At 41.0% G+C, this 132,743-nt stretch overlaps 4 protein-coding genes across 4 annotated transcripts; 3 read left to right on the plus strand and 1 right to left on the minus strand.

The window, feature by feature from the left end:
• Positions 1 to 11,096: 11,096 nt before the first annotated feature.
• LMAN1 (lectin, mannose binding 1) lies at positions 11,097 to 35,482 on the plus strand. Its single transcript, XM_070938916.1, has 13 exons — positions 11,097 to 11,338; positions 16,787 to 16,941; positions 17,258 to 17,365; positions 17,495 to 17,556; positions 21,076 to 21,175; positions 22,684 to 22,807; positions 24,005 to 24,063; positions 26,333 to 26,465; positions 27,347 to 27,540; positions 27,647 to 27,717; positions 30,858 to 31,014; positions 31,685 to 31,806; positions 33,756 to 35,482. Exons 1-13 carry the CDS (start codon positions 11,104 to 11,106, stop codon positions 33,790 to 33,792), a joined length of 1,557 nt encoding a protein of 518 aa, XP_070795017.1. The 5' UTR covers positions 11,097 to 11,103; the 3' UTR covers positions 33,793 to 35,482.
• Positions 35,483 to 40,391: 4,909 nt separating this feature from the next.
• On the plus strand, positions 40,392 to 57,779 carry CPLX4 (complexin 4). The gene is made up of 3 exons (XM_070935967.1): positions 40,392 to 40,558; positions 43,665 to 43,752; positions 57,552 to 57,779. The coding sequence occupies exons 1-3, from the start codon at positions 40,392 to 40,394 to the stop codon at positions 57,777 to 57,779; spliced, it is 483 nt and encodes a 160-aa protein (XP_070792068.1).
• A 24,049-nt stretch (positions 57,780 to 81,828) lies between these two features.
• On the plus strand, positions 81,829 to 93,863 carry RAX (retina and anterior neural fold homeobox). The gene is made up of 3 exons (XM_070935968.1): positions 81,829 to 82,156; positions 86,443 to 86,681; positions 93,411 to 93,863. The coding sequence occupies exons 1-3, from the start codon at positions 81,829 to 81,831 to the stop codon at positions 93,861 to 93,863; spliced, it is 1,020 nt and encodes a 339-aa protein (XP_070792069.1).
• Positions 93,864 to 112,030: 18,167 nt separating this feature from the next.
• Positions 112,031 to 119,624, minus strand: GRP (gastrin releasing peptide). Its single transcript, XM_070935969.1, has 3 exons — positions 119,438 to 119,624; positions 116,435 to 116,685; positions 112,031 to 112,084 (listed from the first exon to the last, which is right to left on the minus strand). The coding sequence occupies exons 1-3, from the start codon at positions 119,622 to 119,624 to the stop codon at positions 112,031 to 112,033; spliced, it is 492 nt and encodes a 163-aa protein (XP_070792070.1).
• Between the last annotated feature and the right edge of the window lie 13,119 nt (positions 119,625 to 132,743).

The following is a 132,743-nucleotide window of genomic DNA, read 5'->3' on the forward strand; positions in this document are numbered from 1 at the left end:
TTGAATATATAAAATACTAAAAGATATTTAAAATTTTAAAAATCTTTTGAGGGGGAAAATTAGGCCAGGCCGGCCTGGTGAAATAGTAAGGTCTTTAAGGCGCGGCGGAAAGTGCGCAGATCCGGGATCCTCCGTATCTCTGGGGGGAGCTCGTTCCATGACCACAGAGACGTCTTCGGACAGTGCTGGCTCTTCGACTTTGAAACTGAGATGAGCACCGCCCCCTAGAGTTGGGAACGACTAGCACATATGTGCGAGGGGAACCTTTACCTTTACCTATTTTCCTTTAAGAAACATTGAATTGACATAAGGATAAGTAGAAGGAAAGCCGTTAATCCAGGTCAAAACATTGTCACTGCAGGAGTGTCCACAGCAAGCTAAGTTTTTCTATAAACAATTCAATGCGTGCCATGACCTCACAGCACAAGCTTCACTGCTTACAGACTTGCCTGTGATGTTACAATACAAGTACAAAAGCAGCAGAATTTGCATCACAATGCGTCAAAGTATTTTCGTAGCTGTGATAGACCAGGCTTTCAGGTAGAGCTCTGATTGAGAACTTTATGCAAAAGTGGCAGGAAGAATCATAAAACCAATCCACCAATTTTTAAGAGGAAAAAAAAATCAAAGCTTTTATATTACAAATAAGCAGAACATTCTTGCTTATAAAATAGAATATGTCTCGGTTTTTCATCTTTTCAAAAAATTACATTTCACAACATTGCCAAAATATCAGTCTTATATTTTCAGACACTATTTTTACTTTTTAAAAAAACCTAAAATATTAGTGCAAGTTCTAAATTAATTATGATAAAATATGGTTGTAGAATAAATCAGCTTGCCAAATAAACACTTAAACTGTCTCTTCTGAACATCTGATTTCTTAAAGTTTTTAAAAATAAGAAAAACCTGTTAAACAAAAACATGCCTATACACTATACACAAGCCAGTCAAGTTAGAATATTTTCAGCTAAAAAACTGAAAAATTGTTTGCGTACTGCTAACTAATAAATAAAAACATTAGATCTGAGGGATAGTTTACGCAATCAATAGCAGAGGCAAAAAACTGGGGGAGGGATAAATTTATAACTGAGGGAATATACTACTGCTTTCTGTATGCATGAATATTGCCTTACTATCTCTTTGCTCCTACCATACTAATTTTCTATAGGCAAAATCAGAGATTACTCCTTACTCTCCACAAGGCATCTTTAAAATATTTAATTTGTGGTACTATCTAGAAAGCATTTATATTGATCAAATCAATGAAAACATTCTGATAACTAAAAAAATAACAAGAGTCGGAAGCGACCTTGGAGGTCTTCTAATCCAACCCCTTGCTCAAGCAGGAGACATACCATTCTAGACAAGGGGTTGTCCTGTCTCTTCTTAAAAGCCTCCAGTGATGGAGAACCCACAATCTCTGAAGGCAAACCGTTCCACTGAAAACTAGATAAACTCCTTCTCAGGCCAATGAACCAATCAATGAAAGCAGCATTGTCTTAGCATCTATTAAGTCTACATTTATTTTGATATAAGCTAACATGGATTAGAATCCACTTTGTAAAATATTCCCTAAGGATTATCATAATTGAACTGTTATGATATATAAGCAATGTTGCTTCAATAGACCTAGCATAGCTACTCTCGAAAACCTTGGTCACCCACCTTGCTTAAAATTACCTAAAGTGAACAGCCTGTCTTTAAACAATTATTAGCCAACATTTCTAGACAAAAAATGAGAGGATTTTTATTCAGAGACAATAGCTAACTTAAATCCATTTCCTCCCTCAATCGCCATACATATAGACTTGTGAAATCTGTGTACAAAGAATGAAGAAACTTGATTGCAAAATATTGACTCTTTTTTTTTCTGTCTGTTTTCAGTTTCCCTTGACCTATCTCAGCAGATCTCTCCCCTTGGACTGAAATCTTTTGTGGACAGTGGGTTTTTTTCTTTTTTGTAGCAGCAGTCTTTGTTTTCCATTATCAAATCGTTTAATGGTCACGCAATTATTATTTCCGCCTCTTTCTAACATGTTTTGTAGTACTCACTATTCCCAGTTCATTAATTGACCGACCTCGGCATTAATACCCCCCCCTCCGCTGAGGTTACCTTGGAAACAAAGCTTCCTGTGCATAATCCAAGATTATCCAACTCTTTATCCTACATGTGACCCTTAATTACTTGCTAAATTAGAATGGTTTGCTAAAAATCACAAGAGGAGGTTAATATGTTCTTCCAGAGTTGGTCAACCTAAGATGACACAAAATTTGTAGGGAATTCAAAGTACATGATCCCTGAAGGCGTCTCTTTTAAAGCAAAGACAAACTTTCCAACAAGAAGCTGTACCCTTGAGTTTGTATCTGTCACTCACTTTTCTTAGCTGTTTTTTCCAGCCCTTGAATTCATCTGCCTGAACAAATCAACCAAGTAAACGTTTGTATGGATTGATTACACATAGGATTCATTGACTGTTGGTCTCCAGCAATTAACATCTCACTGAAATCAAGGGAGCTTTTCCTATATGAATAGATTGGAGATACAGGATGGCATTTACACAAAAGTTTGTGCATAAAGTAGTTTAGAGAAAGGGAAGGAGGGATTGAAAGGAACCTGCAAAGCAAAACAGTGCAGTCGAAATACAAGTTGGTGAACAAACCACATTACTCATTGAGAAATCTGGTGAGCATCATGTCTCTCACACGCTGATAAGATATGCTTACATTGGCCTGGAAAATATTCACATATTCTTCTCAGTGACACACAAAAAAAAATCCTTTTGGGAGAGAGGAATTTCTGACACTTCTGTAAATGAAAAAGGCTGTTTATTTTCTAATCATACTTCTAGCATGCCAAAGAAAAATAATTTAGATAGGTGGACCATAGCTAGGTCAAAATACTTATAGAGTAAACTTTTTTAAGCAGTACCTCTTCTACATTTTGAGTAAACAATAACCAATTTTAAAAGGAAATATAAAAAAATGAAATGAATACCAAGCAGTGGGGGGAAGGGGGAATCTGCATTCCTTTTCTTCCATTTGAGGTAATAATTTCCTTTTGGAAGTTTTTTTTTCCCAATAAGACAATTTTGGTAAATTATTTATTTACCTTATTTCTATGCCAAATAACTGAGCAGTGGGCAACAAAAATAAAAAAATAAACAGAACAAAACCAATATGAACAATAATGACACAATGAAACCAGGACAGACCCCAGATTTAACATTTGAAAGTAATGGTGTTTATACAGTATATGAGGGCAAATTATTCCATGATAGTTAAATGTTATGAATGGAATTTGATGCTGTTGCACTTAATTATAAGATACCATGGAATATGTGTGAACACTGTATTTTTACACTTTATAATTCTTTCTCCAGTGATCTTTCTGGGATCAACAATTCAATGAAATTTGGAGTGAGGGGGGGGGGCAAGCATCATGACAGAACCCTTCCAAATAGATTTTTCAGATTTGGAAATATGGACAGCTAAGGGAGGCATCAGAACCGTGGAAAGATACTTAATTAAACAGTTTACTGAACCCTAACATTTTCATCGGCAACAATAAATTAAACTGAAACACATCATGAAGAGAAATGCCAAGGACATTTTTAAACAACATGAGAACCAGGTAGAAAAATGGAAGTGTCTTTCACAGTAAATCACTTTGGAAACGGCAGGTTCAGGTTCTGGAGTTCTGAATCAAGCCTGAAGGTTAAATGTTCCTAACCTTCTTATACTTAGTGAACTAGCAAGTAGCATGCCAAAGATTCTGCCAAATATTATCCTGTCTCCTGTGACTTAAGGATGTTTCACCTCCCTTTGCTTATGTAATGTTTCTTCATTATTTGTGCCAAGGTAGAGTAATCTCCCTTGGCCTCTACAACTGTTTTAGGTGAATTGGAGTTGACATAAAAACAACATTATGAAACTTGGCAAAAAAAAAAGCTGCCAAACTATGTTTAAGCCATGGTTGGGTACAACGAACAAAGGCACCAAGAATAGAAATGGCAATTCTATTTCAAACTTAATGCAAGTTTTTGCCAATTGGTTGTCCTCCAAGGAAGCAATATTGTAAAAGATATATAAAATAAAAAAACGCTAAAAATATTAATGGATTAATGAATTCATGGAAAAAATAAGAAAGAGAGATGGAGGGGAAAAAATTATCTTTTGTCTGGGTTTCGGTCTCTTGATAAATTTATTGGTTTGGGATGCTATTAAACAGAATAACAGAGTTGGAAGGGACCTTGGAGGTCTTCTAGTCCAACCCCCTGCTTAGGCAGGAAACCCTACACCAGAAATTAAAAAAAAAAAATTCTACCAGTAAGAGCATTTCAGTCACAGAATCAACTGCTTAGAGATGTTGGACCGCTCTTTGGTGGGTGTGTTCAAGTAGAGGCTTGACTGCCATCAGCCTGATATGTTTTAATTTGGATTATCATATTGAGCAATGGGATGGGCTTAATGGTCTATTTGGCTTTTTCCAAGTCTGTGATTCTAGCACATCCTAAAGCTTGCATTATATTTTTCTGAGGCGTCGCAGACTTTTTGTTCCAACTTTTTGTCTCTCTGCGTGTACCAAAATTGTTCTTTATTTTTTCAGGCAAAATATGTAGTGTATAAATAAACATTATAATCCACTAGGAAACTGTCTAAGCCACGGGTGTCAAACTTGGCGCATCATGTTGTCGTCACATGATGTATCGTGATATTTTTTCCCTTCACGGAGCTGAGGTGGGCATGGCCTGCGTATGACACATCCAGCCCATGGGCCGCCAGTTTAACACCTCTGATCTAAGCTATCCTATTTATTTATTTATTTATTTATTTTTAAATTTGTATACCGCCCTTCTCCCTGAGGACTCAGGGCGGTGAACAGCCAAGTAAAAACATAAACTACAAACATTAAAATACAATTAAAATATATAAATTTGGCCCCATGATTAAAAACAATAACAAACAATTAAAAACATTTTTAAAAGTGTTAGGCCAGCCCGGCTTGCTGGAAAAAGAAGGTTTTAAGGGCACGGCGGAAGGCACCGAGGTCTTGGATTCTCCTTATCTCTGGGGGCAGCTGATTCCAGAGGGTAGGTGCCCCCAGAGAAGGCCCTCCCCCTGGGGTTCACCACCATTGTTTGGCTGATGGCACCCCGAGAAGGCCCTCTCTGTGGGAGTGCACAGGTCGATGGGAGGCCATCGGTAACAGCAGGTGGTCTCGAAGATAACTAGGTCCTATGCCATGGAGCACTTTAAAGGTGATAACCAACACCTTGAAGCGCACCTGGAAGACCACGGGAGCCAGTGCAGCTCACGCAGGAGAGGTGTTGTATGGGAGCGCCATGCGGCTCCCGTGACATTTCTGCATCTTCCTGTTTCTTGTATGACAGAAGGAAGCCCTTAATTGAAATCTATTTGATAAAAAAAAAAATCTGAAACAAGCTCCAAGATATATTTGCTAGGATTGAAGACTAATCAGAGCTGCCCTTTGGATTCAAGATAAGGTATTTGTATTTCTGCCTATGTTTTATACCGAGTTCATAGCAGAGAGCGCTTTCCACAGAGGGATCCATTTGTTGCAATAAAAGAACTGAAGGTTTTGCAACAAGTTAAAAATGAGAAAAATTCACCCAGGCTTTTGTAGGCTAAAGACATCTCATTACTCAGCCTTTCTCAATTCCCCCCCCCCCCGGAAGAACTCTCTTTCGATTTTCAAGTCTCCTTCCATTTTTTTAAAAAATGTTTAATTTCACAAACTTACACAAGCCATAATTTATACTTTTAAAATAGATTAGATTATTGCAACACGCTCTACATGGGGGTACCCTTGAAGAGTGTTCGGAGACTACTGTTGGTCCAGAATGCAGTTGCACGAACTGTTGTGGGTGCACCTAGATACACCCACATTACACCAATTCTCCATGAGCTGCACTGGCTTCCTATTGGTCTTCGGGCACAATTCAAGGTATTGGTTATTACCTTTAAAGCCCTACATGGCTCAGGGCCAGGCTAGCTTCGAGACCGTCTTCTACCACATAGCTCCCAGCGACCGATAAGATCCCACAGAGTTGGTCTCCTCCGGGTCCCGTCAGCTAAACAATGCCGGCTGGCAGGCCCGTGGGGGAGGGTCTTCTCTGTGGCTGCCCCAGCTCTCTGGAACCAGTTACCTCCTGAGATCCGGACTACCCCCACCCTACTGGCCTTCCGGAAAGCGGTGAAGACCTGGCTTTTCCGGCAGGCCTGGGGCCGTTGATCTCGCCGTTACAATCTTGCGAGATCCGGCCATGAATGGTGTGCATGGACTTTTAATGTTTTTAAAATGTTTTTATAATGTTTTTTTAATAATTTTCCTATGTTCTTTGTTGTATTATTTTTTGCTGTAAGCCGCCCAGAGTCCCTTGGGAGTTGGGGGGCATAGAAATTTGATAAATTAAATTAAATTAAATTTTTACAATTAAATAATAAACCAGCAACTGAATCATGACGGGTAAAAATTCCTGTCAACGTGAATTATATCAATAGTGTCAAGCAGTGCTATTTATTTTTTTCAATCTTAATCTCTTGGGGATCCACTAGTGACCTCTTATGGAACTCTGGGTGTTAGTAGAACCCCAGCTGAGAAAGGCTGCAATGTCCAGGCTCAATGTATCTTATTTCAGACACTTTATGCAAGACCTACTGTAGCTCTGTGGAGAAGCTTTAATGCTGGGAAAGGTGAGCTCTACTTCTGCCTTGGCCACAAGGCCAGCTGGGGGACATCAGGCCAGTTCCTCTTTCTTAATTCTAGGAATGAATCAGAATACAGCTGGAAGCGACCTTGGAGGTCTTCTAGTCCAGGGGTATCCAACCTTGACAACTTTAAGCCTGGCGGACTTCAATTCTGGGAGTTGAAGTCTTCCAGGCTTAAAATTACCAAGGTTGGAGACCCCTGTTCTAGTCCAACTACCTGCTCAAGCAGGAGAGCCTATACAATTTCAGATAAGTGGCTGTCCGGTCTTTTCTTAAAAACCTCCATTGACGAAGCACCTACAACTTCTGAAGGCAAGCTGTTCATGAATGAGTCAACAGCAAACCACTTCTGAAAAAAACTTTGCTAAGAAAACTGCAGTCTTTTTCAGGCAGTCGCCAGGAGTCAAGACTGAATTTGAAAGGGCAAAAAAAATTTAAAAAAATAAAAAAGGAATATAAGCATAAACTTATGCTGAACACAGTACGAGATGAAATAAATGGACCACACATTGATTTCTTAGGCATTACCAAATTGAAATGAATCAAAATTGGGCACTTTCAGTCAGGAAATCTACTATTTCCTAATTGGGACTTGAAAAACAAAGCAGGAAAGATGCAGTCAATGACCAAATAATAACAATTAGATTTCACAGACAATTCTTTAATATGATAGTTATCTCAGTTTCATAGATTGATTGAAGAGTGCAACTTAATAAAAGATTTCGGGGAGCCATTTGAAGAAACTAGAAACAATATTACAATGAATGTCTGTGAAAACAGACACAGAATAACAAGGAAAGTTTTCAGAGACATCTTGAAACTCAGAAGAAGCTTCTAATCTTGAATTGATATGCTACAGGATATCAATGGAAAGATAGTAACTGATTTAAAGAATATCCTACAGAGATACTGAAACTCCGCAGAGTAGAGTTATAAAAATTAAGACACTTTAGAAGATATTCCCTATTTACAAGAACATCTAATACTAGAAGTTGAAATTGAATCAGTATTCTCGATCAAGAAGTTGGAAGGCTACAGGAATTGATGGATTTAGTTAGCAGCCACCAGACCAGACCCTGGGCAGCTTACAATAGAATGGAATGGAATAGAATAGAATTCTTTATTGGCCAAGTATGATTGGACACACAAGGAATTTGTCATGGTGAATATGCTCTTGGTGTACATAAAAGAAAAGATACATTTGTCAAGAATCATAAGGTACAGCACTTAATGATAGTCATAGGGAAACAGTCAATATAAATCTTAAGGATACCAGCAACAAGGTTACAGTCACACAATCATAAGTGGGAGAAGATGGTTGATAGGAACGATGAGAAGATTAATAGTAATGCAGACTTAATAACTAGTTTGACAGTGTTGAGGGAATGATTTGTTTAGCAGAGTGATGGCATTCGGGAAAAACTGTTCTTGTGTCTAGTTGTTCTGGTGTGCAATGCTCTATAGCGTTGTTTTGAGGGTAGGAGTTGAAACAGTTTATGTCCAGGATGTGAGGGGTCTATAAATATTTTCACAGCCCTCTTTTTGACTCGTGCAGTATACAGATCCTCAATGGAAGCCAGGTTGGTAGTAATTGTTTTTTCTGCAATTATCCTCTGAAGTCTGTGTCTGTCTTGTTGGGTTGCAGAACCAAACCAGACAGTTATAGAGGTGCAGATGACTTACAACTCAACCAATGGAATTTGAAGCATATCTACAGATATGTAGCAAGCAACAGAAAAGAATTATTAGTTCTAACCAAGCCATCTCAGCAAATATAAAGAATGTCACAGTGAGCCATAGACTGGAAGAAATGAATGTACGTGCCATTTACCAGAGGAGGACTTAACAGATTGTGCAAGTTGTCATACAATATACTTAATTTCATGTGCTAAGAAAATAATGCTTACAGTGGGATCCTCCAATACAGATTTAGAGACGCCAGATGTTCAAGCCAGTTTTAGAAAAGGCCAAAGACATTATTGCTGATGTATGCTGGATAATTGAGAAAGCCAAAGAATACAGAAAAGAAGTTGATATATACTTCATTCATTATAGAAAAGCCTTTGATTGTGCCAATCATGTCAAGTTTTGGAGTGTCCTTAGGAAAATGGAAATTGCAGAACATCTTATTGTTCTCATGTACACAGAACAGGAAGCCACAATCTAGACTCTAGACAGAACATGGTGAAACAGGCTGATTCCAGGATGGCAAAGGAATGAGACAAGGTTGTATCCTCTCCCCTTATTTATTCAACTTGTACACCGAATATATGTTAAGGAAACCTCAATGGATTGGAAGTAAGTACAGTTTTAAAATCAGAACAAGAAATATCGATTACTTGCACTATGCTGGTGATAATATTCTGATAGCTGAGAATAAAAATGCAAATGATCTGCAGGTTCTAATAATGAAAGCCAAGGAGCATACTTAAAAATGAGACTAAGTTAAAGATTTAACTAACAACAGCAGGCTAGGTAGAATTGACAGTGAAGGTAGTGAATGATGGATAGCTTTTGCCTTTTAGGAGCCAGCAATCATGAAATACGTCACAGATTGGAATATGGTAAAACAGCAATAGCAATAGCACTTAGACTTATATACCGCTTCACAGTGCTCTACAGCCCTCTCTAAGTGGTTTAAAGTCAGCCTATTGCCCCCAACAATCTGGGTCATCATTTTACCTCAGAAGGATGGAAGTCATCCTTGAGCCTGGTGAGATTTGAACTGCCAAATTGCAGGCAGCTGGCAGTCAGCAGAAGTAGCCTGCAGTACTGCACTCTAACCACTGCGCCACCACAGCTCAAAATAGCAAGGAAAACGATGGTAAAAATGCCAGCATGTGTTTATACTTACAAAAATCAGAATCGTGCCAGTCTCTGTGACAATCTATGGAAATGAAAAGCTGGACTTTGAAGAAGAAATCCCAAGATTTAGATAAACTAGAACATTGGAGAAACATCTTTCTAAATAACAAAAACATTTCTGTTTTGGGACAAAAAACCCCAAGTAAATTGGTTAATGAAGTCATTGCCCTGATTTAAGAGACTATTCGTCAGTGAAAAATTCCCAGTGGAAACCCACTCAACTACAAAGCTTTTATAAACATTAACATAATCCTCATTTAATGAAGCAACACAAATCAAGCAAATCTATCACATTAGCTCCAAAACCCCACAGACAACTAAACCTACATGGAAAAAGAACACCGTGTTTTTTCTTCTAAAATGCAAGGAATCTAGGACAGCACCCAAAGTATTTGCTTTATGTTTGGATGTTTTCATTTGCATTTCCAGCAGGTAAGCCATTGCATTACTTTGAATGTTCCTAATGTTACACATATATAGGTAGTCATCAATTTACAACAGTTCATTTAGTGACGTTCAAAGATAACAACAGCACTGAAAAAAGTGATTTACGACCGTTTTTCACACTTATGACCGTTGTGGCATCCTCATAGTCACATGATCAAAATTCAGATGCTTGACAACTGATTCATATTTATTTATTTTATTTTATTTTATTTTAATTTGATTTATATGCCGCCCTTCTCCGAAGACTCAGGGCGGCTTACAATGTGCTCAGCAATAGCCTTCATCCTTTTGTATATTTATAAAGTCAGCTTTGTGATGCCTGCAGTGTCCAGGGATCATGTACCTTTTGCAAGCAAAGTCAATAGGGGAGCCAGATTCATTGAACAACCGTATTATACCAACCTAACAACTGCAGTGATTCACTTAACCACTGTGGCAAGAAAGGTCGTAAAATGGGACAAAATTCACAACAATTGTCTCGCTTAGCCACAGAAAGGTTTGGCTCCATTGTGGACGTAAGTCGAGGACCACCTGTACTCAGGCTACCTTTTCCTTTTTCTCCTGACAGGCCTAGACTTCCCACCTGAACCGGCCACTTTCCAGAGGCTGGGGACTACAAGTGCCATCACTCCCCGCCAAACACGATGCTGCTGGGGGGGGGGGGATGATGGGCCCAAGCCAGTTAAGAGAGAAGCGTGCCGCCCGCCTTGTATTTCTCCTTTGCCGATCGACCGTCCCCACGGCAGCATTGCTTTAAGCCAGGTAATCCTTATAAATTAATGATCATGGAAACGTGGTTCCCTTCCCCCCTCCCCCAATGCGGAAAAAGCACCGAGCGACCGTTAAACAGCCAAGTCCGAAATAACCGCTCTTCCGCCCCCTCCCACTTGCTTCGTTTTTGGGGCGTGGCCTGGAAGGCGTGGCTAACGACGCCACGCCCTCTGAGCAAGCTACCGTATTCCTTGCCCTTTGGCCGCGGGAGGCACCGCCCTTCTGGCAGCTGGACCAATCAGCGAGCGCCCTGTTGGCCAAGCCGGGTTCCATGCAGCAGAGTCCAAGATGGTGGCGCTGAGGGCTCGGAGAAATGGCTCAGTGGCGAGGAGGCTCTTGGTCGCCGCGTGTCTGTGCCTGAGCAGCCGCTTCCTCTCCCCGGCAGACGCCACAGGCCAGGCGGAAAGCGGCGGCGCTCCCGGCGCGGCGGCGCCTCACCGGCGGTTCGAATACAAGTACAGCTTTAAGGGTCCGCACTTGGTGCAGCCGGACGGATCGGTGCCCTTCTGGGCGCATACGGGCAGTAAGTAGCCCTCGTTCCCAAAGAGGGGAAGGCGGGTCTTCCTTTGACCTTGCGATCGGCTCGGGAATCTATTCTGAAGGATCAGCGATTAGCCTCGGAGCGCAGCTCGGGAAGGGAGGAGCGCCTCTGGGCATACGCAGAGTGCCGCTGGTTTGTGTTCGCGGCTCAGCTTGGCTTATACGGGAATCGTGATTGGCTTATAAATCAAGAGATTTCTCTTAATAGGAACATGTCAAAACGATTTAGGGAAGTGTAAAAACAAAATCTCGATTCTTTCTTGCATCATCATTTCATGCATTTAAAATTATGTTTACACTTATAGCTGTCATAAAATAATGCTTGGCGAAATACAAATAAATAAATCATCGTCTTATCTCTAAGGGTAACATCCAGCTTTTGTGGGCTGTTGCCTCATCTTTTTTTAATACAAATGGGGGTAAAGGAATGGACATTTTCCTTTCTCAATCCCAGAGGTGGGTTGGGTTGGGATGAGAGAGAGAGTGACTGGCCCAAAGTTACAATTTTTTTTTTTTTTTTGGTCTGGGTTTAAAGAATTATAAAGTATTCTTTCACAACTTGCCCTTCAGGGATAAGTAGTGCAAAAAATCCTGTTTGTGATCCAGATATGATCCAGCAAGGTGTTTCTTAATGGGAGTGAAACCCATTAATCACTCTTGAACCATTAGCTCAAACATATTGCCTTCTCCTGTGCAGATTTATCTTCTAAATCTCAAATTCCTTGCCTTTGAGGATAGAAATCAGCAACGGAAAAGTGATGACTTGATCCAGAATTTCTCTACCTGGCAAAAGCTGAAGTTCCTCTGCTTGATGTTTCCCAAAAGTGCTTTTTTAAAGAGGCAATTGGATTTTCTTTGGGACAACCTGGATGACTGAGAATCTCCATAGGCATTTAGCTCTGCTTGATGAGGATATCTGGAAAAGAAAACCAGTTTGCTGTAGTAGTTACGGTGTGGCCTAGAACCCAAGAGACTGTTGAGTGCTAGGCATGAAAATCAGCTGGGTGACTTTGACTTTGGACCAGCTGCTCTCTGTCAATCCAACCTAAATCTCGGTTGTTGTTCTGATGAAAATAGGAGTAGGGAGGAGTATTAGGAATGTTTGTCACCCTTAGTTGTTTATAAAGATAATAAAGGCAACATACAAATAATAAATTTGATGCTCTGAGTAGATAAGCATTGGTCCACATTACCAATGTTTCGGAGCAACCTAATACAAACACCAGAGTAAGTAGGACACAAAAAGTTTTTGGGCAGATGTACTCCTATTCAAATAAAACTCAGATTGACCATACTACTATATACCAGTGTTTTTCATACTTGGCTACTTTAAAATGTATGGACGACAACACCCAGAGTTTCCCTGGCTAGGGAAACCTTTTGAAAAACACTGCTCTATAAAAAAAATAATGATTTTTGCAACATATGATATAGTGAGTATATGATTACTGTTCCAAGCGATCATATACTCCCCATATCATATGTAGCAAGAATTGTTGTTTTTTTATAGTCTCTTGCTGCAGATTCCATGAAGTCTCATGTTGGATTATTGGAATGAGAATTCTCAAAAAAATCTTGACTCTTTTATACTAATAGAGATACTCTTTTCATTACTCTCAAATCCTGCAAGTAGCCCCTCCTCCTAGAATTCATATTCCATACTTATTTAATATTGTCATTGAAAAATATAAAAGTTATCTTTCTCCTTCTTGACAAACTAAATTAATTGAAGTCAAGCTTTTAAATCTCTCATATTTGAGAAGTCTCCCAACAATTTTCCATTATAGTGGGAGTTAGCATTCCTGGCACTTTTGCCTTTGTGGCATAATGTATGGGCACAGGTACCATAATGCTTTATTGTTAAAAGATTATGATGTGCTTAAATTATAATTTATAAAAAGATTTAGGTCTTCAGGGCCTGCTGGTAGAGTAACTTTATTTCAGCTATTTACTGTTTCCATTGGAAATTCTGCTGTTTTCTAAGTGTGAATGTGTTTCAATAAGAGGTCTTTGGATCCCTGGTTCCTTCAGGGAATTAAATTCATTTTTTTCCTTGCTCTGTTTTGGAATTACTATATTATATAAGATGGCTTGTTTCAAAGATATTGAAACAATATCTTTCTGCCTTTACTCTTTATAGCTAGAAGTGTCTTTTGTCTGTGTTCGTGTTCACATGTGACTGCAGGATGATAGTTTATATTCTGCCATATGGCTAGGATTCAAATGAACAGATGGCAAATGTGCTCCATTGGATATAGCAACTTTAGCATAATAACATGCTTCAATTTCTTCTTTATCTTATCTAGATTTGAAGTTAAAGATCAGATTTTGCAGAGTGACTTGTTCATATATGTCATATAGGGTGCAAATATCAAAGTGTGACTGAATATCTTACGCTCATACAACAAGTAAAACTAAGCTGATGTCTTTAGTTTTTTGTCTGTCAATCATTTCTTGCCATTCAGTTTCCTATTCTTGAGTAGCTGACACAAATTTTGGAATTGACAGAATAAACTCTGGCTATATGGTGATTCGTCACGATCTATAGCAGGGGTGTCTTGGCAACTTTAAGACTTGTGGACTTCAATTTCCAGAATTCTGAATTGAAATCTACAGTTCCCAAGGCTGGACACCCCTTATCTGTAGAATGAGAGGCTGCCTTGCCCTGCTTTACATATGATCCGAACACCCATTCCTGGTAAAACTTTTGAATTGTTTATCCATCGTGGTTTATAATAAATTCTTTATCTTAAATGGTTGCTACTTTTGAGCTCTGTTTTTGGTGGACAACTGATTCTAGGCTTTGCTTTTTTTAAAAAAGTATCATGTTGACTTTTTGTTACTGATTAAATCAACACTTGAAATACCAAGCAAATTACCTTTGATATTAACTCCAATTATTGGACAAAAGCTAGCATTTAACCTAATAATCTTTTAAATTAGAATTGAAGAACAGTTAAGAAAGTGCTTTGTTAATCTTTAAAACAATGTGGAACAATATTGAGAAAGATTCCTCAGCTACACAAATTGTTGCCCATTATCACGTTTCCTAACATCTCCCGGAATATAGTATTGGAATTGAAGAGCAAGATTTGGTATGTATTTACTGCAACCTGCAAAATGTAATATAAATCCATATTGTGATCTACAGCCAGCCAGCCTGCCTTTCATTTATGAAAATTGATCCTTTGAAATCTGTTTTCTAGACCAGGGATCCCCAATCCCTGATCCGTGGACCAGCACCAGGCCTCAGCATGCCAGAAACCGGGCCACGCAAACAAGCGAAGCCCCATCCATGGGATGCAGGCAGCACATGAAACCACACACCCTGCCGTTCCGGGGAAAATCTTCTCTCCACCAAACCGGTCTCTAGTGCCCCAAAGGTTGGGGGCTGCTGCTCTAGACTGTGTACAGTAGCTTAGCTCGGGAACAGCACAATGTGTATGTTTTTCCCCACTGTGATAAGATTAGGAATTTCTTTGGATTAGGTCCTAAATTCCTTTAATCTGGATGATTCTGAATACATTATCTGCCTCTGCAAGACTAATGCAGAGCTTAACCAATACGAAAGAAACAAGAGTGCCCAAATCTTATTTATTTCATTTTGCTTGTTAATTCGGATGAGTCAGAGAGAAGCAAGCCACCCAGAATCACTCTCTGAGGTCCAGGGCCCAGTGGGGCTGTGAACCTGGATGTTGCCAAGCAAAGTCCTGACTTTCTGATATGCTACATTGACAAGGCTGTTTAATGCTACTTTGTTCTTGCTTGGATGTGCCTGGTTCATGCCAGATTTAACTCTACAGTGTCCACAAACTAATTGTTTGGTTTCCACATCCCAGATGTATAATGTGTCTTAGGAGTAAAGTTGGCTGGAAGCTATAGTCTTAACTTTGCATCTCAAGACTTAAAATGGAGACCTAACATCAAAAACCTCATCAAAAAAGCACAACAAAAGAATGTTCCTTCTGTGCCAATTCAGAAAGCTCAAACTGCCCAAAGAGTTGCTGATTCAGTTCTACAGAGGAATTGTTGAGTCTGTCATCTGCACCTCCATAACTGCCTGGTTTGGCTCTGCAACCCAACAAGACAGACACAGACTTCAGCGGATAATTAGAACTGCAGAAAAAACAATTGCTACCAACCTGCCTTCCATTGAGGACCTGTATACTGCACGAGTCAAAAAGAAGGCTGTGCAAATATCTACAGACCCCTCGCATCCTGGACATAAATTTTTTTAACTTCTACCCTCAAAACGACGCTATAGAGCACTGCACACCAGAACAACTAGACACAAGGACAGTTTTTTCCCGAATGCCATCACTCTGCTAAACAAATAATTCCCTCAACACTGTCAAACTATTTACTAAGTCTGCACTACTATTAATCTTCTCATCGTCCCCACTACCCATCTCCTTCCGCTTTTTTTTTTTTTTAATTTGATTTATATGCCGCCCTTTGGAGACTCAGGGCGGCTTACAATGCGTTAAGCAATGGCCTTCATACTTTTGTATATTTTTACAAAGTCAGCTTATTGCCCCCACAAACTGGGTCCTCAATTTACCTACCTTAGAAAGGATGGAAGGCTGAGTCAACCTTGAGCCTGGCAAGATTCGAACTTACTAATTACAGACAGCTGGAGTTAAATTACAATGCATTAGTCTGCTGAGTTATCCGGGTTCCTATGACTGTTATGACTGTATGACTGTAATTTTGTTACTTGTATCCTTACAATTTATATTGATATTGTTTCCTGATTGTTTATTTGTACCCTATGACTATCATTAAGTGTTGTACCTTATGATTCTTGATGAACGTATCTTCTTTTATGTACAGTGAGAGCATATGCACCAAGGCAAATTCCTTGTGTGTCCAATCACACTTGGCCAATAAAGAATTCTATTCTATTCTATTCTATTCTATTCTATTCTATTCTATTCTATTCTATTCTATTCTATTCTATTCTATTCTATTCTATTCTATTCTATTCTATTCTATTCTATTATCTCGAGTTACAAAAGCACTCCCCAGCTCAGAAATTTCTTTTAAATTTGAAACCTGGGAATTGACTTGGAAAATAGCTATTTCTGAACTTTTAAAGTTCAGATTTTAAAATCTCGAGTGCTTTTGTATTCGTGATGACTAGCCTTGTTCATTGTGGTCAATGGTATACAGGTAGTCTTTGAATTACGACCATAATTGGGATTGAAATGCCATCACTAAGTGATGCAGTTGTTAAGTGAGTCTTTCAGCCCCACAAGGTTGTTGTGGGCAAAATAGGAGAAAGGAATATTAAGTATGTTTGCTAGCTTGAGTTATTTATTAAAAAAAAAAAAGATAAAGGCAGGATAAAAAAAATAATATAATTTTTTGGAATTCTTTTGACAAGTATGGTTTTTAACATATTACTAAAAATGGTGAACTTCCTTTTTAGATGCTATCCCCAGTGCTGATCAGATCAGAATAACTCCTTCATTAAAAAGCCAAAGAGGATCCGTATGGACAAAAAGCAAATCCATATTTGAATACTGGGAAATTGAAGTGACCTTCCGTGTGACTGGAAGAGGGAGAGTAGGAGCTGATGGATTGGTACGTAATACCAGTTGCAATTTGCAAATGCTGGATTAGAGGTTAGCAAGCCCGCGTCCGAGACCCAAGTGCTGCTGCGTGATGGGCTAAACTCTTGTCATTTGCTCCAGCTCCTTGATGGGGGCAGGAAAGGAGCCCCCATGGGTTCCTGGTAATGGGCAATGGTGATGTCACCAACTAATCCTTTCAACCCAGAAGCGCCTTAAATGGCGCCACGGACATGAACGGGACAGGAATGGGACGGGAGTTTGCAAACGTGGTGATTGCATGAATTGGAGTGTCTACAATTTGCTTTGATCTTCATGTATCTGAACAGGCAATCTGGTATACTGAAGGACAAGGATTAGATGGCCCAGTTTATGGTGCGGCAGATAACTGGAATGGTGTTGGCATCTTCTTTGACTCCTTTGACAACGACGCAAAGGTGAGTGAGAAACCATTGAAGGCTATGCTATGGGTTGAATTTTAAATAACTTTTTCGGGACCTACTTGGTTTTTCAGTCTTCGTATCCTGTCCTATCTTCATGCTGGTTTTTATTTCCTTCCATCGCAGAAAAACAACCCTGCAGTGATTATTGTCGGCAATAATGGCAAGCTCCATTATGACCATCAAAAGTAGGTTGCATTTGATCTGATCTATCTTCATTTTCCATAAGAAAAAGAACATCTATTTTTATATTTATTTATTTATTTATTTATTTATTTATTTATTTATTTATTTATTTATTTATTGAATTTCTATACCGCCCTTCTCCCGAAGGACTCAGGGCAGTGAACAGAATAAGATTTCATATACATATAATATATTTTTTTTTAACAGTAAATAAAAAATTGAGTCAACTTGGTGTATCTGCTAAGACCTTGGCATAGAATTTAGATGTTTATGCTAGCCCTGCTTGTTGAAACAGAAAGGTCTTCAGGGCATGTCGGAAAGTGCGAAGTTCTGGGATTATTCGTATTCCAGGGGGTATTTTGTTCCAAAGAGTAGGTGCCCCCATGGAGAAGGCTCTCTCCCTTGGAACTACTAGACGACATTGTTTTAATGATGGTACTATGAGTAGGCCTCCTCTGTGAGAGCGTATTGGTTGGTGGGAGGTTATCGGTTGCAGCAGGTGGTCTCATAAGTACTCAGGTCCTAAGCCATGGAGCACTTTAAAGGTAAGGACCAACACCTTGAAGCGCATTCGGAAGGCCACCGGAAGCCAGTGCAGCTCGTGTAGAAGAGGTGTTACGTGTGAGCGCCATGTTGCTCCCATAATTACTCGTGCGGCCGCATTCTGGACCAGTTGGAGCTCCGGGTGCACTTCAAGGGGAGCCCCATGTATATATGATTTGATGTCTATCTATTAAATTTTTGCTGAGTGGATAGAAGAAATAACCTCGATTCCCAAGGATTGGAAAAATTGGAAAGTTATAAAGTAGAGTCCACAGAAACGTAACTATTAGTACTACTTCATTTATTTATTTTTCTTAAGTTATGAACTTACCTTCATGATAGCTCTCAGTGGGGTACAGTAATAAAGTCATTATTTAAAAAAGTACAAGTAGAAAAGTACAGGTGAGCGGAACAAGGAAAACCATTCTAAAAACAATATATTCTAAAAACAATATAGCACATGGGGACCTCCTGCATTCTAGAAAGAGTGCAGAGAAGAGCAACAAAGATGATTAGGGGACTGGAGGCTAAAACATATATGAAGAACTATTGCAGGGATCGGGTATGTCTAGTCTAGTGAAAAGAAGGACTAGGGGAGACATGATGGCAGTGTTCCGATATCTGAGGGGTTACCACAAAGAAGAGGGGGGTGGGGGGGGTCAAACCTATTTGTCAAAACAGCTGAAAGCAGGAGAAGAAGCAATGGATGGAAACTAATCAAGGAGAGAACCAATCTAGAACCAAGGCAAAATTTCCTGACGGAACAATTAAACAGTGGAAGGACTTGCCTCCAGAAGTTGTGGTTGCTCCAACACTGGAGGTTTTTAAGAAGAGATTGGACAACCATTTATCTGAAATAGTATAGGGTTTCCTACCTAGGCAGGGGGTTGGACTATAAAACCTCCAAGGTCTTTTCCAACTCTGTTATTCTGTTATTTTAAGGGCTCTTTTAAACATGGTCAGCATGGGGGCCAGACAGATCTCAGGGAGAAGGTTGTTCTGGAGGGGAAATGCTACAAAGATAAAATTTACTTCCTAGGTCCCATCACACAACTGATTAACTGATGGAATCTGGTGCATACAGGATGGGCAGGTAGAGAGAAGGTCCCTTAGATTGCCAGTCCCTATACTGGTGATAAGTAGCAGTTTTGGTTAACTGGAAGCCTACTGAGAACCAGCATAGTTTGCAAAGCAAAGATGTTCCACGATGTGGATATCCACGGTTGCCTGTGTCTCTACGTTCTAGATCAGTTACTGTTTCTCAGTGGTTTTCAAGGGCAGCTCCATATAGGGCAGATTACAGTAGTCCACTCATAAGGTGACCAAAACATGAGCAGTTGAATTGGCTTGAAAATGCATTTCTTGGTCCCCAGTCCAAGTGGTAGAACTTCAATTGCTAGAGCAGTTTAGATCGTTTTTGTCACTTGTCTCTAAAGTGAAATTCCATCCCTCTTTCTTATCCTTCCCATCAAACTCTTGGCTCAATTCCTCTTTGCCACACTATTCCTTGCTCTGCCATCTCTTCAGCTCATATTTCACCCCCTTCTCATCATGTATGGTCACAATGCCAGTCTTTTGCTACCCTCACCATGAAATGCCAGTCTAACTAAGGACATACCCAGTGCTTGTAATCTTGCAGCTGCCCAGATTGTTAATTCTGGGAGTAGCGGTCTTTTCAGAAGGTTTATCCATTGTTCCCAAGTTTGTTTATTTGTTTCATGAACCTTCCCCCATCCATTCCAGTTTCAAAACTGACATCTTAATGATGAATGTGTGCTAACGCATGCCACAGTAAACAATAACCAGACTTCCTCTTAATCCAGGTTTAGATCATATTAAGCATTTCAGTTATGGGTTAAGGTGTTGTTTGGTGAAATTGTAGTTTTTATTCATTGAATACAAGTAGTCTTCAATTTACAACCATTCACTAAGTGACCATTCAAAGTTAACAACCAAAAAAAAAAAACCCTGCAAAAACTTACTTATGACAGGTCCTCACATTTATGACCATCGTAGCATCCTTAGAGTCTCATGATCAAAACTCAAGTGCTTGGCAACTGGCATGTTTTTACAATGGTTGCGATGTCCCAGAGTCGTCTGATCACCATTTGTGACCTTACCAGCAGGTTCCCAAAAGTCAATGGAGGAAACCAGATTCACTTAATGACCACGGATTCAGTGAACAACCACAGGGATTCACTTAAAAATCATGGCAAAAAGGAAAAGTGGAAATTCTAGTCCCAATTATGGTCGTAAATCAAGGACTACTTATAGACGGCTTCTATTTTATACTATTCAGATGGACCATACAATAGTGGCCAAAATTGAAGAAACCTTTTGGGAAAAGTGTATATTCTAAAACTAGCTAATAACACCACTTTTTTTTGAGTGGTACCATAAAATTATATATCAATGGAAAGATAATCTAATCAGGAATGTAATGCAATAACCTTTATGAAGGATTTGCTCTTAGAATAGCAGTCGCAGTATAAAGAAGAAAAGTGAAACATATAGAAAAAATGAGATATACAAAAATTATCACCATGTCAGTTAATACTTAGTTGGGTAACCTTTAGCATGAATTACGGCCTTATAATGTCTTCCCATGGAGTGAACCAAGTCCTTTCGTTCTGCAGCTGTTATCATGTGAAATCAAGATGGAATGACTGCTTCTATTAACTGGGTTTTATTGCTGGGTTGCTTCTGACTAACACGTTTCTTTAGTGGGCTCCATAGATTTTCAATGGGGTTAAGGTCTGGGCTATTCCCAGGCCATTCCAGCAGTGGAATAGGATTATCTTGAAATTCAAAAAAAAAAAAAAAGTGTTATTAGCCATCAAACCTCAAAAATACACTTTTCCCAAAAGGTTTCCACAATTTTGGCCACTACTGTATGTCATGTACATGGGTCTTTAATGTTTGTCTGTGGATTATCCTGACTGCTAAATTTGTATTGATAAGATGTTTCTGTTTTGAAGTGATGGGTCCACACAAGCGCTGGCGTCATGTCAAAGAGATTTTCGTAACAAGCCTTATCCCATCCGTGTGAAGGTTGTTTACTATCAGAAGACACTATCTGTAAGTAATTTCAGCTCTCCTCATACTTTCCTGTGTGTATATTTAATGATGTGTTTATGAATAACAGGAACCCGTGAGTTAAAAGTATACTTTGGAAGTTGGGAAGAGAAGTCTGGCGGTCCTAATGTATCACAATTGATTAAGATCTTTCAGAACTTCTGGAATGTTTTTCGCATTGCTTAAAAGTTTGGCAGAGAGATAAATAATTGGGGTTCTGCAGCATAGGAAAATAAGTTATATTAACTGCCTCCAATTTGAAAACCTGTAACAAAATGGTTCCCAGTTGCTTTTTTGAATGAATAAAGTGTAAGTGGTCGACCTCCGCTGGCGTTTATATGCTGAAAAGAAAGAAATATTTCTAATAAATGAAGAGTGAAATTGTATTCTCAGTCCCAAGGCGCAAAGCTTGAGACCCAGAAACGGACTGTTTTATCTTGGAGGACAAAAGAGATTTTTCAATGTACTTTAAAATAACATTTTGGCTGAGGACGATAATTGAAAAAAGTCATTTGTCTGACATAATTTAGTATTGCTACTCAAATGATTTAGGTCATAGGACTGGGTGGAAAAGCCTGAGTTGTCTGATTCAACTTATTTATTTAGCGTATGGTTGACTGATTCAACTGACTGAACTACATACAGATCAACTAGGTGGACCAGTGTCTATAGAGATTCTTAGTCATTCATGTCATGGTCGTCCCAAAAGTGCTTTTCCAAAAGGCAACTGGACTTTCTTGGTTTTTTTCCTTTAAAACCTTCCACTTCTCATCCAAGAAGCTTCTTCCATTCGTAGACCAATCCGGTCCAACCTGCAGTCCATGGGCTGCATGTGGCCCTGGATAGCTAGTAATGCGGCCCTATACGATTGCAAACTTTTTAACATTATTATGTGATTTAGTAATAGCAATAACACTTAAGACTCAATATACACTTCCCAGTGCTTTACAGCCCTCTCTAAGTGGTTTACAGAGTCAGCCCATTGCCCCCAACAATCTGGGTCCTCATTTTATCCACCTCGGAAGGATGGAAGGCTGAGTCATCCTTGAGCCTGGTGAGATTTGAACTGCCAAATTGCAGGCAGCCAGTAGTCAGTAGAAGTAGCCTGCAGTGCTGCATTCTAACCACTGCATCACCACGGCTCTTTATATTTATATACATTAACTATATTATATATTTCATATGCAATCCAAAACAATTCCTCTTCACTCTGTGCTGTTTCATATAGAGTAAGTAACCACACTACAGGCCATCGCTGTGCAGAAACCATTTTACTAGAGAGTGAGTAATACAACAGGAACAGGAAATGCATCACAGGAACAATATGAATCCTAGAGTGGCAATGTGATACAGGAAACAACTACAGTAGAGAGGAATGGTAGAGCTGCATATAAGGTAGACATAATACCTATAACGTGCAGCCCAGGCAAGCCAAACTTGGAAAACCATGAGATAGATAATTGGCCTAATTCTGTATCCAGTGACTTCATCTCTGTCTCTTTTCTTCCAAGGTATTAATAAACAATGGCTTTACTCCAGACAAAGAAGACTATGAGTTTTGTGCCAAAGTTGAAAACATGGTGCTGCCTCTTCAGGGTTACTTTGGCATCTCTGCAGCAACGGGTGGCCTCGCAGGTGATTTTACCATTCAGGTTACCTCCCCATTGATGATTTTGCCCAGGAAATGATTTCTCTCGTTGGGATAGATAGAGTCAAAATGCCTGCAGATTTAATATCTGTTAAAAAAAAACCTGAGACTGGCACAAAGATGGTTGTCTTTCTGGGTGGCAACAGAAAAATTAAGTAGACTAAGTGTATGGGATCGAGCCATTGTCCTCTTGGCACTTGTTTACACCAGGTAGAAGATGACAGACGTGTCCTTTTCAGCCACACCCTAATCTCAATTGAGGGTGTGTTTATTGAGGGACTGGGTATTCTCAGAAAGAATTCACTTTTCTTTTCAATGTCCATTAACATCTCAGACTGCTTTCAAATGTGTCCAAGTCATTGTTCCATGGATCTCGTAGGAGAGGACTGCAGTTTAGAGGAATGTAAACCCAAAGCAGCAGTGATACCTTGGAACCTAGTTATGCACTGGTATAAGGCAATGTCTCTCAACCTTTAGCCAATTTAAGATGTCTGGACTTCAACTCCTAGAATTCCCCAACCAGCAATGCTGGCTGAGGAATTCTGGGAGCTGAAGTCCAAGTTGGCCAAGGTTAAGAAACATTGAACCGAAGTGTTTGACTTAACTTCCTGAATGAAAAGGAAATGCCGTGACTGAAATCCAGACCATAAGATATTTTGGATGACCAATATTTGAAATTCACCTTTAAATCTGCAGAGAACTAGAATCTGCCTTTGTGATTGAGCAATTTTTTAAATCAATGTACAAGGTCTGCCAAATCATTTATTGAACCTAGAATTGTAGGAAACTCCTTTGTCTCCTTACCTTCTGCTTTTTATCCAATGCAACCTTATGATAAATACGCACAACTGGTTTGGACATTTATCTATCTATGTATCTATCTTCAGGCATAAATTTCCTCCTCTATGGTTAGAAAAGCATAGTTGCTAGAATGAGGAGTGAAAGTTAATTCACGTTTACTTGCTGTTGTTTGATGTGGATCCCATTTTAGTCCACGGTTAATGAAGGTGTGTTGCCAATTTTGGCCATAGACAAACATTCACCCAACATTCCTAATGTTGGCCTTTGTGTTCCTGGCCTTATAATGCGTGAAATAAGATGTTTTTTAGATTGCTAAATCATTCTACTGAGTTAGCATAATGTAGACTAATTCTTTTGACACATTTCTGATTTTTTTTATCTAGACGACCATGATGTTTTGTCATTCTTGACATTTCAGTTGACAGAGCCTGGCAAAATGACGGTAGGTATCTTTGGATTATATATTTGTTCTGCATGCTCATTAAGAATATGCAGAGCAAGCATTCGCAATAAAACAGGATAGTAATCTGCAGTTAGGTTGCAAATCAACTATGTTGAATCTTTGAGTAGAGTATCTTTCCTTTTTAGAAAAATAATTTATTTTTTTTTTAAAAAAGGCTAATTCTAGATTTCTGATGGAATTATAGACTTGCAGTATATGTTTTGTGGTCTTTCCATCTTTTTTAATTATGCCAGGAAAACGTGGAAGATTAGAGAGGTCGAAAATGAAAGTCAGTACTATCTGTTCTTTAACCATATTCAGGCAGTGGTCATCACACAATTATGTTTCCAGAAGGAGGAGAATGAAGCTTTATTCACCCAGATCTCTCCTCCTCATTTCATCTTCCTTGTTGGCCCTGTTTTTTCTTAGCACTAAAGCAGCAGATCAGAAGTTAGTTCAGAAGAAGTTACCAGTGCACAGACTGGTAGTCGCCCAGAGTCCCTAAGGAGTTGGACGGCATAGAAATGCGACTAATAAATAAATAAATAATAAATAAATAGTCTTGGACTTACAATCGGTCACATAGCAACCGCTTGAAGTTCCAGCGGACCTACCGGGGTGGGGGCAGAGGAGTTACAACCCAGATCCAAAGTTCTGACAGTCATCATCCCCCCCAAGATGTCTGTGAGGTTCTCAGTTATCCAAGTCGTGTTATCCAGTTACGACTGTGATGGCTAGGCTCCATTATGGTTGTCCCAAAAAGTTGTCCTTTTTTCAAGAGGCAACTGGACTTTCTGTGTGTGTGTGTGTGTGTGTGTGCGTGTGTGTGTGTGTGTGTGTGTGTGTTTCTTTGAAGACGTTTCTCTTCAAACTCTCTAAAAGAATGCAAATGTCCAGCTGTCTGTAAGGAACACAAATCCTTCCATTCCCCACCATCGAGTCAGAGCTGAAGAAGCTTCATGGATGAGAAGCGAAAAGTCTTCAAAAAGCAAAACCAGAAAGTTCAGTTGCCTCCTGAAAAAGCCCCTTTGGGGTCCCCCCATGACCTCATTTCCGGTACTTGATTGCACTTAGAGCAGTAGGCCACTTAAAGCACTAGGGCTGTATTTACAGCATCCTGCAGTCATATGACCACATTTTATGACAGTTTTCCTGAAAAGCAGCATTAAGTTCCAGTTTTTGGCACCCATAGCAAAGCATTGGTTTGCTTAACGACCACAGCATTCACATATCAACCAGGCTGATTTGCTTAATCGTGCGACCAACCCATTTTACGACCATTATGAGTTATGACTGTGATGGCTAGACTCCATTATGGTTGTCCCAAAGGTGCTTTTTCAGGAAGCAACTGGACTTTCTTGTTTTTTCTTTGAAGACGTTTCGCTTCTCATCCAAGAAGCTTCTTCAGCTCTGGCAGGATAGTGGGGAATAAAGGAGTTATATTCCTTGCAGACAGCTGGTCATTTTGCATCCTTTTAGAGAGGTTGAAGCGAAACGTCTTCAAAGAAAAAAACAAAAAACCAGAAAGTCCAGTTAACCTCCTGATAAAGCACCTTTGGGACAACAATGACCTGGATGACTAATAATCTCTACAGGCCTCCATTATTTATTTATTTATTTATTGGTTCAATTTATATGCCGCCCTTCTCCGGAGACTCAGGGCGGCTTACAGTGCGTTAAGCAATAGCCGTCATACTTTTGTATATACCTGCTTAGTAGCTATTGCCCCCCCCCAGCGGTGTTCTTTTTTATACAAAGTCAGCTTATTGCCCCCACAATCCGGGTCCTCATTTTACCTACCTCGGAAGGATGGAAGGTTGAGTCAACCTTGAGCCTGGTGAGATTTGAACTTGCAGTAATTGCAGGCAGCTGGCAGCTAAGTGCTACTTTAACAGCACTTTAGTCCGCTGCACCACCAAGGCTCCTAAGCTGAGTTATGGTTGTAACTCAAGGACTCTGTACACTTCTTATGCATTTAGAGGCTTGGTTCAGCAGAATCTGGAATAGCATGGGTAAAACAAACACCCTGCTTCAGACTTTTCTCATCTCACAAGTGACAGGATAAAGTCTGGCAGGAAATAAGAGGTAACAATCTGGGAATACTGCCTCATAGTTCCCTTTACATAAAGGCAAACAGGTAGCGCGTATGAGCCCGTCCAGCTTCTTCGAACTGTTCCTTGGAAGCCCCACAATGTTAACTCAGAGTGCCTGATGCCAATAGTGCTTGTCAAATTTTAGGATGCCTTTTTACTCAGAATTGATTTCATAGCCTCCACCAGATGCAGACATCGCTGAAAAGGACAAAGAGAAATATCAAGAAGAGTTTCAGCATTTCCAGCAAGAGTTGGACAAAAAGAAAGAGGAATTTAAGAAAGAGCATCCGGACATGCAAGGCCAGCCAAGTAAGTAGTCAAGGGATAAACTCGATGTAGAAAGCCAAGTCTTCATTGAAAGAATTGCTGTTCTAAATGGGCATTCTTTCTGGTCTGTTGGCAAACAAGATTTTTTCCTAGACAGTCCATGTGAGAATGACTAGAGCAGTGTTTCTCAACCTTGGAAGCTTGAAGATGGGTGGACTTCAACTCCCAGAACCCCCCAGCCAGCAGCGCTGGCTGGGGGGTTCTGGGAGTTGAAGTCCACCCATCTTCAAGCTTCCAAGGTTGAGAAACACTGGACTAGAGGATCCTGTAGTTCTATGATTTTCACAAGGGAATACAGAGGGGAAAATGAAGAAATGATCTTTGCTTTGCAATGCATTCAGTCTGCTATACGCACCAGTTCCTTTAGCACAGTGAGGGTTAACTGTTTTGCCGTCATGTGCCAATAGCGGAGGAGTGCAGGGGGTTTGCACACGTGCGTGCCCACATCCATAATTCAATGCACCCTGCACATGTGTGCGTGACCCACCCACCTCCTCTCCCCCCGCTTTTGGCACGTGACAGCCCGGTAGGCCGGTTTTTGACCCACTCTATCTTTCCTTTGAAATTGAAATTCTTCATCCATTCGCTTGGACCCAAGTGCTTTTAACTTCACTGACTCATAAATGGGATTTATTTCAGGCACAGATGTGTATAGGCCTAATGCTATTAATGAAACATCTCAAGTAGACAGATCTTATTTAGAACTGCTTTTGTGCTTCCCTCTGACTTGTGTGTGTTACTGAGAACACCTTAGTTAAACTCACATCAAAATTCAGCAAGTGGTTAAGTATATGTTTATATGCAGTTATGTTGGAATCATTTGACCCACCAGAATGTCCCACTTGTGTGGTTTTGTTTTAAAGTGGAAGATATCTTTGAGACGGTGAGTGATCGTGAGCTGAGACAGATCTTCGAAGGCCAAAATCGAATTCACCTGGAAATAAAACAGCTCAACAGGCAATTAGACATGATTCTGGATGAACAGAGAAGATACGTCGCTGCGGTAACAGAAGAGATTTCCAAAAGAGGGTCAAATGTCCCTAGCCATCAAGGACAGGTATATTGTTGGTACACATGTTACACAGGTCACAATTCTGTATTTTGACAGTTTTGTACTTTTCACTAACAGTTCTGTTCTCTGTTTCTTTTCTATTTTTTTATAGGCTTCCCAGTTAGAACTTGACAATATCGTAAAAACTCAAGAAGAGGTTCTGAGACAAGTTGGGGAAATGAAGTAAGGATTCGTATGTGAAAGACATAATATACCAGCTTATGTCCAACAGAGGTTTCACATTATTATATAAGATTGTTGTTGAGGTGTGAACTACTCAATAGTGAATTACCGTCGCCGTCCATCGCTGCTGCCGCCTATTGCTGCTTCCGCACGCTCCATTTTCAGCCTACGCACGTCCTGTTTTTGGCCCGTTCCATGCGGCGGGGATCATTGCCGACGCCACCTATCCCCGCTACCTGGAACAGGCCAAAAACAGGATGTGTGGAGGCTGAAAATGGGGTGCGTGGAAGCGGTGATAGGCGGCAGCAGTGATGGATGGTGGCAACAGGCTGTGGCGATTCCTGCAGCCTGGAACAGCTGATAGGCAGTATTCTGGGAAGCCGATCCAACCGCCAATCAGCTCCTCGTGCCAAATCAGGCTGTGCTGAAGCTGACCAGGCTGTTTGCTGCCAGGAGGTAAATTGCTGGGAGGCAGAGGCTGAAGGGTGGGAGCTGGCAGGTGGGAAAGGTTTCGGCAACATTCGCTGTATAAGATGCATAGACATTTCCACCCACTTTTTGGGGGGTGGAGGGTGGGAAGTGCTTCTTGTACACCGAACAATACGATAGTTCCCTTTCTTTTTTTGCTCATTGAAATTCCACACTTTCTGTTTATTCTTTGATGGCCTATATACAAGTTTGTTTGTTTGTTTGTTTTTTTAAATGACTCTTACCGGTGTAGCAAATGCATTTGAGGTCCTTGTTGCAGTGCATGGGTAAACAAAGTCATATAGCATATTATGATGGAGTGAAAGGAGGATAGGAGCCTGTGGTATCTACCATCTTTGCAGCAGAACATCTGTGGGCTGAAATTTATTGAAGTTGGAGGAGAGGTTGAGATAACGATTTGCCTAAGTTCTGGTTTCCTTACTGAAGAAAAGATGGCTCCTGAGCTGTTGTATTTTGGAGTGCTTGTCCAGCAAGCATTTCCTCTGGCTATTTTATACCGGTACTAGTTTCAGGGTGTTTTATGGATATAGTTAGAGAGCATGTATTAACTTTTCCTTCCAAGATTGTGAATTTTATGCGGTGAAAATTAAGTGAGGACTTTCTGAGCACTGATTTCACAAAGAGAGAATGAAGGGAGGAGAGAAAGCAGGAAGAGGGGAGGAAAGGAAAGGAAAGGAAAGGAAAGGAAAGGAAAGGAAAGGAAAGGAAAGGAAAGGAAAGGAAAGGAAAGGAAAGGAAAGGAAAGAAGGAAAGGAAAGAAGGAAAATACTCCCTGCCAGCTTCCTGCAGGGAGTCAAAGTCAACCCACAATTTCTCTATTTAGGAACAATCTCTGAAATGTTGACCCAGTGGAGCAAGAGTTGGCTAGTAAATTCTATTATGTGCCCTGCAGTCTTTAATGCTAAAGATGCAAGCTGGGTACCATTCGTTATACAAAAATACTACTGTGTCCTGGAAAGATTTAAAAAACAACAACCCACACTCTCCCCATCAGATTCAGCTGCAGTTTTTCGAGCATTCTGATCAGATTGGGAAGATGAGTTTCCCTCTGAAGTTTTCAACAATTGATCAATTCAACAATAAGATCAATTGGATCTTAAGCAACCTAAGCAACCCATAAAGACAGTTTTAATACTGTGTACAAAAGCACACTGACTGTCATTTTTCCCCTGCATATTTTTATGTTGCAAATTTTAAGAGATGTCCCTGGTTATTTAGCCTGGGAAATCGAACAATAAAACTCTTGCTAAAAATGAAAAAGTCTCTGCTAGGATGTCAAAAGGATTTAAAAAATAATATACTAATTGTGCCCATAGTGATTTTTTTTTAACTTGGTCACTTGCTTTTTGGAGAGAAAGTAAATGACAAGTCCAGGGATGAAGCTGAAAGCCAAGAAAGCAAAATTCCACATAATTGGGTAATAATGATAATTTAGGTAATGAAAAGCTAGGTGTAGCTTAAATTGTTATTAATTCTTCCAGTGTGTATCTTTTCTCACAAACTCACTGGGACCTTTAAACAATGTCTGAGATTTTAAAAAAATATATATTTACATCTACAAATCAATACAATTTTCTTCAAGTCATTTTTCCCCACGTTTTTTAAGAAAAGTAATAATTACCCTGATTATAAATTTCCATAGAAGCATTAAAACCTATAAAAAGTACATGACATTTCCTTAGATAAATAACTTGGTAAATTATAAAATTCTTGTGCAGTATATTTTGTTACAAAAAGTATAATTATGGTTATACAATAACAGCTTTTATTTAACTCCAATTATACTTATGCCTGAAGTATTCTGTTTGGCTGTTATTTTTCAAAACATTGGTCTTTATAAGTTTTTGGATACTGGAGCTCATCAGAAAAAAAACCACCCTATTATTTAAGCTGGTTATTATCTATAAATGCATAGCAATTTTTTAAAGCAAATCTGTACTTTTAGTTGAGATCTTTCTGTCCCAATTAATGTGAAACTTTAGCTCAGATGTTCTTTTTAATTTGTTTCCTTTATATGTACAGTTCTGTGGGTTCAAGAGGCAGTTCAGTTCAGTTTTTTAAGAAACTTTTTTTAGAAAATCTGTATTTTTAGTTGAGATCTTTCTATCTCAACTAATGTGGAACTTTATTTTTAAATAAAGTTGAACTCAAATTTTAAGAATTTGTTTTTAAAAAATCTATATTTTATGTTTGACATATACCATATTTTTCTGAGTATAAAACACACTTTTCCCCCCCTAAAGGAGGTTGAAAATTTGGGTGTGTCTTATACTCCGAATGTAGCCCCACTCACCTGCCGGCCCCCACCCTTCAGCCTCAGCGTGTCTTCTTCCTGGCTGCAGAGATTGGCACAGACAATGGCTTGCATTTTTGGGCTCCGCGCCTTGCGTTTTCAGCCTCCAAACATTCCGTTTGAGAGACGTTTAAGGCTGCGGGGATCGTGCACGCTCACAACCAGTGAACTAATGTGCTGAAGCTGACCAGGCTAAGGACGCTAGCCAGATGAATACCTCATAGCCAGATTTTTTTTTCCTATTTTCCTCCCCAAAAACTAAGGTGTGTCCTACGCTCCAAAAAATAGGTATTTATTTTAAATGTTCAGGTGCATTAAATGGCCTCTCTGACGTGAGCATTCTTGACTCTCTTTCCAGAAATTCCATGGGGGAAACTCTGCGTCTAGTCACTGGCATTCAGCACCATCCCGCTTCCTCTGGTGGGATCTACGAAACCACACAGCATTTCAATGACATTAAGGAACATCTCCATATCGTAAAGAGGGATATTGAGCATTTAGTCCAGAGGAACATGGTATCTATTGTTATTTCTGTCCTAGGTTTTTTGGGGGGCGGGGGGGGAGGAAAGGTGTCCCCAAAAGTCAACAAGATGTCTGAGACTGGAAAACCCTGCCCCCGTTTAATTGCAAAAATGGCAGAGGACTTTAATTACATGATTGCAGTTATTTATTGTAACACAGGAATCTTCTCAGACCGATGGTTTAGACCTGGATAAAGCTAGATAAGGTTCAATGGCATTCAAGGGGAAGGGGTAGACTTTGCTCTCTTGTGCCCACATAGGAATTCCAGACTAATTCCCCATTTGACTCCTCCTCCAGCTTAGCCAATTTCTCCCCAACATCCTTCATTTATGACTGCATTTGGCTATCTGCTTCTACCAAAAAGGTTGGCAGTTCAGCAGTTCGAATCCCTAGTACTGTAATACTGCAATAGTAATTGCAATACTGCAATACTTCCCACATTTGCACCTCACCAAAGGCCTCCTTTCATGAAAGAAGGCCCTGGATGGAAGGGCAGTTCATTTGTACTGGTTTTGTCCCTGCTGGCACATGAGAGAAGTCCCTGGTTGCCCTGGCACAAAAGAAGGCCACATGAAAGAAAATTATTTCAATCAAAATGATTTTGAGTACACTCATAGATTCGGTTTGTTGAAAAATCAATTCATCATCTTGTTTGTTTTTCAGCCATCAAATGACAAACCCAAATGTCCAGAGTTGCCACAATTTCCATCATGTTTATCCACAACACACTTCTTTATATTTGTAGCATTCCAGACGCTACTCTTTATTAGTTACATCATGTACAGGTAAGTGTCGACTTGAACATACCTTTGCAAACAGGGAGGAGCCTTGAGGAATAGAACTGAATGATTGGCTCAGAAATGAATCTGTGTCTGTTCTAAGCAAGCCCTAAAAATGTCTTGGGGCACATAAAATTAAATTGTAAGAAACACAGAGAGAGAGATGCTGCTTATCCCTGATACCAATGTGTTTAAGATGGTGGTGCCTTGGCACAAATGCACTTTTGTTGTTATGTTTGTGGAGTCTTCGCTATGTAAATGTTTAGGAATTTTCAAAAGTGCATTTTTTTTAAAAAAAAAATTATTCACATTCTCACTGTCACATGTAACTATTTAGGATCCTTTTCGGTCTTTTTTGCTATTTAAATTTATTTAAATGTAATTTAAAGATTTAAAGCCCACTCTTGGAATTTTGGGGAACAAGAACCTGTCCTCACCAAAACACTCCCTCATTGAGGAAATACTTGGTTCTCGCACATTTTAGCAATAGTACTTAGACTTATATACTGCTTCACAGTGCTTTTTACAGCCCTCTCTAAGCGGTTTACAGGGTCAGCATATGGCCCCCAACAATCTGGGTCCTCATTTTACCCATCTCGGAAGGATGGAAGGCTGAGTCAACCTTGAGCCTGGTGAGATTCGATCTGCCAAATTGCAGGCAGTCGGCAGAAGTAGCCTGCAGTACTGCATTCTAACCACTGCGCCACCATGGCTCTTTAACAGCCTTTTGAAATCTGCATTCCCAAGGGTGTAGAAAAAGGGACAGGGTGGACAAGATTTTAAGCTCTTTTGATGTCATGGAAATGCATAAGTGTTGTCCGCTAATCATTTCTCCCTCCCCTCCTTTCTTGGGTCTTAAATATGGGGGTCAAAGCTGTGAGGGGCTCCTGGTTGGGGGGGGAGGGGGATTGAACTGAATAAGCTGAAATTGGACCCAGGGGGGTCTGGGTAAAAGTCCCGGGGATGAAGCAAGTCTTTCTTCGCATAGCTGTCAATATAATATTGTTACATGAATAAAACTTGAGAGGACAAAATATTAAATAAGCCACCTAGTGCTCCTTGAAGAAAGATTGACGTAGAAATGTGTCCTTGATGCTCTCTGTGCTTGGCTGTTTACTTACAGAGGACTTATTACCTGAGCAGGTGATTTAGTTGGGTAATAAAACATCTGCAAGAAAACAATCAAGCTCTGAGAGCACCAAGGACCCCCATAGTTCAACCCTCAGCTACAAATACTCTCTTCTACTGGCAACTAAATAACTTTTTGTAAACGCCTGCAAGGAAAAATAAAGCACCATCTTTTCCAATCCCTTCTGTGAGGTATTTTCCTTTTGCAACACAAAATGGATAGAGTACGTTCTTTATATGTCGCATCGCATGTGTATCTTAAGCACCGAAACGCTTACAGGTTGAAAGCATTAGCTGTTCCCTGGGGGGGGAACCCAATTGGGGGCTCCTTTGATGTCCCCGGCAGGAGCTGGAACAAAGGACAGGAGCTCACGCTGTCCCACAGCAGCACTCGGATCTCGAACACAAGTTTGCTAACCTCCAACCCAGCGTCCTACCCATGTGAGCCACTGTGCTCCTGGCCTTCTACGTCAATCTAATTTAATTATTAGTTTCTCACTATGAGGCATTCGGTGGGAAATAATATTGGTCTAAATGGCTCTGCTTCTGTCAGTCACTTCACTGTGATCTGAAGTAATTGTTAATCTTATTTCAGCAGTTAGCCTTAGGTTGGTTTGGAGATCTTGAAGACTAGTGAGCTTAATTATTTCAGATTAAAGTACTAAAAAGGCCACGTTCAGCCCAAGAAGCTTAGGGTGGGGTTGCCCTGTCTCCCCCATCTGAATTCCAGAGCATTTCTGGTTCTGAAAGAGTCACTTATTGAGGCAGACAAAAAGCTTTCTAAAGTCAGTTGAGCTAATGGATTTCTCTTTCTGTTGTGTCTGCAGGAGTCAGCAAGAAGCAGCAGCAAAGAAATTCTTTTGATGGCCTTTCTATTGTGCGTTCCAGAGGTGCATGGAAAGCATTGCACTAGTTGGAGAAGAGGGAAGGAAATCCTTTAGTGTTGAAAATGCTTCAATGTTTTAAATTATTGAGTTCTTTCTTAATCAAGTACACCAAATAATGGATTGCGAATGTTATAAAATGGACAGATTCCAAGGCAGAAAAGAGATAAATTCTGTCTTTGAGCATCCAGGAGAAATGGGTGGATGGAAAATACCTTTACTTCATTGTCAAAATACATCCCAAGTAAGGTCTTGGCACAGGAGTATTTCTCACACTTATTTTTTGCATTCTTATTTGGGGAGATCATGGAAGGCATGATCTGTATAATAATTGTTGTGTGTCTGAGAGGAAGGCAAGCGGGCAAGGCAAGCGGGCATTGGGGTTCTGAAATCTCATTCCACTTTAGAGCTATGAGAGAGTGCAAAAAAATAAAATTAATCATGTACCTTGTGGGTGGCATTAGATGAGCAGAGTTAGAGATTGCCGATTCAACTTAAAAAAAAATAGTTTTGGGGAAACAGCGATAAGCAGGGGTATGAAATGAGGAAGTTGTGAGAACAGCTCAGTCCTTAACGGTGCAATTGTTCTGTGTAGCAAAAGGTAGACGGGAACCAGCTCTTTTTAGCATGTTTTGATACCGTTATTTGTATTCGTTGTATTCACATCGATCGTAACTTTTGTAAAAGTGTTTTTTAATCCCTCTTCAACGAAGAGATCCTAGCTTGCGTGATCTTGAAAGTCATCTGACTTGGGAGAATACGGGACAGCCGTGATCTTCAAAACGTTATCATTGAAATGTTAAAACTCAAACTGAACTTGCATCGAGTTCTTCTTTGGTCCTCTCCAAAGCCAGGGATATTGTTGTATAGACACTGACGGCATCGTTTAAAAACAAAATATTCAGGCTTCTTCTCCTGTTTTTGCTGAACCGGTATTGTTCTTCATCTTCACGTATTCTTAAATCTTGGCCATTTATTATGTAATCCTTCTAAAGGCAGTTCCAGAACAGCAAATGTGATTTTACTCTGCCCTGCATCCTGCCTGTATAATATTGACTTGAAACTTCGTTTTTTTACGTTCGTAGAAATTCTAATGGAATAGCTTTCTCATATTCGTCAAGTGCTCAAATTCCTCTGAACTTAAAATATTAAAAGGCAAGCAATGTTCGCTGTTATCCAGTATTACATATTTTGAAGGCATTGTTTGCAGTTTTGAGAAACAGAACAAATCTATGCAATTCTCCCCCTTTAAAGATATTGGCAGTGTTGTGTTAGGATTGATAAACCGGAAGTTTTCCAAGTTTTGAAAAGCATGCAACTGCAGAACACCTTCCTACAACTCACAAGTGAGGACAAATAAGCAGACTTATTTTTCTCAACCCAAATCACTCAAAAGGACCACGATCCATTCTGTTTCACACCAGCAAATGTTTTTACAGGTGCCTTGGACAAATTAAAACCAAATGTATGTTATACAAATGACCTACTAAATCAACGGTTTGTGCGATTTTGAGTTTTCATTAAAGAAGACACTGCTTTCTTTTGTGCAGAAAAAAAAGTGGATTCTGTTGCATTATTTTTCTTTGGAATATGCTTGGGTCATGATGCAAACCTTGTAGATAAACATCTTTATTTTCTTTTTGACATAATGTGAATCTACCCAGCTGAGAATTAAAATATTGAAGCAATCGGTGGTATTGTATCTTGTGTTCAGAGGGTAAAATACAGTAAAGCTGTACTCGGAAGCATTGTTAAGACTGGGCTTTATATCCCAAGAGTAATTGGATCACAGCAAGTGGACAGATTTCAATATAAGGTCCCTCAAGTCCTAACAAATCCATGAAATGCACATAATTTTGAAAGGCGTTTACTCCATAACTTGCATTTTCACACATCTATCATTCTGTGTGACATACAATGAAACATTTCTAGTCTCGTTTTGAATTTTGGTAGAAATACAATGCATATTTTATGACCTGCCTGTAGTTTTAATGGTGGTGGCAATCAAATTATTTTACAGGCCCATCTTGAATAATGATAGAAGAGAGACAATTTGGGATAGTGGACAAGGCATCAGACTAGAAACCAAGAGGCTGTGAGTTCTAGTCTCTCCTTGGGTACTGAGCCAGTCGGTGTTGTGACCTAGGCCTAAGTAGTTATTACCAGACACAATCAGTCCTAAACAAACATATTTTATTAGAACAGCTGAGAATTACTTCATTCTCAGCTTAATCCAAATTAATTCCAAAACAAGTCCTTCAGAAAAAGTCATTTGGCCTTATCACAAACCTTTGACTTCTTTGGCACCCTGCCGAAGGATTTTCTTGGCAAAGCCCCATGAAGTTCAGAAACAAGAGACCCCGACAAGAAACAAATGTAGCAAAGTTGCTTTTCTACAAAGACCCCAAGAGCCTTTGCTGCTCTTTTAAGCCTTATGGGAGGGGCCAATCATCTCCTTGCCTTACTCCCGAGTCGTCCTTTTTGCTTTAACTGCTCTTCTGCTCAACTCTTCGCATGCGTGCACTATGAACAGGCTCCTCCTGTTCCTCTGCCTCTCTGCTGTCGGTCTCTGGAGGCTCCGGAGTCTGTGCATCGCTTCCAGATGGCCCTGATCCCATCTCTGTCTCTGATGCAGAGCCCTCATCCGGGCCTTCCCCTGACTCTAGAACTGGCCCATTGTCCTCCCCAGCCTCCTCACTGTCCGACTCCGCTGCCAGCTCTGCAGGCTGCTGGTGGACCACAACAGTCAGTTGTTTTTGTGCCAGTCACCCTCAGCACTAGTAAGGAGGAGGCAATGGCAAACCACTTCTGAAGAACCTTGCCAAGAAAACTGCACGGACTTGTCCAGTCCAGGCAGTTGCCAGGAGCCGTTGTGACCCTGACTCCTGAGCCTGTCCTAACAGAGGAAGAGGACTCAGAAGGTGATGAGGAGGAACTGATAAGGCCTCCCTCTCCAGGACCCTCCTCTCTGGCAATGCCTCAGGTTCCATCCAAAGGCCAAGACGAACAGCTTGGGATATGCCAGGAGGAAAGCATATCGGAACAACAACAGATAGGGAGCGAGGATGATGAATCCTGGCTTGATCCCAGGCAGCGTCGGAGGGAGAAGCGTGCGCAGCAATGAAAGAGGCATGGGAGGGCCAGAGATTGAGCTGAGTCACTGAGCCACACCCCACAAGGAATAAAAGTGGGTGTGATTGCTATTCAGGCTTTGTGACGGTCAAAGTTAAAAACCTGAGAGTCATATCACGTTACCTGAAATCTGGCTTGTGCATATTTGGCTAACTCTTGCTTCGTGGATTACTTTTTGCTACTGAACTGGACTGAGGATAAACTCTCTCTTGCTTACTGTGAGTGAAAACTGACTTGGCAGGCATTTCGCAGTTTACTGCCAAAACTCTTATCTGCAAGGGTTTCTAGTCTGATTGCTTAATAAAATCTTGGCAGGTGTGCCTGGTTGTGTGTTTGCCTGTGTGGGGAAGGGGGACAGAACAGGAGCCAGGACAACCCAAAAGTTTCTGTGTGCACACACAAATGCCAATAATTGCAGAATTCTCTTTAACTGGAAGTACAATTCATCTGCTGGTGAAATGCAGTTTTTGATGGAAACTTTGGAAACGTAATTGCCAATTCTTGTTTGTTTTTGAAGAGTCCTGTTCTGTTTGTATGTTGAAAATATGTTCAGACTCTAGAAAGAGTGCAGAAAAGAGCAACAAAATGATTAGGGGAGTAGAAGCTAAAACATGAACAGTTGCAGGAACTGAGTATGTCTGGTTTCATGAAAAGAAGGACTAGGGGTGCCATGATAGCAGAGTTCCAATATTTCAGGGGCTGCCACAAAGAAGAGGGAGTTGAGCCATTCAAAGCACCTGAGGGGCAGGACGAGAAGCAATGAATGGAAACTTATCAAGGAGAAAATTAACGTAGAACTGAGGAGAAATATCCTTAGTTACAATTAATCAGTGCAGCAGATTGCCTCCAGAAGTTATGGGTGCTCCAACACCGGAGTTTTTTAAGAAGAGATTGGACAGTTATTTGTCTGAAATGAATAGGGTCTCCTGCTTCAACAGAAGGTTGGACTATAAGACCTCTGAGGTCCCTTCCAACTCTTATTCTGTTGTTTCCAAATTAAAACATCGAAATAAATCAAAATTTGATTTGATTTGATTGAATTTTATTTGAAGTTATTCTTAGGAAAACTTTTGGTGATTTTCGCAATGTCACGTGCTGATGATGAAAGGAAGACTATTAACTTATTCTTTAGATTATTCTTTGTCTAATTTTTAATCCCCTTCCTACAAATTAGAAGTTGGTAGTTGATCTACCAAGATCCTGAAAATTTTCCAACCAAGACTTGATTTCTTCAGGTTGAGGGTTTCTACATATGAAGTTTCTTTGCTGACATGTGATATATCTAGCTGAGGGGCATTAAAAACAATGGGAAGTTTATATGCTGCAAAAGTGCCAACTTTCATCTTTAATGAAGAGAATGCTTCCGGATTCCAGCATTAGTAGAAAAAATTTATCTATCTATCTATCTATCTATCTATCTATCTATCTATCTATCTATTTATCATCTATCTATCTATCATCTATCTATCTGAATAGCTACATCAAATACTTTGCCTGGAAATATGCCCACTTCTTCTTCCTTACCTCAAAGTATCCCTAAAAGTGAAATTCTCCGGGGTTAGAAAATTGTCAAGGGACAATTTTATCAGTGTGCCATCCAATAAGTGGATATTTTGTAATTGGCTGCCCTCCAGCATTAGGTAGAGGTGCCGGGTGTGCATATGTTACGTTCTCAATTTTTTTGGCCCAGAAAAGTTGGGTACTTTTGCTCTATGTGGGAATACGTACCATGTATTGGTAGAACCTGTGAGGTGATTCCTGTTTTAAGCACATAAACATCCAGTCCACTAAGGCAGACTCAGAGCTGCTCTGAGATTGCTTCAGTCTTGTTTCCAAACGAAAGACCTGCTGATAAGCAAATTGTTATGCTGAGGAGTGGATTTGTTTTAATTCGGTACCGAAGTCCATTAAAAGGATCAGCCAAGAGTGACTTCTTCTGTGTGGCCTGTTGTAATGGTGACCCATAGGAGTTCCTTCTCATCCAACTCAACGTTAAAAATAATTCAGATTGTTAACTTACATTCAATTTAATAGTACATTATTATCTGGGCCATGGTGCTGTTTGAATTAAGAGAAGTGGCCACCATCTTTTCTGACACAGTTCTCTTGATGCTATATTTGTTCTGTACATGACCTGCTTTCAATTAACTTTTGGTTTGATTGAAGTCTCTTTCATTCCTCTATTTCCAATTACAAATTAAAAATCCCTGTGTATGAGAATTGGGTTATACAACAGTCTATCTCACACCTCCTGTGATACCTTACCTTGAACCCATCTGAGTTAGCTCTGTTGCTATGCCATGATTACCAAAGATGAACCGTTGTTTTGATCATCTAATCTTCAAGATTTGCACAAGATCCCAGACTAAATAAACCACACCCACCCATTTAACAGTGTAGGTTAAAGTAGGATTGGCTAGCTTGTGGATCAATAGATCTCAAGACCACAGCCATTTGAGTTTGACAGGATAAAGCAGAGGTCTTCAAACTTGGCAGCTTTAAGAGTTGTGGACTTCAACTCCCAGAATTCTCCAGCCAGCTGTGCTGGAGTTGAAGTCCACAAGTCTTAAAGCTGCCAAGTCTGAAGACCTCTGGGATAAAGGATGTTCTTGATTTGACCTGGAGAATAATAATAACCCGGAAGTGATTGCAGTCAAACCTCCAGAGAGATTCATAGCTGTCATTAACAAATCACTAAAATGTGCTAAATCTTTAGAGATCACAACTGTAGAAAGATATAGAATGTTGTTCTAGCATAAATTTATTAAAATCAATCAAAATATCAAAATATGGGGAAAAATATATATATTGGAGAGACTTAATGCCAGTGGATAAAATATCCATGAATAAAAGGATTGGTTGTCATTTAAAAGAAGGACCTACACAACCATTCAAATCTCTTTGATCTTTCTAACCTGATTTATTGTTGACCTGTTCCACAAAATTCACATAATCAACCTCGTCCAGCTATTAGAATTCAAACAATAGGGCCATTAGTGGCTTATTTTATGCCTGAATGTATGCGAACAAAAGAAAAACAAATTAGATCTCTAAATTTCTCGTCTCTCTTTTTCCCCCATCTCTGGCCCACCCACCCCTCCACATCTCTTGAAAGAATAAAAATTAGCTTAAGGAATTAATACAAAAAGTAAATACAAAATCTAATGATGTTTCTGCCCCCCTCCCTCCTGGTAATCTGAACCATCTGCCTTGGCCTGCTAAGGAGTACACCGCCTTAATCCAGATTAGAGTTGACGAACTGTTTCTGGCATAGAGTTTTCCCTAATACTGTGCCCTAGAAGAGCTGTTCAGGGCTGTTGAAATTTCATTTGTTGATTGGTTCATTCTTTTTTCCCTTTGGGCTGTGGGTTTCCTGGTGGCGTGGCGTGTTTTTTTTTGTTTTGTTTTTTACCCCACTTGGCAAGGTGAAAAGAAAAAGGGGAGAACATGGCTTTCCTAATGAAAAGTATGTTGAGTAATCAGGTGAAAAATCTGGGGCTTTCTGGAGGGGGCGAAGAAAAGTCAGAAGAAGCAGCCCCTGCTGACCCAGCTGCAGCAGCAGGAATGACCCGGGAAGAATATGAGGAATATCAAAAGCAGGTGATAGAGGAGAAGTAAGTACCCCTTCCTATGTTTTCAGTGTGTAAACTGATTTAGATTATTTGAATTCACAAGACCAGAAATCCAGGGAGGTAGATGCTTTAATCCCTGTGGATTAAGGTTGTACCACTACTTATTCTCCAGAAGCATTTCTAATTTTCCATAGTAGTATCTTCACAGAAATAGGACCCTTTCCTTTGAATGTTCCCCTTCTTCCAGATTTCTAGGTTGGGGAAAGAGGAATACATAATGCGCCCACGATATTTCCTAAATGTAAACACAGTTACAAGCTTGTTTAGGAATGGAATTTCATAGGCTTCTTTAGTGCTCATCTGAATCAAATACTTTTCAGAATTTTTCTTTTCCTGTATTGGGTGGAAATTTTAAAATTTGTTTTGTGTAAGATAGTTAAATCCAATAAAGTTAGATTTACTCTATTTTAAAACAAAAGTGCAGAGAAAAGCAACAAGGATGATTAGGGGACTGGAGACTAAAACATATGAAGAACGGTTACAGGAACTGGGCATGGCTAGGCTAGTGGAGAGAAGGACCAGGGAAGATATGATAGTAGTGTTCCAGTATTTGAAGGGCTGCCACAGAGAGGAAGGGCTCAAGCTATTTTCCAAGGCACTTGAAGGTCAGACAAGGAATAATGGATGGAAACTGATCAAGGAGAGATTCAACCTAGAAATAAGGAGAAATTTTCTGTCAGTGAGAACAATCAACCAATGGAACAGCTTGCCTTCGGAAGTTGTGGGAGCTTCATCACTGGAGGCTTCCAAGAAGAGATTGGACTGCCATTTGTCAGAAATGGTGTAGGGTCTCCTGCTTGGGCGGGGGGTTGGATTAGATGACCTACAAGGTCCCTTCCAACTCTGTTAATCTAATCTAATCTAATCTAATCTAATCTAATCTAAATGGCAACTGTGACATGCCTCTTAAAGTCTAAAAGTACTGTGCTCTTCCTTAAAAAATATTTTTACTCTGATGTTTATATAATGACATAGGAAACTGCCTACAAAATCAATATTTTAAATACCAATTAGTGTTTTTTAGGATATGTGCAATATTAGTATTCTACTGTTAGTTGTAATATTAGTATTAGCACTTGACCAGCAAAACAATAGGAAATAAAATGAAAGCATATCGCTACTACTATTCTAGCTACAAAAATAATTGAATTTCAAGCCTCTAGGACATCATTTCACTAATGATCAATTACATAATGCTTAGCTAAAGCTACACTGTAAGATGATTAGAGGTGAGAGGTTAATGTTCTATGGAATTTGACTCTCCATAGTTATATTTAGTAGTAGTCCTCTTCACAAGATGGGCCTTGATCCACAGGAAATTTTAAGGGAATGTTTTTTCTTTCTTGCATGGGAAAATGAAAAATGTGTCCGGGGAGCAAAATAAATCTGTATCTTTCAAGATCTGGATTCATTAAAATACCTTTCATGAAGTTACTTTGTTTCTACTATGGGTATTTGATTTTAATGGTCAGAAGGTGAAGGAGTCAAGTAGCGTCTTTTCAGATTAGCATGTTTTGCTTATGTCTTTTTTAAATAAAATAAAAGTCACCCCAGAGAGCTTAATCGGAGCTATAAAGTCAGCCGTCCCTCCCACTTTTTCTAAAAGATCAATTTTGTCACAAAATTCAACATAGCGAATTATTCAGACATTAAATGACCCATAAAAGGTTGCAAGATGACTCAAGTTCACAGCCTGGAGTAAACCCCCTAGTAGCCCTGTTTCCTGTAACAACTACATTGTCAGTGTTCAACCCATAGCAAGATCATCAAAATATCCCCTTCAAAAACATACAAAGGGTAGATGGTTTAAGGAGCCTTCAAATTATACCTATTGAAATGCTGTAAATTTATATATTGGCAACGTTTTTCCGAAGTGGTTTGCCATTGCTTCCTTCCCAGGGCTGAGAGAAAGTGACTGGCCCAAGGTCACCCAGCTGGCTTTATGTCTAAGGCAAGACTAGAAATCACAGTTGCCCAGTTTCTAGTCTGATGCCTTAACCACTTACCAAACTGGCACCTGCTGTAACTATTACTTAGCCATAAAACTAATGGCTCAGTTAAAATGCAACTAAACCAGAGAACATGAGCCTGATTTTCAGAACCATAGATTTATCATTATATAGTTCATTTCAGTTCATAAACTCATTCAAAGACATGAGAAAGCCATAAATATTGGAGCTAGTTCCATACATCTCCTGCTCAGCATTCTAAACCCAATGTCAAATGGACATTCCAATGGAAAGAAAACTTGCTTTCCATCATATGAGGGAACAACAAGTCTTCTTCTCTATTTTTAATTTCATAACTTTAAATGGACACTAAATGAACTGTTGTAAGTCGAGACTACGTGAACTTTGTGTCAGTTGGTTGGGAGAAGTATTTAGATAAATATAATTTATATTATATTTTAATTGTTAACCACTCAAAATCGCATTGACAAGGCAGGCAGCCATATAAATCAATACAAATAAATAATCCTCCAGATTTTGAGGGTTCTTCTATTGATGAGCCTTCTAATACAAAGGTGTCAAACTCAAGGCCCGGGGGCCAGATTCGGCCTGCAGGATGCTTAGATCTGGCCCACGGTGCCACCCTGGAAATAGGACCGGCCCAAGCTCCATTTTCGCTGGCAGAGGGTTTCAGGAGGCTGTCCCAGCCGAAAACGGAGTTCATGAGGGTTGCGCGTGGTCCCCTCAAGCTCCATTTTTGCTGGCAGAGGGTTGTAGGAGGCCATACCAGCAGAAAATAGAGCTCACAAGGCCCCCGAGCTCTGTTTTCACTGCAGGAGGCCATTACAGCTGAAAACGGAGCTCAGGTTTTTGCTTGCAGAGCTCTTGGGCCACCACAGGCGTCCCCTGACACAAGTGACATCATGCAGGCCATGCCCACCCTGGCCACACCCACCCCAGCGCCCTAAGGTCAAACACAACCCTGATGCAGCCCTCAAATCGAGTTTGACACCTCTGTTCTAATAAGATGAATGAATCCAGTGGTTGCTTCCAGATGCTCCTTAAGAGTGTCCCTCAGCCTGATGTTTAGCTGGACCTGCTCAGTTGATTCTTACAAAACCTCCCATTTGTGCCTTCAGGATGGAAAGAGACGCAGCTTATGCACAAAAGAAGGCTGGACGAGCTGTTTTGCGGGTTCACTTGCGAGAGAAATACAGACTTCCAAAGGCAAGACCTCTGTCAAAAAATACTGTTTATTACAATCTTGAGAACATATAACATTCATATAACTCAGTGCAGCGATGAAATCCAAATTTTTTTATTTCTGGTTCTGTGGGCGTGGCTTGGTGGGCATGGTGTGGCTTGGTGGGTGTGGCAGGAAAAGGATACTGCAAAATCTCCATTCCCACCCCACTCCAGGGAAAGGATACTGCAAAATCTCCATTCCCACCTCACTCTGGGGCCAGCCAGAGGTGGTATTTGCCGGTTCTCCCAACTACTCAAAATTTCCGCTACTGGTTCTCCAGAACCTGTCAGAACCTGCTGGATTTCCCCCCTGACTCAGTGGTTCTCAAATTGGCAACTTTAAGATGTGTGGACTTCAACTCCCAGAATTCCCTAGCCAGCATGGGCAATTCTAGGAGCTGAAGTCCACACAACTTAAAGCCGCCATGTTTGAGAAACAGTGATGTATCTGCTTTGCAATTTATCTTTTCTGTCCTTTCTCAATGACCCCCAAATTTTACATGATATGTAACATGCTGAATGTGCCAGCCAAGACTCGGGTTAGATATCTTTTCAGGAAAGATTTTAAATGGCATTTTATTTGTATTGCAAAAATCCACGGCATAGAGATAGAAATGGAAATAAAGCCACAAGGCCAGTCAGAACGATGTACAGGTAGACCTTGACTTATGACCACAATTTAGGACCAGAATTTCTGTTACTAAACAAGGTGGTTGTTAAACAAGTTGCCCAATTTGACATTCTTACTTGCCAACACTTATTAAATGAATCACTGTCGTTTTTAAGAGAATCACATCTTCCACTTACAACCACAATTCAGATTGGAACTTTTATTGCTATGGGAGGTGGTGGTTAAGTGATTAGCATCTGATTCTGCAACATTTTTTTTGCTGCAGTCATTAAGTGAATCACATGGTCATTAAAGGAATCTGGCTTCCCCCATTGACTTTGATTGTTAGAAGGTGGCTGGGAAGGAGTGGTGCAGTGGCCTAGAGAAGGAGCTCTCGCCTCACAATCAGGAGACTATGAGTTCGATCCTAGGTAATAGCAGATATTTCTCTCTCTGGGAACAATAAATAAATACCGTATGTACTGTGAGCTCTGCATTGGTGACAGGAAAGGCATCCGGCCAGTAAACACTCTGTTCCATTTAGTTGCCCCAACTCCACCCCAATGTAAGGGAATAAGAATGGAAAGGAATGGAATGGAATGGAATGGAATGGAATTCTTTATTGGGCAAGTGTGATTGGACACAGCTGCAACCATTGTCAATACATGCCAATTGTCGAGAGCCCAAATTTTGTGAAGGGAAAAAAAGGGTTATTTCTCTTAATTCTTGTTAGGAAATGGGGTTGAGGGGTACCCCAGACCGTGAACCAGCTCATGAGTAAACACACTGAGACTGAAATAATTCTGACAGAGGAGTCTTGTGTAAAAATATAATTTACTTTAAAACATTTAAAAAGCACTATGTCTTTAAGAAAGCACATTAAAAACAAAGTCTTATCTGGGTATGTGAAGCAAGGCTATCTCCCTAGATTCCTCTCCACAATACCAAAACAGTTCACAAGAGAATAAAGCTAGCATGAAGGTAAGCAGCTTCAGCGTCGATACATCATCAAGGCAATCAAAATGGGAGCAGCACAAACATCACAGCTGAAAGTCACCTGAAGTAAAAACAGTTCAAACAGCAAACATTGCTTGAAGCTTGTGGGAGGAAAAAGGTCCAGCAACAGCAGTCCCGATGATAGCTTGCGTGCTACAAAACAGCAAAAGGCAAGCATCCGTGGGAGTTTCTCTGCAATGGCATCTGGAGTCCTTATCTGCATTCTTCTCCCATCTGCGGCGTTGTACTAAGCTTCTTGCAGGAGCTTGCATTTAGGCCTAAACCAGGAGTCTAGGCCCGAGTAGTAAGCGAAAAGGTCCTTGCTTATATGGGGAGTTAACCTGCAATTAAATAGGGCGGGGAAGGCTTGCAGGTAATTACAAACAGAAGATGGCTTGATTGAAACCATACTGTTTGTGAGTAGGCAAGTAGCCACAGCAATCCTGGAAACACTCGTGACAATTCTCTCCCCAGGGTGTTTTTAACCTCTTTTGGTGCTTCTGTTATTGGGCACCCTTGGATCATCGTCTAGCCTTCCCACAAAATTGCTAGCATCTCATACAAGGCCATCAAAATCCCTTAAGAATCCAGTGAGACTTTAGGAAGTTTCAGCATTCTTGCCTGAAATTTTGCAAGCCTACCTAATTTCTAAAAATTGTTTTATTTTATTGTGCATCCAGGGTTAAGCTTCTTAAGCATGCTTTATGGTCAGAACCTGACTTACACAGGTAGTTCTTAACTTAGGACCAAAATTAAGATCAGAATATTGGTTACTAAGCAAGGCAGTTGTTAAATGAATCGTGCCCAATGTTATGTCTTTTTTTGCCATGGCTGTTAAGGGAATCACTGCAATGAAGTGAATCATGCAGTCATGAAGCAAATATAGCTTCCCCTATTGACTTTGCTCGTCAGAAACTAGTTGGGATCACAGATGGACTATCACATGATCTTGGGATGCTGCAACTGTTTAAAATACATACCATGTTTCCCCGAAAATAAGACCCTGTCTTATATTTTTTTGAACCCTGGGATAAGCGCTTGGCCTTATTGCCATGCTCTCAAAAGCCCAATTGGGCCTGTGGTGGCTTGCTCCTGGTTCGCACTGGTTCGCAAGAACTGGTAGTAAAAATTAGTAGTAGTTCGGAGAACCAGTAATAACATTAGCTGGCCACGCCCCCTAACCGGTCCCCGGCCCGGTTGCCGCTCGCTTACCCTGCCCACCTCATCAGAGGCTTTTTTTTTTCCTTTTAAAAGCATTTTTTCTACAACCTCTTTGGCCAAAAAAATGCTTTTAAAAGTAAAAAAAAAAAAAGCTTCTGATGATTTCGCGGCTCAGCTGGGATCGTCAGAGGCTTCTGAAAGCATTTTTTTCTGCAATCTCTTTGGCCGAAGAGGTTATAGAAAAAAAAAATGCCTTTAAAAGCCTCTGGCGATCCTAGCTGAGTTGCCTGATCATCAGAGGCTTTTAAAAACATTTTTTTCTGCAACCTCTTAAGGTTGTAGAAAAAATGCTTTTAAAAGTTAAAAAAAAAAAAGTTGGCCATGGCCACCCAATCACATTACCCCCCACCAAGCCACGCCCACAAAATAAGCCATGCCCACAGAACCGGTAGTAACAAATTTTAGAACCCACCCCTGAATTGGGTTTATTATCAGGGGATGTCTTATTTTGGGGGAAACAGGGTACTGGTTGCCTCCTCTGTTGACCTTCTTTTATCTGCTTAATCAGTTTGACTTGAACAATAATTGGTTCGGTCTTTTTAAAAGTGTTTCTTGCAATGTTCGCTTTTTACATTGCTTTTCCATTTCGAAGGTAACAGAAATAAAATTTGCAAATGGAGAAATGTTACACTATTATCCGAGAGCAATTGCCACTGAAGTTACTCCTGATTAGACAAACATTGAACTGCATTGTGAGAAAAGACACCAAGAAGATTGTAGACCATGTGTAAAAGGGCAGCTATAAGGAAGCCCATCTACAGTCCGAGAAACAAGGTAGCCTCTTCCCTCCCCATCTCTACTCATCTTACTCCTGTCTAAATACTACTCCCTATTGTAATTTAGGGTTCTTTTTTTTATTGATCTCTTAATGACATTCATGCCATTAATATGTCGGTCCTTGTAGGCCCGCTGTTCAAGTTCTCACAACTTTTTGGTATAGAGACAGATATACCTATGTAGCAGGGGTGAAATCCAGCAGGTCCGGAGAACCGGTAGCGGAAATTTTGAGCAGTTCGGAGAATACCACCTCTGGCTGGCCCCAGAGTGGGGAGAGAATGGGGATTTTGCAGTATCCTTCCCCTGGAGTGAGTTGGGAATGGAAATTTTTCAGTATCCTTCCGCTGCTACGCCCACCAAGCCACACCACTCCAAGTCACGCCCACAGAACCAGTAGTAAAAAAATTTGGATTTCACCACTGATATGTAGATACTTAACGTTAGAGTAGCTATTGATCAATATATCTTTACTTGACTTAGTGTTTCTTAAATTTGGCAACTTTAAGATGTGTGGACTTCCAATTCCCAGAAATCCTCAGCCAGCCAAGCTGGATGAGGATTCTGGGAATTGAAGTCCACACATCTTAAAGTTGCTAAGGTTTGGGGTGGGGGGCGAGAAACTGACCTGGGCCATCTTTTCCTAATCTTCTGCCCTTCAGATACGTTGTTGGTACAACTATTAAGATTCTCCCTCTTTGGGAATTTGGCAGATGATTTTTTCAGAGCTCCAGATATTATTGGAATCATCCACCATGCTAAAACCATTTACTGTGCCTTTGAAAATTAAGGGGTTTTTTTTCCCCAAGAGGAACTAATCTGAAGTGCTTTAATATAAATAGTGCAGGAATCAGGAGAGAATCATTTAAATGGAAGACACAAACAGTCTGGCGTATACAAAGGGGCATAATGAATAAGGATAGTCCTCGACTTATGATCACAATTGAGCCCAAAATTTCTGTTGTTAAGCGGGACATTTGTTAAGTGAGTTTTTCCCCATTTTATGACTTTTCTTGTCACCGTTGTTAAGTGAATCACTGCAGTGGTTAAGTTAGTCATATGGTTGTTAAGTGAATCTGGCTTCCCCATTGACTCTGCTAATCAGAAGGTCACAAAAGAGGATCACGTGACCCTGGGACACCGTAACCATCATAAATGAATGAATTTTGATCCCTTGACCATGGGATTGCTGCAATGTGTGAAAAACGGTTGTAAGTCACTTTTTCAGAGTGATAACTCCAAACGGTCACTAAACAATCTGTTGTAAGTTGAGGACTACCTGTAATGAATAGATCTTGGACTGGGGATACCTGAGGTTAGACTCCTCAGCTTCACCTAGCCTCTCAGAGTTACTCTAGGGAGAAAATGGATTTGTTTCAGTGGTGAAATCCAAATTTTTTTACTACCGGTTCTGTGGGTGTGGCTTGGTGGGCGTGGTGTGGCATGGTGGGCGTGGCTTGGTAGACGTGGCAGGGGAAGGATATTGCAAAATCCCCATTCCCTCCCCATTCCAGGGGAAGGATATTGCAAAATCTCCATTCCCACCCCACTCTGGGGCCAGCCAGAGGCGGTATTTGCTGGTTCTCCGAACTACTCAAATTTTCCACTACCGGTTCTCCAGATCCTGTCAGAACCTGCTGGATTTCACCCCTGATTTGTTTCCATAATTCTATCTTGAATTTCCTGGAAGAATACAATAAGAAGTCTATTTTGCTAACTCATAAAAACGGAGACAGCATGCTGTGGTTACAACAATGCCTGTTAAACATTTTGCACAGATGTTTCAAGAGGTACTTAGGAAGCCATAATATGAAGCCATAGAAAAGTGCAAGATGTAAAGCTTAAGGGTATTAAGGGCAGTCTTACATGACAAAACATGTCCTCAATGAGCCCATTAAATCCTAATAATGGGATTGTCAGGAAAGATTTGTCATTGGAAAGATGTTTTCATCCATGAATCGTGTAGCTTGTTCCTAAGTGAAGCTTACCATGTTGATCAAATTGCTTCCCCACCCCCACCTCCTTGATTGGGAATGGTGGGAAATATCTGCTATCTAACCGAGCTGTGCTTGCTCCAAAAACGATTTTTTAAAAATGCTTTGATGTGCAGGAAGCAGGAATGTAGCAGCTCTTTAAAGCAACTGCATCTTTTTGCAGAGTAGGGCATCTGCCTACTCCATAATGATGCAGCAGCTTTAAAGATGAAGCAGCTTTTGCATCTGGCCAAATATGAGATTATTATGTCCCAAAGTCATGATTGTCCCCAACTAGTCACAGGGCTTTAATTGCTAGAGATTGCATTCCTAAATTGTATACTAAAAGAATTAGTAGTAGAAGGTATAACTGGACCTCTATAAAGTAGATCAGAGAAAGTGAGAATGAGAATGAGGGGGGGGGGGAGGGAGGGAGGCTGGAAGGAAGGAAAGGAGGGAGGGAGGGAAGGAGGGAGAGGCCATGATCACTGTACAATGCCCTTCAAGAGCTGGATAGCTTGGCTAACTCCTTAACTACAGATAGTCCTCAATTTATGAGCACAACTGGGGCCAGAATTTCTCTTGCTAAGAGGTGTGATTGTTAAGCGAGTCACTGCCGTTTTGAATAAATCCAGCTTGCTGGAAGCTGGCTGGGAAGACTGCAAATCATGATCACATGACCACAAGATGCTGCAACCATTGTAAATGCAGTCATTAAGCAAGTCACCACGGTTGTTAAATGAATCCAGTTTCCCCCATTGTTTTTTACTGGCCGGAAGCCACGTGGGAAGGGTGCAAATTGGGATCCTGTGACCACAACAGGGTGGGTTCTAAATTTTTTTACTACCGGTTCTGTGGGCGTGGCTTATTTTGTGGGCGTGGTTTGATGGTCATGTGACAATTCTTTAGGATTTAGCAGAGGTACTTGTCTACCAGGCTTTTAACTGCTTGAAGAGCTGTACCAGTCTACCCATTTGTTTTTGGAGGCATCGGTCTACCCATTTGTTTTTGGAGGCACTGGTCTACTCATTTGTTTTTGGAGGCACCGGTCTACCTATTTGTTTTTCAAGCGCACTGGTCTACCACCACACTGCCTTTTAACAATGATAAGCTGCAGGGCGGCCCTTTGAAGCCCCTCGGCAAGAGTTTAAACAGTTTTTTTCCTTCTAGCCGATCAGCTGGGACTCGGGAGGCAGCGAATAGATTGGGGGTGGGGTCAAAAAAAAAGGTAAGAATAACGCGGGGGCGAGTGGGAGGGCCCAGCTCCCGAACAAACAGAACCGGTTTGGTGACATCATATCGTCACCGCTACCGGCTCAGCCGAACCGGGCCGAACCGGGAGGAACCCACCACTGGACCACAAGATGCTGCAATGGACATAAATCTAAGCTGGTTGCCAAGCACCTGAATTGCATCCACATGACAATGAACGTGGTGCAACAGCCATAACTTTTTCATTGCCAGTGTAACTTTAAACCACCATTCAAACAAATGGTCATAAAATGAGGATTATTTGAAGCTATTTCTTTCTAGCATGTATTTCCAAACCGCAGTTTGAAGACACGAAGGCAGATAGCAGCTACTTTCAGTGGAATCTTACAGCTTCTTTTTTTTCCCCCACTGTAAGCATTTTTTATTGAGTTATAGAGTATTATAAAATACAAAAGTAAATAAAAGAACAGTGAGGGTGGGAAGGGAAAGGGAAGAGAAGGGAGAAAAGATGAAAAGATGGGTGTGGGGGGAAGAAAAAGAAGCATTGACTTCCCACTCTCTCTGTTACAGAGAGAATAAGGCATTAACATCAAATCACAACTTTTTGCATTTCCATAATCTGTATTCCATTTCTGTAAAGATCTATCAGTCTAATCTGCAAAACCCAAAGTCAGAGTTTCATTCTTTTTCACATCGAGCACAAAGTTCAGAAGCGGTCTCCATGTGGAAACAAAAAATACTTATGTGTTGTGGCCCCGCCCTCTGAGCCTATCTCATCGGAGGAAGAAAGCTCCGAACATGAGGAAGAGGAGTCAGCCAGGCCTCCCTCTCCAGGGCCCTCCCCTCTGGCACTGTCTCAGGTGCCGGCCGAGGGAGAGGAGATTAGCCAGGAGCCAGGTGTCTCGGATAAGAGCGAAGGAGAGCCGTCATTCCTGGATGCACGCCAACGAAGGCGTGATAAACGGTTGCAGCAGTTAAGGAGGCGTGCTAGGGATTAGAACTGAGTCACTGGACCACACCCCAGAGACTATATAAGAGAGGGTGGTGGCTGGTAAAACTCCGTGACGAACAAAAATGAACTTTGGCTAGTCACTTGAACAACGTCTGAAGCTGCCGAAAGGGATATTGTTTTGCTGGACTATTTGCAATGCGTATGTAATTTATGTTATCTGTTGCAGTAAAAGCTCTTGGCAGACGGTGATTATATTGCTGCCAAGTTTGAGATAACGACCTGTGTGCGTGCCAAGTACTTTCTTAACCCTCGGCTGGCTGTGTTTGTGTGTGTGTGTGGACGGGGACAGATCATCATGTTCTTTTCTTTAATCAAAGTGGTCGATTTTGCCATTTCAGCCAATTCCATCAACTTTGGCAACCATTCGTCCATAGTAGGAATCGAAGTGTCCTTCCATTTTTATGCATACAATAGTCTTCTGCTGTCAACATATATAGTAACAAAGTTCCAAATATTTTCTCCAGTTCTTTTTCCATTAGGCCCAAAAGGACAAGTTCTGGTTTCATTTTTATTTCCATTGTCAAAATTTTCTGTATTACAATATGAATCATACTCCAAAAATTTTTTGCTTTATAACATGTCCACCATAGATGATAAAAAGCTTTTACACTTCCAACATTCATCTGACATACCTTTATACATCTTGGATAACTTATCTGGTGTTAAATATCAACGATACATCATTCTGTAGAAATTTTCTTTTAGATTATTATTTAATGTAAATTTTAAACCCTTTGTCCACATATTTCCCCATTGTTCAAGCATCACATTATAGCCAAAATTCCTTACAATTTCTTAAAGGATCTCTAAATAATTCTTCCCTCCAACCAGGTAGACTTGGTGGGAAGTATAGTCCAGAGGTCTGTAACCTTAAACACTCAAAGAGGCATTTGGACCCGTTTGCCACAGAAAAGAAAACACCGGGAGCCACAAAACCCTTCCTGTGCCTGACTATTTCTTGAGCGGCCACAAAACTAGCATATGTAGTTGAATTAAACGTTCTCTTTTCTTCTGAAACTTTTATTTTCTTGGATTTATCCATGGTTGGCCTACCGGAGGTTGAATAAATCGCGTGCTGGCGGGTGTCGCACATTGGCGGTTGTGATGCATATTTTGAGTGACAGGGAGCCACAGCAGAGGGGTGAAAGACCCACATGTGGCTCCAGAGCCACAGGTTGCTGACCCTTGGTATAGTCCAACACAACTGTAAGACAACAGGTTAGGGAAGGCAGCTGTAGGTAACCGCAATTTATAACACAGCTTAGCTTGGAACATCTGGTCTTTACATATATTTTAAATAAAAGGGCAGCTATAACTTTTGACATTGCTTTTCCAAATTTGGTGCCCAGCAAATGCTAACAAGGCCCATAAAACCCATTCTAGCCATTAGGGTAGGAACCAGAATAAGAGTTGGAGGGGACCTTGGAGGTTTTGTAGCCCAACCTCCTGCTCAAGCAGGAAACTCTGTATTATTTCAGACAAATGGTTGTCCCATCTCTTCTTAAAAATTTACAACATTCAAAACTTCTGGAGGCAAGTTGTTCCACTGTTCTGTCGGGAAAGTTTTAGGTTAGTTCTTTCCTTGATTAGTTTCCATCCATTGCTGCTTGTTCTGCCTTCAAATGATTTAGAGAATAGGTTGACCCCCTCTTTTCTGTGACAGCTCCTCAAACATTGTCACCCCAGTCCTTCTCTTTGTTCGTCTAGACCAGAGGTCTTCAAACTTGGCAGCTTTAAGACGTGTGGACTTCAACTCCCAGAATTCTCCAGCTATGCTGGCTGGAGAATTCTGGGAGTTGAAGTCCACACGTCTTAAAGCTGCCAAGTTTGAGGGGCCCTGGTCTAGACATACCCAGTTTTATTTTATTTTATTTTATTTTATTTTATTTTATTTTATTTTATTTTATTTTATTTTATTTTATTTTATTTTATTTTATTTTATTTGTCAAGAACATACTAGATAATATATATAAATATAAGCATGAACTGAATACATAAAATAGATACGAATAGAGGAAACATTAGGACAGGGACGATAGGCACGCTGGTGCTCTTATGCACGCCCCTTACTGTTCATCATATGTTTTAGCCTCCGGCCCTTTAAACGTCTTTGTTGCTCTTCTCAGCATTCTTCTAGAGCAGAGGTCTTCAAACTAGGCAGCTTTAAGACTTGTGGACTTCAACTCTCAGAATTAGCTGGCTGGAGTATTCTGGGAGTTGAAGTCCACAAGTCTTAAAGCTGCCAAGTTTGAGGACCCCTGTTCTAGAGTCTCAACATCTTTTTTATATTGTGGTGACCAAAACTGGATGCAGTATTCTAGATGTGATCTCACCAAGACAGTGTATAGCAGTATTAATACTTCACATGATCTTGATACTATTCCTCTGTTGGTGCAGCCTAGGACTGCATTGGCTTTTCTTTCTTCGGACTGTCTCAGTCAGTTGATGAAGTTAATGAGATTGCTTTGGAGTCTTCTCCAAACTTATCCTTCTCTCCAAATAATGACATGCAATCAAAGGTGGGCTTCAAATAATTTAACAACCAGTTCGCCCCAGCACCAAAAATATGAGCGTGTGGCTTAAAAAACGCAGCTAAATAGGACACAACTACTGGTTCACGCTGAACCCATCCTTGCATACAGTCATTATTTCTGTAGATGACTTTTCTCCAAAGATGGATCATCTAAGGAGCTAATGAGAAGATGTAGGTTTTTAAGCTTGGCATCCTCTTGACTGATCCAGTTGGACCAAGCTGGAATCTTGACATTTTCCCCTCCCCATATAGAATAGAATAGAATAGAATTCTTTCTTGGCCAAGTGTGATTGGACACACAAGGGATTTGTCTTGGTCCATACGCTCTCAGTGTACATAAAAGATACATTCGTCAAGAATCATAAGGTACAACACTTAATGATAGTTGTAGGGAACAAATGAGCAATCAAATCATATTAGGAAACAGTCAATCAATAAATCGTAAGGATAGCAACAAGGTTACAGTCATACAATCATAAGTGGGAGGAGATGGGTGATAGGAACGATGAGAAGATTAATAGTAGTGCAGACTTAGTAACTAGCGTTGAGAGAATTATTTGTTTAGCAGAGTGATGGCGTTCGGGAAAAAAATGTCCTTGTGTCTAGTTGTTCTGGTGTGCAATGCTCTATAGCGTTGTTTTGAGGGTAGGAGTTGAAACAATTTATGTCCAGGATGTGAGATGTAAATATTTTCACAGCCCTCTTTTTGACTCGTGCAGTATACAGGTCTTCAATGGAAGGCAGGTTGGTAGCCATTGTTTTTTCTGCAGTTCTAATTATCCTCTGAAGTCTGTGTCTGTCTTGTTGGGTTGCAGAACCAAACCAGACAGTTATAGAGCTGCAGATGACAATCTAATCACATTGGTGACATTACTACAAGTAATCCTCAATTTACAACCACAATGGAGCCCAAACTTTCTGTTGCTAAGTGAGAAATTTGTTAACTGAAGTTTTTTTACGACCTTTCTTGCTACAGTGGCTACAGTGGAATCACTACAGTTGTTAAGTTAGTGACATGGTTGTTAAGTGAATCTGCCTTCCCCATTGACTTTGCTTGTCAGAAGGTCACAAAAGGGGATCATATGACCCTTGAACATTGCAACAGCCATAAATAGGAGTCAGTTGCCAGTTTTGAATACCTGACCATGGGGACGGCACATCAGTTGCACATGTGAAGAATGGTCATAAGTAACTTTTTTCAGCGCTGTTGTAACTTTGAATGGTCACTAAATTAATTGTTGTAAATCGAGGATTACCTGCAATTTCTCCTCTGAAGCAGTAATGAAATCCAAATTTTTTTACTATCGGTTCTGTGGGTGTGGCTTGGTGGGCGTGGCTTGGTGAGCATGGCAGGGAAAGGATACTGCAAAATCCCCATTCCCCCCCCCCACTCCTGTGGGAAGGATATTGCAAAATCTCCATTCCCACCTCACTCTGGGGCCAGCCAGAAGTGATATTTGATGGTTCTCCGAACTACTCAAAATTTCCACTATTGGTTCTCCGAATTGCTCAAAATTTCCACTATCGGTTCTCCAAAACCTGTCAGAACCTGCTGGATTTCACCCCTGCTCTGAAGTAACTGCAAAGGCGCGCAGAGGTTGTGTCAGACCAATTCTCTTTGGCTGCCAGTAAAAATTCATCTAGAAAATCCACCATCTCAGGATGTTGAGATCAACAGAAAGAGAGTTATTATCTTTTTATGAACAAATAATGCCCTTTACATGGTGTAGCAAGTGGATTAAATAAAATGGAACGTTACCTTGGTAAATTTAAGAGAAAACACTTTCACTCCCACATTTTGTATTATTATAGAATCTGATCTGTCCACAGCCAGGAATTGTTTTCTCTGGTGATATGATGTAGTGGAAACAATATTGGACTGTTACAGGAGACTGGATTGGAAGAGAAATGTCAGAAAAAGAGATTCAAAATGAGTCTCATTTAAGGCTGAAATTTGATTGGCTGCCATGTCACACTGGAGTTCTCCTTCTTTGCAAAGACTTTTCATGAGCAATTAAGTTATATTTGTCCCGGTTCTCACCTAGATTTTATGCATGGCTGGGCAGAACTAATCTTTGTTTTAAAATAATCCGTGTTCCTCTAATCATAAGAAGAAACACAACAGGCTTTTCGGCTAGGCAGTTCTGATGTAGTGCATGAAATGAACTATATAATCTGGATTATTCTCCTCGAGAGAAAGAAATTATTCTCCATTGACTTTGCAGTCCTGAAATCTCTCATTTTAAATTTGATCTGGCCCTACTGCTTTTTCCCCCCAAACCTGAAGTTTATTCTATTTTTTATGACATTTTGTTTTGTTTGTTTGTTTGTTTTGTTTTATTTGATTTGTATACCGCCCTACTCCCGAAGGACTCAGGGCGGTGAACAGCCAAGCAATAAGATACATAAATACAAAAATTTAAAAAACCAGTTAAAATCAAATTAAATCATTTTTTGGCCCAGACAAATTAAAACACCCCAATAATTTAATTTAATTTTGCATAGCATTTTATGCACTTTTCTTGTAAAACCCCACCTGGAACAGCATACCCCTTCCAGATCAGATTGGCCCCTATTCTGCTGGACTTTTGCAAAGTGTTGAACAGCCAGATTTTGGGGGCCCAGGAGGTTAGATCGCCCACTGAAAGGTCTCTGTGAATTGTTTTGTTGGGCTTGGTTTCTGATGACCACTGTTGGTTTTTCATTCTTTGCTAATATTATTTTTATTGTTTTAATATGTTGTTTGTTCTACATTCATGACATGTCTAATACATTACACATGTAGTGTGGCTATATTATGTTTATCCTTCTCATCTGTTCCACTACTTTCCCTATTGGTATCATTATTATGATTGTTATCCTTTATTTTTATAATTATTATTGCTTGTTGTTTTGCATGTACACTGAATTTGCACTGACACAAATTCCTTGTGTGTCTAATCACATTTGTTTCCCTTCCCTTCCCTTCCCTTCCCTTCCCTTCCCTTCCCTTCCCCTCCACTCACTCCAATCCAATCCAATCCAATCCAATCCACTCCAATCCACTCCACTCCACTCCACTCCACTCTACTCTACTCTACTCTACTCTACTCTATCTACTCTACTCTACTCTATTTCTAGTCTAGTCTAGTCTAGTCTAGTCTAGTCTAGTTTAGTCTAGTCTAGAGTGCCCATACAAATTCACATTCGGTATTAACTTCTACACATGCTAATTAAGACACAAGAACTATTAAAATATAGTAGAATTCCTAAGTAAGTTTGCAAATAATTGCTCCTTCAAGAACTGTTTCCCCAGTCTCATATATCTTATTTTGGCCTACAGAATTTATTTTTTTCTTCTCTTAGCATTTTAACACCTTTTTTTTAAAAAAAAATGTAGTTAGCAAGGGAGCTAACAAGCTTCCCATCCATATATATGAATTCTTATTTTTCTTTTGCTTCCTTTCTCAGAGTGAATTGGATGAGACTCAGATTCAGTTGGGTGGAGATGACGTGGACTTGCCAGACGACCTCCAGAAGATGGTAGCAGAGGATCAAGAAGAAGAAGAAGACAAAGATACTCTTTTAGGACAGCTTCAGAACATCCAGAATATGGACGTGGATGCTATCAAAGAAAAAGTCCAAGCGACTTTCACTGATATTAAGCAGTCAGCTGAACAAAAATGTTCTGTAATGTAGTGAAGACATTTCACAAGACCTAGGTACAAACGTCCATAGAAGTGGATGGCTAGCGGGACCACAGCAACAATTGGTGCTGCTGCTTACTCATCACACCTTCCCTCTTAATGAAAAATGGTGTTTTGTTTTCTTTTTTTCCAGATAACATTAAAAACGGCCATTGAGGGAAGTCATAATGGTGATAATGTGATTTCCAATTTTGTAGATTATTATTATCCATTTCTGTACCCCTTTGCTCACATACGGTGTGTAGCACCATTTGCAAATACTTTGCACCAGGGGTGGGTTCTAAAATTTTTTACTACCTGTTCTGTGGGCGTGGCTTATTTTGTGGGCATGGCTTGATGGTCATGTGACAATTCTTTAGGATTTAGCAGAGGTACTGGTCTACCAGGCTTTTAACTGCTTGCAGAGCTGTACTGGTCTACCCATTTGTTCTTGGAGGCACTGGTCTACTCATGTATTTTTGCAGGCACTGATCTACTCATGTATTTTTGCAGGTACTGGTCTACTCATTTGTTTTCTTTTAACACTGATCAGCTGTAGGGCGGCCCTTTGAAGCCCCACGGCAAGAGTTTAAACAGTTTTTTTCCCTCTAGCCATCAGCTGGGACTCAGGAGGCAGCAATAGATTGGGGGTGAGGCCAAATAAAAGATAAGAATAATGCAGGGGGCGGGGGGGGCGGGGGAGCAGAACCGGTTCGGTGACATCATATCGTCACTGCTACTGGCTCGGGAGAACCGGGCCAAATCGGGAGGAACCCACCACTGCTTTGCACTAATATGTAGCAGTTCAAGCATCAAATCCAGAAAGTACTTTTGTTACTTTGATGCAAATAAACAAGTATCACAATGAACAAAACATTCTTCTACAAGCACTCAAAGATTGCATTTTACTTATAAGATGCAAGAACCGTTTTTCTGAGGGGTGTGTTGCATCTTTGTGTGTCTGTGCTCACACACATATTTGTACACGTGTGTGTGTGTGTGTGTGTCTGTGTGTGGTTTTGTCTGTATCTATCCATCCATCTGTGACTAGGAACTAAAAGCAGTGAAAGTGAACTTAATTAAAATGAAGAAGGAATAGACGGTGAAAATTACTATATTGACAAGTACTGTAATAAAAACATTTTTTTCTTCTATTAGTGAACTGATTATCTGATTATATACAGTCTTCACACTTTTTAAAATCTTAATGTCTGAATTCTATAGGGTTCATTCCCAGGTAAATTCATATTTGCAGCTGTTGCTACAATTATTTTCCCACTTAAATTAAAAAACATAAACCATAAATAATTATATTTCCAGCATTCTGGTAATGTATTTTTTTAGATCCCTTTATGTAGAATACTCTTTGGGACAGAATTTTGTTACCCATACATTAACATATTAATTGTTGTGTGTACCACTCCTCCCTCAGGATCTCTGTATTATTTTAAATAGATTATACTGTTGTTTTAATCCATGTAAGACCCCCATTTGCAAGTGTGCACTTGAAAAAAATAAATTCATGCATAAATTCTGTTTTATTAAGGGGAGGAAATGTTATAAATGAAACCGATAAAAATATGCAACATATTAGACTTCTTTTTCTGTAACTTCATTGACACAGGCTCTATCTCTCATTTCAAGCAATTTTGAAGATCAAAATGCAACAACTTCCAACAAAACATTGTGCTCCATTTTTTTTCTTAATTAGATAAGTTTATTGTCCTCTATCTCCCTCTAGTGTCAATCGTTCAAAGTTCCATTATCATGTTTCCTCTTTAAAAACAGCCCCAAATTACCACCATTTCCCACGGGAGGAATTCTTCTAGTTAACTCAAAACTATAATTCCAAATCCATCTAAACTTAATCCATAGTTAACTTTCTAAAAATCCATATCCTAAGCACTCTTTTTATTTAATAAAGCACTTTTCTATTTAATAAAAATATTTTTTCAGAACTTTTAAAATTGTATTTAAAACTCTTTCTCCAAGGAGAAAGCAACCTACCCAATGTATGCAGTAAGAAATTGCCAGTCTGAAGGGTCCTAATATTTCCTGTTTAGTAAAAGAAATGCTCAAAAAGTGATTAAGAAATTAGACTTGGCTGAGTTTTATGTCTTTAAAAGACTACATTACAAATGTGACCCTGATGATATTCCTTAGCTCCCAGCCATTCAATTTATAAACCAATCACAAATAGCAATAGCACTTAGACTTATATACTGCTTCATAGTGCTTTACAGCCCTGTCTAAGTGGTTTACAACATCAGCATATTGCCCTCAACAATCTGGATCTTCATTTTACTGACCTCAGATGGATGAAAGGCTGAGTCAACCTTGAGACAGTCAGGATCGAACTGCTAGCAGTCGGCAGAATTAGCTTGCAATACTACATTCTAACCACTGTGTTACCATGGCTCTTATAATCACAAAACAACGATTCCTGTAATCTACTCACAAGGAGCAGCTGCCCGAAGTCATGTGGGTTATCTCAATGATCTCTCCTTCCTCTGAACATTTTTTTCCAGTACAGATCAAGCATCCAGCTGAGGTTTTCATTATAAGCAATGTCCTACTACCTGCAGGACATCAGCTCACCGTAGCTCTTGCCAGAAGTTGAAAAATACGCAACATTTTAGACTGATGGACATCACTAGGCTTTTGAAATACATCTTGGGTGCTTTGACAGAATAGCAGACCTGGTGGATGCAGCCATTCATTTAGTAGAATATAACCTTGCCACCTTCCTAGACTCACTGATCTCTCCTAGGTCAAGCTTACCTTTGTTATGTAATGTTTTCTGGAAAGGTAATGACTCTTCTAAATGAGGCTGAGTTGTAACAATTCACCGTTTTAATCTTTTGAGGATATCTACAGGGGCTTATATGAGTCCATACAAATGATGGTGGTAAAGTCCAGCAGCTTGCCTTTCTTTCTTTCTTTCTTTCTTTCTTTCTATCTTTCTTTCTTTCTTTCTTTCTTTCTTTCTTTCTTTCTTTCTTTCTTTCTTTCCTTCCTTCCTTCTTCCTTCCTTCCTTTCTTCCTTCCTTCCTTCCTTCCTTCTTTCTTTCTTTTGTCTGTCTGTCTTTCTTCTTTCCTTCCTTTCTTTCTTTCTTTCTCTCTCTTTCTTTCTCCTTCCTTTCTCTCTCTCTCTCTTTCTTTCTTCCTCCTTCCTTCCTTTCTTTCTCTCTCTTTCTTTTTTCCTTCCTCCTTCCTTCCTTCCTTCCTTCCTTCCTTCCTTCCTTCCTTCCTTCCTTCCTTCCTTCCTTTCTTCCTTCCTCTCTCTCTTTCTCTCTCTCTCTCTTTCTTTCTTTTTACATGATACTTAAGTGGATGAGATTAGTGGTGGGATTCAAATAATTGAACTGGTTCGCCCAGGGTCAAGTTGGATGTTGTGGGAGGCGTGGCCTATCCCTGTATTCCAGCTCTGCTGCAAATCTGAGACAAGCCTCCCGCGATGGCCAACCTGACCCTGAGTGAACCAGTTGTTAAATTACGCCCACCCCCGCTATCAAAGTGGATCCTGGGTGCTGTGCTGTGCTGCAATGGAGAAACGGCAACAGAGCAGCCGGCACGAGGGAAGAAGGAGTAGGGAGAAGAAAGAGGGTAAGTGGCCTTCTCCTTTCCTCGTACCGGCTGCTCTGTTGCCGATTTCTCCATTGCAGCACAGTGCAGTGCCCAGGATCCACTTTGATAGCCAGGGGGTGGTGTGTAATTTAACAACCGGTTCACCCAAACCAGTGCGAACCGGCTGAATCCCACCACTGGATGAGATGCTCTGGTACAAAAAAAGTAGATGGCTGCCCCTTCTAAAAACAGAGGTTGATCATCCAGAGTCCCTTGGTTGGCCACAATTCAATTGTTGTTACCAGTAGGTTCTCTTCACATTCTTTTAAAGACTACCATTCTCCATAAAATAAATACTTGAATAAATGTTATTACTTACAGAGTAGCTATATTAAAATATCATTAGTTTCATTTCTATTTTCATTATGTGGTTGTATTTTATCTTATTGTTAATTCGACTTAAACACTGGATGGAAGATGGATTCAGCCAGTAGTGGGTTGCTCCCGGTTCAGTCCGGTTCTATAGAACCGGTAATAAAACTGACGGGAGGCTCCGCCCACCCACCACGACATCATCATGGGTGATCTGCGGATGCGCAGAAGTGCACGCGTGCTCCCGTTGCAAACTGGTAGTAAAGGTAAGTAGAACCCACCCCTGGATTCAGCACATTAAGGAAGACAACATAAATACGGGAAGTGGTAGTCCCTTGCAATGCATAGCCATTTTCACTTCATTTAACCAACTTTCATGAATCGAACAGAAATGAACAGAAATGAAAAAGAGCTAAAAAAAGATAAGCTTGTTGGTGACGGTAGCCATGTAGTAGAATCCTTGTCCCTTTGATGTGCGTTGAAGGTACAACTGAAGGAGCTTTCATCATGTGATCATGGTTACATCTCAACTTTTTTGATGAACCTAATCAGCATAATCACTTTCTTTTATCAGTATTTATATATTTTAAAATTGATTCCATTTATTTTCCCATCTTGAATAAACATTCTCTGCAGCCACAGGATTTCATCCGTTTGGTCTCATTTGGGGAGTCTCCACTTCATACCCTTACGCCATATTGGCATATTTATCATCCATATAACTTATCATTCTTTTAATAATATAGCATTCTTATAATTATAATTACATAACAGATAATTATATAATACCGTCTGTGAGTTGGGTCACCATATCAATTTATTTAATAACACATAAGTAATAAACACATAATATCATATGGTTAGAATGCAGTATTGCAGGCTAACTCTGCCCACTGCTAGGAGTTTGATTCTCATTGGATCAAAGTGGACTCAGCTATCTGTCCTTCCGAGGTTGGTAAAATGAGGACCCAGATTGTTGGGGGCAATAGGCTGACTTTGTAAACTGCTTAGAGAGGGCTGTAATTGTGAGCCCCTTAACATCACTTAATGTTGTTAAGTGAGAAATTTGTTAAGTGAGTTTTGCTCCGTTTTACAACTTTTCTTGCCACAGTTGTTAAGTTGAATCACCGCAGCTGTTAAATTAATAACACGGTTGTTAAGTGAATCTGGCTTCCCTATGGACTTTGCTTGTCAGAAGGTTGCAAAAGGGATCACATGACCTTTGGACACTGCAACGGTCATAAGTATGATCCAGTTGCCAAGCATTTGGATTTTGATCACATGATCATGGGGATGCTGCGAAGGTTATAACTGTGAAAAATGGTCATAAGTCACTTTCTTCAGTGCCGTGGTAACTTGGAAGGTCACTTAATGAACTGTTATAAGTCAAGGACTACCTGTACTGTATAGCAATTGCTCTCACTCCTAGATATCTGAAGTTGATCAGTATCTCGATGTTTGGTTAAGTTGTGGTTGGGTGATGGCCATCAAGCTGTCCATCAGAAAGTAGCCTCAGGGTCCCTGACCCAACTCAGCTTTTCTCTCGATAAGCCTCCAAAATACTTTTCACAACTTGCCTCCAGAAGTTGTGAAATGTGAATGCTCCAACACTGGAAATTTTTAAGAAGATGTTGGATAACCATTTGTCTGAAGTGGTGTAGGGTTTCCTGCCTAAGCAGGGGGTTGGACTAAAAGACCTCCAAAGTCCCTTCCAACTCTATTATTCTATTCTATTCTATTCTATTCTATTCTATTCTATTCTATTCTATTCTATTCTATTCTATTCTATTCTATTCTATCCTATCCTATCCTATCCTATCCTATCCTACTCTACTCTACTCTACTCTACTCTACTCTACTCTACTCTTGTTCTGCCCCAGCTCCGGATTTCCTAGGATATTGACACACACCAACGGTGTGTTTATTAAGCAGCAAGAATAAACAAGACCGGCAAAGGTTGGCAACCAGCCCAGAAAACAAGATATGGTAAACCAAAATACTCTGATAATAAATACGAGTTGTTTCCAGCAAGAAAGCACTAGCTGCGTGCGACTTAAATAGGCTAAGGGAGTGGCCAATTATCCTCAAGCCCTACTCTCGAGTAGACCTCCTCCTGTTGAGTAGCCACTCCTGCCTTTTGGCAGCCCTGCGTGCTCGAGCATTGAGGAGAGGCTCTTCCACTTCGCTCTCTCCACTTGAAGAGGTTCCTCTCTGGAGGTTCTGAAGACCCTGGCTGAGTCTCTGCCTCTGGCACCACATCCTCTTCAGCCTCCTCACTGTCCGACATGAGCGCTAGCTGCGCAGGCTGCTGGCGCGACACCACACCAGCCTCCTCTTCGTCGGGATCAGCCACGATCCGCGCAAGCTGCTGGCGGGCCACAACAACTCTATTCTATTCTATTCTATTCTATTCTATTCTATTCTATTCTATTCTATTCTATTCTATTCTATTCTATTATTATTCTATTCTATTATTATTTTCAATATATTCTAAACATAATTGACAGACATGATTACAAGTAGTCTTTGGCCTATGACCAGAACTGAGCCCAAAATCTCTGTTGCTCAGCGAGACAGTTGCTAAGTGAGTTTTGCCCCATTTTACAACCTTTCTTGCCACAGTCGTTAAGTGAATCACCGCAGTTGTTAAGTGAGTAACATGGTTGTAAAGTGAATCTGGCTTCCCCATTGGCTTTGCTTGTCAAAAGGTCACAAAAGGTGATCGCCTATCCAACCATTATAAATATGAACCAGCTGCCAAGCGTCCAAATTTTATTTATTTATTTATTTATTGGTCAACAAGTACAAGGAAACAAGTAACAGTATATAGACATAAACATGGACCACATGAAAAAAATTGGCACAGATAAAAGGATATAAATAGGCAAAACATAGCCATAAACACACAGAATGATTACATACAGTATAAATGGGGACGCTAGGCCAGGGATGGTAGGCACGCTGGTGCGCTTATACACGCCCCCTTAGCGGTGGTGGGTTCCTCCCGGTTCGGTCCGGTTCGGCCGAGCCGATAGCGGTGATGATATGACATCACCGAACCCGTTCTCCCCTCGCCCTCCCACCCCCCGCCACATTATTCTTACCTTTTATTTGGTCCCACCCCCAATCTATTGCTGCCTCCTGAGTCCCAGCTGATGACTAGAGGGAAAAAAACTGTTTAAACTCTTGCCGCGGGGCTTCAAAGGGCCGTCCTACAGCTGATCAGTGTTAAAAGCAAACAAATAAGTCGGGTCATAAGTGCGAGGACCTTCCAGAAATGACTCTGACCAGCTAGCCACACCCACCTAGTCACATGACCTCCAAGCCATACCCACAAAATAAGCCACGCCCACAGAACCAGTAGTAAAAAAATTTAGAACCCACCCCTGCCCCTTAGGGACCTCTTAAGAAACATGGTCCACGGTAGACAGTTTAAGGTAAAAGGTATGGGGATTAGAGAGACTAACAACAGGATCAGGTAGAGTGTTCCAGACATTTACTACTCTATTGCAGAAGTCATATTTCCTACAATCAAGTTTAGAGCGAATTACATTGAGTTTGAATCTACTGATAGCCCTTGTGTTATTACGGTTGAAGTTAAACTACTCATTTACAGGTAGGACTTTCTGGTCCAGAATGTGGCCGCGCGGGTGGTTATGGGTGCAACTCGTTGCGCCCACGTGACACCCCTCCTGCGTGAGCTGCACTGGCTCCCAGTGGTCTTCCGGGTGCGATTCAAGGTGTTGGTTACCACCTTTAAAGCGCTCCATGGCATAGGACCCGGGTACCTTCGAGACCGACTTCTGCCACCAATAGCCTCCCACCGACCAGTCCGCTCCCACAGAGAGGGTCTCCTCAGGGTGCCATCGGCCAAGTTATGTCGGCTGGCGACACCCAGGGGGAGGGCCTTCTCTGTGGGAGCCCCAGCCCTGTGGAATGAACTACTCCCAGAAATACGTAAGATCTCCGACCTCCAGGTGTTTTGCTGCGCTCTGAAGACCCTGTTGTTCCGCCAGGCCGGGCTATTAACATAACATTTTAAATTGGGGTATTTTAAATTTCTGGGATTTTTAATTGGAGCCTAACTATTTAATGATTTTAAATTTTAATTATTGTTTTATTTCTGTGATTTTAAATAGGCTGTACACCGCCCTGAGTCCTTCGGGAGAAGGGCGGTATAGAAATAAAATTATTTATTTATTTATTTATTTATTTTACACAATCTTAGGAACTAAGCTTAGGTCGGAACGTAGACGGCGTATTTCGAGGCTATCCAGGCCTAAAATTTCAAGCCTGGTGGGATGGGGAATTTTATTTCGAGCAGAAGATTTGAGTGCATTTTGATCGCATGATCACAGGGAGGCTGCAAGGGTCATGTGGAAAATAGTCATCGGTCACTTCTTCAGTGACATTGTAATTTTGAACGGTCACTAAACGAATGGTTGTAATTTGAGGACTACCTGTACCTTCCTGCATTTGCTTTTCTAAGGCACAAAGCCAAGTTGGTATATTATAAGCTGCATCTTGCTCTAATTATCCCCGCAACTGAGAGGCAGAGCTGCTAATTTCCAAGGTGCCTAAAAGAATTTCTGATTATTGACTAATCCTTCCTAATCTCTTAAGGACTGCAGCAGTCGCCTCATGGTAATGCTGGACCCAGTTTTCCCAGGACAATCAAGTGGATGGTAATATCTTTTACAAGGGAGGAAACCCAAGTCAACCGTCCTGTTCAGAACAATTCTGTTTGCTGCTTTTGATTTTTATTGTACACAGAATGGACCAATTTGCTAAGTTTAGTTTCCTTTAGTACCTTTTATTCTTGAATACAAAAAACAAAAAGAAAGAAAAGAAAATGCAGTAAATCAGAAAATTATCTCTTTGTTAAAGTCCTAAAGATTTAGAAGAGCTTTAATTGATGATGATGACAATGATGATGATGATGAGAGATATACCGTAAATATATGAGGTGTGTATATATATGATATATAGCAATAGCAATGGCACTTAGACTTATATACCGCTTTACAGAGGGTTTTACAGCTCTCGCTAAGCGGTTTACAGAGTCAGCATATTGCCCCCAACAATTTTGGGTCCTCATTTTACCCACCTTGGAAGGATGGAAGGCTGAGTCAACCGTGAGCCTGGTGAAATTCAAACTGCCAAATTGCAGGCAGCCGGCAGTCAGCAGAAATAGCCTGCAGTTCTGCATTCTAACCACTGCACCACTGTAGCTCATATATGATATGTGTGTGTGTGTGCGCGCGCGTGTGCATGTATAACACTCAAGGCAGTGGGTATACCAGTGGTGGGTTTCTACCAGTTCGCCCCGGTTCCCACAAACTGGTAGCGGTGGCAGGAGGCTCCACACACCCGTCCAGACGTCATCATGGACATTCTGCGCATGCGCAGAAGCGCTGCGTGTACACGGTCACAGTTGCGAACCGGTAGCAAAGGTAAGTGGAACCCACCACTGGAGCATACCTAATACTCCTGCCTCCTATTTTCCACACAACAACAACCCTGCAAAGATGGATTGGGCTGAATTGGATGGTCCCAAATCATCCAGCTGCTCTTCATGCATAAGCAGGCCTAGAACTCACAGTCTCCTAGTTTCTAAGCCAGCACCTTAACCACTACAACAAATTGTTTCTGGTAATGGTTATGGTAGCTGTATTTCATAATAACCTCCCATAGATAATCAATGTCTATATATGACTCTTTCATTGGCTGCTAATGACATCAATGCTTAGGATACCTTGCTACTTTGGAGATTCTTAAATAAATAATGCTGCTACCAGTTACTGTATTCTCATAGAGTTTCTATACCTGAGATAAACAAAAATACCCCATCCCAGGTCACCAATACTGTTTTTTCTAGTTTCACCTGTGTCTATATCTATATTATATATTATATCTACATACAATATTTCATAGAAGGATGTGAATCTCTATACTTCAAATGTTGTCATTGCAAATGAAGGCAAATATACATTTTTCTAGAATAATGTTGCTGGATTCAATCTGAGTTGGTCACTGGGACCAAAAAATTATTCTTCCAAGCTTTTTGGCTTTTCCTGGAGCCCATCATCAGGAGAAGTTCCCTGATAATGAGCTCCAGCAGGAGCCCAAAAGCTTGAAATATTAAATCTTTGCTCCCAATGACCAACTCAGATTGAATCCTGCAATGTTGTCATTTTTCAAGTATCACCCTTGAAGAGTTACATTTAAATAAATACATGCAAATTAATGAACAATCTGTCAGAATAGAGCTGGAAGGGACTTTGGAGGTCTTCTAGTCCAACCCCCTGCCCAAGCAGAAGACCTATACAGGTGGCACGCGTAACCATATTGGTGGGCACATGAAGTCAGTGGGACTGGAAGTTGGCAAACGGGCCATTTTCGGCCTCTGGAGGGCCTCTGGGGGGATGGGAAGGCCGTTTTTGCCCTCCCCAGACTCCTAGAAAGGCTCTAGAGGCTGGGGAGAGCAAAAAATGGGCCTACTGTGCCATCGCATGCCAGGAGCGTGGGGAGCATGGGGGGGGGTCGCGTGCAAGTGTGGTGGCAGGGCGCATAGAATTATGGGTGTGGGCAGATGCACGCAAGCCCCCTCCCCCCCGCTCCTGACACACAATGGCAAAAAGGTTAGCCATCACTGCCCTATACAATTTGAGACAAGTGGCTGTCCAGTCTCTTCTTAAAAACCTCCAGTGATGAAGCACCCACAACGTCTGAAGGCAAAGCTGTTCCACTGGTTAATTGTTCTCACAGTTAGAAAGTTTTTCTTTCATTCCAGGCTGCTTCTCTCCTTGATTAGTTTCCATCCATTGTTTCTCGTCTTGCTTTCTGCTGCTTTGGAAAATAAGTTGAGCAATATAAAAAAGTTAACAAACTGATAATTCAAGAAAGCATAGGTCTCCTAGTATAAAAGTAGAAATGAATCTACCCAAACATCTGTAAAACTCACAATGGTTTCTCCTTCTTCTTTGCCTTTAGCATCCTGACTGGTTGCACATCTTTTCATTATTTCACAGAATAAAAACCACTGCATGAAACCGGTCCCAAACTCTTGACCTTTGAATTAAAATGTGACAGGAACATCTTGAAACTCTGAATTGAACGCATGTGGAGGTTCAGATGAGCTAATTAAATTTGTCAGCATAGATAGGATAAACATTTTTTGTGGTTTAAAAGGTCACAGAAGGGAATATAAGCAAAATCATCAAACAAGTAACTAACAAGATTCCCTTAAACTGAAAGACCGACTGGAGTTAACAGGTTCAAAATATAATTATCTAGACAATGGTTGGAAACTCAGGATAGGTGAGAGCTGGTCTATTTTTTTGCTCAGTATCTCATTATCTCTATTCCACAAGGTCAGTGATTTGTTCAGTGATGGATTTCAAATTTTTTTACTACCGGTTCTGTGGATGTGGCTTGGTGGGCATGGCTTGGTGGGCGTGGCAGGGGAAGGATACTATAAAATCTTCATTCCCTCCCCACTTCAGGGGAAGGTTACTGCAAAATTCCCATTTCCTCCCGATCAGCTGGGACTCGGGAGGCAGAGAATAGATGGGGGCAGGGTCAGTCAGAGGTGGTATTTACCGGTTTTCCAGAACTGGTCAGAACCTGCTGAAACCCACCTCTGGATTTGTTATATTTTTTATTTTTTATTTGATTTATATGCCACCCTTCTCCAGAGACTCAGGGCGGCTTACAATGCGCTAAGCAATAGCCTTCATCCTTTTTGTATATTTATACAAAGTCAGCTTATTGCCCCCACAACTGGGTCCTCAATTTACTTACCTTAGAAAGGATGGAAGGCTGAGTCAACCTTGAGCCTAGCGAGATTCGAACCTGCAGTAATTGCAGGCAGCTGGTCTTAATAACAGGGTGCTTTAGACCACTGTACTACCAAGGCTCTTTTATTGTTTTATTGTTTATATTGTTGATCATATTGTAGTGAAATGCACAGAACCAACTCTGATCTTAAGTAATGAACATATAATAGTAAAAATAAAAACATTCTCAAATCCACGAAGTCCTAACTTCACCACACGCATTTACATGGACTTCCCATGACAAACATATTTGCAGTGTTACTGTAGGTATGCCAATACAGATTTAAGTGTGATCAGTGTTCAGAGGAAAATTAGCCCGCTGAACCCCATCATGTGGACCTGCTGCCTCTCTCATTGGCCAAAAAAGCAGCTGCATAATTGGGGATTTTCATTCTTCTTACAGTTAATAGGATCTTTGGAGCTCAAAAACATCATCCCATCAAGATAAACGTCTTGGGTGCCCACTTTTAAGCAATCTGAATTCAATTAGGCTAATTAGAAAACAAGTAAAGAAGGATTGCATTAATGTAGCTTTACTGGGCGAAACTCAGAAATCTTTTATGAGACAAGCAGGAGGAAGAAAGAGGAGGGAAGCGATGCATTTTATAAATCACTGCGGTTTATTCACAAATGCCAGAAACCCAGCGACTTATTTAAATGCTTGCTCTTTTTGTAAATTAGATGATTATGTCTTCAAATAACAGATCTCATTAGAAGACTTAACATTTAAGAAAAGTATGAAGAAGAGCGAGAGCCTTCAGATAGCCAGGTTACAGACTAACGCTTTCATTTTTTTTCTCCCTGGAAACTGACTGGGAAAACAAGTGGAATTTTTAGATGTGAGCAAGTTTGGTGCCTGTTGTCCATTGCTATTTTTGAATACCTTGTCATCTCCATTCCAAACCAATCCTATAGATCTCTAGGAAGTGTGCAAGATTCTGTTTGGCATCAGATTCACTATATATTGACTAGAGTCCTGTCCCTTCTAGCTAATCAGGGCGATCAGGGAAGGGACAGGAATGTCCAAATAGCCAGTAATACTCCATGAACAAAAGGAAAGGTCTAACAGTTATGAAATAGGTGCCAGTCTGCCTGTTCTTCAAGAGATCACCCTTTGATGCAACATTGAAGAAGGTATGCAGTAAGCGTAAAGCATGAGCTTTATTGAGAAACCCAGAAAGCAGGAGAAAGAAACTTAATGTTGCCTCACCTTGACTCTTTTTGGTATAAGAGAGAGGTGGGGGAGCTATCAGACTTTCAAGACTGTGTTATTATAATCCAGAGGTTCTCTAGAACCGGTAGCGGAAATTTTGAGTAGTTCGGACAACCGGCAAATACCACCTCTGGCTGGCCCCAGAGTTGGGTGGGAATGGAAATTTTGCAATATCCTTCCCTCAGGAGTGGGGAGGGAATGGGGATTTTGCAGTATCCTTCCCCTGCCACACCCACCAAGACACAGCATGCCCACCAAGCCACGCCCACAGAACAGGTAGTAAAAAAGATTGAATTCCACCACTGTTATAACCTACAGTATATATCAATATATTAGGCCTGTAATATTTCTTGGCATCTCTGTTTTCTAATCTGGCTATCCTGAAGAGCTTGCAATCTGGAGATCTTTCTGAATTCAATTCAGATTCAATTCCTGATAGAAGAAACGGGTGGAAGTCACAGGCAGGAAGGCCTTTGCCTGGGTCCAGGGTATATGAGTTACAATTGTGGTCTCCAACCCCTAATCTATGGAATGGCACCAGTCCATGGAATGCCAGCAACTGGGCCATACAAACAAGCAAAACCCCATTCCCGGGATGCAAGCAGCATGCTAAACCATACCCCCTCCAGTCTGTGGAAAAACCTTTCTCTATGGAACCATTCCCTGGTACTGAGAACAGACACCCATCTCTCATTTTCATCGTCTCTCATTTGAATTACTGTGATGGTACTTTCATGAGGTTGCATCAGACACCACTTAGAAACTTCAGTCAGTGCAAAATGAAATGATCCATGTTAATAATACCATGCCACACCACTGCTGTGGGAATGAATTGGTTCTTCTTTTTGTGCCATATCCGTTATCAGATGTTGGCGATTATGTTGGCAAATGTATTGGTTACTAGTGTATTTCTTTATATATATATATACTGTATATATATATATATTTCTTTTCTTTTCTTTTCGTAGGCCTTTATGTGTATTTCTCTTTAGCCAGGTTCTTCCTACGTAAACCAAGATTTTTATGCAGCCCTAGTTCAGTGAAATCACAATCCACTAGTTTCTAGGCTTTTTTCAGGCAGCCAGCAAGCACCCCAATGGGCAGCAGGGTGCTTGCTGGCTGCCTGAAGAAAAAAAGCCTAGAAACTAGTGGATTGGGATTTCACTGAACTAGGGCTGCATAAAAATCTTGGTTTACGTAGAAAGAACCTGGCTAAAGAGAAATACACACACACACACACACACATATAATTTTGTGTGTGTGTGTGTGTGTGTATGCAACTGCTTGAGGGCTCCTGGATTGGAGCTGAAAGGCGAAAGGAATGCAGTATGCTCCCTCCCACATGCTGGGGTAGACCAGGTGCCTCGATAGAAAAACACTTTATATATATAAATTTTATTTTAATACAAACAATCCATCTTCCATTAAACAATGTGTCATCAGGGTACAAATGTCTTGTGCAATAACAATTAAAATTTACAGCCATATTATTTGTCTACTCTTAACTTAATACTGATATACATAGCAGGTTACTGGTGTATTTCTAAAGGGAATTCAAAGTCATAGAATCCCAGAATTTGGTGAGACCACAAAATAGACAAAATAACAGAAAATGAAGACGCTAAAGTGGTCTGGGACTTTAGAATACAAACAGATAAGCTTCTGCTCCATAGGCACACCAGAGATAACAATTTTCGATAATGAAGACAAAAAGGTCTAGCTAATAGACATTGCCACCAGTTCTTCCTTGCGGGCAAGCGGTATTGCTTGCAGATATTCCAGTCCACGATTACTGCTACTTTGTCATGCTGTTTGTAAGCAGTCTGTGAGATCTTGTGTCAGCAGCTAACTGTGTGATCCAGTTTCTTCAGCTTCTTTGCAGAGACAGCATTTGCCATCTGTTGCTGTCATCTCAATTCTGGCATTTTTTCTTCTTCTTATTTTTATTGCTTAACTGGCCAAAATCTCTGCAAATTGATGGAACGTAAAAGAGTTTAGAATTCTTATATAAAATTGTGCAAAACGATGGTTAGGAACATCGACATTTCAATGGTCTTTCTTGATCTCACAACATTTCATCCATTTATAAATATGTTTGTGTTGATATGTATCCATACCCAACTGACATACACACTTATCATTATATGGATACCGTGTAACAAAAATACATGGTAAAATCAGAGGGTTGCTAACCGATGGCTTTTGCAGTGATCCTCAAAAAGTTTCCAGAGGTGATAAAATAATTTGCAAAGAGGAGACTGGAAAGTACTAATTAAGCTTTTGGACTGAGAGGGCACAGAAATGTTTGCATAGATGCAGATACAGAGTGACATGATGATGTAGATATATGTATTCACACTTGTGGGTTTTATTTTACTTTATTTCTAATTAGACTTTCATGGCAGCTCAGTTGGAAAGATTCAGAGCAGATTATATTAAGAACACCATAAAAACAGGCTTAGGTAGCCCAAGCTACCCAATTAGGACCAAACACACTCATTAGGCACAATGTGCTGACTGTCGAGGGAGGGGGAAAGGGTGTCAAAACCTGGGAAATGGGGAATAAACTGAGATACCTTGGAAGAAGCCTGCTAAACCCACTGCAGCAATGCAAAGAAACATCCCACACTGCAAAAGTTGGTTGCAGCTTCGTCTATTAAAAAAAAAAATTCTAAACCAACCGTTCCTATCAACCATCTCCTCCCACGTATGACTGCAACTTGCTGCTATATCCTTACGTTTTATATTGATTGTTTCCTAGTATGATTTGATTGCTTATTTGTACCCTATGACTATCATTAAGTGTTGCACCTTATGATTCTTGACGAATGTATCTTCTCTTTTTATGTACACTGAGAGCATATGCACCAAGACAAATTCCTTGTGTGTCCAATCACACTTGGCCAATAAAGAATTCTATCTATCTATCTATCTATCTATCTATCTATCTATCTATCTATCTATCTATCTATCATCTATCTATCATCTATCTATCTATCTATCTATCTATCTATCTATCTATTTACCTACCTATCAATCTACTTACCTACCTACCTACCTACCTCCTACCTACCTACCTATCTATCCACTTACCTATCTATCTATCTATCTATCTACTTATCTATCTATCTATCTATCTATCTATCTATCTATCTATCATCTACTTACCTATCTATCTATCTACTTATCTATCTATCTATCTATCTATCTATCTATCTATCTATCTATCTATATCTATCTCTGTCTTCTACCTACCTACCTACCTACCTACCTATCTATCCCAGCTGTGCATAAATCAGAAAATCAAGAATGTTTCCTGCTTCCCACCAGAAAGAGGAAGCAAGTGGAAGCAGGAAAAAAAAAAGCAGGATTTTGCAGAAGCAGGAACTGAAGATGGAGGAGAGACGGTGAATCTTTTTAGGAGTAGCCTAAAAAAGGAAACACAGGGGCAAGAACAAACAGGACAAAAATCTAGCACAAGTGATGAAGATATCAGGAATTTTTCCAAGTTCTTCAAATCAGGAGCTGGGTGGCATTGATAGAACGCCTTTAAAAAAAAAAAAGAAAGGAAAAAAAAAACCAGAGTTGAAAAGACAACATATTAGGAACATTGTACCAGCTATTCACAGGCACTACTGGGTTCCCCAAATTACACAGCAACTGGGATGGGGCACAATGCTCCCCAGCTGGAGGCTTTGAGCATCCGTGGTTGCCACTACAATGTGGATGACCTGCTGTTTGAAACCAGCACAAAAGGCATCCCCAGGACTTACTGGTTCGATCCCGCCCCCCCTTTTTCAAAGCAACCAGCTCTTTTCTCTTTTTTCCTCCCATAATAAAAACAGACTTGCCCAGCAATACTAGGAAAAGCAGGGCAACCGGTGGGAAGAATTAATTGATGGAAACAAAGCCTATTAGTCCTTTAACCACATGTGGGCAGAAGCTTAGGGGAAATACTGCCAATCTTGGTTTAGGAGAAGATCAGCCAGGCTGGGATTTTCAGGTTAAAACGACCTCCCTGCCAGCCTCCAGCAGCAGTTCGTTGTTTACATGAGTTTCACTTTATGTAGTTTACTTTTTTTACATTCAGTTTTCTCCCCCCAGTTTTCTTAGTTGCCCTGAGGAGAAAACCAAGATGCATATCCAATTATTTCCATCCTTTTTCCTGATAGCAAAGCGAAAGCCTTTCTCTGCTATTTTCCTGACATCAAGATAGACTGCCCCAAATGTGGAGGTTCTATTACTTGATTTTAAAAGGAATTAGGCATCACTTTCTGTCCATCTGGATCTACAAGTGATATAGACGTTATATCTTTGTGAGTGAGATTTGTCTGGGCTTGGAATTTAAACAGAGCTAGATCTAGTTGGATGGAAACTTGCCAAGGATTCCAAGTCCATGAACCAGATTAGGAAAAAGCCATGACAAATCATTTTGGTGTTTTGCAAAAAAAAAAAAAGGTATATTAAGCGTGTTTATGTAGTCGCCAAAAATTAGGTTTAATTCAAAGGAGCTGTACATCATACAGAGAGACGCATAATTCTGCAGCATTTTATCAATCTAGATCAGGGGTTTCCAAACTTGACAACTTTAAGACTTGTGGACTTCAACTTCCAGAATTCCTCAGCCAGCCATTTAAAGTGGTCAGGAGACCCCTAGATGGACAGAATATGGTGCCTTATAACTTTTTAATCATAAGAACATGTCAAGCAATAGGACCTTCTATGGGACAGTCTGTCTGAATGTTAGGTGCCTGACGTACTATATCAGGCCTACGTCCCTTTGAAAAGTAATTTGGAAGGAGTGATTCACAATTTGTTATTAGAAGTATAGAGTTAGAATAGAATAGAATAGAATAGAATAGAATAGAATAGAATAGAATAGAATAGAATAGAATAGAATAGAATATGGGGGATGGAATAGAATTCTTTATTGGCCAAGTGTGATTGGACACCCAAGGAATTTGTCTTTGGTGCATATGCTCTCAGTGTACATAAAAAGACAAGATACATTCGTCAAGAATCATAAGGTACAACACTTAATGATAGTCATAGGGTACACATAAGCAATCAAATCATACTAGAAGGATCATCAACGTCATCTATTCACCTCTACACACCCAAGAAATTTTGGGGACCAAAGTCCACACACCTTAAAGCTGCCAAGGTTAAGAAACACAATCTAAGAGTTTCTTGAAAAATGATCATTCAATCTTGAAGACTTCCAATGAAGAAAAGCTCATGCACCTTATGGGCCAGCTAGTTCCACCAGCTTGTATATAGCTCATAGGATCAAGTGAGTTCCTCCTGAGGTCTAGCTCCCTGCTAAACAATAGGGGTCTGAAGCTGTAGTCCTTTAATTACATTCTCAATGGAAAGAGATCTGCTAAATAATTAAATTACTTCTCAAGGCTATCCCTATGCTTGATATTTCATAAGAACCTCAGAAGGAAAATGTTGAAAAAGTCTGGTCCAAAGAGTAGTGTTCCACAGTATAATATGACTGAAGAAAAGCAAACTCAGTTTTAAAAGGTTTCCCTCGCACATATGTGCTAGTTGTTCCCGACTCTAGGGGGCAGTGCTCATCTCCGTTTCAAAGCCGAAGAGCCAGCGCTGTCCAAAGATGTCTCCGTGGTCATGTGGCCGGCATGACTACATGCCAAAGGTGCACGGAACGCTGTTACCTTCCCGCCAAAGGTGGTCCCTATTTTTCTACTTGCATTTTTACGTGCCTTTGAACTGCTAGGTTGGCAGAAGCTGGGACAAGTAACGGGAGCTCACCCCGTTACGTGGCACTAGGGATTCAAACTGCTGAACTGCCGACCTTTCAATCGACAAGCTCAGCGTCTTAGCCACTGAGCCACTGCGTCCCCCCCAAAAAAAACTCAGTTTGGGTAGGTTAATAGAAGTATGATTTCTAAATGACACACACACACAAAAATAGCTCTCTTCTGCTTTACACTGGCCAGATCTCATCCCACATATTCTGCCTGTTTAAGAAAGAATGAAGTAGAGAATATGGGAAAATTGTGAGAAATGGCAAAGAGGGTAACTGGGGAGAAGACCAAAAGTGAAGGAGATTATTGTACTTTTATATAAGAGCCTTGGTGGCGCAGCAGACTAAAGTCCTGTTAAGTAGCACCAGCTGCCTGCAATTACTGCAAGTCCAAATCTCACCAGGCTCAAGGTTGACTCAGCCTTCCATCCTTTCGAGGTAGGTAAAATGAGGACCTGGATTGTGGGGGCAATAAACTGACTTTGTATAAAAAAGAACACCGCTTAGGGGGGAGGTGAAAGCCCTACTAAGCAGGTATATACAAAAGTATGAAGGCTATTGCTTAACGCATTGTAAGGCGCCCTGAGTCTCTGGAGAAGGGCGGCATATAAATCGAACCAATAAATAAATACAATAAATAAATAATCCGTGGACAGAAATTCCCCCCCTCCCAATCCCTCCTCAGAAGTAGGGCAATACCTGTCCTAGCATTCCCGAATGGAAGACATAGAATCAGGAGTGTTCACAGGAAAGGAGTAAAAAGAGACCTGTTTATATATGGGTTCCTTTTTATCCAGTTTTTAAAATTAATTTTAAATTAATCTGGGGCCCTTGGTTGCTCCCAGAGCTTGGTTGTTCAATTGCAGACATTTCCTTACCAAACTAGGTAGCATCATCAGCGCTGATTTTTAATGCTGACTGTTTTTAACCTTCTAAACTTTTTAAACTGTTCTGTTGTTGTTTTAGGAGGTTGTAGGCCCACCTAGAGTGAAATGTGTCACCTATACATTTAATAAATAAATAAAATAAGTAAATAAAGAAATAATAAAAATGGTGACCACAATCGTGTGACTCAAAGTCTCAAACCCACCTTTTTCTTTTTTTTACAACCATTATGGAATAGTGAATTTAAGTAGAGAGTTAACACTTCCCCACCCTCTGTTTCCAACTTGCAGGCTTCTTCAGATTTAGTGGGGTGGGGGAGCTTTGACCTGCCCAGATTCATCTGCCCAGCTCAGCCCAAATTGCAGAAAAGCACAATCTGGTTGATTGATAAGAGAGAATTTTTGAATTCTTTCCCAGGGTGTCTTTCAGCGAAGACTGGGCACAGAATGGCCCCCCGTGTGACTCAGTGATTCAATCTCTTCTCACAATTACACACACACACACACACACACACACACACACAAAACCACTGGATCTTTTGCACTTGCATCTTTATTATGTTGTAAGTGAGACTATGGAAGCATCTTTCTGGCTGATATAAATGCACTGCTTTTATTAAGAACCCTTCCTTTATTTTTATTTTCCTCCATTAGAATGTTGTAAGTGAAACTATGGAAGCATCTTTCTGGCTGATATAAATGCACCGCTTTTATTAAGAATGTTTCCTTTATAGTGGAAGGTTGCTTTGAAATATTATATTAATATATATAAAATATTTGATTTAAGAGATACATGTATGGGGGGGGCAGAAAAAGGGTAGATTATGAGCAGAAATTGCTAAACTGGAAGATATAATAATATTATTATGCTAAATTAGGAGTTATTATATAATGTTATAGTAGAATGTTATTTTGAAATGTATAGTATAAGGGGGATATAATAATATTATTAGAAAGAAAGGGTCAGTATATGGGGGATGGAGTAAGGGGATGGTAAAGTATTATATAATCTGTTATGAATTTGGGTTTTATTTTGAAGAAGCCACAGGGGGAGGGGAGGGGGGAGGGGGGGGTTAGGGAGGAGGGGGGGGGGAAAGGGGGAAAAATTTGTATTTGAAAAACCTTTTCAATAAAAAAAAAAAGAATGCTTCCTTTATTGTTATTTTCCTCCATTAGAACGTTTTATCCAATTATTCATTTCTATGGGATGTTACATTTAATATCGTATCCCGGAACGAATAGAAAATCCTGTTGGTTTTTAAAGTTGCACCTGCTGTAAGAGAGGGAAATCAAAATCCTTGAAAGCCTGCACGTTTAAATATATATCGATTCAAACCATTTCTATTCTCCGATTCCACATATTTATAACTACCATTCTATTCAATAAACATTTTTATTCTATTCTATTCTACCCACGTGATCTTTATCAAGGAAGCTATTGTCCCCATAGGGATTTTGCACCAAAAAAATAACATTTCTCGCTTCCACGCGATCTCTTACCGTTTTTATTACGAATTATTCTTGCAAGCATGATTATGGTTAATCGTCGGAGCAAAAGGTAACCTGCTAGACTCTGCTCTTACTAAGATTAGTTAGACGGGGGAAAAAAAACTGACGGATGGAAACAGCTAGAATTACGTTTACCTTCTCCTTCCCGCCGGGAATAAGTCTAGAACGCGCTTGTCTTCTGACCATGTGCAGAGTGTCAGGGCCACACCTCGGGTTTCACAAGCCCGCGGTTTGTTTGGAATCGCTTCCCCTTTCTGCGATTCGCTGCCCTTCCGGGATCCCGCTTGTCTGGGTGGATCCCAATTGTCTGGGATTCCTTGAGGATCTGGAAGGGAAGATCGTAAAATCCTACAACCCACAACCCCGAGCTATGAATATTCTCAACCATTTTCTGATCGGAAAATCCGCCGGCGGTACTTTCCGAGCGCTGCAAAATTGCTGGTTTTTTTTCGGGGACTCCTCGAAAGTTTTGGGGCGTCCTCCATCCTAGCGCGCTGGGAAAATAGGATAGAAACCAAACCAAAGTAAAATTTCCTTTTCTTTCATTCCCAAAACGGGACTTTCTAGGTAGGTCAAATCTTGGGGAAAGTTCGCGCCCCAGGGAACCGAACGTCTTTTCTTTCTTTCTTTCTTTCTTTCTTTCTTTCTTTCTTTCTTTCTTTCTTTCTTTCTTTCTTTCTTTCTTTCTTTCTTTCTTTCTTTCTTTCTTTCTTCCTTCCTTTCTTTTTCTTTCTTTTTTAAAGAATCGTTACAACCAAGCGTGGGAGCGCGCGTAGCGGTTAATTCGTGCGAGCAATCGATTTAACGCAGATTAAGAATTACCTTTTAAATGGGATTGTTAAACGGAGGCTTAAAAGCTACATCGAACTGTGATTGAGTCCCGAGTGGAATTCCGGACGGAAAATTATCCCGTGGCAGGATAAAAACGGTTGTCCTCACCCAAGGTCGCTCACCTAAGGACACCCCGTCGGTTACCGAGTTTAAATCGGCTTTCAAATCGCGCCTTTGCTCTACTAACTAGGCAGGCCGTGAAGTAAGTAAGCTTTATAGGATGCGCTCTGTGTCTTTGAAAGGGGCAGAGAAATCAGAAATCATTTATAATGGGTGGGGGAGAAGTGGAAAAGAATAAAATATGCTTGAAAAAATATGCTTTCGCCCTTATTATTATTATTCTTCTTTGTATTTTTATTATTTGATTTAAATAATTGGAAAACTCAGGGATTCGGGCCCCTTCAGTCAGGCTGTTTATAGAGTAACTTGTTGGAAACTCCTCCGCATCGCTCGGCTCGCGAGGCCGCTCCTGCCCACTTCGCTTCTTTTCTTATCCCGATGTCGGAAACCAGCCAAAAAGAAATAAAATGTCCAGAACTGTCCGGAGCTAATTTCTCTCATTGCAAAGAGCAACTTTTTTTTTTTAAAGCTCTCTTCCCTAAAAATGTCCGATCAAATCATAGTTTACCTTTAATGCATTTTTTAAAAAAAGAATAAAATTAAAGTAAAGGAAGGTCGGGTTTATTTATTTCTTTATTTTTTAGCAGGATTCCCAAATCATTTTTTTAAAATAAATAAATAAATTTGCTCTCCTTTCTGTTTGTTTGTTTGTTTGTTTATTTTTTGCAGGATTCCCAAATCATTTTTTAAATAAATAAATAAATAAACTTGCTCTCCTTTCTGTTTGTTTATTTATTTCTTTATTTTATTTTATTTTTTGCAGGATTCCCAAATCATTTTTTAAAAATAAATAAATAAATAAACTGGCTCTCCTTTCTGTTTATTTATTTATTATTTATTTATTTGGGCCGACTCTGGCTGCCAGGATCTTTCTCTTTTGCTCTCTAAATCAACTTGTTTCCCCCCCCCCTCTGGACCGATCGCAACTGGAAAGGAACGAATTGCCTCTCCTCGGAAGAAGAAGAAGAAGAAGAAGAAGAAGAAGAAGAAGAAGAAGAAGAAGAAGAAGAAGAAGAAGAAGAAGAAGAGGAGGAGGAGGAGGAGGAGGAGGAGGAGGAGGAGGAGGAGGAGGAAGAAAAGAAGAAGAAGAGGAGGAGGAGGAGGAGGGGGAGGAAGAAAAGAAGAAGAGGAGGAGGAGGAGGAAGAAAAGAAGAAGAAGAGGAGGAGGAGGAGGAGGGGGAGGAAGAAGAAGAAGAAGAAGAGGAGGAGGAGGAGGAGGAGGAGGAGGAAGAAGAAGAAAAGAAGAAGAAGAAGAGGAGGAGGAGGAGGAGGGGGAGGAAGAAGAAGAAGAAGAAGAAGGGGAGGGGGAGGAGGAAGAAGAAGAAGAGGGGTTCGCTCCCCAAGCGCTCCCCCCCCCCCACCAGTCCTCTTTACGATCGCCTCCCGCTTTCCCAGCGTCCGTTTCCTCTTTTGCCCGGCTGGTCAATTTCAGCGGGTCAATTTCCCTTTAGAACGAAGGGGGCGGGGCTTCTGGGGGAGGGCGGGGCCTGTCCTCCACTCCGGGCTCTCCTGCCAGCCCTTGCCGGGGGCCCAAAAACCTCCGAGCTCACTTATCCCTGAGGACGGGACCCGCAGCGGCGGCAGCGTCGAGGCCCAGGCGGACTTGATTCCCTGCCTGGCCGAGAGAAGAGCCCGTCCCGCCGGCTGAAGCGGGTGGCCCAACTGCCCGCCGATCTTCTCCTCTCCGGGCGCCTTCCAGCCCCAGCTGATGCCGCTTAGCCTCCTCGCACCGCCGGCCGCGCTCGAGCGGAGCCTCGTCCGTCGGGGCCCACGTTGAGCCACCGCGGCCCCCTCCCCTCTCATTTCCCCCGGTCCGAAGAGTCTCTCTCTCTCTCTCCTCCCGCCCAACTCCAGCGCCTCGGCCTTTCCCAGGCGCGGAGATCGGCGGGGCGGCGGCTGCGTTGCCCCCCCCCCCCGGAGCCGGGCGGAGGCTGGTCCGCCACCCGGCTCTCTTCATGCACCTGCCGCCCCAGGACGCGCTCCTGAGCATGGGCGACGCCGGGGGCGGAGGCGGAGGCTTCTCGCTGGCTGGGCCCCTGCTCAGGAGCCCCGTGTCGGGAGGTCCCCCGTCTCGTCTCCACAGCATCGAGGCCATCCTGGGATTTACCAAAGAGGACCCCCGTTTGGGCGGCTTCCAAAGCCCCGAGGGCAACGGCCAGGGGGCCAAGCCGGGGAAGGAAGCGGCCGAGAAGACGGGCGCCGGCGGGGAAGGCTTCGCCCAAATGCCCGCCCAGGAGGCGCTGAGGCAGGAGCAGGCGAGCCCCCGGACGGGACGCTTCGGAGGTGAGACGCGGGGAGGGGGAAAGGGGAGAAATCATCAGTCCCTTTTCTGGCACCCGTTATATATTTATTTATTGGTTCGATTTATAATTTAGTAACGAAATGACTGCAATCAAACAACGGAGTTCTGGGAGCAACCAAGGGCCCCAGATTAATTTAAAATTAATTTTAAAAATTGGATTTTTATTATTTCTTTATTGACTTATTTTATTTATTTATTAAATGTATAGGTGACCCATTTCACTCTAGGTGGGCCTACAACCTCCTAAAACAACAACAGAACAGTTTGAAAAGTTTAGAAGGTTAAAAACAGCATTAAAAATCAGCGCTGATGATGTTACCTAGTTTGGTAAGGAAATGTCTCCAATCGAACAACCAAGCTCTGGAAGCAACCAAGGGCCCCAGATTAATTTAAAGTTAATTTTAAAAACTGGATAAAAAGGAACCCATATATAAACAGGTCTCTTTTTACTCCTTCCCTGTGAACACTCCTGATTCTATGTCTTCCATTTGGGAATGCTAGGACAGGTATTGCCCTACTTCTGAGGAGGGATTGGGGGGGGAGGGAGTTTCTGTCCACGGATTATTTATTTATTATATTTATTTATTTATTGGTTCGATTTATATGCCGCCCTTTTTCCAGAGACTCAGGGCGGCTTACAATGCGTTAAGCAATAGCCTTCATACTTTTGTATATACCTGCTTAGTAGGGCTTTCGCCTCCCCCCTAAGCGGTGTTCTTTTTTATGCAAAGTCAGCTTATTGCCCCCACAATCCGGGTCCTCATTTTACCTACCTCGGAAGGATGGAAGGCTGAGTCAACCTTCAGCCTGGTGAGATTTGAACTTGCAGTAATTTCAGGCAGCTGGAAGCTAAGTGCTACTTAACAGCACTTTAGTCCACTGCACCACCAAGGCTCTTACGTTAAAGCTGGGATCCAGCCGAGCATCCATAATTCCCAGACCAGAATTTGGGGAGGTCAAAATGTGTGGCGTCCGTGGAAGTCCTTATTCAGGAGTCTTTTTAAATTCCCTTCGGTAACTGGGAAAACGATGGTTTTAATATCAGCCCCTATTTTTCTTCACCTTGACTTATTCGCAGACATAATAAAAGCGGAGTGCACATTAATAAGGCAATAAAATTTTACTGATATCAAAAGCTTATTTCGGTGATGTAAGCTATAACTGTAGCAAATTTGCTGCAGCTAAACGTAAATACAAAAGCTGACTTTGTATAAAAAAGAATACCGCTGGGGGGGGGCGAAAGCCCTACTAAGCAGGTATGTACAAAAGTATGAAGGCTATTGCTTAACGCATTGTAAGCCGCCCTGAGTCTCCAGAGAAGGGCAGCATATAAATCGAACCAATAAATAAATAAATAAATTGCTGAAATAAGCTTTAGATCAAGTAAAAATTTTATTTATTTCTTAATATGCATCCCACTTATTATTACATAATATGGAAGTCCCTTAGGACCCAGGTGCGTATTCCATTCCTCATGCTGAACAGCAGGGGACAAATATTAGGCTAGCTAACCTTAAGGGTTTTTGTGGGACTCATTTATAATAAAGGTGTTTTTAATTACCTTGGAAAATAGGTTAGAGATGCTTTCCAGCACCTGCGCAGTCCAGATACATTGGGACTTCACATAAAGTTCCCAAGGAGCATCTGAAGGAGGCCACTTTGAGAAAGGCATTGAGGAAGATTGATTCCCTGCCAATAAAGGAGAATAGTTGTAACTCAGGGTTGAAATGAGGAGTTCTTGGTGCTCTCTGAGCTTGGTTGGCTAGCATTGATGCTGTTACCTAGTTTGGGTAATGAAACTTCTGCAAGAAAACAACCAATTTCGGAGAGTATCAAGGAACCCTGTTGGAAAAATGTGATCATTTCCAAAGTAGTTTTCTTGCTAAAGACATCCTTCCATTTACAGAATAGCCTTCATGCTTTTTTTGAAACTTGCCTGGTTCTCTGGTTCTCCTGTGGGGACTGCCATCCTTATACGATTTCATCCAAAATGATCTGTCAAAAGAGCACGGAGGTGGTGCTCAGTATGTGGCTGATGGATCATATACCCCAAAAGACCTTGCAGTTTTAATCAGCATCATTTTTAATGGGCCACTCGGTTAAAAAAAGGAAGTGATTTTTTTGGGGGGGTCCTCGGAGAAGAAGTTTCTGCACTTCTTATAGGAAAGGATTTGAGGGATATATATATATATATATATATATATATATATATATATATATATATATATATATATATATGTGTGTGTGTGTGTGTGTGTGTGTGTGTGTGTGTGTGTGTGTGTGTGTGTGTTTTCTGAGGTTTTCGCGGGTGTTTGTATGTAGGTCTTTGGTTATTCGGGTTTTCTCCAATTTTACGTGGGAGAAGACCCGAATAACCAAAGACCTACATACAAACACCCGCGAAAACCTCAGAAAACATATATATATATATATATATATATATATATATAAAATAAGCGCATTCTGCATGCCCTTAGAATATCCCCTTGGAAGTAATTGGATTAATCTCTAAGATGTCGGTCAGGGCCCCCTAAATCTGTGGTTCTCAGATCCTTGGAAATGGATGAGATGGACGTATCAGTCATAACCAAAGCGACTTAGGATGCCTTGACTTTAAAGGAACATTCTTATGAGGAAGTTAGCCTTAGGATTGCACTCAGTTTCCAGTTCACATACTCCTGCTGGGCAAAGCCAAGGTCTTTTCACAATTTTGTCATGCAAACTATGCCATCCTTAGGACTATCTGATGGACTGCTGTGAGAACCAGAAATTGGACTGATACAGGAAGACACTAGGAGCAAGTTTGGAGAGAAGGGGTCATTATGGGTAGAATGGTGGTGACAATCTTTCAATGTAAGGAAAGAAAAGAAATGACTTTTGGTGTAGAGCAGGGGTCTCCAACCTTGGCAACTTTAAACCTGGCGGAGTTTAATTCCCAGAATTCCCCAGCCAGCTTTGCTAGTTGAACTCTGCCAGGCTTAAAGTTGCCAAGGTTGGAGAATCCTGGTGTAGAGTGACTGTGGGATTCAGCCCTTCCTTGTTTGCTAGGGCTTCAGTAGAATACTCAAGCAAGACTAGTGTCCACAACTCCCATTACATCCAAAGTAACTTACTTCTGGGTAGATTTGAGCAAGAGTGGGATGTAGGCATGTTTATCACAGTTTAAGAGAGCAGAAAAAATGAGCAGCTGGTAGTATATTATTGAATCAGAATAGTTGATTTTAACATGGATGTTATGTCTTTGGAGATTCTCAGTCACCCAGGTCATGGTTGTCCCAAAATGCTTTTTCCAAAAGACAACTGGGCTTCTTTGTTAGTTTGTTGTTGTTGTTGTTGTTGTTGTTTGTTTGAAAACATTTCGCTTCTCATCTAAGAAGCATCTTAGATTCTAGCTGATTAGTGGGATATGGAAAGATTTATAAATATAAATTATATTTATAAATCCTTCCATATATAATTATAAATATAAATCCTTCCATTCTGCACCAGTCAGTTAGAACTGAAAAAGCTTCCTAGATGAGAAGCAAAACATTTTCAAACCCCCCCCCACCCCCCCAAGGATCCAATCTGGTCGTGGTGATTGCAGGATTGGATCCTGCAACATTATCCTGGGACGCGTATATTTTCCTTCATTCGTGATAACCAAGAAAGTCCGGATGCCTTTTAGACAAAGCACCATTGGGACAACGTAGAATTTCAAAATAAATCGATAAAAGAGGAAGCAAAAGCAAAGAAGTTAACATTTGCCTAATAGCAGAACAAGTTCTAGCAATACATCTTGAGAAAATGCTTGGCAGAGCTGTGCAATGATTTGAACTGAACTCCAAAAAGAGTTTGGATAGGATAGAAAAAGCACCTGTTGGCAATCCATTAAAGTAGCAGCATCCATTCCCAGTATGAGGCCATTCCTTTGGGAAAAAAGTGTGGTTGGTTAAGGAATTGCTGACACTGTGTTTGAACTCCTGCATGAATTCAAGCAACTTCTTGAATTCAAATCCGAAGCACTGCACAGTTCAGCGCTTAATAGAAAATACACAATTTCCTCTTAGAATATCTCTATTTGGAGTGTGCACCAATAGCTAGAGACCCTCATGTAACTCTTCATGAAAGCTCTTTCAAATAAAACAAATAAGCAATTGAAGGAACTGTCTGGGGAAAAAAACAAATAAAAGGATGTTGAAATCAAGAGAATTTGCATGGATATGCTCAATTTTGGTGTAAATTCACTTAAAGGTCGATCAGGCTTTCCCTACTTCTCACTTCTCAGATCCCTACTGTACCAAACATTCGGACAACTGCTTGAGCCCGGAGCTGGCTGCTTGCAACAGTGATGGCAAGCTCTTAGATGAAGACCAGCCCAAGAAGAAGCATAGAAGGAACCGTACCACTTTCACCACTTATCAACTACACGAGCTGGAGCGAGCTTTTGAAAAATCTCACTATCCTGATGTTTACAGCCGAGAAGAGCTTGCCATGAAAGTCAATCTACCTGAAGTCAGAGTTCAGGTAAAAGACATGCCCTTCCCTTCCCTTCCCTTCCCTTCCCTTCCCTTCCCTTCCCTTCCCTTCCCTTCCCTTCCCTTCCCTTCCCTTCCCTTCCCTTCCCTTCCCTTCTAATGGTGATGTAATTAATTGCACCATGAAATTTTGAATAATTAACTTCTTTTTTCTTCCTTCATTAGAGCATTGCAACCCAATAGCTACCTTGCTTTACTAATCCAATTTAAAAGCACTCTCTTTTTTTGTCTTTTTGCCCCTCTGGAGTTAATTTCAGATTTGCACCCAGGTTAAATGGTTTGTAAAGGGATTTTCTCTAATCTGATTGTGTGCGAGTGTGTCTGTGTGTTCTAACATTTCAGGCTGTAATTATTAGTGTTTGGTTTCAGCACCTGTAACTTGTGGTCCTTCCACTCATGACATTACGAGCCCATAAAATCATCTGAAATCACACACATAAAAATGCATTAATCTCTTGTTTTCCTTTCTGTAATATTCACCTTGCCCCAAATGTAAGCTTGTTCCATGTTGTTTCTGCAAATATTGGGGAATAATCATATGTATTTGGCGTGCCCTTTCCCAAGTTTCCACATTTCTGCAAGCAATTTTCAGGAAGATTTGCCTGATGCTATAAAATTACTTTCACGTTTTTTGATTCAAGAACTTCTTTACAAAATTTGGAGAGCTATCAAAGCCCACGGATAATTGTGTTCTCATTCAGTGTTAATTTGAGCAATATAAATGAGGCTGGTTTGTGTTAAAATCTGATCCAAGTGAATTTCTGCCTAGCCCTACTGTAAACTGATGTGTTTATTCATTCACTGGAACCTATAAATCCAGGGGTGTAAGGAAAGGTCCAGAAATGGAAGATAGATAGAAGTTTAATGAATTACTTTTTAAATTATAATACTATACTGTAGAAGACAGCATGATTTAGTTGATACCCCACCTTCGTTTTCAGTGCTTCATTTCTTTAGCTGTTATTTTTCCCTGCAAACTTCAAAAACAAGATGCCCCTTTCTTCCAAATAAACACTTTCAAATTTGTTTGGGATTTACTTGAAGGAAGTTATGTAACTATTTATGGGAATTTTGAAGCTGAAATTAAATAAAAGAAAACAAGAGTATACTTTAATCGCTTACATTATATGGGACACATTTTCTTTCATATCTCATAAAAAGTAATTGCAATGTAATGAACAAGGATAAAACTATCACCTTTTGTATGTTAAAGCAAATGCACTTGTGCCCTTGGTACGAGTCTTTTGAACTGCTTGATCAAATCCCAAATAAGTCATAAATTAAACCATTAAGTCAAGCTAGGGTACTTAATCATTGTGCTTAGCCGGTAACTGCAGTGATCTGGGACAACTGTTCCTTCTTTCCATCAAAATCGGCATTTTTATTTATGTTGAACAGCCCACAGACTGTCAAAGAGAAAGCATCAAGTACATAGAAGTGTATTGTCCAGCTGTTAAAGCTGTAGGACAATAGGTATTTATAATGCTAACAGCTCTGTGTCAACAAATATGGAACAAGACTGCCTGACCTAGAGATTGGAAATCAATTTTGCATGATATACTGTAAAGATGAATAGATGCCTTCCTAGAAAAAGAAATGCCTTATAAACATACAGGGAGGCATTATATCAGATTACTAATGTAACGTAGCTTTTTACTAATGTAATATGATTTGTAATTTCTTCATTTGGGGTAGAGTCGGGACGACTGAATGGAGCTGAGCATTTACTAGCCAGATGCCCTTTCTAATGTAATTGGGTGGGCAAAAATATGTAAGAATGGGGTCTTACGTTTGCATTACACAGGACAACAAGACTTGGAGAATTTCACTTTTTAAAAATATTTATTAAATATTGTAAGTGCAATGGTAAAAATTAATACAATTAAAAGAAAGGAAAAAAGTGTAGAAAGAGTAAAAAGTGGAAAGGAAAGGCCAAACTAGAGAGTAGAAAGAAAAAAGTAAGAATATAGTTAAAAAGGAGGAAAAATATATAAAGAAGTGATTTCCAACTTTCATCACAAGAAGTATAAACAATTTTAGCAACTTTTGACCTCCTCTTAATTTGCAACTAATGATTTCTTGATCCCACATCCCACCTCTTATCTCTAAACAAATCCATAAAACCTCACCATTTCAGTTTTGGTATCAGCAAAAATCCATTAAGGATTATTTATTTAACCTTGGTCAAATAAACCAACTTTATATACCTTCCTTTTACTTCTAACAATCTTAATCTTTAGTCCATTCAAATCATGTAAATAGAACTTGATTTCTTTTAATTTCTTTTTTACCTCTTCTCTCAAGAGTCATCGAAACTCAAACTTTAAAAAATCTATTTTTTAAATCCAATGTAAAAGAATTATTCAGGTCATTCTCTTGGTTTATTACTTGTTACTTCTATTTTATTTTTAAAGCATCGATCGATTTCTTTGTATACCCAATTAAACATCTTTTCCATATCATTTTTGGAGCTTGTCATTGCTAGATCCACTTTCAATGTCAACTCTTTCTCTGGCTTGTCAGATAAATCTTGCTTCCCTTTTGCCATTTCTTCCAAAACATCTTTTTGTTACATTGTCTCCATATCTAAATCTATTATGGAAGAGGCAGGATTGAAAACAGTAACAGTTGGAATTAAAACTGGAGATCAAAACACAATTGAGATATGCGGTTCATACTGTTTTATGAGCCAGACCTACGGAAGAATTCAAAGAGCTCATTTAAAAAAGTGAAAAATCCAGGATAAGGTTAAACAGTGAAGACAAAAGGAAAAACAGGAAACATTTACCTATTTAATGAAAAATGGATTTATAAACTAAGACACATTATAAAAGAAATTGTTGTGGGACAGAGGAATGGCCACTGTCAAAAAACCTCAAACATGGATTTAAATAATGTTGCTTAAAACCCAAAGTAGGTTTGAAATGCTTCAGCCAATATGTAATTCAGGATGTACATCCTTATTTGTTGGGGCAATGGATATGGTACAAAATAAATGGGAGCATGATTATTTGTCTCTCATAAATTTTATGGGAAGGAGTTTTTTGGGGGAGGGTGTTCCCTCCTTTTAATCTTAATCTTAAACATGACAGTGTCATGAGTTTCCTGATCAAAAGTGGTAGGAAGTCTTGTGAACAGTTTCCTAGATGAAAATTGTTTTCACACAGGCTATTTAATTATGGGATAGCAAGTTACTTTCTCTTCCATTGGGCACTTTAGTTTTTGATTATAGTATTAAAAGAGCTCGTACAGCATGGAGTCACTTCTTAATAAGTAAATCATTTGTTCTCTTTTTTGGTCCTACAAAATAATTTTTCTGCAATGTTACCTCCATGCAATAGACTTTTGTGGAACTCAGTAATTAAGCAAAACTCTTCACATTAAGTATACCTAGAATTCCAGTGATTTAAAGCAAAGCTTTACAAAGCTGTAAGTCACCGAGGACTCTCGGTGACTTACCAAACATAAAATTTAAAAACATAAAGCAAGACAATCTGGATTAAAAACAACCATTAAAACAGTCCTCCCCACCCCCATATTAACCCCAGATATGGGACCAAAGCCAAATTTTAAGAGCCTTTTGGAGCCCCAAGAGTTTATGAATATTAATTGCTTGTTCTCTCTCTCTCTCTCTCTCCCTCCCTCTCTCTCTCTCTCTCTCTTTCTCTTTTCCCCCATCTCTATCTATCTATCTATCTATTTATCCATCTATCTATCTATCCATCTATCCATCCATCCATCCATCCATCTCTATCTATTTATCTATCTATCCATCCATCCATCCCTCATCTATCTATCTATCTATCTATCTATCTATCTATCTATCTATCTATCTATCTATCATCATGTTGCACCAACATGTTGCATTTCCTGCTTTATGGCAAATGTAATATAGGGCATTTTCCCACCAAACTTCTCAATTAATTAAAATGTTTGATGAGAGAGACCCAGGTTTCAATCATAAGCTTATGTATTTGGGACATCATTTAGGATGGCTCTTCAAAAGGGAAAAACATTGATGGTGTTTATTTTATTTATTTATGTTTCATATTTCTAAACAGCCCATCTCCCTCAGAGAGGGAAACAATGTTGTCCACTAAAGCTATTGCCAATTTGTCATTTTTATTTTAATGTGATGGACGTTTGTTAAATATATATTCTGGGGTGGGGGAAGACTCCTATTAACCAAAATGCAATAAGAAATTTTTTTAAATAATATGGTTTAATCAAAATTTAAATAAAACGTCAGTCTGACTGAAATACATTTAAAGCTTTTTCTTCCTAAGCTTGACCTTTTTTTTCTTTTTTCTTTTAAACAAGTTTTATTAATTTTTTTCTTTTACATACATATTTTAATGAACAGAGTATTGACCAGGTCACATCTTATCAATTTATAACATAGTTATGTGTTAATTTTTATAATCAATTCCAATCTTTTTTGTTTTTTCCAAATGCAATTTACATATTTCAATTTCTGCCACAATATTCTTTTTCCCTATTTTTTTATCTTATCTTAATCTCTTCTTCGCTTGACCTTCTTATAAGCACGCAATTCTTAGCACGCTGGTCTAAGCCCAAGCATGGATTTTAAGCCTTCTAAAGTTTGTTCACCCCAGTTTGGGTTCATGCGTAATATTCTCTGTGGCTATGCACAACACTGCAAAATCACACACACACACACACACACACACACACACACACACACACACACACACACATCTGATCTCCATCAGTGTCCCTGGCAATTTATAAAATAAGAGAACAAGACTTTGTCCTGAAGTTTTTACACTCTAGAATTCACCCCTAGGTAGATAGCAAATAAAGAGATCAGAAATAAGGAATAAAGAAGGAAGAAAATGTTTGTTTCAGTATCTTCAGTTATTTATAATAGTGCATGTTTGCAGTGGAAGTCAGGAACAAAGGATTAGGATGCTCTTCTACTTTCTCTCCTTCTCCGATTAATCCAGAAATGGCATTAAATAATCAACTCACCATCCAAAGTGATTGGTGTAATATTTTTTTTAAAAAAAAGAGAATAATTACTGGAATTTTTAAAATAAACCTTACAATTCCAAAACCATTTACCAAAGTTACTTACTGTTGAGATGAGCGGCTATATAAATCAGATGGATGGATGGATGGATGGATGGATGGATGGATGGGATAGATAAATGATAGATAGACAGATGGATGGATAGATAGATAGATAGAAGAGAGAGAGAGAGGGAGGGAGGGAGGGAGGGAGAGGGAGAGAGATACTGTAGATATAGATAACAAAATATTACTCCAAAAAGTTCTTCCTTGAATCTCTGGGTTGGGAGAAACTTGATGTCTTAAAGGTTACTCCTAAAAGTACAAGAAGTTTTTAAAGATAGGAAAGAAGCTCACATTTCCATAAATTACACTCTGAACTACTAAGTGCATACAATTTAGATTAGACAATGGATCATTCAGAATTTCCCTTTCCTCCAGTCCAAAAGTTCACTAGAGAAACTTGGATATCTTATTGTCTCTCTCGTGATGATTCATGGATATGCCCTAAAACACTTGGGAGAGGAACAGTTGTATCTTCTCGCTTTATCAGTTAAAAATGAAGTCTCCCTCAGGTTTACCTCAGCTCTTGGGGCTACATACTGTATTTTTTTAAAAAAAAAAAAACCTTTCTTCTCTCTCTAACATCCTTGTTCTCAACGTTTGTGGCATGAGGGACCTGTTTCATGGAAGACAATTTTTCCACGGACTGGGGAGGTGGGGGGGAAGGAGGAGGAGCGCACAACCTCACATGCAAAGTTTACAGTAGGGTTTCCACTCCTATGAGAATCTAATCCCTGATGACCTGAGGTGGAGCTGAGGCAACCATGCTAATGCTGGAGAATGGTTGTAAATAGAGATGAAGTTTTGCTCACTTGTCCACTGCTCACCTCCAGCTATGCAGACTGGTTCCTAAAGGCCATTGACCACTACCAGTCTGAGGCCCAGGGGTTGGGGGGCCCTGCTCTAACACAGGGGTCCCCAACCAGGGGTGGGCTGCTGGGGGTTTGCAGGGGTTCAGGAGAATCTCTAGCTAAGATTCTGTACAGTTCGGAGAACCCACAAATCCCACTCCTGGCTGGCCTTGCCCACGTTACCCCGCCCCTCCCAGGATTTCCCACGTGGCCCGTTTTGGATGCAGGTAAGTGCAGAGGCTTGGGGAGGGTGAAAAATGGCCTACCAGAAGTTCAGGAAGGCCAGAAACTGGCCCATTTCTGGCCTACAGAAGGCCTCGGGAGCCTGGGAGAGGCTGTTTTTGCTCTTCCAGAGGCTTGAGGAAAGCCTCGGTAGCCCAGGGAGGGCAACCCACCCCTACCATAGTGCAGGAGGTTGACTAGGCCACACCCATCATGGCCACGCCCATCCAACAACTGGGCAGAGAACCCCTTACTAAAAATTTTTCAAGTCCCCAACCACCAGTCTGTGGACCAGTACCCAGCAGAAAGCGGGCTGCACAAACAAGTAAAGACCCATCCATAGGATGCAGGAAGCACATGAAACCACGCCCCTTCCGGTTCACGGAAAACCTCTTTCCACGGCACCTGTCCCTGGTGCCCAAAAGGTTGTGGACCGCTGCTCTAACATACACACCGTCATAGTAACAACAATATCAGTACGTAGCACTATTTTATGCCATGAATGGCATCCTTCTCTGGCATGTGACTCATTCTGAATTCTGCTTCCCTAGGTTTGGTTTCAGAATCGGAGAGCGAAATGGAGGCGTCAGGAGAAGCTGGAAATGACCTCCATGAAGCTGCAGGATTCGCCCATCCTCTCCTTCAACCGCTCTCCTCAACCTTCTGCCATTGGGACTATTGGTAGCAACCTGCCCTTGGAATCATGGCTCAACCCACCCATGTCGAACAGTAGCCCCCTCCAAACTTTGCCTGGGTTTGTTTCCTCCCCGCAGAGCCTCCCTAGCAGCTACACCCCTCCTCCTTTCCTAAACTCTCCCCCCATGGGACACACTTTGCAGCCCCTGGGGGTCATGGGGCCACCACCACCTTATCAATGTGGGACGAACTTTGTGGATAAATTCCCATTGGAAGAAGTGGATCCCCGGAATACCAGCATTGCATCATTAAGGATGAAAGCGAAGGAGCACATCCAGTCCTTTGGCAAACCGTGGCAGACAATCTGAACTATGTTTGGAAGAGGCCTCATTTCTTACATCTTCTGTTGGACAGATAAAGAGGACCATTGTTCTCAAGAGTGAATTTCAGGGTAGAAGTAAAAGGAACTCAACAATTAATCAATGGAACGACTTGCCTCCAGACTTGTTCCATCACTGGAAATGTTTGAAGAAGAGATTGGACAACCATTTGTCTGAAATAGGAGTTCCTGCTTGAGCAGAGGGCTAGACTAGAAGACCTCCAAGGTCCCTTCCAACTCTGTGATTCTGACAAGCCATCAGTTGCCTCCACCCATTTCCCTAGTTAGTTCTAGGTTTCCTTTGGATGGGATTGTAGGGTTTTTTTTTTTTTTTTAAATGATCTCATCATTTGATATCTTGGCTGGATAAAACAAAGACAATTGTAACTTTCCTAGGTGAATTTTGTAAACATTAAAGCACAGATATTTTTGCATTATAGTTTAAAATGGTTGACTTGTGTCTGAAATCATAACTGAATATGTTATAATGTAACACATTCTACAGTTTCATCATTTCTTCAGTAGCTGTTAGCCGACTAACATTCATTGGAAATACTTTTATATATTCTTAACAATTTGTCTGGTGTTAAATACCAGTGATACATCATCTTATAAAAAAATTATTTTAAATTATAATTTAGTACAAATTTTAAATATTTCGTCCACATGTTCTCCCATTGTTCAAGCATTACATTATATCCAAAGTTCCTTGCTCACTTAATCATACAATGCTTTACATATTCATTTTCCAAATTCAAATTTAATAATGTTTTATAGCCCTTAGCAATAATATGTTCACCACTACCACACAGCAGGATTTCCAATTCATATTAAAGTCAAACCCATAACTCTTTTTGTCTAATTTACATCTTTCTTTCATTGTAAATGGCAAACGTCCTTCTGATTCTAGCTCTTCTTTAGACTTGAGGCTAGGATCACCAAAATTAAAAGATATTATTTGACCGTAAATCCACCAGTTCAGCTTCACTGCTGTTTCTTTTCTGAAAAAAAGCTTCCTGGGAGGACCCCCAAAGAGGCATCTTCATAGAAAACCTTGTTTATTTCAAACACTTAGAATGGCACATCTAACAAAGTGGTTGTTAAAATCAACATTTACTTTAACCTTGTCATACCATAAATAACCGTGCTATCCAAATCTTAATTCATGCTCTTCTAGCTCAAGTAGCCTTTTAGTCTGAAGTAGTGGGTAACTAACTACTAATCTAGGATAGTAGTCTCTAAAGTGGGGTCCACACACCTCAGCAAAAGACAAGCTACTTGTGTGTAGAAAGTAAACATCATTATTATTATTATGGTTCCCACTGCATTCTCTTTTTTTTTTATTTAAAAAGTGTTTTTATTTTATAAACAAACAAACAATACATAATCAATCATTCAGTCTATCATCTGAATACATCTTTTTTGTCTTCTTACTCCTCCAGTATTTATCATATCTTAATATCATTTCATTTATTATGACATTTCCCCCACATTTCTTACTTCTCTATTAATACATTTATCTATCTTTTTATTTTATTAAAAATTATACAACAATTTTATCCCCACACAACCTTCAACCTCACCCTCCCCACGCCCCCCCCCCCGACTTCCCAGAGCAAAAACAGGGTATAACATTTAACAAACATAAGCTAAAATATGCTAACTTACTAAAAGATTCAAAACTCCCTCACGCTCTTCCCCTTTTAAAAATTATTCATCAACCTTCCTTTTATAAATTCTCTTATCACATTTCACATTTGTTATTAAAATCCTTTCCATACCTTCTTTTTCAGCATTACTCCCTAATAAAATTCTAAATTAAACATTTATCCTCTTTGGTCATTCATAAACCACTTGCCAATTAGGTTTCTTTTTCTTTCTTTTCTTTCTTTCTTTCTTTCTTTCTTTCTTTCTTTCTTTCTTTCTTTCTTTCTTTCTTTTTTTCTTTCTTTCTTTCTTTCTTTCTTTCCTAATGCAAATAATATAAAGCTCCCTCTAACACCAAACAAAATCCAGGTAGAGTTATTCCGAGCTTCTTTCTCATGTCTTCCACTTTCTCAGGTATTATTTCTCATTTTTCTTCTAACAGTTCATCCATTCCTTCATCCCACCTCCCCATTCCTTCATACATCCTGAACGTCCAACCCTCTCTTCCACCTTCTTCCCACTCAATCCTTCTAATCCCTAGTAAAGCACTGGACCGGAGGTTCAAGGCATCACTCAAGGATGCCTTGTTTGTAATCCTCTCTGTCTCTCACCCAGAGAAAGGATCTCCTTTTTCTTCCTTCCACAAAAGTCCAGTCACTCCTCTCTTATTCCTTATTTTAATTGTGATGCTTCTGACAAGAATAAACAAGCAGCCCCCTCTTTTGGGGGGGGGTCTCCCAGTCTCGCCTTCTATTGACTTTCCTTCTACTTCCACCATCCTACACACGGGTGGGCTGCTGGGGGTTTCGGGAGAACATCTAGTTAAGATTCTGTGCAGTTTGGAGAACCCCCAAATCTCCCTGTCTGTCCCCGCCCCCCCGCCCCGCCCCTCCTAGGAGTCCCCACGCAGCCTGTTTTGGATGCAGGTAAGTGCAGGGCGTGCATGGAGGCTCAGGGAGGGTGAAAAATGGGCCTACTGGAAGTTCGGGAAGGCCAGAAATAGGCCTGTTTCTGGCCTTCAGAGGGCCTCCAGAGCCTGGGGAGGCCGTTTTCAAGGAAAGCCTCTGGAGCCCGGGGAGGGCAAAAATGCCCCCCCTGCCGTGGTGCAGGAGGCCGATTAAGCCACGCCCACCATGGCCATGGCCACGCAACAATCTTTCTAAAATTTTTGAAGCCCACCCCTGCCTACACACTATAAAGATCAGCTGATGCATAAAAACCGCAGACTAAATCTTGGGGCACCTCACGTGTAAAAAACACAACATGATGGTGTTCAATCACATGGCCATGGATGCCATCTTTTTTTTTTAAATCCCCTCTCCACAGATGCTCCTAATGCAAGTGATTCTTAGCTGTTCAAATCCAAGAGCCAGCTTTCAGATTCCCAAATGAATCTTGAGATGTATATTAAAAGTAACTCCCATATATGAAAAAGTCCACCTTTATAATCTGTCTTTGTCAATTGGGAGTGAAAATGTTGGTGTGCTGGGAAGTGGTCTATCACAGGGAATAAGGTAAGCACAATTAATAAAGGTAATGGTAAGGAGATAAGGGGATTCTTTTTTTTTTAAATGTGTAATTAATGCAGGCCTTTTGACTCCAAGCTTTTAATCTCCTATAAATGGCATTCCAAGGAATTAAAGAAGTAGCAACTTGGCTGACCGCAGAAAGTTGTTTGGGAAAAAAGAAAGGTTTGGGGACAAAAACAACTTTTAGTTGGAACTGGTTGGGCTGACTTAAATCAGGGATATTTAATGCCATGTTCCTTCAGCTACCTACAGTTTTAATTAAAGACATTTTAAAAATGTAAATGTTTGCAAATTTCATCTCAGTCTAGGCCCGTAAGAACAGGCAGAGGTTACATTAGACTTTAGAGCATCTTAATAATATCCAACTGATATTATTAATAATAATATTATTTACACTTGTTCACAAGAGAAATTCCTAAAAACTCAGAAACAGGAGTCACTTTTATGAGGATTAACCCATCCTCTCCCAAAGGCATCACGACTTGTTTTGCATTTAAATATATATACATATAGAAATATATATTTCTGCATATATATTTTTTTACCCTTTTCCTGTTTCCCATTTGCTTAACGTCCCACTTGGTTCAGCACCTGAAAACAGCTCTATTTTAAGAAGAAGAATCAGGCTGCACCCAAGAGCAGAAAAATGTGTTCTTTGTCTAGCATTTTGGACAAGAGACAAGAATCTGCATTTTGTATTTTAACTCTTTGAATAAAAATAAAAATAAAAATTTGGAGGAAAAATAATTGAATCTGCCAAAGATACACCCTGCCTCCCTGCCTGCCTGCCTTATTCTGTAGGCTCAACCTTGTGATTTAGAAACTCTGTGTTTTACAATTCCCTCCCATTATCTCTGTTACCACATTTAATGGGTCCGGAACACTTTTAACTCAAACCTTCCCCTGCATTGCCCATCCACCCATCCTTCCCTCTCTCTCTCTCTCTCTCTCTCTTTCTCTCTCTCTTTCTCTCTGTCTGTCTTTTTTTCAAGCGAATGGGTACTTTGCAGGCATTCTGGAAATTGTGGCAATTAACGCTTCTCATTAGGGAGAGAAGCCGGGCTCACAAGGCCCTGCATTGTTTCTCAGGGATGGGGAGGGCTCCATAAAGAGTGGGGGGACTTCTCCATTCAGCATTTCCCACTCATTGTGGTCAAACAAAGGGAGGCTTCTAATTATATTTTCACAATCTGTGCGTATCTTGAAGGGCCCCTGTCAAAAACAAGCCCGTCATCTTTGTTCAACTTTCATTCAGGGACCTTTTTAACCTTAGCAGTTTCTCTCAACATCCCTGCCCAAAAGGGGCCTGGAAACAATGGGGCTTCCATTTATCGATTAGAGAACTTCTCGGGCCCATCATAATGAGAATCACTGTATTTTGAAAACAGTCCCCTTCGCTCTCCTTTCCCCTTCCAAGCACTTCGGTCTTCTCTTTTCTCCCTGTAACCAAGTCGACCAGCTCAAGCCGCGGGCAGACAATGCATTGTTTGGGATGGTTTGGAAACACACAGGGGGAAAAAAACAACAACAACAAGCACCCGGTGAAGGACTTGAAAAAGGAGTAAGTACCCTTTCGAAATGGAGATGCAGGGAAGCCTAGTGGTTAAGGAAATCCTGGGCTCAGAGCCTCACTTGACCACAAAACTCAAGGGATCATGTTCGGCCAGACTCTTTTCATCCAGAAATGAAAAAAAAAAGCAGTAAGTCTCTGTGAATGAGATGGGTGGTACCTAAATTTGGCAAATAAATACATGAATGAATGAATGAATGAATGAATGAATGAATGAATGAATGAATGAATGAATATATAATAAATAATTTGGTCACACAGTTTCCAATGCCCTTTTGACTATTGTTGACTCTCTCAAAGGACATACCTCAAAGCAGTGAAGGGAAAAAAAAAACTCATCGAGATTCTGGCATTCTCTGCAACAGAGCAGCCTAATAATTTTACACAAAGCTGCAAGGACTCCACAAAAAAAAAAAAAAAAAAAAGAGCCACAATGTACAACAGTATGCTTCCAAAGAACGGCTTTAGAGCAGGGGTTCCCAACCCTGGGCCCACGGCCCGCTACTGGGCTGCGGCCTATTTGCAACTGGGCCACGTGAGTGGTGGGCTGGCGTACACACACACACACAGAGAGAGAGAGAGAGAGAGAGAGAGAGAGAGAGAGAGAGAGTTCAACCTGTGCAAGTTGAGCTGCCACCGCTCACACAAGTTGAGTTGCACGCCCACATGCGTGCCGGCCTGATGCTCACACGCCCCAGTTCCCCTCTGTCCCCCCCCCACTCTCTGCCTGTCCGCCAAGCCACAAAGATTGGGGACCGCTGCTTTAGAGGAACAGTTTTTGTAAAACTTCAAAGTAAACCTGGTTTGTCCAGCATCTCCCATCCATCCACATATAAAAGACAGGGAGGGGAAGATGTACCCTTGAAAGTGGAGGACCCTTCTAAAATGCCCCACTTAATGTCCTATTTAATGAGAAGAAGGAGAAAAAAAGGACTAAATTAAGAGGCAATATTTGATTAACCTACATTTAATTAACTTTTTATTACAACGCAATAATGCACTATAATGTTTGTCCTCGTCTTATTTCCTCTTCTAACAGACATCTCATCTTTAAACACTTGTATTACCGTAACATTAATGGCAGGCTTTTAAAAGGGATATTAGCTTCATTGTTACCCTGATTTGCTTTTGTGTGGAAACCAATTCAAGGGCTTTACCAGAATATCAATTAAATAAATGAATTACGTGACATTAAATAAACCAGGTGATAAATAATTGACCTCAGGGTATTGGTAGGAAGTGAGCAGATTGGTTCCTTTTGTAGAAAATATCTTGCTTGTTGCCTGCCTTGGCTTGTTAACTATGTAATGCAATAATTATATAATATACTGACCCCTTAGTGATTAATTCCTTCTGCATTGTCTAGTTGTTCATTGTTACACCATTTACAGGGTTATGTGGATCCTTATCCACTTTATTGGAAATTCCCGTAAGTGCTAAATATTTCGGACATCAGCAGCAACAGAAATTCAGAACGATTATTGTACTTGTCTTATTTAATTCAACCTACCTATTTGACTTGAAAAGTGTTGGTTTTTTAAAATCTTCCATATGGTATGTTACTGTGTTGTATTGTTTTATTAAGTTCCTTTTCCTTTTTAAAATGCTTTTAGAATCTTTTATGATTTTAAATATCTTGTAATCCATTCAAAGAATTTATGTCATTGAGCAAACAATAACAATAATTTGGAAAAAGCAAAGAAAAAAATATTTAAAAGGAACAATACAGAATAGTGAAAGTGAGCTTTTTTTCTAGGTATTCGTTTTATTGTTTATTAAAATAAATTTCATCTGGCATATCACAAATCATAAAGTATTAACTTGCAGAAAATTTGTGGATCATCCTCAGAATGGTAAAAACAATGTGGTATGAAAGAGAAAAATGAATTATATTTCTGGAATGAAAGATATTTCCTTCCTTCCTTCCTTCCTTCCTTCCTTCCTTCCTTCCTTCCTTCCTTCCTTCCTTCCGTCCTTCCGTCCTTCCTATCAGGGGTGAATCCAGCAGGTTCTGACAGGTTCTGGAGAACCGTTAGTAGAAATTTTGAGTAGTTCGGAGAACCAGCAAATACCACCTCTGGCTGGCCCCAGAGTAGGGAGGGAATGGAGTTTTTGCAGTATCCTTCCCCTGCCACGTCCACCAAACCACACCCACAGAACCGGTAGGGAAAAATTTTGAATTTCACCCCTGCTTCCTATCATAGGATTGGATTGGAAATAACTCTAGAGGTCACCTAATCCAACTGCCTTTTCAGAGCAGGATCCATTAAAGCATTTTTGACAGAGATACAGTCTCTGAGGACCTTTAGACAGTGATGGGATTCAAATAATTTAACAACCGGTTCTCTGCCTTAATGGATTTCTTCCAACAACTAGTTCACCAAACTGCTTAGAAAGTTAACAACCGGTTCTCCCGAAGCGGTGCGAATTGGCTGAATCCCACCACTGCCTTTAGACCTTCATCTGGTGGCCTGTTCCACTGACTGAATCCCCTTCTTTGTACTTTAGCCACTTCCCCTAGCTTTCTATCACCTGACAACTTGGTAAAAAGGTTAAGAGCCCTGTGGCATGTATTCTAGTCAATATTTCTCTCCCAGCTAAAGTTTACCTAAACTGATCTCCCCAAACATGTAAGGCAGGGATGTCAAACTCGATTTCATTGAGGGCCGTATAAGGTTGTGTTTGACCTCGGGGGTCTGAGTGACCGTGGCCAGGGTGGGCATGACCAGCTCAAGGTCACTTGTGTCAGGGACGCCTGTGGTAGCCCGAGCACTCTGCCAGAGAAAATGGATTCCCGAGCTCCGTTTTTGGCTGCGATGGCTTCCTGCAACCCCTCTACCAGCAAAAATGGAACTCAGGAGGGCTGCGGCCTGCCCTCCTGAGCTCTGTTTTCTCTGGCTGAGGCACCGCAGGCTAGTCCTTGGCTGTTTCCAGGGTGGCCCCATGGGCCAGATCTAAGTACCCCATGGGCCAAGTCTGGCCCCCGGGCCTTGAATTTGACACCTCTGATGTAAGGGAACTTTTGGTACAGTTGGGTTTCAAGCTGACAAAGCTACAGTTCTGATGTATCCACCTTTTGAATAGATATGTGAACATAGACTGGGTGAGAACAGTGTAACCAATGTAGATGTGCAAAATGGAATACTTCCCATTCTTTCATTGAAATCAATAGGAATTAAAAACTTTCATCTTTCCTTGATTCCTATCCAATATTCATAGAGTAGTTACTTGGGAAAGTGTCTGTCACAGGTGGGGCTCAAGACGTAGTGTTTGCGGCGTTAAATGAAGAAGGTGTGCTAAAAACAGTTCAATCCCTTTGGGCATCTATGGAAGAAAAGTCATACACATACTAAATAAATGATGAAAGGCAGGAAAAAGCGAGCAAAGGCCTCCATCTAGATGTGCTCCTGGAAATATTTGTCTTCCATACTGGAAATAAGGTGGTGATTAAGAAAACAATGGACTATGATGTGGATGGTCTTTTGCTTGATGTTGTGGTCCGCCAGCAGCATGTGGAGCTGGCAGCAGAGTCAGACAGTGATGAGGCTGAGGAAGAACATGGGCCAGTCCTGGAGGCTGGGGAAGGCCCGGATGAGGGCTCTGCATCAGAGGCAGAGATGGGGCCAGGGCCATCGGGGAGTGATGTGTGGATTCTGGAGCCTCCAGAAGCTGACAGTAGGGAGGCAGAGAAACAGGAGGAGCTTGTTCCTAGTGCACGTATGAGAAGAGATGCCAGAAGACAAAAGCAGCTAAAGCAGAGAGGACGACTTGGGAGTAGGGCCAAGAGATGATTGGCCCCTCCCATAAGGCTTAAAAGACCAGCAACGGCTCTTGGACTCTTTGTCAGAAAACAACATTGATAGCATTGCTGCAATTATCTCTTGTTGGCGTCTTCTGCTTTTGATACCAAGGTTGGTGATTAGACTGAAGAATTTGTGTTATGAAGAGTTTGCTTTAATTTAGTTTGGACTACGCTGACAATGAGTTAATTCTCAGCTGTTCTAATAAAGTCTGTTTGTTTTGGAACTGTTTGCATCGATTACTACCTACTTGGGCCTGGGTTACAACAGTTGAATAGGTAGACTTATGTTCTTACGGAGGTCTATTAAAGGTGGGATTCACTTACCTTCCATACCGGTTCACAAATGCGCCCACCTGCCATGCATGCTTGGCCTTCCATGCATGCTCTTTGCTCGCGTGCACCTTCCGCGCATGCACATGGCCTCCAAAATGTGGCAAAATAGGACAGCATTAGGTCCGGGCAGGTGGGCGGGGCCTACCACTGTCGCCACTACCGATTCGCCTGAACCGGATAGAATCAGCAGAATCCCACTACTGATGTCTATCATTTTAACTTAATTGCACCAATTACAAAGGTCAAAGGTAGTCCCTAAAATGAAACTCACTTTTATCCTTGATTACTGGCATCTTGTGCTGACCTTAATATGTTTTAGCAGAGCATGTTGTGTAAATATTTTTATTCCTACGCTTTCTTGATACGCTTCAGGTTTATACTTTAAGGTGCCCTTTCCTCTTCTGAGACTTTATTTCTACTTTTGATTCTTTTCTTAAAACATCACCACTTTTATCTTGCATCTAAATTATGGATATCACCAATATAGAGCCTTGGTGGTGCAGTGGTTAGAATGAAGTACTGCAGGCTAACTTCTGCTGACTGCCGGTTGACTGCAGTTCGGCAGTTTGATTCTCACTGGCTCAAGGTTGACTCAGCCTTCTATCCTTCCAAGGTCGGTAAAATGAGGACCCAGATTGTTGGGGGCAATAGGCTGACTCTGTAAACTGCTTAGAGAGGGCTGTAAAGCACTGTAAAGCGGTATATAAGTCAAAGTGCTATTGCTATTCTGTATATATTGCTATATACAGAAGACATTGGCATATCTTAAATTGTAGGAAGCCTGGAAGAGATTCAGTTGTATTCCAGACTCTAGAAAGAGCAGAGAAGAGCAACAAAGATGATTAGGGGGCTAGAAGCTAAAACATATGAAGAACTGTTGAAGGAATCGGATATGTCTACTCTAGTGAAAAGAAAAATTAGTGGTGACATGATAGCAGTGTTCCAATATTTGAGGGACTATCAGAGAGAGGAGGGGGTCAACCTGTTTTCCAAAGCACCAGAAGGCAAGACAAGAAGAGTGGTTGAAAACTAATCAAGGAGAGAACCAACCTAGAACTAAGGAGAAACTTCCTAATAGTGAGGACAATTAACCAGTGGAACAGCTTGCCTTCAGAAGTTGTGGGTGGTCCATCACTGGAAGCTTTCAAGAAGAGATTGGACTGCCATTTGTCAGAAATGGTGTAGGGTCTCCTGCTTGGGCGGCAGGTTTTAAGATGACCTACAAGGTCCCTTCCAACTCTGTTAAACTTTTAAAATCTGTTAAATTTTGGAGATAGTCCTGAGATCAATTTTCCCCAATCATACTGTCTGGAAACTTGGGAAGTTCATCACTTCCAGAGAAGGTTTTTGAAGACCATCAGAGAAGCTGATATAGAGCTAAGCTGGCCAAGAGCCCAAAAACTGAGTTGATAGGAATGGACAGTGTGGAAGAGGCAAACTATTTACAGTAGCCAAAAGAAGTCAAGTAGAAACATTTAATGGCTAACCATTTTTATTAAAAGGCAGAAGCTTTCATGAGCATTGATTTTAGGATTAGATAGAAGGACCATTTCTTTTTTCCCCTCCCAAAATGTAATTAAATTACAAAAAAAAGTACAAAATACAGAAAAGCAAAGGGAAAAAAAATAAAAATAAAGAAAATAAAGGGATGGAGAAAAGCAGGATTGGGGAGTGCAAACAAAAGAAACAAAAGCTATAGAAGGAAGTAACTTCCAACTTTATTCAATACAGATAAAAATGTTTAATCAACGATCTTAAGAATCAGAATAAACTATAACAAACAGTCCTTCTATCAACAAAACTAATAATCAAAACCCAAGGTTACAATTTCATTTCTTTCCATTTCAAACAAAAAAATCCAGGAGTAGCTTCCAAGTAGAAAGAAACTAGAGGAAGTCTTTTCTTTAATCAAAGCGATCGATTTCACCATCACTTCCAATTCCATCAATTTCACCATCCATTCTTCCATCGTGGCTATATATGAGTCATTCCATCTCCGCGCATAAGTAAGCCTTGCTGCTATTGTCATATATAAAAACAAAGTTCCATAGGGTGTATTTTTTTCCCAATCTGTTTGTTCATCAAACCTAAAAGAAACTTCTTTGGCTTCAACTCAGTTTAAGAATTATCTGAGTTAAAATACATATCTGATTCCAATAAATGGACCCATCCTTTGATTTCAACTTCATATTTTTAATTTATTTGTATCCCGCCTTTATTATTTTTACAAATCACTTCACTATGGTGAACGTATCCAACACAAATTCCTCCTATTTTCCCCACAACAACAACCCTGTGAGGTGGCTAAGAAAATGGCTGCCCCACAGTCACCCAAGCTGGTTTCCATGTCCAAGGCAGGACTAGAACTCACAGTCTCCTGGCTTCTACTCTGGTGCCTTAACCACTAGACCAGAGGTCAGCAACCTTAAACACTCAAAGAGCCACAAAGGTTCTAACCGGAAGCCCCCATTCAATTCTGGAGCCAACCGGAAGTCCGGTTCCCCCATCATAGTCTCCTCCTAGCACGGCGTCCTTTTTCCTCTGCTGACTGGAAGTCGGTTCCCCCACCATAGAGTCTCCTTCTAGCACGGCATCCTTTTTTCTCTACCTGTCCTAACCAAAAGCCTTATCAATTGTGGAGCCGACCAGCAACAGAGAGCCGCAGCAGAGGGATGAAAGAGCCACATGCGGCTCCAGAGCCACAGGTTGCTGACCCCTGCACTAGACCAAACCGTCTGTCTTGCTCTTCTCGCTCTGTTACTCTTCTTGTCTCAGATTAGAAAACCTGGCATGTGAAATGAGAAATTTTGACATGTCAGAAACGCACCACATAAAAACATATTGGTTCCATAATGTTATTATATATAATGATGTAAATTCTCAAATTTTTCCATGTCATAGAAGGCTAAGGCTACAAAGCTGGAGGAGGTGCTCTGAATTTGTACCCCAGAAAAATAATCTTCCAGGAGATTCGCCTTCTGCCTCTTGATTGTTTATGTGTAATCTTTCTTCCATTACTTTCCAAGCCAATAGCCTGATTTTCTGAATCACTAGGAAGACCTGGACAATCTAAGCTGGAACCCAACCAGTGATGAGTTCCAACCGGTGTTACCACCGGTTCTCTTCATGCATGTGCTTTGCGTGCGATCACCGCACACATGCTGGCTTCGCTTGCATGCGTGCCAAACTTGCACTCCGCGCAAGTGCATTAGATTTCTGCCCAGCTGAGGCACAGCAATCCACTCTGCCGCGCCTATCAGCTGGGCTAAAAAACGACAAATAAAGGTAGGTATAATGCGGGGGCGGGGGGAGGGCCCAGCTCACAGTCATAGAGAACCGGTTCCCTGACATCATATCATCACCACTACCGGCTCGCCCGAACCGGGCCAAACCGGGAGCAACCCACCACTGATCACAACACACCTCAGAAAATATTTTAACTACAATACAATTACTGGATTTTTCCTTGGCAGTAATGAAGCTTGATTGTGCCATTTAGCCATTTAGCAATTTGATCATTATTATCACCACTAAGGTAAAGGTAACGGTTCCCCTCACACATAAGTGCTAGTTATTTCCATCTCTAGGGGGCAGTGCTCATCTCCATTTCAAAGCCGAAGAGCCAGCACTTTCCATCAGTAGTGGGTTGCCCCCGGTTCACACCTGTTCTATAGAACCAGTAGTAAAACCGACGGGAGGCTCCTCCCACCGACCCCAATGTCACTAAAATGCTTCTGCGCATGCGCAGAAGAGCACGTGCGCATGCGAGCGAAGCAAGCACACACACGCGGCCCCACTGCGAACCGGTAGTAAAGGTCATGTGGCCGGCATGACTAAATGCCAGAGGCGCATGGAACGCTGTTACCTTCCCACCAAAGGAGGTCCCTATTTTTCTACTTGCATTTTTTATGTGCTTTTGAACTGCTAGGTTGGCAGAAGCTGGGACAAATAACGGGAGCTCACCCCGTTACACGGTACTAGGGATTCGAACCGCTGAACTGCCGACCTTTCGATCGACAAGCTCAGCGTCCTAGCCACTGAGCCATCGCGTCCCTTATTATCACCACTAGCCTGCTACTTTTGCACAGTTTACTCAACTTTGTTTGCACAACAAACCAGAAATCATGTGGTGTGAACCCACCGCTGATTCTTAAACTAACTACATACATTGCAGAATATGCAATAGTTTGGCACTATATAAATGCCAGTCAATAAATAAACATGACACGTTTATATCGTAGTAATGTTTGTCTCAAAAGTGCTTTTTGAAAAGGCAATCCTCAAAGCTAAAGAAGCTTCTTGGATGAGAAGAGAAACATCTTCAAGGGAAAAAAAAACACAAAGTCCAGTTGGCTTTTGAAAAAGCACTTTTTGGGACATGCGTGACCAGGATGACTGAGAATCTCCATAGACAATTAGACCTACTAGTGTTTGATTTAGCCTTTTCCACTTGTGTGTGCAAGAATCATGTGTTAGCCGAGAGTGCCATCTGGTGGAATCCTAGAGACTGACAGAGCACATGGAAGGGCCATGTTCAAACTAACTCCATAAAATTGTGGTTTTTCCTTCAGTATTGCTCAGTGCATTGTTACTCAAAAATAGTGCCTTATCTGTAAATGAAGTGAAATGCTTGAAACTGGGAATAAATGAAGATTCCTGCCAATATTTTGCAGACTATGTTCATCTGAGTTAGCTCCCCACCATCTTAGCTTTGCTAATGTCCTGGGTAAGTTTCTTTTCAGAGGCCTCTACAATGAGAAAGGGATATATCATATGGCAAATCTTTCTGCCAAAGAGGGGCAATTTGCCTTTTAAATATTTCATCTGGGTTTTCGGGGGCACCATTGCTTGAATTGAAAGTTCTGCTCAAATTAATGGAACTTTTAAAATTTGCTTTAGCTCTGGTCAATGTGGACATTTTGTGAAGCTGTCTCAGGGGTGGGCTGCTGGGGGTTCACAGAGGTTTGGGAGAACCTCTAGCTAAGATTCTGTGCAGTTCGGAGAACCCCCAAATCCCACTCAGCTGGCCCCCTTTAGAGGAAATATTCTGCCCTTTTAATGTTTCCTATGTAGGAAGTTAGCACCCACCCCTTTCCTAGAAGAATGAAATATTTTAGGAAATATTAAAAAGGCAGAATATTATGTTTCCCTGGATGAGAAATGGAGAAGCATGTTTTAAAGACGAAGCAGCTCCCACCTTCTTGCCCCCCCCCTTTGTCAATGGGCCAGAGGCAGAAACTCAATTCCCTCCCATCTTTGTCCATGGACCATCATCTGCAACACAATAGGACCCATCTAGCAACAGAAACTAACACAATAGGACCCATCTAGCAACAGAAACTCACCACATGGCACCTGGGAAGATTACATCAGCCAGGAAGGCCAGCTAAGACCCTCACCCTCTGGGAGTCTGACAACCAATCAGGATACTTTTCCTGCGCTCCAGGAAGTTCAAAGCCAGAGAGGGCATAAAACCCAGGGACTCACTGTGTCTCATGCTTTTTCTGTTCAGGAACTCAAACCATGTGGTCCTGTCCACCATTAAACCATCTTTCCAAGCAGTCTCCATGTTTCCAGTGTCTTTTTCCCCACTTGGAGCTGAACCCAGAAGGATATTTCTTCTTACATCTAAAATATCTCATTTTCCTAGGAGAGGGGTAGATGCTAACTTTCTACACACTCAAAAGGAAGTCTTAATTCAATCCAGTTTATTTCCTGAAAAACATTCAGTTGAGTTTAATCTTACATTGGCAGGGAGAGACTGAAGTGCATTTGGGCAGATTGGTTTTGACATAGTAACATCCTGTATGTTCTTTTTCAGTTTGATGGCGTCAATGAGGTTTATTCCCAAGACTGCAATCTTCTTCAAGCAGAATTAAGCAACCTAAACTCAATTGTTCTACCTGTGACTAAAACAAGCTTCAATCCAGATTCAGTGATGCTCATTGCATTACTTAATTGCTTTATTTTTGACATTTTAAAAACTACATGTGCTTATTTTGGAGAATTTTACACCTCATATTATCATATTGTTGGAAGTTAAAACCTACCCCTCTCCTAGAAAAATGAAATATTTTAGGATATACTAAAAAGGCAGAATATTTTCCCTAAAAGAGAAGTAGAAACTCAGAGAAGCAGAAACTCAGCGCCCCACCTTTGTTAATGGGCCATTATTATTATTATTATTATTATTTTATTATTATTTGATTTATATGCCGCCCTTCTCCGGAGACTCAGGGCGGCTTACAATGTGCTCAGCAATAGCCTTCATCCTTTTGTATGTTTATACAAAGTCAGCTTATTGCCCCCACAACTGGGTCCTCAATTTACCCACCTTAGAAAGGATGGAAGCCTGAGTCAACCTTGAGCCTTGGCGAGATTCGAACCTGCACTAATTGCAGGCAGCTGGTCTTAATAACCAGCTTAATAACAGGGTGCCTTAGACCACTGTACTACCAAGGCCTGGTCCAGTCTATTCTACATAACAAAGATCTACTCCTTCAGGCAGAGCCATTTAATTGCCCTTCATTGCACCACCCACCAAGTTTCAACCAAACTTGGCACACAGACAACCTAAAAGGCTAGCTATGACCTCTGGCAGCAACCAATCAGGATACTCTTCCTGTGCCCCAGGAAGTTCAAAGCCAGAGAGGGTATAAAACCCAGGGACTCTCAGAATCTCCTCCCTTTTTTTCCCCTTCACCCAACATCTTCAAGGCATGTGATCCATTAAAACCATCTTTCCAAACAGCCACCATGTTTCCAGTGTCTTTTTCCCCACTTGGAACTGAAGCCTAGGGTTTTTCCCAATGAGTCTTCTCTTCTCATTTGGTAGCCAAAGTATTTGAGCTTCAGCTTCAGTGTCTGTCCTTCCAAAGAGCAAGAATAACAGAATGAGGTCTTCTAGTCCAACTCCTACTCAAGCAGATTTCCTTTAGGATTTACAAGTAAGGCCAACATTAGAATGTTATACAGTAATGTTTTCTAAGAGGAATTTACTCTCCATCACACCTGACTCCTTGCCTTCTAACAAGAGCAAATTTCTTACCAGCAGGTTGATTGCTCCCTCTTATTTTTCAGTGGCCCTGATTGGCATCCATTGGCATCAGTGTTATCTTCCATTCAGAGCACCATTAGAAAGAGTTGTTTGAGATCAAGTTATATTTGATGAATAGTCCACCTTGTTCATCATTCTGTTTCCAAGGAACATGCAAGCCGTTGCCTACATCACAAAGTCAAGATCAGATCCTTCCTAAGACCATTCTAGATTTAATTTGGGAGAGACCATTCCTCGAAAGTCTTTTTTCCCCCAATGACATCATCTAGTTTCCATGAAGGAGCTACCTCAAAACATCAAAGCACTCTCAAGTATCTTCTTCCTAAAGTAGATAATTGAAGGACGTCCTAGTTTGCCTCCCCCATGACTTTCATCTTTAAGACAGGACACCTGTCCAGGGACAAAGCTATAGTAGCTGTTACTATACGAGTCTACTGCCAATTGCAAGAGATAATCTGCACTTATGCCTGATAAAACTGCTGGTTGCGCATGGAAGACTTAAGAACCAGATGCTCCCCATCCCGACTAGTAATATACAGATGTGAGTATAGGTCTAGGACCATCATTTTCTGTTTTTTTAATTTTTTAAAAAAGAAAATTGATATGCCACCCAACTCACGCAAGGTAACTCCAGGGATAAATACAAAACCTAATAAACCCGACTCCCAGGTGACAATAATCAAACTGAATGGACTCCATATCACCCCGAGTATCTAGGTCTTCTGGCAAAACCATGTCTTCAGGGTCTATCAAGAGTATCAAGGTGGGAGGCCATCTTATTTCTGCAGGGATGAGGTTCCACATGGAGCAAGCTACCAAGAAGGCGGCCTTTCTTCTTGCTACTAGATGGCCTCTACCTCCCTATTCTGATGGATGAGATAGATCCATGATGGCGAACCTATGGCACGCGTGCCACAGGTGGCACATGGAGCCATATTAGTGGGCACGCCAGCTCAGCTCTGGGGCGCATGTGCGCGCTGGCCAGCTGATTTTTGGGCCTTCTGGGCCCACCAGAAGTAGGGAAACAGGCTGTTTCCTGCCTCTGGAGGGCCTGGGGGGGGAAGCCCATTTTTCTTTCTTACCTGTTTTCGCCCTTCCCACTCCCTTGGAGGCCCTACGGAGGCTGAAAGGGCCCATTTCCCGACTCCCGGTGGGACAAGAAGTGAGGTTTTTTGCTGTCCCCAACCTCCAGATACTCCTAGAGAGGTTATGGAGACTGGGGATAGCAAAAAATGTTACTTCCTGTCCCACCGGGAGTTGGGAAATGGGCCCTTTCAGCCTCCGTAGGGCCTCCAAGGGAGTGGGAAAGGCTGTTTTCGCCCTTCCCAGATAAATAGAGAGGATCTGGAACCAGGTAAGAAAGAAAAACGGGCCTACCAGGCCATCATGTGCCAGGAGCGGGGGGGGGGATTGCGCGCGCATGCACATGGGCACGTGTGTGCGCAACCCTCCCCCCCTCTCCTGGCACGCGATGGTAAAAAGGTTAGCCATCACTGAGATAGATGTACCTGGGTAAAGAAGGTCCTTCAACTAACTGACCTCAGGCCATGTAGGGCTTTAAAGGTGATAACCAGCATCTTGAATTGGACCTGAAAGCAAATCAGCTATCAATACAGCTCCAACAAGAGAGGAGACACATGTGCAAATCTAGACTTGCACAAAACCATGTAGGCTGCCACATTTTGAACCAATTGAAGCTTCCAGAGACTCCATGTTTTATATGTTGTTAACTTAAGTATTTCTCCAATATGAGTCCCATCATGGAACTTGTGCCCCGGTGTGCTGAATATACCAAGCTTTAATTTCAACTGCATCGTGTGCTCCGAGATCAATAAAAGCGCCAATCTTTTTTTTAAATATATATATTTATTTATTGTGGATATTGAAATGCAGGATGATCGCAAGGTAAAAGATGCAGGGATTGAAGAGAGATATGGCAATGTATTGTCAGAGAATTGGAAGACCCTTCATTGACAATTATGTACAACAAAGCAATTCAAGCGAGAAAAACGTTGCTTGGAAAGGGGAAAAGCCATTGGAGAAGTGTAGCCATTGTTAGGAGAAACAAGTAAACAGGTTCCTCTACACTGAAGGGGGAAAAAAATCTTGTTTTAACAGAAAAGATAATTATTTAGTTATCATGTACAATAAAATGCTTATGAAACAATAGTCTCTTAAAGACATTATTCTATGTTTTCAGCGCTGGATGGCGGTCATTTCAACTTGGAGTGCTTTCCTTTTTATCCAGTACTTGCAACAGGAGCTCCACCATCTGAAAGAAGAGGGAAAGGAAAAATAATAATTGTTGGAGCACCTTCGTGTCTAAAATAGCTTGTGCTTCATTCATATTTCATTACAATTGATATTGATATTGATTGCTTCCTAGTATGATTTGATTGCTTATTTGTACCCTGTGACTATCATTAAGTGTTGTACCTTATGATCCTTGGCGAATGTATCTTGTCTTTTTATGTACACTGAGAGTTTATGCACCAAAGACAAATTCCTCGTGTGTCCAATCACACTTGGCCAATAAAGAATTCTATTCTATTCTATTCTATTCTATTCTATTCTATTCTATTCTATTCTATTCTATTCTATTCTATTCTATTCTATTCTACTCTACTCTACTCTACTCTACTCTACTCTACTCTGATATTTGCAACAGGACTTTTTCTACATGCTATTTCACACTCTTTAATGTATGAACGTGGATGACAAAGGGCCCTCAACCACAAAAGGAGTAGACTCTGAAGACCACATTTGTGTTCATCAGATGATCAGGTAAACAAGGTGAGTCAGGATGTTATCCCCGGCCTTTGGAGCGGAACTGAGCGATGAAGCCTTGAGCAACATCTAACAATGGAAAGCATCTTCTTTACATCCCCAGCAGCAAGCTAGTTGAGGAGGCTTAGGACGTGCACAACATTGTCCAGCAGGCAGACAAGCACTGGACACTCCTACTCTTGTCCCCAGCTTCTACTGCCTAATTCTGTTGACAGGGAACGGATTGCCAGTGAGCAAATTTACTAGGATTTATGCGTTTCTGAAATCAAGAATTAGCGATCTTCTTAAGGTTTCACTGGTAGCAGAGTTATGAACAACTCTTTCCCCACCTAATACACACTATACCAGGATGTTAAATTTTTGTTTTACCGAACAAAGAAAAATAAAGGGAGACTAATATAGATCGATTTCAAGCTATTTAGCTCTCATCAGCTAGCCATTTGAATCCCATAAGGGTAAGGCTAGCGGATGAGAGCTAAATAGCTTGAAATAGATGTGTACTAAAGGTAAAGGTTCCCCTTGCACATATGTGCTAGCTGTTCCCGACTCTAAAGGGCAGTGCTCATCTCCGTTTCAAAGCCGAAGAGCCAGCGCTGTCTGAAGACATCTCCGTGGTCCTGTGGCCGGCATGACTAAACGCCAAAGGGGCACAGAATGCTGTTACCTTCCCACCAAAGATGGTCCCTATTTTTCTACTTGCATTTTTTTATGTACTTTCGGACTTCTAGGTTGGCAGAAGCTAGGACAAATAAGGGGAGCTCACCCACCTTATGCGGCACTAGGGATTCGAACCGCTGAACTGCCGACCTTTTGATTGACAAGCTCAGTGTCTTAACTGCTGAGCCACCATGTCACACTATACCAGGATGTTGTTTTTTTTTTTTGAAAAAAATCATTTTTTATTTTTAAACAAACATACATAAAAACATAAAACCATCTTCAATTACACACAGTGTGTCGGGATGTTATCGGGATGTTAAATGTATGTTTTACCGAAGAAAGAAAAATAAAGGGAGACTAGTAGATCTTAAAATAGATCTATTTCAAGCTATTTAGCTCTCATCAGCTAGCCATTCGAATCCCATAAGGGTATGGCTAGCTGATGAGACCTAAATAGCTTGAAATAGATCTATACTAGTCTCCCTTTATTTTTCTTTGTCGCTAAAACATAAATTTAACACAAAAATAGTTTGTTGCAAAAGCGACTGCCTGCGAAGGCCCCTGGGTTAGGGCTGAAAGGCAAAAACAGAAGCAGTATGCTCCGTCCCATAATTGGGTAGACCAGATTGCCCTAATAGACCGGTCCCACCGGAGAGAAAACACTACACCAGGATGTGCAGGATGTTTAAAGAAACCACAACTCTCCCCTTTCCCAGTGATGTGTTTGAGAGTTGCTGGTTTCCTATCCCAGCAATGAATGCTGGTCAGGCGTTCCACTTCCTTGGAAAATCTGTTAGAACAATTAATCAGTGAACAACTTGCCTGCAAAAGTTGTGAATGCTGCTCCAACTCTGGAAATTTTTAAGAAGAGATTGGATAACCATTTGTCTGAAATGGTATAGGGTTTCCTGCCTGAGCAGGGGGTTGGACTAGAAGACCTCCAAGGTCCCTTCCAACTCTATTCTATTCTATTCTATTCTATTCTATTCTATTCTATTCTATTCTATTCTATTCTATTCTATTCTATTCTATTCTATTCTATTCTATTCTATTCTATTCTCTCAAATGTAAACGAAAGGAGGAAAATAAGTCGCTCCCTTCCAGCTGATGTATTACTCTCATTAGCAAAAAAATATCATCTCTAACTCCTCACTATCCTTCCCATGTTCTGATCATGGATTGCCTTTGGTGTGGAACAAACTAAGAAATAAGTTAATAAAATTGAGAAGTATATGTCAATAAATTAGGAGACTGAGATCACCTTTTCACACTAACCAATTTTATTAAAAAGCTCACAAAAATCCTGTGCCCTTCAACAAAATCTTTTAATTTGGAAAAAAGTGTTCCCTGCCTCCTTCTGATTTTCGGATAGGAAAGACTAACACAGATTCCTGCAAAGTGTCATATTTATTTATTTATTTATGTATCTCTATACATCCCACCACCACAGATCACTTTGATTTGAAAGCAATCACACTTTGACTGAAAACAATTGGCTTATATATAAAAATATAGCCCTGGTTTTTCAATCCATTCCCCTAGCATTTACCCTAAATGACTTCCTAGAATTCATATTATTTCATAATATAAGAAAGATCCTCAGGACAGTTAAGAAAATATAAGACCTCATCAGAGGTTCATTATGAAGCCTGAGAAAAGCATTTTTCATGCATAGGAACTTCCAATGAATGTCAAAGGAATCCTAGAGCAAAGTCAGAAAAAGGAAGGAAGGAAGGAAGGAAGGAAGGAAAAGTATAAATGTTTGTGGGTGGGGAATACACAGTTCATACAAATGAACAAGGCTTGCCTTAAAATGAATGTTTGCTCCCTTGCCAAATCTCGTTTGTAGAACCTAAGAGAAGTTCCTTAAGATTTATGACATGTCTCTTGCAGAAGGCTGCTCTAACTCTTTTCTAACAAGGCATCTACATCAGAGGTTATTGACAGAAAAGTGGTGATAACCTCTGATGTACTTCATGCAGCATTTCAACAGCCTTTTTATCTTTTTTTAGTGTTGCAAGTATGCCTCTGTGACTCCATTGCATGTGCTTGCATCACCCACCACAGTCCCCTTAGGGATAGGAATGATGTAGCTTCAGGATGCCCTGAAGTTTAAATATGTACCCATGGAAGAATTCTAATACAAATTTCAAATATTAGCTATTTTTTTAAAAAAAAAACTTGTCCTTTATGGGGTGAAACATTATCTGGATGGAAGTAACTAGGGAAGACTGGCTCCTCCATGCTATCTCCAGTTCAAACGATCTCAAGATGGAACTCAATTTGATATCCTGATGCTGAATTAGTATTCAATTATCCAGGCAAAACATTTTTACAGCTTCCCCTTTAGAGTTCTTCGGATTTAATCCCTAAATTCTTTGGTTATTGTACTTTGTTTTTTTTTACAAACAAATATGATATTTGGAAATCTAATCTAAAGGTTGATGTCTCAATCTAATCTTGCTTTTAGAGAAGGCCAAAGCAGCAGTTACGTCACACAATTCCAATCTGTTGAGTTACTAGAGAATCAATGTCTGAAATTTCAAGAGAAAACTGTTTCAACCTTCCCTTTTTCTCTAACAGGGAATGCCTGACAAGAGACATCTATTTTTTGGGACTTCATTGGCATGTGGGAAGTCAATGAGAATGGCGTGCAAAAGAAGGACTGTGAAGTTCTTGGGGCTCTCTGAGCTTAGTTGTTTGCTCACAGATGTTTCATTACCTCATTAGATAATGTCATCAGTGCAGTAACATCATCAAGAAAGGATATTTAAAAGTCTTGGTCATCTCGCCACTAAGTAAGTAGACATAGGACACTTCCTCCCATGAAGATTTCTTTGAAATCTGTCTCTCTTAAGAAAGAATCCTCAAAGCAAATTTTTATCAATTTGAATGTGGACTTGTAGGGCAGAAAAAAAGAACAGACATTTCATTATCCAACTGGATAATGTCATCAATGCAGTAATTTCATTTCTTTGAAATCTTTCTCTCCTAAAAAAAAAGAATCCCTAAAGCAAATTTGTTATTAATCTGAATGAGGACAGACGGGAATTAAAACGAAAAGGTTTCTGCCTGGCACACATTTTCACAGCAAGCAAACTGAACAGAAGAACATTAAGTATTAAACAACTAGAATGCAAAGAATATCTGATGGGATTATGGAAATCTCACTTACATCTTTGAAGCTGCTGCTTTCCTCTGTCCCCCAAACATTCTTGGAAGAAAAGGGCAGCTCTTCCCGGAGAACCTGAGTATTTTGATCTTCATCCTCTTCCATGTGTTTGAGCAGCTCCTTGAAGGATTCGCCCTGCTGCATATAGCTGCCCAGCTGTTTGGCGTTATCTGGCAGCAAAGGGAAGGGCGTCTCTTGACGGTCTTCATATATGTAAGGAAAATCTCCAGTACTCTTTTTCCCCATGAAGTGCCCTGCAAGAAGAAAGGATATGCCATGAAATTAGTGTCAATGCAGACATCTGTGTCCTTTTTTGGTAACAATGACTGCGCGGATCTGGAGACCATGGCATCCACGTTGGGTTGGCTTGGAATAATTCAGGAGAATTATTGAAGCTCTCATGATGTCTTCTCTATTCTGTTCTTCTGTGCAAAATGTCAAATGTGAAGGACACATCATCTGTCTGGCAATAACCATGCTTTCCTTTAAGTAAGGAAAAATTCACAAACACCCATATGGACACGGGTGATGCTCAGTTACATCTCAGCAGCCAAATCAGAGGCTTGTGTGCTCTACACAGCTCACTCGCACTTTCCATGACAAGCAGAAGAGGAATAACAATTATGAATAGGCAACATTCAATTGATTATGACTGCCGTAGACTTCACCTTTTTTCGAGCTATTTTCAGGGACAATATGTTTGTGATCTTTGCTTTAATATAGGCAAATGATGTTTCTAATCTCAGTTGGATTTGCCAGTGAAATAAATTCCTAGTGGAAAATTTCTGATCCTTATGCAGAAGAGGGAAAAAGGGGTAGTTCTGACAATATTTAGAGAATGGGATATCTCTGTCTCTAACTTATAGCTCTTCTTTCTCCCCTGAGTTCTTCTTCCTTACTTTTCTTCTTAGCAGCCTAGTGCCCTTTCCTAAAACACTTTTATTACAAACGAGACAATTTAAATTAGCAACTGAAAAGAGGTAAGTATTTTAGTGAAGAATTTGCTCCCCAATCTCCAGGAATTCTGTCCACTAGTGCAGACACCTCTAATTTATTTTACATTTTTTTAAAATTAACTTCATCATTGGAGGCAGCAGAGTGTACTATCACTGACAGCTTTTTGATGCACATCTTTTACTGTTTTTATGCGGTGGCTTTCTGTCGTGTTCCTTTTCATCCTTTGGATGCCTCCTTGGCTGCCCCATCCTTAAAAGCCCCAGGGACAAGCTCTTCCACAACATTTTCCTTTGGGATTTAAAAGAAAATTGGGACACCAGGGAGACATGGATGTGGAGTTTTACAGACATACCCCAGAAACTGGAAAGACTGGGGATGGAGAAGCTGGAAGGAAATGGAAAGCCATGGCATGAATGCTCTCTAAGGTAAGTGACTGAGGGTGGGTGGGTGGCAGAGATATTCCACTTTTTGAAGATACACAAAGCTACCTTAGTCTGCCTAGTTTAATGAAAAGAAGGTCTAGGGGTGACATGATAGCAGTCTTCCAATATCTCAGGGGTTTAGCCACAAAGAAGAGAGAATCAACCTATTCTCCAAAGTACCTGAAGGCAGGACAAGAAGCAACAGGGTGGAAACTAATCAAGGTGGGAAGCAACCTAGAACTAAGGAGAAATTTTCTGACAGTTAGAACAATTCATCAGTGGAACAACCTATCTCCAGAAGTTGTGAGTGTTCCATCACTGGAGGATTTAAAGAAGACATTATACAACGGTACAGGGTTACCTGCCTGAGCAGGAGGTTAGACTAGAACAGGAGTCTCCAACCTTGGCAACTTTAAGCCTGGCGGGCTTCAACTCTCAGAATTCCCCAGCCAGCAAAGCTATATCGATCTATCATGTATAGATAATTGTGGGAGACCCCACTTGGCACTTGCTCAAAGGCACTCTGTCCATCTCAACATGTAGAGGTCTAATTAGCCAGGATTCCAGGTTTACAGGTTTCCTTAGGCTTCCTCGAACTCAGGGATCTCCAACCTTGGCAACTTTAAGCCTGGAGGAGACCCCACTTGGCACTTGCTCAAAGGCACTCTGTCCATCTCAAGATGTAGAGGTCTAGTTAGCCAGGATTCCAGGTCTACAGGTTTCCTTAGGCTTCCTCAAACTCAGGGATCTCCAACCTTGGCAACTGTAAGCCTGGAGGACTTCAACTCCCAGAATTCCTCAGCCAGCTTTTTGCTGGGTGGGTTCCAAAATCAGAGCGAGTAGGAGGATGCCTGACACCTCAGCCTAGCCCAGGAGAATTGCAGTTAGAGCAGGGGTCTCTCCAACCTTGGCAACTTTAAGCCTGGAGGACCTCAACTCCCAGAATTCTTCTTCTGGGAGTTGAAGTCCTCCAGGCTTAAAGTTGCCAAGGTTGGAGATCCCTGGACTAGACCGAGTCCTGAGTGGTGCAACAGACTAATGCTACTGTTAAAAGGTAGTATTTAGCTGCCAGCTGTCTGCATTTACTGCGAGTTCAATTCTCACCAGGCTCAAGGTTGGCTCAGCCTTCCATCCTTTCTAAAGTAGGTAAAATGAGGACCCGGTTTGTGGGGGCAATAAGCTGACTTTGTATAAAATATACAGAAGTATGAAGGCTATTGCTTAACGCCTTGTAAGTCGCCCTGAGTCTCCGGAGAAGGGCGGCATATAAATCAAAATAAAATAAAATAAAATAAAATAAAATAATAAAATAAAATAAAATAAAATAAAATAAAATAAAATAAAATAAAATAAAATAAATAAATAAATAAATAGACGACCTCCAAGGTCTCTTCAAATTTTGTTATTCTGACTGGTACCCTGGCTTATTTTCCCAACCAGGTGCTGATTGTGGAAAAAGCAGGGTCCCAGCTCACTTGCTGGCATCTCTAGGTCTGGCAAGCAATCCTTCCCTGAGCTCAAACCTCGTTAGATGCCCGCGTTGGTTTCCTGCCCTCTGCCCAACGAAGGCTGTAAGGAACTGGCCAAGGAAGCCTCCCGGGGAAGCCCTGGGGGGATCCTCACTCACCCACTGCCCAGTGGCTGCCTCGGGGGTAGATCTTGGCCATCGGGGGCGCTCCGTCGACGCCCTGCAAAGAAGCCGCCCGCCCGCCGCGCCCTTGCAGGAGGAGCGCGAAGGAGACGAGAGCCAGGAGCGGGAAGAAGAGTTGCCCGCGGGGCTTCGGCACGAGCGGCGAGGTCTCCGGGCGGGCCATCGGAGCGGGCTGGCTTGGATGCGTAGAAATGGGTTACCGCGGGGCAGAGTCCGCCCGAGCGCTCGGTGGAGGAGGCGAGACCAAGCAGGGAGGTGACAGGAGATCCGAGCCTTGCGGAGCCTGAACGCGGCACTGCTCCGTCTCGCCGGCTGACCCGCTTTTATATGCCGGCCGGGGCGAAGAAGTGTATGCAAAGGTCAGGCACGTGACGCTGTTCCCCCCCCCCACACACACACCTTTCCTCCGTCGTCGTCCCCCACCCCGGGGAGGGCAAGTCGAAGTTCTGGGGGCCGCGTGGCGCGCCTCCCTCTTCCTGACTGGCTGGCCCGGCGAGCAGCAGCCGAAACCCCCCCTCCTCTCTTCTTCTCTCCCCCCCTTCCACCCCCACTCCCCTACGCGCGCGCCCTCCACTTCGACATCCCCCCTCCCCCCGCCGACCTTCCCAGTCTGGCTCCGGCGCCTTTCTCTCGAGGGCGCCTTCTGCCGTCAGGCGAAGTCGCTCCCTCGACGGGCAGAGTGAGGGGAAAAGAAAAGAGCTCCCGTCCAGACGGCTCTTCTTGGGAGCTCAGACTGCCAAGCCGCCGTGTTTGCAGCCCTGGGCGGAAGCTATGCGGGCTCCCAAGAAGCCCTTTCAGGGGGAGGACGGAGCCCCCAGTTGGGTGGGTTCCAAAATCAGGGCGAGGAGGAGGATGCCTGAAGCCTCAGCCTAGCCCAGGAGAATTGCAGTTAGAGGACGGGTCTCTCCAACCGTGACAACTTTAAGCCTGACGGACTTCAACTCCCAGAATTCCCCAGCAGCAAAGCTGCCTGGGGAATTCTGGGAGTTGAAGTCCACCAGGCTTAAAATTGCCAAGGTTGGAGAGACCCCTGAGTTAGAGGAAGACTAAGGAAACCTGTAGACTTGGAATCCTAGCTAACTAGACCTCTACATCTTGAGATGGACAGAGTGCCTTTGAGCAAGTGCCAAGTGGGGTCTCCCACAATTATCTATACATGATAGATAGATAGATAGATAGATAGATAGATAGATAGATAGATAGATAGATAGATAGATAGATAGATAGATATAGCTTTGCTGTCTGGGGAATTCTGGGAGTTGAAGCCCACCAGGCTCAAAGTTGCCAAGGTTGGAGACCCCTGTTCTAGTCTAACCTCCTCCTGCTTGAGATGGACAGAATGCCTTTGAGCAAGTGCCAAGTGGGGGTATTTCACAATTATCTATACATGAACCGTAATAATGTATTATTATTATTATTATTATTATTATTATTATTATTATTATTATTATTATTACATTTAAATTTAGGTATTATTTAAATTAAAGATGTAGAGACTCCAGGAGGAGTGCAGAGAAGCTCAACAAAAATAATTTGGGAATTGGAGGCTAAAACATATGAAGAACAGTTGCAGGAATTGGGAATGTCTAGTGAAAAGAAGGACTAGGGAAGACATGATAGAGTGTTCCAATATTTTCACGAAGAAAAGAGGGTCAACCTATTCTTCAAAGCACCTGAACTAGGCAGGACAGGAAGCAATGGATTGAAACTAATGAAGGAGAAAAGCAACCTAGAATTAAGGAGAGATTTCCTCACAGCGAAAACAATAATCGGTAGAACAACTTTTTTTTTTAATTTGTTTTATATGTCGCCCTTCTCCGGAGACTCAGGGCGGCTTACAGTGCGTTAAGCAATAGCCTTCATACTTTTGTATATTTTATACAAAGTCAGCTTATTGCCCCCACAACTGGGTCCTCAATTTACCTACCTTAGAAAGGATGGAAGGCTGAGTCAACCTTGAGCCTGGCAAGATTCGAACTTACTTTAATTGCAGACAGCTGGTGTTAAATTACAGTGCTTTTAGTCTGCAGAGCTATCCAGGCTCCTTGCCTTCTGAAGTTGTGGGTTGTCCAACACTGGAGGTTTTTAAAGAGAAATTGGACAACCACGTGTCTGAAATGGTATAGGATTTCCTTCTTGAACGGGGTTGGACTAGAAGACCTCCAAGGTCCCTTCCAACTCTGTTATTCATTATACCCACCTTCTCCCATAGATTCTGGCATGCTCATCATTCAATACCAGTTCATAACGGTTAAAACCATACAACACATTGAGAGCTGCAGACACAGCCTGTCCTTCTTTCCATCCGCAGACATTTCAGATTGGCAGCAAACATTAAACGGTGTCCCCAGGTGGCAGAATTAGCAAGGGGAAGAAGTTCCAGACATGTCCTATCAGGCGGGATTCACAATGTTGTGCTGCTGAAACCCCACAATCTTGACTCACCTCAAGACAATTTCATTCATTCATTCATTCCTGGAAGACGCGCGTCCCCAGCCCACTTGTCTGTTCTGCAGTAGTGTCTCTCCTCGTGGTTATTCTCACCCTGAACGTTTCCCCCTGATGTTTGCCAAGGATGTGCCCTATTGAATCGCCACCTTTCAAAATAATTTATTTGAACCAGGCACCAATTTGGACTGCAATCTGCATTTCACGATAGCATCTTCCTTGCCCGTTCCCTTCCTCCAGCAAGGGGTCCAGTTAGAAACCCCTGATACTTTCTGATTAGAAATACAGACGGTGTATACCCCGCCACCACCTGTCCTTCATTCATATCCCCTGTTTTCATTCAACAAGCTTGTTCTGCAAAGCAGGGATCTCTGGAAGTGAAACGTGGCTGACTGTTTCTAAAGGAAAGTCCCTTCTCTCCCCCACCCCCTCTCTGCATTTCAGAAGCCTCTCCCTCCAATGAATGAAGTGGGGAATCTTTGTTTTCCCCCTGTGGTTGGTGAGACTCGATAAGACCTGGGACAGCCGTCCTCTTATCAAAGCAGGGGAAGGGGCTTTTTATTTGTGGAGTTGCTGGCACCGATAACTAGATATTCTTGCCTCTGATTGATGGAGCCCTCTGACTCCCTTATTGTTGCAGGCAACTTTAGATTTGCCTGCAGCCCTGGTGAGATAGTGGGGAACACTCCGGCAATCACCCATCCAACGGTCTGTTGATACCCAACACTATCCAGTTTTCTAAATGCATCTTTTATTTTTATGGTCCCCTTCCTTTCCCTCCCCCCACCCAACACATGCCTCTTTCTGCACACAAACCCACTACACTTTGCTCTCAAAAAGAATGGAGGGGAGAGCCTGACTATCTTTGCTACACACATTGTTTTCCCTTCTTAAATCTGCACCGCCAGCTTCTGATCTGAACGTGGCTGGGCTCCAAAGTTCTGCAAAGTGAATACCCAGCACATCTGTTCCAGTCTAGGGTTGATGGGTTGCGCGTGCAACTTTGAAAGTGCCCTAGGTACATAAAACAACTTATATAACAGAGTTGGAAGGGACCTTGGGAGGTCTTGTCCAACCCCTTGCTCAAGCAGGAAATCTTATAACATTTCAGACAAATGGTTGTCCAATCTCTTCTTAAAAACCTCCGTGTGAAGTTTCCGAAAGATGCCCTAATTAATTCATGAGCCATGAGCCAAACTTCAAAAGAAATACAGTCATTTATTAGGAGCACCATTTCGGCAATATTCGGATGCAGTTAGAACTAATCCCACGTAGATTTACGTTCCCCTATGTCTCTCCCCTCCTCTCTGGCCATGTCATAAATCACATTCTCCAATTAACCACTTTGGCTGGCTGTGAAATCCAACACCCTCCTTCTGATTGTGGTCAGGAAGAATGTATGGAATGCACTTCAGTTAGGGAAATCAATCAGCTTTATCATTTCTTCCTCCCTCCTGCTCATGGCAACTTGAAAGCTTTGCAAGTTGACACTCCGTTTATCCCGACAGTGCCTGTGATTTTCTCACTACTAGATCTGGGAAGTATATTGTGCCTGTTTCTGGTTGTAGTGGGCATTACCTATTTTCCTTCCAAATTCTGGAAGCCGTGAAGATTTTCATTCCCCCCCCCCATTATTGTTCAGTACATATCTCCATAGATGCAACTTCAGCTTGATTAAAGGTAAAGGTAAAGGTTCCCCGCGCATGTATGTGCTAGTCGTTCCTGACTTTAGGGGGCGGTGCTCATCTCTGTTTCAAAGCCGAAGAGCCAGCGCTGTCCGAAGACGTCTCTGTGGTCATGTGGCCGGCATGACTAAATGCCAAAGGTGCACGGAATGTTACCTTCTCCCCAAAGGTGGTCCCTATTTTTCTACTTGCATTTTTTACATGCTTTCTACCTGCTCGGTTGGCAGAAGCTGGGACAAGTAACGGGAGCTCACCCCATTAAGCGGCACTAGGAATTCGAACCGCTGAGCTGCAGACCTTTCGATTGACAAGCTCAGCGTCTTAGCCACTGAGCCACCCTCTCCCTTCCCTAGCTTGATTAACCCTATCCAATTATGGCTAACATATGGAATAATATCTCGATGCCATGTTAGGATGTCAGTTTTACAGTTTGCAGATAGATAATTAATTTCTTCTCCCATTCCTACCTCTATCTTTTACTCACCCCCAAATTTGCTTCAGAACATTGGGGTTCCTCAGAATCAAATCTGGGATATAAAGACAAAGTGAATATGATGTGGGATGTAAGGCATTATCTCCATGGATTAAACATTTTGGAAATTAAAGTACTCTTTAAATACAAAAGCATATAATGAATGCTGTTTTTCTATCCTGAATAAATCATGAGTAGATGGGTATGCAAAATTACTTATTTATCACAGTCATTCATTTCCTCTTAGAAAGCTTGTGTGCAGCATATAGAATTAAGTCAACAAAGAATGTTAGTGCATTGTCAAAAACGTATCTGTGTTCCTTTGTGACAATTGTTCAAAATATGTTCATATCCAAAGGCAAGCACTCTGAATTTTGACAGAATTTAATCCCTAGTTTTAATAATATGTCACACCAGCTGCATGGATCAGGAAGACATTAATCTGTTTAAATATCTATAATCACATTGCCTCCAAATACTTTCATTCTTTCCCTTTATATTTCAAATAAATAAGCTTTGTTTGCTACTAAGGTAAAACTTAAAAAGTAAGATAAAGTATCAACTTTTTATACATGTATAATATTTTAAATTTACCCAGTAAAATGTTTCTGGTAGCTTTAAGCTAAAAGAATATAAAGACAAAAAATAACAACAATAATTGGTGCACTTTCTGTGTCTTTCTCATATACAGGGCTCCATACAAATATTTAAAGGTGTCCATATCTTCCACTGGTATTTGACTCTTTACATTATTGAAATGAATGTTGAATCTATAATGTAAAATTCTAGATATACTGTGACTTTAGGCTACATGATCAGAAGTACTGAGTCCATGTTATGAATCTATTCTGTATTCAAATTACATTCACCAGATTTTAAGAAAGATTTTTTAAAAAAGATTCAGAGAAATTAGAACTAATGAAAGGGAGAGCAATGAGGGTGACCAAAAAGTTAGAAAATAATCTGTTGAGGAGGCTCTAATGCTAGAAAAGGTGTGTTGGGAGAAATGTCCTTCTGGGTTCAGTTCCAAGTGGGGAGAAAGACACTGGAAACATGGAGGCTGCTTGGAAAGATGTTTTTTAATAGTGGACAGGATCACATGCCTTGAAGATCTTGGGTGAAGAAAAAAAAAACAAGGGAGAGATCCTGAGAGTGCCTGAGTTTTATACCCTCTCTGGGCTTTTGAATTTGAGCTTGTGTTCTGATTGGTTGTCAGACTCCCATGGGGCCATGCAGGAGTAACTTTGTAGGTTGTCTGTGTCCCAGACTTGGTTGAGCCTTGCTGGGTGATGATGTAATGAAGGGGCTTTGGGCAATTCCAGGGGCGAAATCCAGCAGGTTCTGACAGTTTCTGGAGAACCGGTAGCAGAAATGTTGAGTAGTTCAGAGAACCGGCAAATACCACTTCTGGCTGGCCCCAGAGTGGGGTGGGAATGGAGATTTTGCAATATCCTTACCCTGGAGTGAGTTGGGAATGGAGATTTTGCAGTATCCTTCCCCTGCCATGCCCACCAAGCCACGCCCAAAGAACCAGTAGTGTGCCAGGCAACATGGCTCTGCGTGCCACTTTGGGCATGCATGCCATAGGTTCCCCATCACGGAAGTAAGCAATACAGTAAGAAACTGTCAAAGAGCCTTTAGTAAACAGCCTGACCAAAGAATCTCTAAGACTCACACAGACACGCAAGACACCAGAACATAAACTGACAGCAAACAGCACTCCTCACTAGCCCTATGATGTTACTTAGTTAGGGTAATGAAGCATCTGTAAGAAAATAAGTAAGCTCAGAGAGCATCAAGGACTCCTAATTTCAACCCTGAGCTACAAATATTCTCCTTTATTGGAACAAGTTAAGAATAGATCATTATGGAGAAAAATCTATCTGGTCACTAAAAATAGAATTAGAATTAGAGTTAGAATTAGAATTAGAATTAGAATTAGAATTAGAATTAGAATTAGAATTAGAATTGAAACGGAACGGAACAGAACAGAACAGAACAGAACAGAACAGAACAGAATAGAATAGAATAGGAGCTGGAAGGGCCCTTGGAGGTCTCTTAATCAAGCTCAAGCAGGAGACCCTATACCATTTCAGATAAGTGGCTGTCCAGTCTCTTCTTAAAAATCTCCAGTGATGAGGCACCCACAATTTCTGAAGGCAAAGCTGTTCCACTGGTTCCTCACTATTAGGAAGTTTCTCCTTAATTCCAGGCTGCTTCTCCTTTGATTAGTTTCCAACTATTGTTTCTCGTCCTGCCCTCTGATGCTTTGGAGAATAATTTGACCCCATCTTTCTTTGTGGCAGCCCCTCAAATATTGGAATACTGCTATCATGTCACCCCATTCCTTCTTTTCCTTAGACTAGTCAACACAGATCCTGCAGCCATTCTTCATATGGTTTAGTCTCCAGGCCTTTGATCATCTTAGTTGCTCTTCTCTGAACTTTTTCCAAAGTCTCGACATCTTTTTTGTAGTATGGTGACCAAAATTGGTTGCAATATTCCAGGTGTGGCCTTACTAGGGTTTTATAAAGCGGCACTAATACTTCACATGATGTTGATTCTAGAATTGACAACAACTTGATAACACATAATCGATCAATCAATCATCTAAATTTGGGCTTCAAAAACTCACTGGAATGATTGTTGAACTAAGTCCATAACTTCTATCCCAACTTTGTGAATAGGGATAAGGAACCAGATGGTATTTCTTGGATCATATCTGGGAAAATATTTACTTCTGGAAGTTTGGCAACCAATGCAATAAGACAACGATTGCACATCTGCCAAAACCAAAGATATACTTGCCCAGTTATACTAAGGGGAAATGAGAGCCTTCTTCCTCTTTATCCTCAGAGGAAGCTTCTAAAATATCTCACAGATACACAGTATAGAAAGCAAATGTTAGGAAAAAAAGATATTTGGCTGAAAACAGGTTCTTGTAAAGGGCAAAAGCTCAACCTCTGTTTCATAGGTAAGCAGTTGTGTAATGGTCTTCCTCATTTTTCACTGCTTGTCAGAAAATGAGGTAGTTGAGGCAATGGTGAAATCCAATTTTTTTTCCTACCGGTTCTGTGGGCGTGGCTTGGTAGGCATGGTGTGGCTTGGTGGGCATGGCTTGGTAGGCGTGGCAGGGGAAGGATACTGCAAAATCTCCATTCCTCCCTACTCCTGGGGGAAGGATATTGCAAAATCTCCATTCCCACCCCACTCTGGGGCCAGCCAGAGATGGTATTTGTTGGTTTTCCGAACTGCTCAAAATTTCTGCTACTGGTTCTCCAGTACCTGTCAGAACCTGCTGAATTTCACCCCTGAGTTGAGGAAAAGAAGGCTTTTCTGAGAAAAAGCGATGTACGCAGCTGTAAATGCTTTTGCTGTTTCTGCCCATTCTGAAAATTAAAATTGATATTCAAGAAAGAAGCTATTGGGACCATGAAGTCATTCATCTTCCATATTTGGTAATTCATGAAAACAAACAAACAAACATCATTTGATGACTGTCTTATGATGTGGAGAATTTGGTAAATTTCATTACAAACATGGTGAAAATTCATTAGACTAAGAACTGGCTTTCCTTATTTGGCTAAGTATTATGCTTTCAGGCGGAAAAAAGCAAATAAATAAAAGTTTCTGTTTAATTATGATGCTGCTTTGATTTACAGGTTTTACAAATCTAGTGCACTTGATTCATTTATGGTTCGGTATATAATGCAAAACTGGAAAATAGGGTAACTCAAAATTAATTTGAACTTTTTCATTGCAATCCTTGCAATGGAAGTGGTTGCAGTCACATGATGTGTCGCTTAGCAACTGTGGTGTTAGCAGTGAAGTTGCCTGTCCCAATGGCGTTCACTAAGTGAGGACTACCTCTATATGAATAAACAAGTAAATGTCTTATATTTGTAAGTTTCCCCTTTAATAGAGAATAAGTTCTTTTTCATTAAAATGTAAAAGAAGGCAATGAAACTACTGTAATGGCCTTCTAGGATGAAGAAATAGCTGGAAAAAAAATACACACTGAGCAGTGGTGGGTTGATCCTGGTTTGCACCGGTTCGCAAGAACCAGTAGTAAAAATTTGTAGTAGTTCGGAGAACCGGTAATAACATTGGCTGGCCACGCCCCCGAACCGGTCCCTGGCCCAGTCGCTGCTCGCTTACCGTGCCCACCTCATCAGAGGATTTACTTTTAAAAGCATTTTTTCTACAACCTCTTTGGCCGAAAAAATGCTTTTAAAAGTAAAAAAAAAAAGCCTCTGATGATCACGCATCTCAGGTGGGATCGTCAGAGGCTCCTAAAAGCATTTTTTTCTACAACCTCTTCCGCCAAAGAGGTTGTAGGGAAAAAAATGCCTTTAAAAGCCTCTGGCGAGCCCAGCTGAGTTGGGATCTCTCTTAAAGTTGTAGAAAAAATGCTTTTAAAAGTAAAAAAAAAAAAAGTTGGCCACGCCCACGTCACATTACCCACACCTAGCCACACCCACAAAACAAGCCACGCCCACAGATCCGGTAGTAAAAATTTTTAGAACCTACCCCTGATACTGAGGAATTAATTATAATGAATTGAATCCAAACTAAACAACCCAATTCAACCATGTTGAAACCTGAGATTTAGTTTTGAACTGCTGCTAAATTAAACTGACTTTGAACACTGGTCTTCCTTAAGTTTCATACTATGGGTAACTCAGTTTAGATAAAACCGAGCAGGTCCCTTCTGAACACAAGCAAATGAAATAATTTGGAGATAATTTAGAGAGGAAAATTTAGAGATGGGAACTTCAAGATAACCCCTCTTCTTGTTTTTCTGTGGTTTAAATTCCACCTTCCAGCAAGTCAAAATATCTTGTAATTTAACTCTTTTGCTCAGTGAATAGCAACCCAACGCCTGAAAATTGACTACAGCTTCAGGTGTTCTGCGGGGATTACCATGTATTGATTCTTCTTATTAAATTTATCTCCTTCAGGCTCTTTCAATATATTTTTTGGGTCAGACTTTCTGTCTCTAAATTGTGTTCAAGCTGATGTACATTTGAAGGGCAGAAGCTTCCCATCTCTCATGATAATCCATAATTAGGTTCTAAACATACAAATGTAGGAATAAACATAACCTCCCTTCTCAACACTGGCAAAACCTCTTCCTTTACCTGTTCCATTCCTTGTTAAAGCAAGGAGAGAAAACTCAGCAATGAATATTCAAGATAAGAAATTTCCAAGCAATGGGCGGAAACTGCCAATGAAAGGAGCATCTTAATGGCAAGACATACCGATGATCAACTGTGCACAGAAGGAGAAAATATACCTAAATTGGAAATGTCATGGCATCTCTGTTTTCTTAATTTTCTTTTGCAAAGCAGGCACTGGCGGGAATGGGTTCTAAATCTCCTGTTTCTGTTTTCCTGCATTTCAACCATCTGAAATTATTCAAAACTCTTTTTAGCTCCAAAACCTCATATAAAAAATTATCATTGGCCTTTTAAGAGCCACCAGCCGATGAATCTGCTGATGTGATCTGTCCCCAATTAGGATCAAAGAGAGAGAACCAACCTGGAATTAAGGAGAAACTTCTTAACAGTGAGGACAATTAGCCATTGGAACAGCTTGCCTCCAGAAATCATGGGCTCTCCATCACTGGAAGTTTTTAGGAAAAGAGTAGACCAGTGATGGCCAACCTTTTTGCCATCGCGTGCCAAAAGCAGGGGGGAGTGCAGGGGGGGGGGTCACATGCCTGCGTGCCCACACCCATAATTCAATGTGCCGAGCCCCCTATGCATGCGCACGTGACCCCCCCCGCATTCCCCCCGCTTTTGGCACGTGATGACACAGTGGGACCGGTAGGCCCATTTTTCACCCTGCCTAGGCTCCAGAGTCTTTCTAGGAGCCTGGGGAGGGCAAAAACAGCCTTCTCCCTCCCGGAGGCCCTCTGGAGGCCAGAAACGGCCCGTTTCCCAACTTCTGGTGGGCCTGGAAGGCCTATAAATCAGCTGGTTGGCGTGTGCATGCACCTGGAGCTGAGCTAAGGCAATGCTCGTGTGTCCACAGATATGGCTCCACATGCCACCTGTGGCACGCGTGCCATAGATTCGCCATCACAGGAGTAGACAGTCATTTGTCTGAGATTGTATAGATTCTCCTGCTTGAGCAGGGGGCTGGACTGGAAGACCTCCAAGGTCCCTTCCAGCTCTAGTCTATTCTAATTAGGATGACAGTTCTGAGCCAGTTTTTCTTTTTTCGATTTGGAGTAAGAAGGAGAGCTTCTCAGGAGATGTATTTTGCTTTGTGCAGGTTTCAGCTGCAGCTTGTCAAAAATCTCTCAGAATTCCTTCACTGGACATGCCCAAAATGTGCTTCATTACAAAGTTGTAGACCTGATTTTGTGAACCTGATCATCTTTGGGCTATAAACTGTGGTGGCTGGTAATGGCTGGTAATATCAAGGAGTGATTGTGTGGGGAAAAAAAACATACATCACCCTGCGGTAACATGGAAGACAGTGAAAAAACGAAATCGATAAGAAGAAATCATTCCAGTCCACAGAATTGTGTTTTGGGTTTAGTGCTTGATTTGAAAGACGTACATGAAGTTTATGGTGGTCATTTCCTTCCAGTTGAATGGTCATTAATGGCGTCAATTTCTCTGTCCAGCAGTCTGAGTCACAGTGGTGCTGATGTCTCTCTCTCTCTCTCTCTCTCCCCCTCCCCTCCCCTGTAGGTTTTTTTTGGGGGGGGGGAGGAATTAAAGATAGCAGTGGCAGGGCAGGACCTAAACTGGGTAAAGATAGGATAATCTATATTTTTAAAGATGTTTTAGGCCAGTGTTTCTCAACCTTGGCCGCTGGACGATGTGTGGACATCAACTCCCAGAATTCCCCAGCCAGCTCTGCTGGTTGGGGAATTCTGGGAGTTGAAGTCCATACATCGTCCAGCGGCCAAGGTTGAGACACACTGTTTTAGGCAGAGATTCAGATAATTAACATTTGGAATGTTTTGTGTTAAGATTACTGTTTACAGTAACCTTAGTTATTAGTTATAACCAACAGTTATTTCTTATTTTCCTCATTAGCTTTGCTTGTCAGACACCAGGCTGAGAAGGTCACGGGTGGAACCCAGGACCTGCAACTGACCCAAATTTTGGTCACGTGACTGTGGGAATGCTGCAACACTCGTAAATGTGAGGACTGTTCATAAGTGACTTTTTTCAGTGCCCTTGCAAACTTAAATAATCACTAAATGAATGCTTGTAAATTGAGGTCTACCTGTATTATTAATCTTCTCATCTTCTCATCGTTCCCATCACCCATCTCCTCCCACTTATGACTGTATGACTGTAACCTTGTTGCTGGTATCCTTACGATTTATATTGATATTGTTTCCTGATTGCTTATTTGTACCCTATGACTATCATTAAGTGTTGTATCTTATGATTCTTGATGAACGTATCTTTTATTTTATGTAAACTGAGAGCATATGCACCAAGACAAATTCCTTGTGTGTCCAATCACACTTGGCCAATAAAAATTCTATTTTCTATTCTATTCTATTCTACTTGGAGAGCAAATAATAATCAAAAGATGTTGCCTTCAGCCTTCCTTAAGGCTTTTCCCGGAACAATTGTCCAGTTTCAGTAACACCTTAATGGAGTGTATCAAGTACCACAACCTCTTCATGCACTGAGCTACAATTCAGATTTTTCAGGCCATGGCCATATGAATTAAGACTTCTAGGAGTTCTGGAGTTCCCGTTTGTAACGTATAGCTGTGAAAGTTGGACCATAAGGAAGGCTGAGCGCCAAAGAATTTGAGGCCTTTGACCTATGGTGCTGGAGAAGACTCCTGCGAGTCCCTTGGACTGCAAGGCGATCCAACCGGTCAGTCCTAGAGGAGATCAACCCTGACTGCTCTTTAGAAGGCCAGATCCTGAAGATGGAACTCAAGTACTTTGGCCACCTAATGAGAAGGAAGGACTCATTGGAGAGGAGCCTAATGCTGGGAAAGATTGAGGGCAAAAGAAGAAGGGGACGGCAGAGAATGAGGTGGCTGGATGGAGTCACTGAAGCAGTAGGGGTGAGCTTAAATGGACTCCAGAGGATGGTAGAGGACAGGAAGGCCTGGAGGAACGTTGTCCATGGGGTCGCGATGGGTCAGATACAACTTCGCAGCCACCACCACCACCAACAACAACAACAAAGGAGTTCTGGAAAGCATCAGGTTGGGGAAGACTGAACTGATAGGACTTCTGTCCCATAACAGCAATAACACTTCTGTGATTAATCAAGATATCCCTCTAAAATTCTTCCGCCACATGGGCAAAGTTGGAAATAGATGGGAAGACAACTCTGTCTGTAATGAGCCCATAAATGACACCAGCATACGTGGAAATGATTGTCCATTGTATTCAAAATGTAAAAAGGACATTAAGTATTGTTTAGCTTGGAGTCTAATGCTCGTGGGACCTTTCTGTGGAATATTGGCATGTAGAGAAATGGCAGGTCCTTTCAGCAAGCAGTTTAATCAGTCTAACGGATAATAAATATCAACTGAGAAGCAGCGGGAGAGTGAGTCAGATGCATATGCATTTATTGGCTCTGTGTATAACTAGCTTCTTTTCAGCTGAACGGACTGTGATGCTGTCAATTCTTCTAAATAGGAACATGATTCTTCAAAAAGATTACTTGAAATACGAAGA

This window comes from Pituophis catenifer, unplaced genomic scaffold (genome assembly GCF_029215685.1).
Source record: "Pituophis catenifer annectens isolate HBS135680 unplaced genomic scaffold, rPitCat1.0.hap2 SCAF_2, whole genome shotgun sequence".
In the NCBI taxonomy this organism is placed as follows: Eukaryota; Metazoa; Chordata; class Lepidosauria; order Squamata; family Colubridae; genus Pituophis; species Pituophis catenifer.

What these genes read in the sequence shown, in the direction of transcription:
- LMAN1 (XM_070938916.1), top strand. Translation starts at nt 11,104, where the DNA reads ATGGTGGCGCTGAGGGCTCGGAGAAATGGCTCAGTGGCGAGGAGGCTC. An exon ending in ACTATCAGAAGACACTATCT is followed by an intron (nt 21,176 to 22,683) that starts GTAAGTAATTTC and finishes TTTTCTTCCAAG; the next exon opens with GTATTAATAAACAATGGCTT. An exon ending in TCCCTAGCCATCAAGGACAG is followed by an intron (nt 27,541 to 27,646) that starts GTATATTGTTGG and finishes ATTTTTTTATAG; the next exon opens with GCTTCCCAGTTAGAACTTGA.
- CPLX4 (XM_070935967.1), top strand. Translation starts at nt 40,392, where the DNA reads ATGGCTTTCCTAATGAAAAGTATGTTGAGTAATCAGGTGAAAAATCTG. An exon ending in AAGCAGGTGATAGAGGAGAA is followed by an intron (nt 40,559 to 43,664) that starts GTAAGTACCCCT and finishes TTGTGCCTTCAG; the next exon opens with GATGGAAAGAGACGCAGCTT. An exon ending in AGAAATACAGACTTCCAAAG is followed by an intron (nt 43,753 to 57,551) that starts GCAAGACCTCTG and finishes TTCCTTTCTCAG; the next exon opens with AGTGAATTGGATGAGACTCA.
- RAX (XM_070935968.1), top strand. Translation starts at nt 81,829, where the DNA reads ATGCACCTGCCGCCCCAGGACGCGCTCCTGAGCATGGGCGACGCCGGG. An exon ending in CCGGACGGGACGCTTCGGAG is followed by an intron (nt 82,157 to 86,442) that starts GTGAGACGCGGG and finishes CTCACTTCTCAG; the next exon opens with ATCCCTACTGTACCAAACAT. An exon ending in TACCTGAAGTCAGAGTTCAG is followed by an intron (nt 86,682 to 93,410) that starts GTAAAAGACATG and finishes CTGCTTCCCTAG; the next exon opens with GTTTGGTTTCAGAATCGGAG.
- GRP (XM_070935969.1), bottom strand. Translation starts at nt 119,624, where the DNA reads ATGGCCCGCCCGGAGACCTCGCCGCTCGTGCCGAAGCCCCGCGGGCAA. An exon ending in AGGCAGCCACTGGGCAGTGG is followed by an intron (nt 116,686 to 119,437) that starts GTGAGTGAGGAT and finishes TTCTTCTTGCAG; the next exon opens with GGCACTTCATGGGGAAAAAG. An exon ending in AAAGCAGCAGCTTCAAAGAT is followed by an intron (nt 112,085 to 116,434) that starts GTAAGTGAGATT and finishes CTCTTCTTTCAG; the next exon opens with ATGGTGGAGCTCCTGTTGCA.